This window comes from Canis aureus, chromosome 19 (assembly GCF_053574225.1).
Source record: "Canis aureus isolate CA01 chromosome 19, VMU_Caureus_v.1.0, whole genome shotgun sequence".
NCBI lineage: Eukaryota > Metazoa > Chordata > Mammalia > Carnivora > Canidae > Canis > Canis aureus.
Window position 1 is genome coordinate 43,297,688 of NC_135629.1, and position 141,510 is coordinate 43,439,197.

The 141,510-nt window shown below is 46.4% G+C and overlaps 5 protein-coding genes and 1 pseudogene across 10 annotated transcripts; 3 read left to right on the forward strand and 3 right to left on the reverse strand.

The window, feature by feature from the left end:
* Positions 1-2,942: 2,942 nt before the first annotated feature.
* On the reverse strand, positions 2,943-5,620 carry CRIPTO (cripto, EGF-CFC family member). Its single transcript, XM_077857456.1, has 5 exons — positions 5,581-5,620; positions 5,369-5,494; positions 4,461-4,575; positions 4,269-4,378; positions 2,943-3,103 (listed from the first exon to the last, which is right to left on the reverse strand). The coding sequence occupies exons 1-5, from the start codon at positions 5,618-5,620 to the stop codon at positions 2,988-2,990; spliced, it is 507 nt and encodes a 168-aa protein (XP_077713582.1). The 3' UTR covers positions 2,943-2,987.
* A 15,867-nt stretch (positions 5,621-21,487) lies between these two features.
* LRRC2 (leucine rich repeat containing 2) lies at positions 21,488-59,047 on the forward strand. Of its 3 annotated transcripts, XM_077859158.1 has the most exons (11): positions 21,496-21,656; positions 23,048-23,158; positions 23,345-23,427; positions 34,066-34,209; positions 42,638-42,845; positions 44,797-44,953; positions 46,316-46,452; positions 50,320-50,465; positions 52,029-52,184; positions 54,252-54,388; positions 57,000-59,047. In XM_077859158.1, exons 4-11 carry the CDS (start codon positions 34,085-34,087, stop codon positions 57,047-57,049), a joined length of 1,116 nt encoding a protein of 371 aa, XP_077715284.1. In that variant the 5' UTR covers positions 21,496-21,656; positions 23,048-23,158; positions 23,345-23,427; positions 34,066-34,084; the 3' UTR covers positions 57,050-59,047. The 3 variants fall into 3 exon arrangements, with proteins under 3 accessions (XP_077715283.1, XP_077715284.1, XP_077715285.1); XM_077859159.1 differs by lacking the exon at positions 23,345-23,427; XM_077859157.1 differs by lacking the exons at positions 23,048-23,158; positions 23,345-23,427 and having other exon boundaries at positions 21,488-21,643.
* Positions 59,048-62,209: 3,162 nt separating this feature from the next.
* RTP3 (receptor transporter protein 3) lies at positions 62,210-68,081 on the reverse strand. The gene is made up of 2 exons (XM_077859160.1): positions 67,802-68,081; positions 62,210-63,633 (listed from the first exon to the last, which is right to left on the reverse strand). The coding sequence occupies exons 1-2, from the start codon at positions 67,954-67,956 to the stop codon at positions 62,895-62,897; spliced, it is 894 nt and encodes a 297-aa protein (XP_077715286.1). The 5' UTR covers positions 67,957-68,081; the 3' UTR covers positions 62,210-62,894.
* LOC144290184 (transformer-2 protein homolog beta pseudogene) lies at positions 64,239-65,586 on the forward strand (annotated as a pseudogene).
* A 29,457-nt stretch (positions 68,082-97,538) lies between the features above and the next one.
* LTF (lactotransferrin) lies at positions 97,539-128,670 on the forward strand. Its single transcript, XM_077859161.1, has 17 exons — positions 97,539-97,715; positions 105,076-105,239; positions 107,507-107,615; positions 107,926-108,108; positions 108,415-108,562; positions 109,527-109,582; positions 111,259-111,437; positions 111,910-112,084; positions 112,973-113,127; positions 114,292-114,382; positions 115,364-115,411; positions 116,385-116,540; positions 118,304-118,445; positions 123,751-123,818; positions 125,756-125,940; positions 126,847-127,036; positions 128,455-128,670. The coding sequence occupies exons 1-17, from the start codon at positions 97,673-97,675 to the stop codon at positions 128,487-128,489; spliced, it is 2,127 nt and encodes a 708-aa protein (XP_077715287.1). The 5' UTR covers positions 97,539-97,672; the 3' UTR covers positions 128,490-128,670.
* A 7,213-nt stretch (positions 128,671-135,883) lies between these two features.
* On the reverse strand, positions 135,884-139,311 carry CCRL2 (C-C motif chemokine receptor like 2). 4 transcript variants are annotated; one of them, XM_077857458.1, is made up of 4 exons: positions 139,178-139,311; positions 138,687-138,801; positions 137,561-137,677; positions 135,884-137,038 (listed from the first exon to the last, which is right to left on the reverse strand). In XM_077857458.1, the coding sequence occupies exon 4, from the start codon at positions 136,977-136,979 to the stop codon at positions 135,930-135,932; it is 1,050 nt and encodes a 349-aa protein (XP_077713584.1). In that variant the 5' UTR covers positions 136,980-137,038; positions 137,561-137,677; positions 138,687-138,801; positions 139,178-139,311; the 3' UTR covers positions 135,884-135,929. The 4 variants fall into 4 exon arrangements, with proteins under 4 accessions (XP_077713584.1, XP_077713583.1, XP_077713585.1 ...); XM_077857457.1 differs by lacking the exons at positions 138,687-138,801; positions 139,178-139,311 and having other exon boundaries at positions 137,561-137,962; XM_077857459.1 differs by lacking the exons at positions 137,561-137,677; positions 138,687-138,801; positions 139,178-139,311 and adding an exon at positions 137,431-137,523.
* Positions 139,312-141,510: the final 2,199 nt, after the last annotated feature.

The window sequence follows — 141,510 nt, forward strand, 5'->3', positions numbered from 1 at the left end:
CACAAAGGAACTGAAAGCAGGGACTTGAACAGATTACCTATACGCCAATGTTCACAGCACATTATTCACAATCGCTAAAATGGGGGAAACAACCCAAATGTCTGTCAATGGTTGGACGGGTAACACACGTACATACATACCATGGAATATGGTTCCACCTTAAAATGGAATGAAGTTCTGACACATGCCCCAGCATAGATGAACCTGGGAGACATTGTGCCAAGCAAAATATGCCAGTCACAAAAGGCTATATACTGTATAGGTCCAGTTACAGAAGGTCTCTGGAATTGTCAAATTCACTGACACAAAAAATAGATTTAACACCCAGGGGTGGGGGATGGGGAGTTACTCTTTATTTTATTTTTTATTTTTTTATTTGTTTTATTTTGTATTTAAAAAAATATTTTATTTATTTATTCATGAGAGACACACACACACAGAGAGGCAGAGACACAGGCAGAGGGAGAAGCAGGCTCTATGCAGGGAGCCTGATGTGGGACTCGATCCTGGGTCTTCAGGATCATACCCTGGGCCAAAGGCGGCACTAAACCGCTGAGCCACCCGGGCTGCCTTATTTTATTTTTTAAAGATTTTATTTGTTTGACATAGAGAGAGAATAAGCAGGGGTATAGAGGGAGAGGGAGAAACAGGCTCCCCGTTGAACAGGGAGTCCAATGCAGGACTCAATCTCAGGACCCTGAGATCATGACCAGAGCCAAAGGCAGACGCTTAACTGAGCCATGCAGGTGCCCCAGGGAGTTAACTTTAATGAGTAAACTTTCAATTGGGAAGATGAAAAAGTTCTGGAAGATGGATGGTGGGGATGGTTGCCCAGCAATGTGGACGTACTGAATGCCATGCTATGGAACTTTGTAGTTAAAAATGGTCGAAATGCTAACTTTTATATTATGTGTATTTTACCACAATAAAAAAATGAGTTGATATAAAAAAATTAAGTATAGCTGATGTGACCCGAATCGAGGTGGCATTGGAATGCCCAAGTTTGGAAAACACTGTCCCAGCCTCACCTACAGTGTGGTTACAGGTTATTTGCATGCAAATGAGATGTCTTTTTCAATATTCTGAAGTGTTGTTTTTTTTTTTTTTAATTTTCATTTCTGGGCAAATAACACTGGTTAAAAAGCAAGTAGAAAGAGAAGAATTGTGACATTTGTTGAGAATTTTTGTACCACTGCTCTATTTTAGTTTATGTAGTTCTAAAACACTGGTGTAGGAAACTAACTCCGGTTCCAGTTCAGACTGAGAAACGGGGGCTCCCCTGCCCCACAAGTAAGTGGCTAGACCTGCCTTCCACACCAGGCAGTCCACCCCCATGCCCTGAGCTCTTTGAGGTGCACCTACATCCTGCTGATCTCATTTTACCTTCCAGCCACTGGATAGTGCAGAAAACTTCCACTCCTTTGGAATTTCGCATCTGTAGGGCACTAATTTGGAGAAACAAGAATTGGGGACCAAGTAGTACCTAAATAATGGAAACAAATGTTGTGCTTGACAGCAGAGAACAGACACCAAAGCCAGAAACAACACTGGGTCTGAGGTCTCGGCTCTCTCAGTTATTTCAGATTCTAGCCTCAGGTAGTCATGGCATCCCAGACCCCCTCCCTGTGGAAAACACAGAAATACAGAGGGGAAAAAAACCTACCGCCACAAAGCACTTGTCACAGCACAGCCCAGAAATAACCACAGGTCACATTTCAGTCAATATATTCCCCATTTTTACTGGGCATACTCACATACACAAAGTAGTTTTATTTTATTTTATTTTATTTTTTAATATTTTTTTTCAATTTTTATTTATTTATGATAGTCACAGAGAGAGAGAGAGAGGCAGAGACACAGGCAGAGGGAGAAGCAGGCTCCATGCACCGGGAGCCCGACGTGGGATTCGATCCCGGGTCTCCAGGATCGCGCCCTGGGCCAAAGGCAGGCGCCAAACCGCTGCGCCACCCAGGGATCCCCACAAAGTAGTTTTAAAGTGGGTTTTACAATATATAGTTTTATCACCTGGTTTACAAGTAAATCTATTGTGAACGTTTTCTCTTTTGCAACAGTCAATATACTTGTAAGGTATGGAGAAAACATAACCTATTAAGCTCTCTTGTTGGGGAAATTTAGAGAGATTTTTTTTTTCCCAAGGAAAACTTTGTTCTCTCTACAATGCATTGAGAAAAAAGGAGTGTCCTTGTCTTCTACAGCTTTCTATGAACGATAGGAACTTGCCTTTCAACTTAGCTTTTTAACTTGCTTCTTGGGCTCATCTAATCATCAACCAAGTGGTTCATTTTATTTTTTCCAATCTCTCTCCCATTTGCTTCCTCTTTTCTACCCTGTCTCCCTGGTATACACCTGCACTTCTAATACTTCAACATCTGCTTCCTGCCTTCTTGCCTGCTCTCTTTACAGAGGCTTCCTTTCTTTTTCTATTAAAGATAAGGTCTTAATTGATTTTGATCAACTCTACTCAAAACTTTAAACTCAGGTCCATGTTAGGAGTAACCTTTAATAATTTGAAGATAGAATTCAACTGTTTAAGGAAAATAGTAAGAAACGCGTGGTAGAGATACATGTATTAAGAAACAGATCTTGGTCATAGTGTAGATATGGCTGACTTTTTTAAAAATAGATTTTATTTATTTATTTGAGAGAGAGAGTTGGAGGAGAGGAGATACCCCACTGAGCAGGGAGCCTAATGTGGGTCTCAATCCCAGGACCCTGAGATCATGACCCAGGCCAAAGGTAGACGCTTAACCGACTGAGCCACCCAGCTGCCCCTATGGCTGACGTTTTTTGGAGGGCAGGGCAGAAGAAAGTAGTTGGTACCTTAAGGTAACATTAGGGACCATGATGAAAATCTATTCACTATTTCAAGGCAATGACCAAATGATCATCTCTAGTTAAGACACTGGAGTGACAGCCTTTACAGGTTATGAAATTTGCATAACAAATATTGCATATGCAAGTGTCCACTAACAGTAACTTTGTAGAGCAAGGCAGATGCCAGCTAGCAAAAAAGTGGTGCCCGAAGACAGTGTTAATTCTGGAGTCCTGGAAACCAGGAAGTGCTCATCCATCACGTGGCCATCTGAAAGGTAGGGACACTGGGTCATTAAAGGACATCCCTCCAGCAGTTTATCCTGCCCATGTGGCATATCTATACCAGCCAAAAAATCAGTTGGGACTCAACATTTGATGAGTACAGTATGCTTATGGGGCCAAGTATATGGATTATATGGACTTCAGACTCCCCTGGAGAAAAGCTTTTTCAGCCAAAGTTGCTGTGGACCTACTGTTAACTTGGATTTTCCCTGGACACGTGCTCTCACACCTGGAAATTCACCCCAGCCGGCAACACCTTTGATGGCAGGGGTGCAGCAGGACTTGGTTAGGTATCGATTAGGAGACAGCCCACTTGGGGTCCCAAGATCCAGGAGGAAAATATGGTCTCTGCCCATGCAGTCTTCCCATTCACACTTAACCAAACACCTATCCTGGGCCTGGCATCCAGGAGGCGAGTGGAAAAGCCACCATCCCTGTCCAGGTCAGGGCTCCCCTCTTGTACTCAAGTGAAGCATTTGCTTTCACTTATTTCTGCCCTAACCATGTGCAATTTCTAACATCCACAGGGTGAGAACTCTGAGAGGCCTCTGAACCTGGGTGGGCCCAGAAATCTGGTTCCGGGTTGAGGCAGGGCAAGAACCCTCTCCTCTGGGTCCCTGTTCTTCTTGTTACTGTTTTCCTCAAATCAATAAAAATTCACAAGGTGACAAGGTTGAGACCATTCACAGAGGGGTCCACGCCGGCCTCCTTGAGGATCCATGATGAGGTTCCTGAGGAGTGAGGGAGGTGGGTGGAGCCTCTGGTGGAATTTAAGGGCCCAGAGTTGGGAGTGGTCATTCTGGAGCTGGTCTGGGTCTCCCTGCCCAAAGAAAAGGAAAGCCCAACAGCACCCTCTTGGTGTTTATGAGGCCAAGCTTTGTCTTGTTTCTTTCCCTTAGTAGAAGCTCACACACTATAAAATGTCAGATGGACCTGATATAACTCCACCTGGAAGGTGACATTTCTGAGGCAGTTAATCTGAGGGACGCCAATGTGACCACCCCATCTGAAGCCCTCAATGCTTTTATAAGCAGCACTTGGGCTGCCAGGACCCAGCAAGCCATGACTCAGAGGAGAGACTTCCCTTTGCCAAGTGGCCACAGGCAACTAACTATAACTTGAAAGGACAGAAGATGGGACTGTCTACTTACCACACCCTGGTAGAAATGTCTGCCGAAAGCAGTGCAGCCGGCCGCGCCAGCATTTACACATGGAACATCTCTTAGGCAGCCAGGTGTCATGGGGCACAGACTCACAGTTCCTGGAAAGAACGGATAAAGTGATGCATATGGTTTTTAACTCCTGCCCCTATTTCTCTCTGCCCACCCCCTTTGATGGCTTACTCTTTTCGAGAATCGTGCTCACAGTTGCGACCATAGAAGGAGGGGGGGCAGGCACAGAAGGATCCCAGCATGCAGGTTCCCCCATTCAGACAGCAAGTTTTGTTTAACTCCTTACCTGGAATATAAGTTAAGAAGAGGTGGCTGAGGGAGGGCAGGGTGCGGGTGGGTACTGAAAAGCTAAACCCTGGAAGTGAAGGTTAATACAGTGCTAAGGGCTTGGGCTCCCCAGTGCTTAGAGATGTTTAAATCTTGCTTTTTTTTTTTTTTAAGATTTATTTATTCATGAGAGGGACACAGAAAGAGGCAGAGACATAGGCAGAGGGAGAAACAGGCTCTCTGCGGGGAGCCTGATATGGGACTCGATCCCGGGATCCCAGGATCACAACCTGGTCCGAAGGCAGATGCTCAACTGCAGAGCCACCCAGGTGCCTACACTCTTGCTTTTTAAAGTGGCTTTGCTACCTGAGCCTCTGAGCAGAGAAAGCTTTTTATTTGTTTGTTTATTTGAAAGAGAGGATGAGCAGAGTGTGGGGAAAGGGAGAAGCAGGCTCACCACCAAGTGGGGGGCCCAATTCGGGCCTTGATGCCAGGACCCTGAGATCCTGACCTGAGCTGAAGGCAGATGCTTAACCGTCTGAGCCACCCAGGTGCCCTCAGAAAGCTTTCTCATGCTCAGGCCAGGGGTTCCCAGAGCCCCCAAGTGCAGTGGAATCAGTAGAAAAACTGCGTGCATCCCAGGGAGGTGAAGTACATGCTGCCGATCTGGCCTCCAGAGCCAAGACCAGTCCAACCATCCACCCAGCTCCAGAATCAGGTTGCCACTTGGGGAAAAGAGCGTCAGAAAGATAGGAAACACAAAGGACCAGGACGGTGATAGCATGCTGTGGACCTAAGGCAGGTGGTCTTACTGTCCTGGATCCCTATGGAGGGCACAAAGTGGGAAGCCCGGTGATGAAATGCAGGCTCCTCCCGGGACCAGACACTGCCATCTCTTAAGGGCGGCTCTCTCCTCGAAAGTTCACGGTGGCCCAACCCTTAATGACAAAAATCAACCAGTGGGTTTTAGGATTTCAGGCCCTGTGAAAATTGCTGCTGATTGAAATAACAAAAGGTCTCTCACCAGCAACTAATTCCAGTTCAAACGCTTTGGAAATGGTCATAATCAAAATCACCCTGGGAAGATGAAATCAGACATCCATTAGCAAAACAAGGCAAATAAAACCTTTTGAGTTAACAGTTAACGCCTAGGTCTTCCCATCTCAAGGACAAGACCACAGATCACTAGGGAGAAATTATATAGTCCCACCAGGCTCTTTCCTTCCTTTTCCATGGCTAGTTCATGTAGCAACATCAAGAAAAATGATGAGAATAAACAACACCTAAAAGCCAGTTCTTTTCTATATGTATCAAGACTTCTGAGGCTCTGTCCTCCTCGACACATAATCTTAAGTCGGCGTACATCTTTTAGTTTGGATTTCACAGAACAGGTATTCTTCTGTACTTAGTTCTTCATAGGAGAATGTTAAAATGATTGCATGACAAAAAAATAAAATAAATAAAATGACTGCATGACATCCTGTGTCATTGATTAATGAATCACATTTTATAAACTATTTCATTTAAACCAGTCCTTGAAGAGATTTTTGGGATAAAACAAATCACCCCCTATTACTCCTCATGGTTTGGCAAATACTGAATCTATGCCTTTAAACTTCTCAGCAGCAGATTTTTATTTTTATTTATTTATTTATTAGCAGCAGATTTTTAAATTTGATTGTTAATATTGATCTTTTCTTACCCAAGAGAGGAAAATGCTAGTCATCTCCCAGGCTGCGCCATCAACCCGACCGTAAATGTTAAAAGCCAATGGCAAAGCTGGATGGAACCACAAGCATGAAGTTCCAGGTCTTTCGGGAGAAACAGCATCGCTGTCGGCAGCCCTTTTAAGGTTTGTGCCAAACGACAGGGAGTAGAACACGATTTCCGAAGCTGGCAGGCTCTGGTAATCAGAAGCTCATAGTCAAGGTGGGTTCATACCTGCAAGAGAAGTGCTCCATCTTTCTGAGGTCCAGAGCTTCTAACGAGTCAGGGGGAAAGAATGTCAGCATGGCTTGCATTCATGGTCGTTGCTAAAATACCCAAAGGAAAACATGAATTTCATGAAATGAAAAATGGGGATTTGGCAAGAAGAGTATCTCAGAGAAGGATGCTTTCCCCAGAAGGTCTTAGGAGGAGCAGGAGCAGGGTGTCCCGAGAGACGGGGGGCTCATCACCGAGCTGGGTCCTAAGGAATGCTTTGACCTCAGCCGGGGAGCCAGCCCAGCCAGCGGCCTCTCCTTCCTCAGCAACCACGAGGGAGGCAGGGAGGGCCGGCAGGTGGGCGCGGAGGCGGAGACCCACGCCCATCACCAGGCACGGCCTCTCCAGGGCAGAGGTGAGGGGCGGCCAGGCCCTGGGACAAAGTGAGATGGAAAAGGCGTGGTCTTGTTAAACTGATTAACTAGCCTTAACGTCTCTATCATTAGTTGCTGCTTAAAAAAAAAAAAAATCAGATTTATTCTTAAAAAAAAAAAAAGGCAACTCAATTGTTCTGTCCAATTGGTGATTCCAGATTGGAGGAGTGGGAGAAAGCAATTGCTTTCACCCAGAAGTCCTCAACACCATGGTCAAGGAGTTTGGTATTTTATGGCTAAGTTCTACTTGAAATTTGCTTTCATCATTGTTTTTTTTTCCCCCAAAATAGGCGTGTAGAGCCCGGTGCTTGGCTGGCCCTGGGTGTCTGTCCTCAGGTGACCGAGTAGAGTGTGTCTTCCTTGGTGGGAGGAACAAGACTAGGGAGCCCTGGGGATGGAGGGAAGTTCAGGGTTGCCGGGGGCCCTGGGGGATCCTGACCCCCCACTCCCACCCCCCTGAATGAGTGTAAGTAAATTCCAAGAGGCCCAAATTGCATGTGGAGTCTCCCCCTGGCTCCCCATGACACCGGAATTAACCCCCGATTCTGGGTTCTGTGTTACCCCTACATGTGGTTATTTGGTGGTTCCTGGGAGCCCTGGAGGCTGCGGCTGGAGAGGTGTGATCGTGAGCCAGAGTCCACCCTCCTCCCTAACGTCTGTGTGCTCCAGATGATGTAATTCGTGCCAAGTCATGAGTAGTAAGAAATAACATTTAATTGTAATTTCTCTTTTCTTTTTGAAGATTTTATTTATTTATTCATGAGAGACAGGGAGGGAAAGAGGCAGACACATAGGCAGAGGGAGAAGCAGACTCCCCATGGGGAGCCTGATGCGGGGCTCGATCCCAGCACCCCGGGATCATGATCTGAGCCAAAGGGAGACACTCAACCACTGAGCCACCCGGGTGTCCCTTAATTCTAATTTCTAAAGGAAAAGCCTGGTGTTTACCGAATGTTACCGGGCACCCCGGTATGAGGCTTTTCTGGGCTATTTTCTAATTTTTTTTTTTTTATTTACTTATGATAGTCACAGAGAGAGAGAGAGAGAGGCAGAGACATAGGCAGAGGGAGAAGCAGGCTCCATGCACCGGGAGCCTGACGTGGGATTCGATCCCGGGTCTCCAGGATCGCGCCCTGGGCCAAAGGCAGGCGCTAAACCGCTGCGCCACCCAGGGATCCCAGGGCTATTTTCACCCATCTCTCTCTCTGTCCATCAAGTTCACGCCGTGGCAGAAGGAATGGGCAGCGTCCGTGTCCCTTGCGTGTGCACCACCGGCCACAGGTGCTGGGAGGAGCCCTTATTTGCTTCCACGCCTGCATCTTGGAGGGGAATTAGATTTAAAATAATTTTTACTGGGGAGTAGGGCCTATCAGAGCAATGGTGGGGTGCAGCCCAGGTACTTTAGCAGCAGCCAGCCTTCTGAGCTCCAGCTCCTTGTGTGGCCTTTTGACTTGCTAAATGCTTCAAATGACATGCTGAGTTTCGTGGAGACTGGGGAGCTTAGCTAGAAGCTTTGGAAGCTGGATGTGGGGGAGGGAGATGTATAGGAGAAGGCTAACCACCCAACCCCAGGAACTGCAAAGAAGCTGAGTGTAAAGGAAGCACAGTACAGGCATGCCTCCTGTTATGGTGCTTTTGCTTTTTTCCCCTTGTGCTCCGCAGACACTGCCTTTTTTTTTTTTTAAGTACAAATTGAAGGTTTGTGGCAATCCCACGTTGGCCAGTGGTTCCCCTGTCTTTTCCCTCTCCTCTGGCCCCCCTGTTCCCGAGAGACAATGATATTGAAATTAAGCCAATTAATAACCCTAGGGCGGCCTCTAAGTGTTCAAGAGTCCCATGAAAAGCTGGAAATGATGAAGTTGAGGAGAGCGTGCCCAAAGCTGAGACAGGCTGGAGCAGAAGCCTACCGTGCCACACAGTTAGCCAAGTGGTGAGTGCAAAGACAAAGCTCTTGAGGGAAATGGCAAGTGGGACTCCAGGGGGCACAAAATGATAAGAAAGCCAAACAGCCTTATTGCTGAGCGGGAGAAAGCTTTTCCAGCAAATTCCTAGCACTGGAATTGTGTGGTTGAAGGATGGACACTCCCAAACCATTTTCTCTTTTCTTTTCTTTTCTTTTCTTTTCTTTTCTTTTCTTTTCTTTTCTTTTTTCTTTTCTTTTCTTTTCTTTTTTTTCTTTTCTTTTTTTCTCTTCTTTTCTTTTTTTCTTTCTTTTCTTCTTTCTTTTAGTGGAGTTCAATTTGCCAACATATAGCATAATACCCAATGCTCATCCTACCAAGTGCCCCCCTCAATGCCTGTCACCCAGTCACCCTCACCCTCCACCCACCTCCCTTTCCACCACCCCTTGTTCGTTTCCCAGAGTTAGGTGTCTCTCATGTTCTGTCTCCCTCTCTGATATTTCCCACTCATTTTCTCTTCTTTCCCCTTTATTCCCTTTCACTATTTTTTATATTCCCCAAATGAATGAGACCATATAATGTTTGTCCTTCTCCGATGACTTATTTCACTCAGCATAATACCCTCCAGTTCCATCCACGTCAAAGCAAATGGTGGGTATTCCTCGTTTCTAATGGCTGAGTGATATTCCATTGTATCCAGATCATTTTCCAAGAAGGCTGCACCAGTCTCTAAGCTCCCCCCTACTTTGGTTCCCTACACCACCACATCCCTTTCCTAACAAGCTGGCTGCAAAAAGCATCATATATATATATATATATATATATATATATATATATATATATATATATATTTTTTTTTTTTTTTTTTTTTACTAATTCTGTATATGAGGATAGTATCTCATTATTTGGATTTACATTGTTTTCCTGGCTGTTTTGGATGTGAGCTGGCAGGTAGTTCTTTGAGGGAACTTGAACTGGCTTCTCGGCCATCTGCTCTGGGAAGCCTTCCGGCCACTTCCCCGGCTTCTGGTTAGCCCAGAGCCCCGTCCCACACCCGCTCCAGGAGTTCACCTTATCTTATCAACACTGTATTGTAAACTGCTTGTTTTCCTGTCTTTCACCGACCCTTCCCCCTGCGCCTTCTCCCCCAGACTAGGAGGTCTACAAACCTGGTCTACCAGAATTCCAGCTTCCCCAGCCTCCTGGGCAGTGTCTGTCTGTGCTAATCTTATTCCACCTGCCCCATCCCTGGCTGACGGAAATGTTGTCTTAGCTTCTCTTTCTTAAATGGGGGGTGGGAGGAGAGGTGGGGAGAGGGCAAGGTCTTTGAGAGGCACCACAGGAAACCAGCCTGCTTTCCAGAGCTGAGAAATAGAACAAAGAATGCCCCTTCCCCCCCAACAACCAAGGAAAGAAGAAATCCCAAGTGCTCCAGACCTCACTGATGCTGGGCAACTTATTCTGGAGAGTTCGCCGTATAGAAGAGAAGATAATCTTGAAGCACTCACTGGAAAAGTCTGATTGATTGAGACTTTTGGACATGGTTATGGGTTAGAATTCTTTCCCCCCCAAAACTGTTCTTCTAATCGAAGTCAACAAATATTTACTGACTGGCTACTCTGTGCTGAACACAGTGGGGGAGACAGAGATCTCCAAGATTGGGCTCCTGCTCCCTAACCACCCTCCACCCCCTGCCCCCTGCCGTGAGACAAGCCCAGAAATGTATGCCAGGTGCCATTTTACTTTATCAAAAAACTGCTGATGGGATGGGAGCAGTCGCTTCCTGAGGCCCCACTGACCACGTCATGGCTCCAGCAGAGAGCTGGTTTCACAAGACCTGGAGAATCTCATTTAAAAGTCCTTCTTAAGTGGATTTTGTACGTGATTGCATCCGGGCATTCTTCACAGCTCTTAATGGTTTTGAAATGGATTAAGCTCAACTGGGAGTCCGAGGCTGAAATGCAAATCCCAAGTAATATCAGAAATCAATTAGAGTGAGGCTTCCTGTATGCAAAGGGCCCCGGGGCACTTTGAAGTGCGCCCCACTCTGGAGACAGCCGAGCCTGGCTGCACTTCGGACCCATGGCCACTGTGATAATAGAGGATGTTGTGTTAACCCAGTGAGTGAATGCAAACACTTTTGAACTATTTTTTGAAGTATATCATACACTTATAAAAATGTACAAATAACAAGGGTTGTAGGTTAATAAATTATTCCAAAGTCCCACGTCACCACTATCCAGGTCAAGAATAAGAATATTACTAGAGCCCCCGAAGTCCACCTCCACTCCTCCAAAGCTAACTGCTTTTCTCATTTCTAATCCCGAAGATTGGTTTCTCCATGGTTTGGAACTTTAAATAATGCTAAGTGTGTGTGTATGTCTGCTTCTTTCTGTTCAACGTTATGCTGGTGAGAGCCATCCATGTTGTTTGTAGAAGTTTGCTTTTTATTCATTGCTATGTGCTGTCCCTTGCATTGAATCTACACAAAGACTCAACACCACCTTATTGAAAAGATCATTCTTACATTACTGCTCTACAACGCCATTTCATCAGGAATCATTTGCTCATGTGTTGTGAGGGGTTTTGTTTTTGTTTTTAATGTCTCATGCTGTTGCCTCATTGTGTATGGGCTAGCCTCTGGTCCTTCTTGTAGGACACACACACACACAAACTTATTATTATTTTTATTTTTAAAGATTTTATTTAATTACTCATGAGAGACACAGAGAGAGAAAGAGGCAGAGACAGAGGGAGAAGTAGGCTCCATGCAGGGAGCCCGACGTGGGATTCTATCCTGGGTCTCCAGGATCACGCCCTGGGCTGAAGGCAGCGCTAAACCGCTGAGCCCCCCGGGTGGCCCCACAAATACATTATTTACCAATAGCGTTATTCTACACGTTAGACGATCCAAAAGACTCTAGAGATAAACTCTGGGACTTGAGAGGTGTTCTGAGCTTAATTGGGTTGTCCCAAAATTTATGTGTTGAAGTCCTAACCCCTAGAGCCTCAGAAATGACTGTTGGAGATAAGGCCTTTGATGAGGTAGTTAATGAGCTCATGTGGATGGGCCCTAATTGAAGATAATGGATGTCCTTAAAAGGAGAGGAGATTAGGACAGAGATGTGTGCATGCTACCCAGGGAAGACTGTGTGAGGACCCAGGGAGAAGATACCCACCTGGAAGCCAAGAAAAGAGGCCTCAGAAAATCAAACCTGCTGACCCCTTGATCTTGGATTTCAAGCCTCCAGACAGAGAGAAAAGAAACATCTATTGTTTAAGACACTAGGTCTAGGGCAGCCCGGCATGGAGCCTGCTTCTCCCTCTGCCTGTGTCTCTGCCTCTCTCTCCTTCTGTGTCTCTCATGAATAAATAAATAAAATCTTTAAAAAAATAAAAGACAGTAGGTCTGGGGTATTTGCTGTGGCAGCCCTGGCACACTTACATAAGAAGTCAGTTTCACAAGGGTATTGGATACAAGGTCAACAATGAGAAGTCTGCCACTTGGAAGAGGGCCTTCATTCAACCATGCTGGCAACTTGATCTTGGACTTGCCCTCTTCCAGAGCTGTGGGAAGTAAATTTCTGTTGTTTATAAGCCACCCCATCTACAATACTTTATTATTGCAGCCCAAATGGACGGAGACAGTACCTGAACAGACACATTGATGACAAATCTGACAGTAAAAGACCACAAGGGCAATTAATCAGAAAGACAGCACAGGACACTGAGCAGACTAGCTCATCCAGAACTGGATCCTTTGGACTAGAGCAAGCCTACAGTAAATTCAAGATTTTAATAATGGGGGAAAAATACATCTTTTTCCATCTCGATTTCTGAGTATGTATTTACCTTTCTCCTTATCTACTCATAAAAACCATCAGGTCTGAAATCCATTGTCGTATTTCATCTCCAGATAAACTACTCGGGTTTTCCGGAGTGGATTTTCTTCAGAGCTCTACACAGGCTCTGGTGTAGTTTGATCAAGATTCATCACTGACACGGATGTTGTTTATGAAGTATTATTTATGGGTGCTGTTTGTATTCATGTTCCAGGCCACACTGATGCCAACACCCAAGGACATCCTTCTTGGAGTTTCTCAACAGATATGTTGAAGGCTGGCGGAAGGGAGAAGGTGAGTACATACTCCTGGGCACATTGAACCTGCTTTAAAGGGATTACTAAGCCTCGGCCTCCTCATCCTGCATTATCCTCCTAAAATGGGAATATGAACACCTGTCCCACAGAGATGCTCTATCTACTATGGGCTTCTTATATTTTATAAGATATCTTATATCTTATCTTTATTAGATAAATACCTACTATAGTTCTGGCACATTGAAGCATTTGACAAATGTCAATGTCTTTCTATATATCTCTCTCCCTTCTGAGGCAGGTCAACCAACACTCAGACATTCATTCATTGGTTACTCCTACCATGTGCCAGGTAACAGGCTAGGTGGATTGATTTAAGAAGACATTAGGGCTCGAAGCCAACAGCCAAGAAGGAATTATTGAGATGTCTTTGGTGCAAAAGGTGGTTTTATTAAATCCCAGGGACAGGACCTGTGGGCAGAAAGAGCTGCACTGGGGTCATGAGAAGTGGCCCATTATATACTTTCAAGTTGGGAGGCGGGTAGGGATGGTGTAAGTCTCGAAGGAATTTTGGAAGTAAAGTTCCCAGGACTTTGAGGGGGCTAGCTGTTGTTGGGAAAAGGTAACTTATTACTGTCTAATAACACCCTAGTCATGAGACTCTTCAGATGTATGTATATTGGTGAGCCATATGCTTGGGGGATGATTGCCAACACGTATCTTGGGGCGGGGGGGGGGTTAGAGATAAATGAAATTTCTAAAAAAAATTTTTAAAGGACTTTATTTTTTTAAATTATTTATTTATTTATTTATGATAGTCACACACACACACACAGAGAGAGAGAGAGGCAGAGACATAGGCAGAGGGAGAAGCAGGCTCCATGCACTGGGAGTCCAACGTGGGATTCGATCCCGGGTCTCCAGGATCGCGCCCTGGGCCAAAGGCAGGCGCCAAACCGCTGCGCCACCCAGGGATCCCAAGGACTTTATTTATTAATGACACACACACACACACAGAGAGAGAGAGAAAGAGAGAGAGGCAGAGACTCAGGCAGAGGGAGAAGCAGGCTCCATGCAGGGAGCCCGATGTAGGACTCGATCCCAGGTCTCCAGGATCATGCCCTGAGCCGAAGGTAGACTCTTAACCGCTGAGCCACTCAGGCATCCGATCTAAAGGAATTTTTTTTAAAGATTTTATTTACTTATTCATGAGAGACACAGAGAAAGACAGAGAGGCAGAGGCACAGGCAGAGGGAGAAGCAGGCTCCATGCAGGGAGCCTGATGTGGGACTTGATCCTGGGATTCCAGGATCACACCCTGGGCTAAAGGTGGCGCTAAACCGCTGAGCCACCTAGGCTGCCCTAAAGGAATTTTTATATATTAAAGTAGACATACAGGATCCTGGGGATTGGGTTAAGATTACGGTTTACCCTCAGTAAGGTATCAATATCGAGGTAGTTGAGTCCCTAGACGAAATTCACTCTGCCTGTTTCAAGGACTTGTCAATGGGTTGTAGGTAGTAAGGAAATTTAATAATGTTTCTTCTGCCTTTGTTTTCCTACATCAGGATGACTGCCAAGATTTAAAGGAACAGTCAAGGGTCAGTCCCCGTGGCGCAGTGGTTTAGCACCACCTGCAGCCTGGGGTGTGATCCTGGAGACCCGGGATCGGGATCGAGTCCCACATCAGGCTCCCTGCATGGAGCCTGCTTCTCCCTCTGCCTCTCTCTCTCTGTGTCTATGAATAAATAAATAAAATCTTAAAAAAAAATAAATAAAGGAACAGTCAAGAGGAAATAAACATGTAATTAAATGCATTTCATCAGTGTTAGCAGGTCTGTGCTGCTGATGCCGCGGTGACAAAAGGAGTAAGGGGTCACTTTTTCAGAGACGGAGGAGTCAGAGACAGGGACAGGTACTTGCAGAGTTAAGGCACAAAAGGATGGCTGGGTCCAGCTGAAGGAGGGAACAGGGTGGGGTGTGGTTGAGCTGGAGAGGTGTGATGGGGGAGGCAGTGGTGACGCCAGTGGCCGGTGAGACCTACAGGCCGGCAGGGGGGCAGGTCCTAGAGAAGCACTGTTAAGAATCCAGCAGGAGAATGCCTTGAGCAGGTCTGAGGGTTTGGGCAGATCTCTGGCATCAGAGCGACATAATGCTGGCACAGAAGCTGGGAGCGACTGTTGCCATAGAGCAGCCAGGAAACGCGCAGTCCTCGAGTGATGTTCAGCCGTGGGGCTGGAGAAGTGGGTGGCGATGCGGCGGAGGGTGGGCCGGGGGGACCTGCAGGCCCTAAGGGGGGCAGAGGGTGCAGGAGCGAGTAGTGACCCGCTTTGAGCACACTATGCAGTTTCTAGTTTCCTAAGGGCTTAGAAAAAAAGAGATCCATGTATAAAGTAAGCATAGCCAGGCTTCTGGAGCCAGCACCGTATCTCAGGAAGGTCAAGGGTGAGAACAGAGAATCCTTGGACCTCATAGCCTTGTCAGTGAAACGCATGGAGTAATGCGTCTCTGTTGGTGTTGTGGCCAGCGTGAGATGAGATAACAGAAAATGACGAGTGTCGTTTCTGCTAGTTAAGGACAGTGGTACATTTTATCTCCTGTTTTGTTTCTGGGATTTTCCAAGGTTAGATATGTCATAAATCACCTAGCGCTGTGCCTGGCTTATTGTATGGCCCCCAAAAGTGTGAGCAATGATTCGTGGTGTGTGTATGTGTGTGTGTGTCGGTTTTTTGCTTTGTTTTGTTGTGCTTTGACTTTGTGTGTGTTTCATTTTAATCTTAAGGATAGTACTGAAATTAAAAAAAAAAAAAAGAAAGAAAGAAAAGGGCAGCCCTGAAGGCTCCCCGGTTTAGCACCGCCTTCAGTCCAGGGCGTGATCCTGGAGACCTGGGATCGAGTCCCATGTCGGGCTCCCAGCATGGAGCCTGCTTCTCCCTCTGCCTGTGTCTCTGCCTCTCTCTCTCTCTCTGTGTGTGTGTCTGTCATAAATAAATAAATAAAATCTTTAAAAAAATTAAAGAAAAATAGCCCCATCTCCAATTGTACCAGCACATACGAAGAGCTGCAAATGGGAATTTTAAGATTGGTATTCTTGATAATTACAGTTTGGCTGAGTGGGAATGACCAAAGCATCCCTGGCTTTCCTAATAGAGCCGAGTCATCCACAAAGTTGTCCTCCAGGGGGCGCTGGCCAGCATCCTGTCCGCACTGCCACAGGGGACCACAGGGATGTGTTGTCCGCCTCCAGGGTACAGATGACTCTGCTCACAGTGGCAGACCTGGCACAGATCTGCGTTCTGGTCTCTTTCAGTTGAATGACTATATTTGGGAAGAGGTTTGGCCTCCCCCCAGAGAAAAACTAACTACACGAAAGTCTTTGAGAAGGTGCCACGTTCTGATCCAGGGGTCTTAGCCCTCTCTGTGGGCATCCTGGTGGTAAGGGGAGCAGCCCTCAGGATTGTCCACTGGGGTCACCCCAGTCTAGGCTTCGTTCCTCGGGGAGCACAGCCCAATGGAAAAGCCATGCCAGTCACATGTGTGAGTTTCAATTTTCTGGCTAGCGGCATTAGCAAGGTACAGAGAATTGGGTAAAATTAACTGTCATAATATATTTTAATTTAACCCAATGTATTCCAAACAGTATCATTTGATCATGTAGTTAGTGTAAGTTACTGCAATACGGAGGCGGAGCAGCCCTCCTCAGCCCAGGCTGTGCTGGGGCCTTTTAGTGACACCCATGAAGTGGTAAGGCAGGGGCCTTCACCACATACTCAGTTTTCAGTGGGAGGCATTTGGTCACAGTCACTGCAGTAGGATGAATCGGTTTATAACATTTTGGGTTTTTCACTCTTCTATCATTATGTCACGAAATGGGGACAACGGGCGTGTGACACCAGGGATTTACTTGGAAGAAGGCTTTGCAGTGCATGTGACTCAGTGTTCCCACAGGCATCCTAGGCTCAGAATGGCTGTGAGGAGAGCACTTGGTCTCCCTGTGGACGGCTGCACATGCTTGTGTGGGGGACCCCCCCTTGGATAATGAGGCAGACATGTGGGCCTCCCCGTGGAGACACTGAAGCTGCGGTCTACAATTGGTGAGAGGCTCTAAGGTCATTGGAAGCTAAAGTGCATAAAAAAGCGTCCAGCTTTGGGCAAGCAGCTGGGGTCGGTAATATATATATATATATTTTTAAAGATTTTACTTATTTGAAAGATAGAACACGAGTAGGAGGGAGGGGCAGAAGGAGAGGGAGAAACAGGCTCCCCCCTGAGCAGGAAGGTCCACCCTGGGCTTGATGTGGGGCTCAATCCCAGGACCCCAGGATCAAGACCTAAGCCCACAACAGGTGCTTAATGGACTGACCCACCCAGGCGCCCCATGGGGTTGGTGATATTAAGACTTTGTAAGGGTTGAGACTTTAAGGGGGCCCTGGATGGTGAGGTGAAGACCACAGGGCACAGTCCTACCTGCTGCCCCTTGGGCGCTCGGGCACTAAGTTCTTTATTTCCTTCTTTCTTCTTAAGATTTTATTTTTAAGTAATCTCTACACCCAAGGCAGGGCTCAAACTTACAACCGGGAAATCAAGAGTCACACGTTGTACTGACCCAGCCAGCCAGCCAGACGCCCCTGGAATTTCTTCCCTGATACAGCCAAGAGATGGAGCATCTGCACACAGTGAGTTTAACACAATAAAAACAGTTCCTTGTATTAATAAAAGTACATTATGTATTTTAAAGTACTTCCTGATTCATTTCCCTGCCTGTGAATCAGAAGCGACTGTACTGAACATGCCGAATTATGGATCACTGGACCTCACCGCAGACTTGAGTCAGGACCTCCTGGGGGGGAGGGGTCCACGCAGGCCACGCCCCCACAAGCAGGCCACGCCCCCACACAAACAGGCCACGCCCACACAGACGCAGGCCTCTCCCACAAGGGGCCAGTCCTGGGTACCCCTGCCCCCAGACTGTGCTAATTCCAGGGCCTCAGGGCTCCTTGTGCTCTGGCGCCCCCCGGACCAGCAGCTTCCCTGTCACCTAGAGCTTATTAGGGAGACCGACTATGGGTCCCTCTGTGGCCTCCTGCGTCAGACTTTGCAGTTTCGTAAGATCCTAGGTGGTTACGGTGGAGGGTTGCCAGATAAAATACAGGACACCCAGGAATATTTAAACTTCAGATAAACCACAAATAATTTTTAAGTATGACTCATGCAATATTGGAAACATACTTTTATTAAAAAATTACTTGTGGTTTATCTGAAATTCAAATGTAACTGAAAGAATTTTTATTTGCTAAATTTCTCAGTCCTGTTTGGGTGCACATTGTAGGCTCAGGAGCCTGGGCTGAACAATGGCCTGCTTCTCTAACCCTGGCATCGTAAAGGAAGCCCATGGTATTTGAATGTATTTGTGGGGGAAAATATTTTTCAACTTTAATACGATTGAGCTTTTGAATAGCTAGCCCTCTTATAAATTGAAAAAGTATTTAAGCAGCATTTGACCTGAAACTACCTTTTCAATTTATATTCTTTGGTTCAGAACACCATAAACAAAACAAAACAAAAACCAAATGCGACAATTACTGACTAGGAAACTTACATTATTTATCAAAAGAGAAAAATACTATTCAAATTCTAAGTAATAAAAAGCACATCTAACACTTTAAAGGTCTGATTTAATATTGTTCCAGAGATTTATTTTAGTTCCATCAATCTGGTATGTAATTTAAAATGATAATTTATTGTGGCGCCTGAGTGGCTCAGTCCATTAAGCGTCTGCCTTCAGCTCAGGTCATGATCCCGGGGTCCTTGATGGAGCCCCGCATGGAGCCCCACATCTGCCCCCTGCGCTGTGAGGGGCCTACTTCTCCCTCTCCATCTGCCTGCCACTCTCCTTGCTTGTGCTCTCTCTCTGTCATATAAATAAATAAACCTTTTTAAAAAAAGTAAAACAGTAATTAAAATTTTTTTTACCTATTAAAATAAACAACTTTATTAACAAAATTTTAACTCTAATACAGGTAACATGCGATGTTATATTAGTTTCAGGTGTACGATACAGTGATTCAGCACTTCTGCACATTACCTGGTGCTCATCCCGGGCAAGTGTGCTCCTTAATCCCCATCAATTATTTCACCCCTTCCCCATTTTCCCTTGATAACCAGTAGTTTATTCTCTGTAGCTAAGAGTCTTGGTTTGTCTCTCTCTTTTTTCCTTTGCTTGTTTGTCTTATTTCTTAAATTCCACATATGAGTGAAATCATATAGTATTTGGCTGACTTATTTTACTTAGCTCCAACCATGTCATTGCAAATGACAAGATTTCACCCTTTTTTTATGGCTGGATAAAATGGACCCTTCGCCCGCTTCCACATCTTGGCTATTGTAAATAATGCTGCTATGAACGTAGGGATGCACATTACCCTTCAAATTGGTGGTTTTGTCTTTTTTGGTAAATACCCAGTAGTGTGATTACTGGACTGTAGGGTAGTCCTATTTTTAACTTTCTGAGGAAACTCCATACTGTTTTCCAGAGTGGCTGCACCATTTTGCACTCCCACCAACAGTGCACAAGGGTTCCTTTTTCTTCTCATTCTCGCCAATGCTTGTTATTTCTTTGTGTTTTTGATTTTAGCCATTCTTTTTTTTTTTAAAGATTTTATTTATTTATTCATGAGAGACAGAGAGAGAGAGAGAGAGAGAGAGAGAGAGGCAGAGGGAGAAGCAGACTCCACGCAGGGAGCTTGACGTGGGACTCGATCCAGGGTCTCCAGGATCACGCCCTGGGCCGAAGGCAGGCGCTAAATCACCGTGCCACCCAGGGATCCCGATTTTAACCATTCTGACAGGTGTGAGGTGATGTCTAATTGTACTTTGATTTACATTTTCCCGATGATAAGTGGCGTTAGGCATCTTTTCATATGTCTGTTGGCCAATCTGGATGTCTTCTTTGGAAAAATGTCTGTTCATATCTTCTGCCTGTTTTTAATTGGGTTGTTTTTTGGATGTTAAATTGTGTCAGTTCTTTATATATCTTGGATACTAACCCTTTATCAGATATGTCATTTGTAAATATCTTCTCCAATTCTATGGGTTGCCTTTTAGTCTTTTGATCATTTCCTTCACTGTGTAGAAGCTTTTTATTTTGATGTGACCTCAGTAGTTTGTTTTTGCTTTTGTTTCCCTTGCCTCAGGAGACATCTAGAAAAACATTGCTATGGCTGATGCCAGAGATATTACTGCCTGTGTTCTCTTCTGGGATCTTTATGGTTTGAGGTCTCACATTTAGGTCTTTAATCCATTTTGAGTTTATTTTTGTGTATGGTGTGAGAAAGCGGTCCAGTTTCATTCTTTTGCATGTAGCTGTCCAGTTTTCCCAACACCATTTGTTGAAGAGACTGTCTTTTTTCCATTGCATATTCTTTCCTGCTTTGTTGAAGGTTTACTATACAATTATGGGTTTATTTCTGGGTTCTCTATTCTGTTCTATTGATCTATGTGCCTGGTTTTGTGCCAGTACCATAATATTTTGATGATTACAGTTTTGTAATGCAGCTTGAAGTCTGGAATTATGATACCTCCAACTTTGTTTTTCTTTTTCAAAATTGTTTTGGCCGTTTGTGGTCTTTTGGTTCCCTGTAAATTTTAGGATTGTTTGTTCTAGCTGTGTGAAAAATGCTGTTGGTATTTTAACAGGGATTGCATTAATAAAATGATAACTTAATTATAAATGTCAACAAATAGAAAATTTTGAAGTTATTATGCCTATAGTAGACAAAGGGGGTCTTCTGTTTAGGATGAAGGGGTATGAGGAGTCTGTTGCCCAGAAGTGGGGGTGGTTGTAAGGACCTCTTGGAACAGGCAGGGGTGAGGGAAGTGGGGCTGGGAGATGCAGTGAGGTAGGAGCCATTCCTGATTAATTATCAAATTGTCACAGTGTTGGATTTCAACAAAGCATCTTTGCCCAATTAATAAAATCATTAAAGAGAACCTAAATTCATATGTTTTAGGAAATTTAAAAGAAAAGCAAGGTGAAACCCAGACCTGTGATAACCATTGCTTTGAACACTGAAAACACTTTTACATTCACTGGGTCGTATGGCCTTCTTTTTTTTTTTTTTTTTTTAATTTTTTTTTTTTTTTTTTTTTAATTTATGATAGTCCCAGAGAGAGAGAGAGAGAGAGAGGCAGAGACATAAGCAGGCTCCATGCACCGGGAGCCTGATGTGGGATTCGATCCCGGGTCTCCAGGATCGCGCCCTGGGCCAAAGGCAGGCGCCAAACCGCTGCGCCACCCAGGGATCCCCTCGTATGGCCTTCTGATCCTGCTTTTTGTTTGGTTCTTAGCTCACAGTGCGAAGAGCACAAGCCCTTTCCCCTTTCTGGCCTGTTTCACTCAACACACTTCAGGACGGCCCGTGGAAAAAGGCTGTGCCATCTGTAATCCCGGGCTATAGGGCTCACATTGGCCAGCCTGTCATTTGCCCTGTGCCAAGCCCTCCCCTTTGAAATGCGTTTTGTCTCATGCCGGGCTGAGTCACATTGAATAGATAGACCGTTTATCAGCACATGTCCTACAGATCATATTATCCACTGACAAATATAGCCCGTTAGTGCACAGGCCAGGAGGCTCCAGTGTGTGGCGGCTGCGGCGTCAACAGGCTCTGCAGCCCGGATTCCTCTAGGCAGGCAGCGGGCAGGGGCTGGGGCGGCAGCGCGGTCACGCAGTCACGGGTAGGTGGCCGTCGTGGGGGTGGGGACGCGGCAGGGGCAAGTGAGCACCTGCTCCGGAGACCGGGGGGATTGTGAAAGGAATGGGAGCAAGGGGGCTTGTGGCACCTGCTGGGGAGGGTGAGGGGGGCAGTACCTCCTTGTTTACATCTGTCCCACCGTGCCTGGCAGGACAGGGGTAAACATTCCCAGTGGAACACAGATTATGCATTTATCTACATTTTAGGGCAAGAACTGGAATTGAGTCGAGAAGGAGAAAATGTGGCAGGGGCAGGTGGTTCCCCGAGAGGCTGCTGCTGTGGCAGGGGGTGTCCAAGGTTCCTGCTCCTGCTTAGTGGATTTTTCCCAGTAAACTGCCCTGGTGCCCAAGGCTGAGCTCAGAGCTTTCTGGTCCAAAGTGTTGTCTAGGGGAGATAAATCAACTTTGTTTGTGTCTTGGGTGCCCTGAAAGGGATGATTGATATCTGGGGTGGGGGGGGGGAGTCTTTCCTCCTGAGACTGTCTTATCCCCTTGGGGAGAGGGTGAGGGTGGGAAACTGATCGGAAACCCAGGGGAGAATCATCTGGATTTGTAAGTAGCTTAGCTGTGCTGGTGACTACCAAATTCTCTCCAGTAACTCAGGGACTGGGGCGATCTCTCAGAGAACTTCTCCTAACCATTCCAGGGGCAGAAGAATCCTCGGGTGTTCATGAACCTCTTGTTCTTATCTTGCATTTCATTGGTGACCATATCTGTCTTCATTTCTTCTTTCTTTTTAATAACTGACATTTTTGGAGTTTTACCAGGTGCCAGGTACTGTCTTAAGCACTTGACACAAATGATCACACCTGATCCTGTCCCCAGTCTTATGAGCAGGGTACTGCTGTCACACCCTTGTTCAGATAAGTACACTGGGGTGCAGAGAGGTTAGGTGACCATCTCAGGGACGTGCAGCTCTAAGTGGAGGAGGCAGGACTCTAGCCTCCAGCAGGTTGGTTCTGACAGGGTCCTTCCTTTTAATCCTGTCCAGAGACTCCGCCTCCCTGCCTGGATTTTCTGGTTTAACAGATTTACTGTAAAAATAATGGATATTCCCAGGGAAACTCTGACCTTGTGACAGAAAATGTAATTTAATTCAGAATTGAGCTGAAATATCGTGACTCTACTGACCTCCCTTGAGAATTTAGCCTTCAGCAACCCTGCTGTTTCTATCAGAACACTCACTCTGGGTTCCAACTCTGGGGTCCAAGCAGTGGCCTTATGTGAGGATTGAATGGGATTTGTGTGTCACAAAAGCCCCTTGTTGGCTATGGTCTTGTCCTCTCCGTGCATTGGTGTCTCCAGGAATCCCTATAGTCACAGTCACCCCCTTAGTTCCACAAGGCTGACAATAGATGTCTTATTCATGTGGCGGATACGTGGGGAAGAATGCTGTGGAGGTTCTGGAGCTGGTCTGCCCAGAGGAAAGAGTGGCCCTGGGGGCTCTGAAGAGCTGTTGGGGGCAACAGGCCTAGGCCTCTCTCCCCATGGATGTTCAGGTGACCCCCCACCCCCGACCTCAGCTCTGTCCCTCATACTGTGCATACACTGTGTCCCCTGCCTAGACACAGCTCCCGCCTTGCCTCTGTCCCTCTGCCACCCTGGTGGAGGGAGTGCCCAGAATGGCTGGGCACCTGTATTGTGGGCTTTGTTGGGTCTCCTCCCTCAGATCCTCTGTACCTTAGACTTTCAGAGATGTGAGGCCTGTTCCCAACCTCTCGACCTCTCTCTGCCCAGTCTGCTGTTTGACCAGAAGGGAGAGGACTAGGTGACTAGAATGTCCCCCTCCCTCTTGGAACCCTGGCATAGGTCTTCTGAGTGGGAACGAGTGTTCTGGTGCCAGGGGACATGTTTTTCCAGTCATGCCCTCTGGCTCAGACAGTGGATGGCTCTGTAAAGTGATTCTAATGTACCTGGGTTGTGGAGGGCGGGTGAACAATTATTCAAGCAAATCTGCACCGAGACTCCCTCTCCCCTTCCTCAGGATCCCTGTGGGTCGGCCCCGAGTCCCACCCCCCACACATACTTGAGGGAGTTCCTCTTCTGACACTACAATGTTTGTTCAGCCCCCATTATCAAATCTGCACGCAGCACTGAAATATATCTCTGTGAGCTTCTGTTCTCCTCTCCAGATGGAGAGCTCAGGGGCAGGGACATTCATCCTTCTACATTTGACGAGTGTCCATAATGTCAGTTATTTGGGGTTCCCAGGAATCAAAGAACAGAGATACACACCACATAAACTGGCTCAATATGCAGGGTTTCTGTGTTGAGGTCCAGAAGCAGGAGCCTGGCCCCACATCCCCTCCAGGGCTATCGTCTGTCACCGTCTGTCACCTGGTGACTGCTCAGGGTCAGTGGCTGACTCTGAGCCCACGTCTGGGGCTTCTCGGGTGGCTGCTTCTGTCGATAAACCATGGCCCTTCTCAGTGCAACCCACTGTCAAAGTATAATTAAACCAAGGAGCAAATAGTTCAACTTGTATTGTGTGCTGTAAAGCGAACGAGCAACAGTTTGAGAGAGAAAATAACCGGAGGATCTACCCTGGATAAAGAGGCCATGAAGGCCATGCTGAAGAGAGAACACTGAAGCTGAGTTCAGGGGGCATGGGGTGTGAGGAAGCCAGGCAGATGGGGGAAGAGGGTCTAGGCAGATGGCGCAGTGTGTTCAGGACCTGAAGTAGGAAGAAATGTGGGATGAGTGACACACTGAGGAGGAAAGGGTTTGAAGGTGGATCATGCCAAAATCTCACTGGGCCCTGTGAGAAGCTGGAATCTTCCCCTCATCCCAAAGGGAAGTCTCTGGAGCACTTCAGCCAGGCAGCAGCATGATCTCATTCTTGTCGGGAAATGATGCTCACTGTTGTGTAATAAATGGATTGGATGCGGGCGAGTGGGAAGTTGGGACATCAGCTGTGAGGCTTCTGCATGACGAGGCCAGCTGTGACACTAACTGGTAGTGAGAAATGCATGCCTTCTAAGACCTGGGTGATACACTGGATGTGTGAATGAATGTGTGTGCTCGTGTACGTGTTTGTGACCATATGGCGGGTAGGGCCGAGGAAGCAGAAGGCATAAAAGAGTGACCTCCAGGTAATGATGGAGTCAAGATGAGGAATTAAGGCAGCCAGGAATGGTTAGATTTTAAGTGAGGGACTTTGGAAGGAATTGTGTTTCTTTGAGCTATGCATGGGACATCCAAGTGGATATATCAAGGAGGCAGCAGGATATAGATACCAGATTTCTCTAGAAATTGAGACTGATTCTTTTAAGTGGCTCTTATTTTACTGTCCACTGTATTAATGATTTATTGTCGCATAACAAACCACTCCAACACTTACTTACAGCTTAACACAACAAACATATTATGTCCGAGGTTTGAGAATGCCTTAGCTGAGTGGTCCAGGCTCAGGGCCTGTTGTGAAGTTGCATCTGAGATGTCTTCTGGGGCTGCTACCATCTGAAGGCTCAACTGGGGCTGGAGGATTTGCCTTTAGACAGCTTTCACTTACATGGCTACTGACAGGAGACCTCTGTTCCTCTCCATATGAAGCTTCTCTATAGGGCCACTTCAGCATCCTCATGACACAGTGGCTGACTTCCCCTGGAGTGCATGACCCAAGAAATAGATAGAGGAGTGCCTGGTGGGACTTCGTCTCAGAAGTTGCACGCCATCACTCTTACCACATTTTATTCATTAGAAGTGAGTCACTGAATCCAATCCATGCTCAAGGGGGGAGGAATTAAGCTCTACCCTTTTACAGGAGAGAATGTCAAGGAATTTGTGGGTACAAGTTAAAGCCATCATATCCACAAAACAAAATCTATTTTATTGTTCACTGAAGCTGAGATGCACAAACAAGACTGGCACATGTTTTTGTATGGCACATGGGCACCACTGGAGGGGGCTTGCACTCTGAGCCATGGAGCCCAAGCTGGAGTACCCCCTCTCCCTTTATTCCCTCCAAGTGCCTATCTACTTGACCAGCTGTATCTTGCTGCTGCCCAAGGCCCATGCTAGTTGCTCTCTACATGTTGGAGACTCTGCTGTTGACAATGCCCAGGCACCAAGCAGTGGAATCTCTGCTCAGGAGTTGGTGATTTAGCAAGTCCACATAGCCACTAGCCAGCTACCCACCTTGAGCTGACAGGAGGACAGAAGGAACCACCAGCATCTGGGTGTTACTGGGATAGAGAGTGAAACTGACTACAGCAGGTCCCCATTCCCAGTCCCTCTGTGTGCTGGCCTGCCAGGCCTTTCCCTCTTGAGCCAGTCGCTCTTGTCCTGAGAATGTCTCTAGCAAGTGGCAACTGAGCACGAAGTATGGGAGCATGCTCATGGCTCTGGCAGGCCCAGGGCAAGTCAGCAGGGAGGAGCAGGCCAAGAGCTTTCTCTTTTGTTATGTAAGTACCTACGTAATATCTTCCATTTTGTCAGTTGGCCTGTGAAGCCTACAATATTTACTATCTTGCTCTTTTACTGAAAATGTTTGCTGACCCCTGCAGTAAAGCAGAAGGTTTTTCCGGGAGAAATTTTCCTTTCCACTATGAATCCAACTTTTGAGAGTCTCTGATTGTGATGCGTTCACTCAGGACCCAGAACACCAAGCGCGGGAGAAAAATGAGCCAATGGCACTCTGCCCCAGTGTCCTCTCTATCGCCATAAGTGATGTCATTGTCATCCTGTCCTCTCCTCTAGTCCCTTGTGTCTTCTTCTCTGGAAGATGCTCTGTGGCTGAGACCATGCAGCCCAAATGTAGGGATCTGTGTTCTTGTGATTCTGCTGTAACCATAAAGCCAGATCTCCAGCAGGCAATTGGAATCTGATGTCCCCTTGGATCCATGAACCTTTGCTGTAAAATCCATTGAGGGCTCAGGCTGACGCTCTGCATTTTTTATGGTGCCTCAGGAGAGTGTACTTGTATACTTGGATGTTGTGTTTTCTCTTGGAGGTTATTGCTTCATTTGAATTGATGTTCTCTCACACTGCATCCTGTAGAGGTGATTTTTTTTTCTCTTTACTGCTTTGGTATAGTATATCATGGTGCTATTTCTATAGTTCTGGAGAAACCTAATGCTTAGGAAATTACATTTTACGTATTTGCCTGAAAGGTTGTGTTGGCTGGAGCTCATGCTACAAAGAAGAGATTAGCTTTGTAAATTTGTCAGGGGACCATCTCTCTTTCCCCAACCTGCTGAGTGACTGGCACTTGCATGTGTCCCTGACATTTCCTTTCTCCTTGCTTCCCTCCTCTCTGCATCCCAGACGTCTCCCTCCTCTCTGCTTCTGGATGGAGAGTCTCCTGCTGTTCTAGAATGACTCATTGGCTCCTATTATAAAACCACTTCTGTGATCTGACACCCACCCATAGAGCTACTGTCTCCAGGGTTGATCCTGAACCTGCCCAGTTGTCTCGGGAGGCCTAGATTCAGCACTGTCCTGTACAGGACACCAGGGGCTGAGCTGGCCCTGGCATTCATGGACTGGTTATTTATTTATTTATTTATTTATTTATTTATTATTTTTTAAAAAAGGATTTTATTTATTTATTCATGATGGGGGAGAGAGAGAGAGAGAGAGAGAGAGAGAGGCAGAGACACAGGCAGAGGGAGAAGCAGGTCCATGCAGGGAGCCTGATGTGGGACTCGATCCCCGGTCTTCAGGATCACACCCTGGGCCAAAGGCAGGCGCTGAACCGCTGAGCCACCCAGGGATCCCCTATTTATTTATTTTTTAAAGATTTTATTTATTTATTCATGAAAGACACACACAGAGGGAGGCAGAGACATAGGCAGAGAGAGAAGCAGGCTCCATGCAGGGAGCCTGATGTGGGACTCGATCTGGGGACTCCAGGACCATGCCCTGGGCCAAAGGCAAGCACTAAACTACTGAGCCATCCAGGGATCCCAGGATTGGTTATTTCTTAGCTTCCCAGGATTTCTGGACAGTATATGCAGATCTCTAGCAAACGTGGTCATCTCTCACTGTTCTTTTTTTTTTTTTTTTTTAATTTTTTTTTTATTTATTATAGTCACACAGAGAGAGAGAGAGAGGCAGAGACACAGGCAGAGGGAGAAGCAGGCTCCATGCACCGGGAGCCTGACGTGGGATTCGATCCCGGGTCTCCAGGATCACGCCCTGGGCCAAAGGCAGGCACCAAACCGCTGCGCCACCCAGGGATCCCATCTCTCACTGTTCTTAAAGCCTCTAAGTTTTGTTATACACATTTGCAAACCGAACATCTCATGGGCAAGATCTTGATTTAAATTCCAGCCCATTCAAAACCCCCTCTCTCTTTTTTTTTAAACCCTTTTAATTGAAGAAAAGAACTTCCTTCTCTGCTTTGCAAGATACAGGGGAAATGGGGAACATGGTTAGATGGCAGATAGGATATGCTATTTCCCACCAAAACACTGACACTAATATTGATTTGCAGGTATTTAAAAATAAAACCCAAAGCATCCAGAAGACACCATTCCTCTAAGATGCAAACTTGAATTACATTTCCAAATGAATGCATAGAAACTAATGAGCAATGGTCTGTGTGTGTTTGTGTGTGTGTGTTTGTTTAATGCACAGACAGTTAATGGACAGATCTGGCTACTCCACAAGAATTTGTTGCTCTAAGAAAATGACAGTCACTCAACAAAGGCTGAACCATGCTGGTTGATCTAGAGCACACACACCCTGAACATAGAGCAATCCTTCCAGTTTTAAGTACCCTTGGCTGGCTGGGCTGTCCACGCTGCTGGGAAAGCTCACTTTACTTTGGCTTTTTGCTTTGCTTCTATGTGTAGACTTGGATTATGTGTAGAGATCGCCTCAAAGAGTTTAAGTCTGCCTGATTCTCTCTTTCTCATTTTTCTCCATTACAGGCTGGGGACTGTACTCTCTTGTTTTCAGGCTGTGCTTGGCATGCTTTGATGCAATTTTATTTTATTTTATCTTATTTAATTTAATTTTTTTTTTGTCAAAAGCCAAAACCTTAAGACCTTTGCAGCTTAGGTGCTCCTGAGCTCAAAATGACAGAGTAAGGAAAGTGGTAAAAGACAAATTAAATGCAGTGGTTTCTGGTTCTGGGTGAGACAGCGTTAGGCATCCTCCACCATGTTTCTCCTATTAAATGCAGTTCTCAAACTCAAAAGGAATACACAGAGCAGGAATATCAAGACTCTGAAAAGTAACTGGTTGCAAGAGAGGAGGGGAAAGATATCAGAATTCCGAGTACAGAGAGCCTGTGGTATGTTTCCCATTTTCCCCTCCAGTGTTATGCACCCTGGACTCAAGGCAGCCTGGAAGTCAGAATTGGGCACAAGGGTACCTAATGTTGCTGCAGGAGTGGAAAAGGGGACCCCCCTAATGCTCAGAGAATGGATTCAAATCCTTGTTTTTCTTTTCTTCATTCTGTCATGCCTCAGCGCACAAAGGATTCTGTGATCGCAGGAAGGGGCCGGGGCGTGGGGTGAGGTTGATAGTGGAGGGCCTCAGTCCCCAATATTTTGAGAAAGAGGTCTTTCCTTTTGGATCACAGGAATTGCAGGCCCCAGAAGGTGGAGAAAACTCTCATTGCTTTTTCCCTCTCCAGGAGCACCTGCTACTTGGCGCCCCAAAGCAGGTGCACAGCAAAGCAGATGGACTGAAACCATAGGTCTCTGGCCAGAGGACTGTAAAAGGGAGCCCCAGGAATCTAGAAGAATCGAGGCAAGCAAGAAGAGGAAAGAGCTCAGAGAACAACCATAAGGTTGTTTAGAGCTCCTGGGCTCCTTCCTGAGCTGCAGCTGTGCAGCCGGCCCTAACCAGCATGCCTTCTGCTGTTAGAACTGAAGGCCAGGGTGGACCATGGCCTCCATCCAAGATGGCCACTGGGGGGGTGGCGCACTTGGGCAGCTGAACTGCACGGAACCCTCAGAGGAGGAAGGAAATTCCAGCCCCAGAAGGTGGGAGGGAGGGAATGTGAGTCTGAACTGATCCACATTCATCACCTACTGTGTCAGTCATCAATTTATTGCCTCTCAGCTTGCTTCTGGAAGTAGACTTCGGCGTATGTACTGTGTGACACACAGCATTGTTCCTTTAAGTATTTGTCCTTTAAAGTGAACACCATGTTAGAGTTTCTCAGGGGAAGGCCCTGGAGGGATGGTGTGGTAGGAGGAGGTTTCCTGCCTTTTCCAGTGTGGGCAGGAGGGGGTCAGCTGGGGGCACATCTCCTGGAGCCTGCCGCAGCCCCAGGCCCAGAACGTGGTGCCTTGCACCCTGACTGCCCTGGCTAGCAAGAACCTTTCTGCAGTTCTCTCCGTCTAGAAAGCAGACATCTTGGAGCCCCTGTGCTCTGGATCCCCTACTGCATGTCCACACCACTGGTGGCTGGTTAGGTTGTCTTCCACCCCAGCCAGACCAGCTTGCCCAAACCAGAGGACTTCCCTGCTATCTGCTGGGCAGAAGCACAACTTCTAAAACAAGGTCTGAAGTCCTTCCAAGTTTTTCCTTTCTGGGGTACTTTCCCTCTACTGTTGGGCATGAATGGAAAGATGGAAAATATCAGCAAAGAAATAGAAAGTATAAAGAACCAAATGGAAATTTTAGAAGTAAAATAGACAATTATTGAAATAAAACACTCCCTGGATAGACTCATAAACATAATAGAGTTAATATAGGGGAGAGATGGGACTTTAAAAAAAATATATTTTAAAAAATTTATTCATGAGACACAGAGAGAGAGGCAGAGATATAGGCAGAGGGAGAAGTAGGTTCCCTGCAGGGAGCCCAATGCAGGACTTGATCCCAAGACCCTGGAATCATGACCTGAGCCAAAGGCAGATGCTCAACACCTGAGTCATCCAGGTGGGACATCTGAAGATGGTTTGCTGGATATTATCAATCTGAAAACAGAGAGGAAAAGAGACTTCTAAAAAAACTGGACAGCCTCAAGAATCTATGAAACGTTATTGAAAGGGCTAATATTTGTCTTGTCTGATTCCCAGAAGGAGGGGAGGAAGAGGGCAGTGCAGAAGAAATAGCTAGAGAAAGAATGGCTGAAAATCCCCAAATTTGGCAAAAGATAAAACCTTCTGACCAGAGGAGCCAGGCAAATCCCACAGAGGATAAATCCCAAGAAATCCATGCCCAGATTCATCATAATTAAACTGAGGAAAACCAAAGATGAGGAAAAAGTCTCGAAAAGTCATGAGTGAACCATGATGTGTCACCTCGACAAGACTTATGGTTGCAACAACTGCACACTTCTTATGGGAAACCATGCCGGCCAGAAGAAACCAGGCATGGTGTTGAGTGAAAAGTGCTGAGTGAAAAGAATTATCTCGGGATTCTCTATCCAGCGAAAGTACTCTTCCGGAGTGAAGGTGAAAAGAAGATATTCAGATGAAGGAGAACAGAGCATCTGGCAGTAGATGTTGTCTGTCCCAGGGGACGGTTAAGGGAAGTTGTTTAGGCAGAAGAGAGGTAGCCACCAGGAATGAGGGAGGAGCCACAGATGTGGTACATATCAGTGCAGACGTGACAGGCTAGTGCCCTCCTCGTGAGTTCTTTAAAATAAATTTCATGATTGGAAGCCAAAAATAGAACAGTGACAGATTCAGTGCACGGGAGAGTATGGCAGCACCAAGATGAGAGCCCAGTGGGAGACCTCAGTGGTAGTAAGATTTCCATGCCTCTCTTCAAGTGGTAAATAGTGTCTCTGATGGACTGTGAGAAGTGAAGCTGGGAGCTTATCCTCCCTAGGGCCACCATGAAGAAGAAAAGATTACACAGAGAAACACAAAGAAATGTTCAGATAAACACAAAGGAAGGCTGGAAAGTGTAAAGAGGGGGAAAAAAAAAGGAAGGGTCAAGCAGAAAATGGATAATAAATGAATTCAGACCTAAAGGCAAAGAATCAATAATTATACAAATGTAAGTTACTCAAACACAACAATTAAAAGACACTGTTGGAATGTGGGAAATAGATAATTCAACAAGATTCTGTCTTCAGGGGGGCCTGGCTCGATCAGTCAGTGGAGCATGTGACTATTGATCTCAGGGTTGTAAGTTCAAGCCCTGTACTGGGTGTGGAGTCTACTAAAAAAAGGGGGGGGGGTCTGTCTACAAAATCTCACATCAAATATAGCCATATACTTAGAATAAAGGTAAAAGGGTGAAATCGAGAAAATTTTTCAAATCCTGTATCTGATGAAAGACCTGTGTTTAGAATATATAAAGACTGTTACAAGTCAACAATAAAAAGACAAATGGCCCAGTTTAAAATTTGGCAAAGGATCTGAATAGATATTTCTACCAAGAAGGCATTAAAATGGTCAATAAGCACATAAAAATATGTTCAATCAACATCATTAGCTGTCAGGGAAATGCAAATGAAAACCACTAGAGACCACTGCTCAACTAGCCGGATGGCCACGATGGAAGAACGAGTGTGGAGAGGATGTAGACACACGGAGACCCTCATGCATGGCTGCTGGGGCAGTAAAATGATGCAGCTGCTTTGGGGGAACAGTCCAGCAGTTCCTGAAAAGGTTAGACACAGAGTTATCATAGGATCCTCCAGTGTATTTACTCTAGGGAATGGAAAACACAGTCCACAGAAAAGGTGCACCACTTGCACCTTTGTTAGAAATATCCTTTAGGTAAAAGAGTTTTAAGAGAGACAAAAGACAGTCTCACATGTCAGAAGTTAAAGGAAAGACAGAAGTAAATTGGGGCCAGCATTTTCAGCTCTTTAGATGAAAATTATGGCTCTCCAGCATTCCCCTGCACAAACATAAGCTGGCTCTTCCACTCTTCCACTCAGACTGGCAAGCCATTCATGGAGAGTGCACAGCTGAGTCAGAAGATTAAATATTTGGTTTTGTATCCCCACTGACTGCCATTTAGAAACGTCTGGAACCAGAGAAGAGAATATTCAACAACCCTACTATTTGCCAACTGACATGTTGTGTGTGTATGTGTGTGCGTGCGTGTGCACATGAATCAGGAAATGGATGGAGCCAGATTTCAATGCTGTTAAGTAGGGGAAATTTAAAATGATAACTAGGAAGTTATTTTTAGATAAGAGAGATCAGTGTAGGTTAGTGGAATGGACATTAAAATGTACTTTTAAGTCCTGATAATTTTTTTTTTTTTTTGCAGTGAGCAAATGAATCACTTAGAGCAAATAGTAAAAACAAAATGGGAACATAAAAACGAGAGAGAGAGAGAGAGAGCTCATTGAGCAGTCTGAGAGTGGAATAATCAGGATGCAAACCTTTTACTCAGTTTTCATATATTCTTTCCACAAATATTTATGGAGGACCCACTGTGTGCCAGGCACTGTGCTGAGTCTCACTCCCGTGAAGGGCCAAGATTACCTGACTTTGACTTTCCTTGCACTTGGAAGTCCACATAAGCAGAGATCAGCAGCTTGTGAGGTTTCATGTTGGAGGGGAACCTCACAGGACCCATCCCCATGCTGTGTTGTATGGTCAGTCCCCAGTGAGAAATGCTCACGGCGAGGTGCAAGGATTGGTTATGTCACGTAATGGTGGCTGGTGTGTAGCCTGAGGTCACCAGGAGAATGTGTATGTGTGTATGTGTGTGTGTGTGTACGTTCTGGTTGACTCACAATCTTACCCTTGAGTATGTTACAGCCTATTGGGAAGATTAGATGCCTGAGAATTCAGTAGAATGTGGAACCATGAGGCTTGGGGAGGGCCCAGGGGGCTTTGGGAACCCACAATTTGGCAGAGAGGCAGCGACACAAGTGTGACTTTCTAGAGGAGATGCCACAGGGTGGGTGTTGGACTTGACTTACCCAGAGTACTATCAGGCTTTAAGAATGTTAGCAAACTGGCATCCTGGAAGTAACAGGGTATTCTATCATTACTTAAGACAATAGGTTCATTCATGTTTTCTTTCTTTTTTTTTTTTAAGATTTTATTTATTTATTCATGAGAGACACAGAGTGAGGCAGAGACAGGGACAGAGGAAGAAGGAGGCTCCCTGAAGGGAGCCTGATGTGGGACTTGATCCCAGGACCCCAGGATCACAACCTGAACCCAAGGCAGATGCTCAACCACTGAGTCACCCAGGTGCCCCCATTCATGTGTCATCTTAAAGTTTATGCTAAAACCGGGGTGCCTGGGTGGCTCAGTTGATAGGATGTCTGACTCTTGCTTTTAGCTCAGGTGATGATCCCAGGTCGTGATCTCAGAGTTGTGGGATCTAGTCCCGTGTGGGGCTCCACGATCAGTGGGAAGCTTGTCCCTCTCCCTCTCCCTATGCTCTCCACCCCACCACTGCTGGCTCACTCTTCTTCTCTAAAATAAATAAATAAAACCTTAAAAATAATAAAGTTCATGCTGAAAATGATTTTCTTCTGTTTGTGTGTAAAGCTGACATATGTACGTTTCTTGAATAGGTAATTTCATGCTCCCAAAATGGGACACAAAGTGGTCGTGTTTGACATTTCTGTCGTCAGAGCCTTGTGGGAAACGCGTGTCAAGAAGCACAAAGCTTGGCAGAAGAAGGAGAAAGAAAGGCTCGAGAAAAGCGCATTGGAAAAGTATGTGTTTTCTGTACTTGCCTGTGGCTTCTTTAGCGAATCAGGACCAGGCAGGCCGCAGTCATGTTGTGAGGGGGATGCCTTTCTTCTGGGATTTCTTGGTGACACTTGCTCACTGGACTGCAGAGCCATCACACTGTTGCCCAGAGCAAATGTTTGATTCCTATAACACTAACCCCCGGGTTGTATGGGCCCACATACATTCCAGGCACGGTACTAGGCACAGGAGAGACAGCGATGGCACAGTAAACCCTACAGTACACTTTGTGGGGGACTGCTCAGCTGGCCTCCCTAGGCTGTCTGATGGTCTCCACACCTGGGCAGGTCATGTGACGACTGCCCCGGGGCAGCTGAAGGCCACTTTGTGTCATGCATTTCCACTCTCACCTACTGGGCTGAATGCTGGCTAAGACTCACTGTACTGATACCATTTTGACTTGGATTGAGATGATGTATGTTGACTACTCTTGTGTAAACTCATGAAATATGTGTAAAAGAGAGCTATATGTATATGACATGAAGTTGAGTGCTTGGGAAAAACTACCTTTAGGATAACCATGAGCCACCCAATTGACTCAGCACCGCACAAGTCCGAAAAAGTATGACAAGCTGGAGAGGTTGCGCTTTCCGGAAGCTTTGTGTGTCTGTACTTTTTATTCTCTATGAAGGAACCAAAGCTCTTGGGTGATGTGCAAAGAATGTAGTTTATAAAAGAAAGGCAGAATGGGATTATGATTGGCAGACCCATTCTTGGAGGAGGTCTATGACCCTATCCCAAGTTGGCAAATGTTGATATTTTTCTATGCTTTAAGTTAAAAACAAAATGTGTAAGGTATGAGTGTCTCTCTATTCTTGGTTCTCTATTTTAATGAACTATTTGGATCCAACCAATACCTATTCTGATCATGCTTGATAATTAGGCTGTTACTGTAAAAGCGTCACAGCTGTTCCAGGTGGTTATCATTATCCCCAAATTGAACACAAGGAAGTTGGGATCTAAGTGACTTGCCCGAGTTGACACAGCTGGTAAGTGGAGAATTTGGCCAAGCTCTTTCCCCCTGCACAATGCTGTAATCACAGATGGTTGGGACGTTCTTTTCACTTGCACTAATCTGAGGTCATCCAACATGATGTGAATCTTGAATTTAAGAATTGGAACCGGGCAGCCCTGGTGGTGCAGCGGTTTAGTGCCGCCTGCAGCCCAGGGCGTGATCCTGGAGACCCTGCATCAAGTCCCACGTCAGGCTCTCTCCATGGAGCCTGCTTCTCCCTCTGCCTGTGTCTCTGCCTCTCTCTCTCTCTGTGTTTCTATGAATAAATAAATAAAATCTTAAAAAAAAAAAAGAATTGGAACCTTGGACTGGCAACATCTGCGGTGATGGGTCTGAATGATCTATGGTAGCACAAATTACACAAGGTCCCTGGGCTCTGTGAGCTCAAAGTGGCTCTCAGCTCTGCTCCAACTTTCTCCCCACTCCTAGCATCTGGGGTTACTCTAGGGTGAGACAACTTGCTGAATGGGGACCTGAGCCCTGAGGGTTTTTAGGAAAGTGTCTGTAGCTGATGTGACCCCCAGAGGGTTCCTGGAGGAGGTGGCATCTGCAGAGACCCAGAGTCCACAAACTGTTCTCTCAGCTGCTGTGGAGTGGTTTTTGTGGCTTGGGCTGTATATCTTTCATCGTGGTGCTAAATGGCTTCGTGGACAGCTTCACACGTCTCCTGTATACCGGGTCAGACCTGAATTGGGCTTCATGCCATTGGGCTTGCGCCATGTCGTATCTTGCCCTAAGACAGACAACTTCTTAGGGATTTGTTAGGCTTTTCTAGCTCAAGATAAGAAAAACAGCCATCAAATTGGCAGGGCAGGTGAGGAGAAAGTCAAGATGGTGGAGGCAAGAATGTGGGTATTCAAGGAGCAAGCTGATTAGCTTCCCAGGACCTGCAAAAAATGAATGTAGTAAATTTACCTTTTTTGCAGGTGTTTCTGAGTTTCCATACTATGATTTACCCTGTGATTACTAATACTATTTGAAGTTTAACCTTAAGTTTCTCAAGATCTGTTTCCTGTGGGGAAATTGGTATATTGAAAAACTAATGAATGCCTTATCAGAAAAAGCAATTATCTAGTTAATTCAATTTTACAAAAATAGGCAGAACCCTCTATCTTGCTCTGTGACCTCACTTCATGGTACTTCATTTTGTAAGACTGCAGTTGTTCCATGAAGCATGCATCAAAACTGAAACGTTGTAAGCAGATGGGCACGTGGGTGGCTCAGTCAGTTGAGTTAGCCTTTGGCTCAAGTCATGATCCCCGGGTCCTGGGATCCAGCCCGCATCAGAGTCCCTGCTCAGTAGGGGGAGTCTGCTTCTCCCTCTGCCTTTGCACATCCCCCCTTTGTCCTGCTCATGTTCTATCTCTGTCTCTCAAATAAATATATAAAATCTTTTAAAAAAAGTTGTAAGCAGAGATGCAATACGGAATAGCACTCTGTCTGAATGAAACTCAGTCACTGAGTGGGAGAAATAGAATGGCCGCTGTAATGCTCTGAGTGAGGAATTTCTCATCCAGTGAGGTTCTTTGCCATGCAGGCCAGGACTGTGGGTTCCTTTCTTAAGGAAAGAGTATTTTATTTGCACATTTACTGATTTAATTAGAGGAATGCTAATGGCATCGTTTTGCATGTGTGTCTTGTATTTAAAGTTCTACTAAAATTGATTCAAGGGGAAGATTATTCAGTTACATGGGTGATAAAGTATAAAGACAAAGACAGTTTATCTGACTTGATATTTTTTTCCCTTTCTTTTTTGAAGTACAGCTGACATACTATGTTATATTAGTTCCAGGTGTACAACATAGGGATTTGACAACTCTATACATTAAGCTAGACAGTTTACTTATTTTAATTACTCTCAGGACGAGAATGGAATTTAAAAAAGAGTGTATAGTCTCATCTTGGCTTTCACCAAAAAACCATTTATATTCTCATGAGGTTTTGGAGGGAATGGGACATAAAACATTTAAAAAGAAATCCAAAATCGCTTCTTGGCCTTTTGGCTAAGATCAAGTGTAAAAGAAATCCTGAAACGATTTGGTATATTATAATTTTTAATGAGATATATTTAATATCCTTTTTTTTCCTCCATTTTGTATTGGCTGTACCAAAATATCTGAGCCATTTCTATTAGCTTGTAATTTGTGATGTAGGAAGGATATATTCTGTGGGGCTTAATGAGCATCGTTTCATTACATTGGCATGATATCCCTTCAGATTCGGTCTAAGAAATGAGGGTAGCAGAGATGCTAACCTGAAAAGTAGTTGGTGAACACAAGACCTGGCAGTGACTATGCTGTTGGTTGTTGACATTTTGGGGGGAATTTCTTCTGCTCATTCAATCTGCATGTCTTATACCCAGGCTCTACCCCACATCCCTGCTATAATCAGATCTAGATCTGTAGGCAATAATGTACATTTCTATATTTATTTATTTTAAAAGATTTATTTATTTATTTATTTATTTATTTAAGAGAGCAGAGGGAGGGGCAGAGGGAGAGGAAAGAGAGGGAGATTCTTAAGCAGGTTCCACGCCAAGTGCAGAGCCCAGTGCAGGGCTTGACCTCAGGACCCTGAGATCATGACCTGAACTGAAATCAAGAGTTGGATGTTTACCTGAGCCACCCAGGTGCCCCTAATTATTTACATTTATTTTTATCACATGGTATTCAACTATTTAAATTATACAGAAGAGCTAATAATGAAAAGTAACAATCCCAAGCCAATCCTGCCATTTTCTCCCAGTATTAAATTCATCTCTCTCCATGTGCTGGTATTTTTAAATTTCTCACTTTTATTACATTACATGTAGACTCCATATGCAGATCCGGAAGCCCTACCTACTTGCTTAGTGCTTACACCAGCTCAGCTCACTGTGAGCAGGACCTGGATAGGGTGGTAGCTGGACTAGCCAGGGCCACCAGCAAAATACTTTTCTAAATGCTCCTCTTTCTCCTAGCTTAATAGCAAGCTTGAAACTCCAATGATACCCAAAGTTTTGGAAGAACAAAAAATGTGCATACAGACCTGGGGAGCCAGCCCTGCAGAAATTCAGGAATGAATGTTCCAGGCAAGAGTAATGCAAACACTGAGGCAGGGGTTGGCCTGGGTGTTCAAGGGAGAGCAAGGAGGCCAGTCAGTGGATCAGAAAGAAGCAAGTGACAGTGCACTAGTGGATGTGGCCAGCCAGGCAGGAGAAAGCACAGACCTGTAGGGCCTTATAGCCACAGTGGGACATTGCTTTACTGTATGAAATGAGGAGCCAAGGACAGGGTGTGACTGCCATTGTGACTGGCCTACTCTAACTATTGGGTGAGTTTAGACCATCGGGAGGCAAGAGTGGCGCAAGCAGAGGATGGTGAGTTGGACAAGAATGGAAGCAGGGAAGATAATGAAGAGTGGCCGGATTCTCACAGAACTAACCATATCTCCTGATGGATTTGATATGAGATAGGAAAAAAGCTTAGAGCCAACAATGAGCCTGAGTTTTTAGCCAGAACATCTGGAAGCCTTTTACGGAGATAGGGAAGAAGCAAGTTTTGGGGTGAAGATCAGGAGTTTGGGCTGCAGTAAGTTAATTTTTTAAAAAAGATTTTATTTATTTATTCATGAGAGACACAGAGGGAGGCAGAGACATAGGCAGAGGGAGAAAAGCAGGCTCCCTGCAGGGAGCCCAATGTGGGACTCGATTCCAGGACCCTAGGATCACAACCTGAGCCAAAGGCAGACACTCAACCACTGACTGACCGAGGTGCCCTTGGAACATGTTAATTTAGGAACACCTTTTAGACATTCAGGTGGAGATAGGGGGGAGGTGAGGAAGCTGGATTCAGTGAGGCAGCCCTGGCTAGAGAACTATAATTGGGCATCACCAGCACAGAGATGTATTTAAAGCCACGGCACTGGGAGATATCAGAAGAGTGAGTGTAGATAGAGACGGGCAGAGACCCAAGGGCTGGGGGTTGGGCCCTTGGAGATTGGAGGTTGGGAAGTTGAGTGGGAGACAGCCCAGCAACTAGAGTGGTAGGAATGGAATGGGCAGAGAGAGGGAGGCAAATAGCAATCAGGCTTCACGGGGGAGGAAGGGCTTTGTCAAATGCTGCAGATGGGTCAGAGAAGGTGAGGACTGGATTTGACCACTGGATCTGGCAAAGCAGAGGTCATGATGGCCTTGAGACCAGTTTCCAAAGAAGGGGAATGCTGAGTGAAGGGGGGGGGGGTCAACAGAGAACAAGGGGGTGGGAACAGAGAATTGTAGATGTGAGCCAGCACAACTCTTTCAGGGGTTGGCTTAAAGTGAAGCAGAGAAGTGGGTTTGATGGAAGACATGAGGTTGCAGGGGGTGGGGGTGGCGTAGGAGGGGGTTGAGGTGGAGGTGGTGGGTGGGTGGCAGAGTTGCTCTTTAAGTTGGGAAAAATAATCCTGCACATGTGCTGATGGGAGCGATCCACCGGAGGACATCCTCCAGGGAGAAGGAGAGAACCGGGCAGGAAATCCTTGAGTGGGTGAGAGGCTGGGTTTAACGTTGGAGGGGGTGAGGGCTGGCCACTGGGAGGATCTGGGACAGTTCTTCCAGACCAGCCAAAATGTAGGCAGAGTCAACAGGAACACATGTGAGCAGGTGGCGTGGATGGGGCGCTATGAGTTCCAGGGGTTCTGTTCTCTTTCATTTCTTCCCTCCGTGAGCTAGGAGCTCTGAGACGGAGGCAGATGGGGTAGCCAGTGATGGAGGTATGACTGAAAGGGAGAAAATGTGCAAGAGTCACCTAGGGCCTGGGGCAAAGGGATGAGCTTGGGAGTGTGGTAGTGCTGCTGGGCAGCAGTGAGGGGCCCCTGAGGTCAGGGGTCACCACTCAAAGCCAGGTCAGTTTGCAAGGTGGTGAGTTTTCCTCCACGCTCAGGTCCTGGGTGGGTGCAGGTGCAGCAGAGCTGGGGAGAAGTGGATGCCAGCTAAGTTGAGGTCTGTCCAGGTGCACATGAAAGAGCAAGAGAGGGGGGCCAGGGGGCTGAGAAGGAATGCAGGATGTGATTAAGATGAGGATTATGAGGGTAGCCCCGGTGGCTCAGCTGTTTGGCGCCTGCCTTTGGCCCAGGGTCTGATCCTGGAGACCCGGGATCGAGTCCTGCATCGGGCTCCCTGCATGGAGCCTGCTTCTCCCTCTGCCTGTGTCTCTGCCTCTCTCTCTCTCTCTCAAAAAAAAAAATGAGGATTATGAAATGCATCTTATAAAAGCTTTACTGAGGAACGTAACTGATACCCAAGAAAATACACATATTTAAAGTATACAATTTGAAAAGTCTGATATACGTATACATCCATAAAATCATCTCCACAATCAAGATAGGATTATATTTGTCCCCTTACAAGCCTCTTCCTCACTCTTGGTGGTTCTCTTCTCTCATCTCCTGTCCCTGGTGCCCAGGCAGTCACTCCTTCCTGTCGCTGTAGATTATTTTGCTTTTATTAGAGATTTTTTAGAGTTCGTAAATCATTTTATATGAATGGAATCTTTTCTTTTTGTTATTCTGGATTCTTTCATTCAGCCTAATGGCACTGAGATCCATTCATATGTGTATCAAGAGTTCATTTCGTTGTAGTATTCCATGGTGTGGATAAGCCACAGTGTGTCCATCCATTCACATGCCAAGATGCTTTTGGGTTGTTTTCAGTTTGGGGCTATAAAGCTTATATGAACATATGCCCACTTTTTGGGATATATGCTTTCCTCTCTCTTATAGAAATACCTAGGAGTAGAATGTCTGGATCATACGGTACACATGTGATCTTTCTGAAATCCATTGGGATCTAGAGGATTGGGACTGGCAGGGTCAGGCTGTGTCCCCAGCCACCCACCCCCACATTCCTGAGCAATTACTGACATTGACCACACACTAGTCCTGCCACCAAGCTTTGCTAACACTCCTAACTTTTGACTGGTGGGAAGACCGTCTATAAGCACCTACTAGAATGTTCCAACACGTGTGATTCCTTTAACAGAGTGGTCCTGTCTCTGAATCAGGGGTGTCTTGCTGATCTCAGGTCTTCTGCACACCGTCTGGGCAGCTTTGCCTTTCTGGTTTTCCTGCTTACTCATTCTTTAGGATTTGCACATCAGATTTACTGAGGAGCAGGCAATTTTGATCTTATCAAGTGGAGAACTAATGCGGAGTGCCCAGGGGTGACACGAAAACCAGGCAGGACTGGAAGCAGTTGAAGCTATACAAAGGAGAAGGTGATCACGATTCTCTGAGCCCTGATGGTCCCAATCCAACACGGGATGAGGGGAAGAGGTCTGGGCTTTATCTCCCCACCTCACTGCACCCCTGCCCGACTTCTCCCAGGGCGCCCAACTTGTGTTAAAGGTCAGCTTTCAAAAAAGGTGCAGTTATGACTCCGCTGCAGATATAAAAGAAATGTGCATTAAAAATCCCGGTTTTCTCATTATGATCAAGAGGACAAGCAGTGAGGTGTTACGGCCAGCTCAAAGGAGAATCACAAGGACAGATACATCTGGATACCAGGAAAATTGATGAACTTGCAAACGGAACACACTGTCTTCAGAGGTGGGGGAGGGTTGTCCCTCCACTGGACAGGACAGAATTTGTGTGTCTGCGGTCAGGAATGATTTGTGTTGCTACAAGATTTCTATGAGTTCACCTTTTTTTTTTTTAAAAAAAAGATTTTATTTATTTACTCATGACAGAGAGAGAGAGGGAGGGAGAGAGAGAGATAGAGAGAGAGAGAGAGATTGAGACAGGCAGAGGGAGAAGCAGACTCCATGCAGGGAGCCTGACGTGGGACTGGATCCCGGGGCTCCGGGATCACGCCCTGGGCTGAAGGCAGGCGCTAAACCACTGAGCCACCGGGGTGCCCCCCCCAGGAGTTCACTCTCATCTGTGCGGAGATGTAAAGATCTGTCAGGTGTTTTATAAACTAGGGCTGCCTATATATTTCATACCAGATGCCCTTGAAGGAGTAGCATATTCCTGTGGCCCTGCATTAAAAAAACAAAACAAAAAAACAACCTGGGCTAGCAAGCACATAATATCAAAGGGAATTGTAATTAATTAAATGCATAGGTAACTCTGGTAGAAATTTTAGGCAGGGATTCCATCCCACTCACCTTCTCTACTTTTTTAGTCAACGTTGCTGATAACCCACAACTCTGAGGGTTTAAGATTCCCCCTACGTTCCCAGAGCAGAGGGGAGGGCTGAGGTTTGGGGTTGGGGGAGGGGGTGGTGCTTGAGATCAGCCACCTGGGGAAGGATCACACCTGCCTGCGCCCAGGTGGCCTGCCCAGGTGGCCTGCCGGCTTCTCTCCGCAGGTGAGGGCGGTTCCCCAGGAGAGTGACTTCGCCTCTGCTGCCCCTTTAGGATAAAGGAGGAGTGGAACTTCGTGGCCGAGTGCAGGAGGAAAGGCATCCCCCAGGCTGCCTACTGCAAGAATGGCTTCGTAGACACCAGCGTGAGGCTTCTGGAAAAGATCGAAAGGAACTCCCTCACCAGGCAGAGCTCGCTTTCCAAGGAGAGAGACAAACAGAGCAGTCCGTTTGTGTTTGAACTTTCGGGGGAGCAGTGGACGGTGAGTGTGGCAAGGGGATGCCCGATGCGCGCTGCTGAGCTGAGCTCAAGGCATTGTTAGGCCTTGGCTTTGCCCCAAAGAGTGCTGCTGCCTCTAGAGAGCTTTCCCTTGGATGGGGAGGAGCCAATTGCCTGCTCTGAACCGGGTTCTTGTCCCCCTTGTTCCCGGCAGAGCAGGGCTGGGCTCTGTGTCCTGGGAAGGGCAGTGGGATCCCCTTGGATCCCTCCGAGGCTGGCAGGCAGGGGCTGGGGCAGCCCAGGATGGCACAGCCTTTAAAATGGGTATTTCTGCAGTCTCTCCCCCAGATGTTTAAAATCATCCTTTACCTTTTTTTTTTTTTTTTAAAGATTTTATTTATTTATTCATGAGAGACAGAGAGAGAGAGGCAGAGACACAGGCAGAGGGAGAAGCAGGCTCCATGCAGGGAGCCCGATGACGTGGGACTTGATCCTGGCTCTCCAGGATCAGGTGGCGAAGATGGCGCTAAACTGCCAGGCCACCCAGGTTGCTCCCCCCACCCTTTTTCAAATGAACCGAGCCTTTCACCTAACATCCCCAGTGGGTGGTGACAAACCCTTTAGCTACTTTTCCTCCTGAGATTCTGAGGCCAGGACAAAGATGTCCCAGTTTCTAGCCTCAGGTGTTTACAGGTGGCTCCTGCTGCCACTGCCCCTGGCCTGCTGCTTTGCTTGGAGAGGTATCTGACATTTTCTGGTGGAAGCAGCACCTGAGCATGTCAGGAGCAAGCAAATGGGGACTCTGATCCCTTTCTGGGGGACAGGGTTCTCTGCAACCTGCCCTCCATCTCTTTATCCCTTCAACTTACGGCTGAAGTGACTCTGGGCTGGGAGTCTGAATTTTTGAGGGGTGATCATGGGGCAGACCTTTATTGACCATGTGATCTGGGGGTAGTTTACTCCACTTTCATATATTTTATCTCCTCCCCAGCAAAATGGTGCTAATGCCTGCCTTGGCTCCCTCTGTGGGCTGTTGTGGGTTCTGAATGAGCCGATATTCTATGACCCTGACTTGTTAGCCACACGGCCCTCTGAAACTGGGAGAGATGATTACTGTACAACCTCTAGTCTTATTTCTCCTGCATCCCTATCATTGAGATCAGTGGGTACTCTTCTGGATTTCTAATTAAGTACCGCTGGTAAGTCATTCTCATCTGCCATCGTCAAACATGGTCCTGCTCTAAGCACTTACCCCATAGGGGTTACCCAGCCCACCTGGAGAACCTACATTGAGAAGCACTTCTCAGCACCTTTACAATTGTATCCCAGAGCTCTCGAGCTGGGAGAGGTCTTGGTTCTGCCCAGTTCCTCTGTCACTTCACAAATGAAGGTGCAGGGTGGTGATGTACCTGGAAAAAGGCAGAGCCTGGCCCAGAATTCCGGTCTCTTCGCTGTCTTTCTGGTGCTTTCATATGCTTGTCTCATAAAAACATTGAGAAATTTGGCACGGCAAATATTAGATCTCTATTAAGCAGCTACCTGGGAAGGGACATGTAACACAGATTTTAAAATCTAGTGCATGGACAGATTTTGTTTTCAGAAAGTGTTAAAGTAGTGCGTTGTAAAAAAATAAAAATAAAATAAAAAAATAAAGTAGTGCGTTGTAAATAATATATGTCGTGGCTGTGGGTGTGAGCCTGGTTGTCTGTGTGCACTGGGGCATTTGATCTTAATATCGTGAATTCACAGCTGTTTTGAAATTGGGCTAATCTGCCATTGTGAAATCAAGGGCAATCGCAGAATCTGAAAGTGGCTTCGTGGAGTGACTGTAGAGCTGGCTAAGGAAAGGCCTAATGCTCTTACCTGTGCCCTCTCGCCTTCTGTCTTTTATGTTAATGCCCGGTTGTACTTGGCTTTGTGCACACCGGCCACTCAGCTAGGGCTCCGACACCTTGGGGAACCAACTGTGGCTGATGTAATTCATTCTATTGTAGGAGCTCCCCGATTCCTTGAAGGAGCAGACACACCTGAAAGAATGGCACATCAGTAATACCCTGATTCAAAACATTCCTACCTATATTGAGCTGTTTCAAGCGATGAGAATTCTGGATCTGCCAAAAAACCAAATCTCCCGACTTCCAGCTGAAATTGGTATGTTCCCCGGCGGGAGCCTCCCGTGTTCTCGTCTGGCAAGCTGGCAGGTGGTGGACAGGTGGTGGCCTGGCGCTTCCTTCCCCTCCTGGCCCAGGTCGCTGCTGGGCCCGGCTGTTTCCTGTGTTCCCAGGGCTGGATCTTGCTCAGGGCGGTGATGTCACCATCCCACCTGCAGAACTCAGCACGGACATTTGCCAATGGCTCAGAAGCTAGAAGTCCCATGAGCGAGCAATGCCATGTTCCAGAACTTTTTCTTTTCTGTTTTAAAAAATTTAACTTCAATTTGCCAACATATAGTGTAACACCCAGTTCTCATTCCATCACGTGCCTTCCTTAGCGCCAGTCACCCAGTTACCCCATCCCTCCACCCACCTCCCCTTCTGCAACCCTTTGTTTGTATCCCAGAATTAGGAGTCTCTCATGATTTGTCTTCCTCTCTAATTTTTCCCCACTCAGTTTCCCCTCCCTTCCCTTACAGCCCCTTTCACTATTTCTTATATTCCTCACATGAGTGAAACCATATGATGATTGTCTTTCTCCGATTAACTTATTTCACTCAGCATAATACCCTCCAGTTCCATCCACAAATGTAAATGGTAGGTATTCACCCTTTCTGATGGCTGAGTAATATCCCATTGTATATATATGCCACATCTCCTTTATCCACTCATCTGCCGAAGGACATTGTGGCCCCTTCCACGGTTTGGCTACTGTGGACGTTGCTGCTATGAACATGGGGGTGCAGGTGTCCATCATTTCACTACCTCTGTGCCGTGGAGTAAATACCCAATAGTGCAATTGCTGGGTTGTAGGGTAGCTCTATTTTTAAATTCTTGAGAAACCTCCACACTGTTTTCCAGAGTGGCAGCACCAGCTTGCACCCATATTTTCTTTTAGTTTTAGAAAGTTAAGCATGCAGTGACATGTTCACTGTTAACATAAAATACAACCACTTATTCCTGTATAAGTTTTGCCTATTATGTCCTTTTGATCAACATTTTATAATTTTCCATCATTTTTCTGTTCAGCTGCAGTACCTTAAAATGAAGACTATAATAACCATTGCTGCTTCTCTTTCTCTTGGAGTGTTAGGGGCGAAGGTCTGGGGGTTGCCAGTAGTTCCATGAAGGATTTTGCTTACCAGAGAGTAAGCAAAAAATTCTCTGATCAAAGACTGACATGCTCAGGCTAAAAGACAAGTTGACATTTAATAAGGTGCTTAAAAAACAAATACAAAATTATGTTTCATGCCTCCCCCATCATCATTTATAAAAATGTTTTTATATCTTTGTTTCATGTTTGTTGTTAAAAGACCTTAAGGGATCTTCCCCCACGGATGTTCATTTGTTCTGATGACAGGTTGTTTGAAGAACCTGAAAGAGCTCAATGTGAGTTTCAACCATCTGAAGAGCATTCCTCCAGAACTGGGGGACTGTGAAAATCTAGAGAGATTGGACTGTTCTGGAAACCTAGAATTAACCGAGCTCCCCTTTGAAGTAAGAGAGCAATTATATTTGCACTATGATTTACTTCTATTTGGTTTATGACATGGGATGATCCATAATGCAGGGGAGATATTTTACAAGGTGAAATCCATCTTTATTATGTTATATTTTCTTGACACTTTAATCGCCCTATAACAGCAATTAGAAGATCTTTTATAATGTTCTTACACTAGGCCAGGAGCTGAGTGTAAGTTCAGTTCAGAAAAGCTATCAAAAACAAACAAAACTAGGCAAAACATCCTGTTTTCATACAAGATATTTTTATTTAATACCTATTCAGTGTATGATGCCTCTTGTCTGCAATGCAGATCCAGACTTATTTATCCATAGTGGCACAATAAATTGGAAACAATTGGAAATAAAAGGGTAAAGTTTTTTTTTTTTTTATTAAGTTGATATATTCATAAAAACTGGCAGGTAAACAAAGTAATGTTACAGATAAGGTTTTGAAAGCCCATTAATTTAAACAATATTCATTGGTGACTTTTGATCTGTATTCATTGGAGAAATGATTCAAATCACATTCTGATAAAATGGAGCAGCTGAGAGGGAAGACTGTTGGCAAGTAAAACTCAACAGGCTTCTTATGCTGAAGGAAGATAGCCATCTCATAATCCTGCTGGTCACGAACAGACTGGAGACAGTATTGCTAGTGTGGTGCTGACAAGGCCCTGGCTGCTGATTATAGTCCTAGATTGGGTGTTACTCTCCTTGCCTGGAAATTCCTGGGTGGGAGGAAGTGGCTGCTTCTACTGTTGCCCCAGGAAATGCCCAACAGTGGTCCAGGTGAGGGTGTCCCCCAGGGCCGTGACTCCCTGCATGAGACTGCTCATTCTCCAGGCCTCCCCAGTTTAGAAACTGGCTCAGTCTTTTCTCGGTCATCCAGGCTGGAAGCAAGCCAAGTCATCATGACCTCTCTTGTTCCCATGCCCTGTATCCACTCTGTAAGTAAGTCCTGTTGAAAATGCCCTTGAGGATAGGTTCTGTATCTGACTACCACCCAGCATCTTGCCACTAACACCCTAGTCCAAGCCTGTGCTGTCCATCATCTGGCCTGGAACAACAGCCTCCTAGGCTTTCCTCTCTGTCCCTTCTCTCCTCCTACCTTTATTGAGATATAACTTGTATACTCCCAAATCAACCATTATAAGTGTACAATTCACCATAATTCAATTTTAGGATAATTCTATCATTTGCTCAAAATTCAGTCTTGCCTGTTTGCAGTTAGTCCACATGAGATGGCATATAAGGCAGCACGCGGCAGCCACAATTTGTTTTCTTTTTTCCTGGCAAACGGCCATGTGCTGCTGATTCACTTAACCTATATTGACATCTGTGGGAACAAGTGTACTGTGGATATAGATTTTTAGGCTCTTTGCTCTGAATGGGATTCTGTAAATGCTCTGTACTTGTTATGCTTCCCCAGTTGGCTCTGTTCTAATAGCTCACTGACTCTTTACTATCTTCACCAATTCAAGCCTGAATGGTTCTCAGTGGCCACAAATTCAGCCACCTGTGAAAATTATGGCTTATTCAAGATACATACAAACTATGTAGCTGAAGACAGGCTGCTGGGTCACGTCTCAGCCTGAAGACGGGCTTCATGGTCATGCCTCGGGCTGCATGGTCATATCTTAACCTTGTATTTATCCAAAGGAAGCACATAGCACTGCAGGTTCTGGTCTCTACAGACTCAGGAAAGCACTGTTTTCCTGGATGCCATATCCAAATGCTGGCGTTAAAAAACATTTTTAAAAAAGATTTTATTTATTTGTTTGAGAGAGAGAAAGAGACAGAACATGAGTGGTGGGGAGGAGGGAGAGGGAGAAGCAGACCTTCTGCTGAGCAAGGAGCCCAATGTGGGGCCCAATCCCAGGACCCCGAGATCATGACCTGAACCAAACCAGACACTTAACCACTGAGCCACCTGACTGAGCCAACCAGCTGCCCCTAAATTTTTTTTTTTTTATGGTTAGAAACATAATATTACATTTACCATTGTGACTATTTTTAAGTGTATGGTTCAGTAGGGTTCAATGTACCCACATCGTTGCTCCTGTCTTCATGAGGATGTTTCTCACACAAATAATTAATGCAATTCAGAAATCAAATTCAAACAGACTGCAAGTAGAATGAATGACTCATGGAGGGAACTACCAGGAATTTTGAGACAAAGGTAAAGATAAGCAAACTTCTGTGTAAATGAGGATTGTATTTACTCTGACAGAATGTCAGATTTTTATCTGGACAGCACTGGAATTTCAAGCAAATATAACTACATTTCAAAAGAGTTTATTTCATTTTGCCCTTGATGAAAGTAGCTAGTGAGGAGTGACTATATCTAGGCACTTGCTCTCCTTGCTAGTTTAATGCCACTATGATTTTCCTTATTCTAATTTTCACAAAAGTCTTAACATATTGAGGATATTTAAAGGAAAGAAGTTGGGGTGCTTGGGTGGCTCAGTCAGTTAAGAGTCTGCCTTTAGCTCAGGTCATGATCCCTGGACATGATCAAGCCCCCATGTCAGGCTCCCTGCTTTTCCCTCTGCCCGCCGCTCCCTCTGCTTGTGATCTCTTTCTCTCTCTCTCTCTCTCTCTCTCTTCCTCTAATAAATCTTTTTTAAAAAAGTAAAGAACTTTTTCTTTTACAGTCTGAAAAATGTACCTTCTACATTTATTGTAAAAAGAAGAAAGATAAGAGACACTAGGTAATTCAGTCTTGATTTTTCAGCTGATCTGAGAACCCCAGCAACACAGTCAGAGACTTTGGACTGAGTTATGGGCACCCCAAACATCTTTTTTGATGACTTATTTGCTGTCACATTACTGTCTTCACATTTATTTTTATAAATTCAAAACAAGAGTAAAATTAGAATGTGCCCATTCAAGGGGGCGAGTTTGACCCGTATGCCACTAAAGCAAATGCAGCAGTATGGAACGAGGTATTATATTAAGGTAAAAAGAGACATAAGCTTATTGCTTCTTTCTTTTCTATATTTCAGTCATTCCTTCTGTTGGTCCAACTGGCTCCATATTGCATATTACATAACAGTCTTGAAAATATATTCTGAGAGGCAGGCCAAATTCTATTTGTGGACTCTGAAAATAAGTCAGTAAAAGGTAGCTCCTTCTGTATGTCATAACCACGACCTGACTTACAAAAACAAATCCAAACATGGGACACTTTTCCTACTTTATTCAGTTGTCATAGATTTGAGCTCAAAATAAAAAAACATATATTTCCCTTCACATCCAGTTACCATGGAGACATAAAGAGTAGAGATTTCTGATTACTTGCCATGTCCTTTTATGAGTTCAAATGTGAGTCTTTTTAAGATTTGCCAGAACTCCTTGTGGCTGTCTTTAAGTCATTCTATTTTTTTAAGGCTTGTGCTTTTTTGTCTTCTGTGACTTTGCACATGCTGTTCCCCATCTGGAATTCCCTTCCCTATCTTTCTACCTGTCCAGGAACTGCAGGACCCAGTGCAAAAACCCCACTCTCTGTGAAATCTTTTCTGACCCCTGGCCCTTATCCTACCATGACATTGGCATATTAGCCCCTTAGGTCTGTGTTACCAAGCACTGCTGGTTGAAAACTTCTTCACATTAGTTCTTGCTACATAGAATTGTTGTTTATTTTCAAAAGTGTGAACTCCTGGAGGGCATCTGTTGTGTGCTGTTGACTGTAGCATCCCCAGCATGGAGCACATCGTCAGCGCTCCAAAAATACATACTCTACTGATCTGTGTTGCATATATTCTTAGAAGTGCCTCTGGGATGAAATATTCCCTGAAAATTATTAGTTGAAAATTCCCGGTCTTACAAAAGTAATTAGAATATGTTGTTATTCCTTTCTAGTTAAGTAACTTGAAGCAAGTTACGTTCGTAGATATCTCAGCAAACAAGTTTGCCAGTGTCCCAATCTGTGTCCTGAGGATGTGTAATTTGCAGTGGTTGGATATGAGCAATAATAGCCTGAATGACCTGCCCCAAGATATAGACAGGTAGTTACTCGCATCCTGAAGGTGAGGTGTATGCATCAGTTACTAACGCCTTAAACACTGTTAACATTTTTAACATGCATAACATGCGAATGGTCTTTGAAATCAATGAATTTTCCAAGAGCTTATTGTTTCTGGGAAATGCGTTTTGTTCTTTATATAATAAGATAGTTTCCAGTCTTCGTCCTACATGTTATATGTGTGTGTATGTGCGTTTGAACACATCTCCATTATCTTGGTGACTGTTAATTTACTTGAGTCCTCAACAGAATGACATCATTAACTTTCCTTTACCCCACAGAAATAACAAAGTATAGTATTATATTTGGAAGAGAAACCTACTACTCCATGTTTTTACCTATATGTTAAAGATGGAAGAGGAATGTTTTGCTCCATGTTTAGAAGATCAGTGAGAATAATTTTTATTGGTTTCATTTATTGATTTATCACACATCACCTTTCAAACAAAACTGATATGAGTAGTCAGGTTTTTCCAATTGTATCCTTGTATTTTGTGTTTAAAAAATAATTATACTGAGCCGCCTGGTTGGCTCAATTGGTAGAGCATGCAACTCCTGATCGTGGGGTAGTGAGTTGAAGCCCATGTTGAGCATAGAGCTTACTTAAAAAAAAAAAAAAAATTACACTGAATCATGTTAAGATCTATTCATTCACTCATTCATTCATTCATTCATTCATTCATTCCACCAATGATATCAGGCTCCTGTTTTAAATTCCTGTAAGCCAGGAATTTAAAATGGTGAATGAAACAAAATATCTGGCCTCCTGGAATCTACAAACTTCTTTATAAAGATACAGCATGATAAGTAAGCTGTCGTGACACATAAGCCAAAACTGGCTTAGTTCTGCTGGTCCTTCATATGACCTTTTTCTACTCCTGGTACCTATGATGTGTGTGTTTTCCAGCTTTGTGAGACTAAGTGGGAATTGTTTTAGTTTGAAACACAAGGGGGACTTTGTGAAATATTTGTGGGATCGGTCAAGATTTTGCAAATGAATGCAAGAAAAAACTAGGGGAGGCTCATCGAGTTAGAATAAAATGGAAAATAAATAAAACATATCTGGAGCTCATTTTGCTCATTTCCTTTTCATTCTGCAGGTTTCTTTCCATTTTAAAGTTAGAATATCAGACGGGAGAAGAATACTGTGCTTTCAAGATATACACCAGGAAATCTGTTGCTCAAATCTGTTCATTCTAGGCCCAACTCCAGTAGAGTTCCCTTCCCATGCTCTGCTGCTCCCCAAGGAATGTGACAGATGCTTGGAGAGGTGTACTGGTTGTCCGGCCGCTCCCAGACTAGTGTCTCTTGTGCAATCTGCTTATCCTGCTGCTGTATTTGTCCTCCATTGGTGATTAAGTCCATGAAAACTTAAAAAAACCCAAATCAGGTCACCTGGCATGGTTTTATTTAAACTTTAAAGTCAGTTTATTCTCATAAGGGTCGCATATATAAACTATGTAGGGATTTCATACCTGAATTTATTTGCCATTCGCTTTTTAATGAAGTTAATCCTTATGGTCTGATCCCTTTGACTTCTTTTTAGGCTAGAAGAACTGCAGACCTTTCTCTTGTATAAGAACAAGCTGACCTATCTTCCTTATGCCTTGCTTAACTTAAAGAAGCTCACCTTATTAGTCGTCAGTGGGGACCATTTAGTGGAGCTCCCAACGGCGCTGTGTGACTCTTCCACACCTTTAAAGTGAGTAGATCCCAGTAGAGACATTCAGACGCAAGGTAAAGAGCACCTGCAGCCTGGGCACCTGCCGTCTCAGGAACTGGATTATGTAGTTTTGGTACTTGGAGGATCTGATCCCTGTTCATGGAAGTTCTGATGCCTTCTTACAGGATATTGAAATTTTTGACATGGGGAGGTAGCACTTGAAGGGTTTCTGGACAAATGCTACTGCTATTTGAAGTGCAACAAAATGCATGCCCATGTCTCCCTCGTTGTCTTATCCTTCTTTGGTTTCCATTAAGGAACCTGTTAAACACCCCAAACTAGAAAAACCATCCATGCAAATACAATACAGATTCTTTTCTTTTTTAAAAGATTTTATTTATTTATTCATGGGAGACACAGAGAGAGGCAGAGGCATAGGCAGAGGGAGAAGCAGGCTCCTTGAACGGAGCCTGATGCGGGACTCGATCCCAGGACTCTGGGATCATGACCTGAGCCAAAGGCAGATGCTCAACTGCTGAGCCACCCAGGTGCCCCTGTGATACAGATTCTAATCTGGCATGAGACATCCAACAGTCTTTCTTATCTTGGAAGTGGACTTGAAAAGCCCCAGCTTCACACTCCCCTGAAGCTGACTCCAGGGCATGTCCCCTTGGCTCCCTCCTAGCATGTCCTGCCAGAATTTGAGGCTTTGGGATCCTCCCATTACCTCTACCCTGAGACCACTTTGACCCACAGCCAGAAGCATGAAGCCTCCCCAGAAACCCTTACACAAAGCTGTTCTTGTGAGAGCCACTTCATCCCTGTGTCCAGAGACCCATCTACCTTGAATACCGGGTGTTTGCTAAAACCACCACCCAAGGGGTGATTTCCTTGGGATATTCAGTTCTTTCAGTGGTAAATGCTCACTATTGACATACATCTTCCTTGTCTTCTGTTCCTGGCAATAAGATGTATAGCAGACAGATATAGAGAAGATAACTATTACAAAAGGAGAGATTAAATTCATTCCTGTGTAAGCACAAGATGAGCAGGGATATGACATCTTCTTCCCACTAACCCACCATACTCCTTCCATTGGAATGGGTTTTCCCCCTATGGCTGTCTCAGGAATGTCTTACAGATAAGAAAAGGCCCCCTGGTGGGAGGGATAGCAGGATACCGCCCCCCAACCCCTTCCACATTCAGCAGCAGGAGTGGCAGGTTCACAACCAAGGACAGGAAGGGAACTTCTGGTTAGGGGAGAACTGACCTGTGCGCAGGTAACTAGTCATCTCAAATGATACAACTGTAGGACTTGCAAATCTAAAAGAATCAGATGGAAGCTCCTTCAATTAATAAAAGTTTAATGAAAACACTAGATATACATTTACGCTAAGATCTCTATGTCTTAACAGTTTCTTTGAAATAATCTATAGAAGAATAATGGAAGGAATAATGCCAGTAATTGTATTAACCAAAAATATAAAAACCTAAAAAAGAAATCTAGAAAAATGCTACTAAAATACCTCTCTTATGTGAAGATAATGAAAACGTGTTCCCAAAGGCTATCAAAGAGGTCTTGAATATTAAGAAAGATGTATTGTAAATTTCCTTGCATTTAGACATTAATTAAAACTACAAAGAAAATGAACTGGGAAACATATGTACTAAAATAAGACAGGTAGGCTTTATCTTCCTTGTGTCTAGAGAGCTTCCACAAACCAATGAGATACCACTCAAGCCAGCAGGACCCACACTTGCAGCCAGAGATTCAAGGGATTTCCAATTTTGAACTGAAATAATTACACTGCCTTTCCTGTCAACATGTCTTTCAAAACTGTGAAACTGCCCGCTGTCCTCCATCTATGGCTAAGAAGCTCTCATTCCCTCAGCAGGGCAGTGAGCAGGACTGATGCCATAAGCCTCTTGGATTATTCCACAGGGCAGTTCTGCTCATGTTAGTAATGTTATGTGGTCTGCTGTGACCTGCAAGGAAAAGTAAGAACTTGGGATTCAGTACCACGGAGGTTGACTTCTTATGAGAGGAATTCTGTGGTTAAAAATACACAGGCGAAAATGTGATATTGTTTGTATTTTCTTGAATAGATTCGTAAGCCTCATGGACAATCCTCTTGATAACACCCAGTGTCAAGATGATGTCGAAGTGATGGAAAGCGAAAGAGATCGTCAATGCTTTGATAAAGAAGTTTTGAAAGCCTATCTTGAAGATCTTAAAGAAAGAGGTACGTTAATCATATTTAAAGTTATTTTGGGGGTGCCTGGGTGGCTCAGTTGGTTACCGTCCAACTCTTGATTTTGGCTCAGGTCATGATCTCAGGGTCCAAAATTAAGCCCTGTGTTTGGGCTCTGTGCTCAGCACAGGGTCTGCTTATCCCTCTCTGCTTGTCCCTCTTCCTGTTCTCTCTTTCTCTCAAATAAATAAATTTTAAAAATCTTTTAAAAAAAATTTAAAAAAATTCTTTTAAATAGATATAAGGAATTCCATGTACTCATGCAACACTTTTATTGACATAAGTCACAATGACAAAAGGTTAATTGGTTATTTTTCCATGTACCATATATATATAGTTAATATAGTTTCTTTAAAATATCAAATTATATATGTATACATATATATGTATATCTATATATACACACACACATATATAGTTTCTTTAAAATATCCAACTTTTCTAGTGTACTTGAATCTTGATACATTATCAACTATTTGACAGAGAGACCAGGAAACACACTTAAGACGTTGCCTTACTAATTGTACGTGAATTTTTAACAAAATGACCTTGACAAGAGTATCCCAGTTAATGGGAAAATAAAATTCCATTTCAAAATCCGTTTAAGGCATCCCTGAGTGGCTCAGTGGTTTAGCGCCTGCCTTTGGCCCAGGGCGTGATCCTGGAGTCCCGGAATCAGGTTCCTCATTGGGCTCCCTGCATGGAGCCTGCTTCCCCCTCTGCCTATGTCTCTGCCTCTCTCTTTCTGTGTGTCTCTCTCTGAATAAATAAATAAAATCTTAAAAAAAAACAAAAACAAAAACAAAATCCATTTAAATCCAACTTTAGAAAAATTTGTTTCTTACATAAATCAAGGGCCACTTATATAAAAGCCACAAAAGGGAAAACACTAGGTGGCAGTCTAGTACCTAGATCCCTTTAGCTTTGGTTTCCCACAGGGTAGTGATAATTCAGAGGAACGCGGAGAGGTCACAGGATCCTGGAAAGGGTGGGAAGCAATTTCCCCAGGGGCTCTTTCCAAAGTGTTCCAGAAGATTAGTAGCCCTTCCTTCTGCTACAAGCACACAAACACTGGAGGAAGGCCTAAGTCACCTTTTGTTCTAATTACCACCTCCTTCCTGGGTATGGATGCCTGAGAGTTTTTTCTTCCCCAGTTCTTTTGTTTGTTTCTTTCTTTCTTTTTCTTTTTGTTTTTGTAAGTGAGGTATGGACCTGTAGAAAGATGTCATGCAGGAAGATTTAGGGAAGAGGTAGCCCTGGCCCCCAGGACTTTGCAAATGAGTACCTCAGTCACCCTCAGAAAATATGCATGTAAGGTTGATCCTTCCCCACTCACAGACTAAGAATGATTGGTCACATTCAGATATTTGGGGATTTCATGACATGAATGAAAAATACTATTTATTGGGCAAATTAAAACATTTTTTTTCAATTAAGTTAAGCAAATCTTTATACAGTTACCCCCAATCCATTCGGCCATCCCCAATCTTGAATGCTGAAATAGTATGAAATAAATGAGAAATTTATGTGAAACATGAAACGATTGGCAGAACTGTTTATTTTGTCAAAATTTATCTTTGGGTTTTATAGTTTTCCTCTTGTGAAACCTTTATTGTTGTATTTTATAGATTTGCTCATAATTACAAGTTTAGAGCTATTGTTTAAAAATGCAAGAAATAATTAGAGAAAATAGATATTTAGCTTTGGATCTGTTGGTCAGTGATAGAATAATTTGCTTTGTAAGGTTAACTTTAGTGATGATAGCTTTTGAATTCGTTCACTTATTTCTAAATAATTATAATAATTCTATCCTTCATATATTTGTATTGTTCATATGATATCGCCAATATTCAGCTGGTTTTGACCAAAGTCCATAGCTGTAGGAAAAAAAAAGTAGCGTTAGTGAGTCATGTGGACTTCCAGCCTCATGTGATTCAAGAACAAAGAGCAAATGAAACCCTTTGCTGGTCCTCAAGTGTTAGTGACCTTGAGAATTATCTGCAGGCCCTGCCCTCAGAGATTTTGCCTCACCAGCTCTGGGGTAGGGCCTAGAATGTGCAGTTCTAACAAGTTCCCAGGTGCCTCACCTTGAGAAAGAGTCATTAGTATAGAGACCATCCTTTGACAAAATTTGTCTGTGAAGGGAGAATGGGCAGTAAGTAACCAGTGGGAAGAGAAAGACTGAGTAAAGGGGTACTTCCTAAGATCATGCTGGGTTTAAGAATAGTCCAAACTTTGCTTATAAACCATCTTCCCTTCTTGGTATCTGACCTGGTGTCTCAGGTCTTTGGCCATCTATTTCTGTTTTGTCCATTTTTTTTTAATTTTAGGATCATACTGTTTCCCAGATTCTGATGTACCCATGTCAGTTAGAAAGAGTGCAAAAGAATGACAGTTAATAATTCTACCTTAGATCTAAATATTTCTATAGCATGACTAAACATTTGTGAAAGCTGACTTAATGGGGATAGGTAAATCCATTTATTTCCATACTTAACATAGGAAGTGGTAGTAATTTGTGTGTTAACGTGAACCATGACATGTAGCTACACTTTGCAATAAAATGGGGAATGGTTGAGTATATTTGTTTCTTTTGTTACAGAATCTGTTCCCAGTTATACCACCAAAGTATCTTTTAGCCTTCAGCTTTGATACCATCCACCAGAAGACTACATAATCTCCCTGTGCTGTGGAGCTGTAAATCTTGGTATTGTGAAATAATGGTTTGTGCTTAAGGACAAAGTCTAGAAACCACAGTCATAGTTAGGAAAAATGACTTTCAAATTTCACATTTGTGAATTCTTCCCTCTGTTGACTGGAGAATTGATAAGCTAGTTTATATATAAAGGCTCATTTGCAAATACTTGTATCTAAATAATGCACATTTAATATTTTAGAAAATGTGTTTTTCTAAAAAAATTATGACTCAAAGACCAAAATCTGAAGCTGATTGCACTGTTTTTAGGAATCCAGGGATAAAGGGGTTATAAAAAGAGCATTTATATTGGACTAGTCAAATGATACTTTATTTTGAAAGAGTTTTAATGAGGTTATTTCTTTTACTGAGAAAAGCTGTCCTTGGGTTAATTCAAACTGCTATTTTCATATGTTTTAATTATATTTTGTAAGTGTAGGGTCTTGGGAGAGACTTCAGGTATAATTTGGGTATTGAAGGTAGAAAGAAATGCTGATTGTCTGCCCATGCATTGGGCACAGGACACGCAGATGGTGCACTGGTAGCCCTTGCAGAGGTAGCATGGGCCTGACTGGTTCTGGGAAGCCTTATGTGGCCTGCATGGGTGGTCCTCCTGTCCTGAGTGGGCATCTTGGGGGTCCTGGGACCCACCTTAGAGTAGGGAGCAGAGGCAGTACCCTCAGGGACTCCTCCTCCAAGGTGGCCATACAGGGTAGCAGGGATGACTAGTCTATACTAATGAGGAACCCCTAGCAAAGCTTCCTGGCAGGTACCACAGAACTCTGCCAATGGCCATAATGCTATGGTCCACAAAGAACTCATGAGACTGTTTTATACTGGCAAAGTTGGGATTCATGATAGGGCTTTTAACTCTTACACTACATCATATGATTTGGGGAAATTGTACAAATATCTATTTTTATACCACTATTTTGGGCTAAAAAAAAAACCAGGATTGTGAGTTGAAGATAAGCTTTAACAAGTAGCTTTTGTGACTAAGAAGGAAAAAGTGCATATATTCACAAATATTCATATATGCATTGGCTCCTACATGGTCTAGTTCAGTACCCTCCGATAGAATTTTCTGTAGTGATGGAAATTTTCTGTATCTGTGCCGTTCAAATGTAGTGACCACCAGACACATGTGCTTTTTGACTACTGAACAATGGTGTTACTGAAGAACTTTTAATTAATTAAGGATTTTTAATTAAATTTAAATTTAGTGGGGATCCCTGGGTGGCTCAGCAGTTTAGCGTCTGCCTTCAGCCCAGGGCGTGGTCCTGGAGTCCCAGGATTGAGTCCCACATCAGGCTCCCTGCATGGAGCCTGCTTCTCCCTCTGCCTGTGTCTCTGCCTCTCTCTCTCCCTTTGTGTCTCTCATGAATAAATAAATAAAATCTTAAAAAAAATAAATTTAGATTGCCACAGGTGGCTGCCATATTGGACACACAATTCTAGCCAGTTGGGTTTTTGGAAAGAAATGAAGGGTGATTTTTATCTTATCTGAGGAATAGTCTGTCCCCAGAACTGCCACTATTGACACCCTCTATATTTTGTCTTGATAGATTTAATCATAATTTCAAGTGTTTTATCCTCAACAGATGCAAAACAGGCAGAGCATTCTAAAACCATATGGTAATACTTCAGCGGAGGATTGCCTCAAGTTAAAAACAAACTGAGAAGTAGGTTAAGAGATGAAAAGAGTAGGAAAACGAGAAATCACTTCATTAGAACCTCAAACAATTGTATTCTTCTTTTTAACTCTTCAAAAATAGAACTGAAATTTATTGGTTGTACTACTTGAATGATTTTGACATTTTATTTCATGCTAGGTCTACATTATATACAGCCAAATTGGAAATAAATCTTAAAAGGGGGCAAGTAGGGGCTTTCACACAAATTGTCCATAACTTATGTAAAACTTGTTTCAATAAAACCAGTCTTTTATGCAAAAACCTTGTGTTGGTGTTACATATAAACAAAGGAAAAGTATTGCACCATAATTATCTCATGTTACATAATAGTCCGTACCAATTATAGTGTTTGAATGTGATGTTTGTAGAGATACTATTTAGTTCATTCAAATAAATGTAAAAATGGAGCAAGATTATAATGTAGAATGTGCATCTGAGTGGAAATATGGAGATTTGAAAATTTTATGTGCTGCATATGAACTGATTCATAATTTGGAAAAGGAATTTTCATAATGAGATATATGTTTGGTTATATGGTCTCATTCATTTGGGGAATATAAAAAATAGTGAAAGGTAAAGGAGAAAGTAGTGAATATAAAAAATAGTGAAGGGGAAAGTGAAAGGGAAAGGAGAGAAAATGAATGAAAATATCACTGAGGGTGACAAAACATGAGAGACACCTAACTCTGGGAAATGAACAAGGGGTAGTGGAAGGGGAGGTGGGCGGGGGGTTGGGGTGACTGGGTGATAGGCACTGAGGGGGGCACTTGGAGGATGAGCACTGGGTGTTATGCTATATGTTGGCAAATTGAACTCCAATAAAATTTTTTTTAAAAGATATATGATTGGGCATTAAAGCAATATGAATAAAAAAATAAAATTAATTCCTAGAATAAAAATGTTCTGGTTCCAAAAACTTATTATTATACCCATTTTTCAGACATTGGACATTAAGGGGCAAAGACACTTAGGTAAAATCATCGAGTAGTGCATTTTAATTACCACCAAGGACCACACACATTTCTTGACTCAAGTTTTCTAGAATGACCATTAGGCATGCTTGCCAAATACCAGGTTAGGGTCACTTAATGATGATAGCAAATGATAAACTCCAGAAATAATTATTGTCTTTCCTTCTCTGTGTCCCTTTCTTCCCTCCTCAACATGTCTCTTGAATCTCTCACTACTCCTGAGTGGGAAAGAAGTGTACTTTGAGGTGTTGTGTTGTGGTGGGTGTAAGTTCATGTAATTCTCATTTCCTTTGTCCTAGAGCTGGTCTGTTCCTGATTCATAGCGACAACACTTTGCCTAGCTTCTCCCATCCTACTTGTCTGTAGCAGTATGTGCTATCAGAGAAACTTTAATCATGTAATAACATTTCTTGGCATCTTAAAGGACTTTCCAATTCTTTCTTGAAATTAAATTTCTTGGGCAGCTCGGGTGGCTCAGCGGTTTAGCACCGCCTTTGGCCCAGGGTGTGATCCTGGAGACCTGGGATCGAGTCCCACATCGGGCTCCCTGCATGGAGCCTGCTTCTCCCTCTGCCTGTGTCTCTGTCTTCTCCCTCTGCCTGTGTCTCTGTCTCTCTCTCTCATGAATAAATAAATATATTTAAAAAATTAATTTTTTAAATGTATTTATTCATGAGAGACTCAGAGAGAGAGAGGCAGAGACATAGGTAGAGGGAGAAGTAGGCACCCTGTGGAGAGCCCGGTGCAGGACTGGATCCCAGGACTCAGGGATCACGACCTGAGCTGAAGGCATATGCTCAACCACTGAGCTACCCAGGCTCCTGAAATTAATGTTCTTGAGGCTAGTCTTCAGTGAGCTCACAAATCATTCAACTTTCACTTGCCTTAATGTCCCAATGATCTAAATTCCATTTTCTAGTTTTTCTTATTGACATACACCAAATCATTCCACCCATCCCTGCCTCTCTTTGAATACCGTAGAGTCTGTCTGGAGATAACGGCAAATGTTTCACATCTCCCCGTAATCTGTCTTTATTGTGGAAAAGTGCACACATGCACATACGCACGTAAACACATTCCCATCTCTTCTGGAAGCTGATCAGCCCTGGGACTCAGGGATCCAGGATTGCAAGGCTAGCTCTTTAACTAACATACTGCATAATTTTGGGAAAATCATTTCAGCTTTTACCCACCTATAAAAAATAGTTGGAGAAGATGATTTCTAAGGTTGATTCCATCTTTAACATTATATGACTTGCCTTCCACTAAGAACCCCTTTTTAGGGGCAGCCTGGGTGGCTCAGTGGTTTAGCGCCACCTTCAGCCTGAGGTGTGATCCTGGAGACCCGGATCGAGTCCCGCGTCGAGCTCCCTGCATGGAGCCTGTTTCTCCCTCTGCCTGTGTCTCTCTGCCTCTCTCTCTCTCTCTGTGAGTGTGTGTGTCTCCCATGAATAAATAAATAGAATCTTAAAAAAAAGATCCCCCTTTTTTTAAGCATGTCCTCCCTACTTCACTGGTCACTCAGCTTCCAGCTACGTCGAGGCTGCTGGGCACACTTGTTTCTCTTACATGCTTTTTCCTTAGGCATGTATTTGTAACTATCTTGTTCACTATTACATTTGAAGTTTCTGGCATTTGCCGAATAGATACGCAGACTATGCCCAAATATTTGAAAACAAATAGCAAGTCTGTGAAGAATTTACCCATTCATTTCTGTTGTGTTCCCAATACTTCTATCTGTGCTGAGATCTACAAATACTATTTCTGCTATTGCCTTAAAAGAGTAAACATACATCATAAGAATTGCATTTTCTAGAAATCCAAATCAAAGATGCAGTGTGATATCACCTTACACCCTTTGGCACAGCTATTATAAAAGAATTAAACAAAACAAAATCATTATTGGTGAGGAAATGGAGAAATTGGAACCCTTGTCCCTGTTGGTGGAAATGTAAGATGATGCAATTGCTATGGAAAATAGGATGGCCGATCTTCCAAAACTTAGAAGTAGAATTACTATATGATCCAGCAGTTCCACTTCTGAGTATGTTGAAAGCAGGGTCTCAAAGAGCTATTGGTATACCCATATTCCTAGCAGCACTACTCACAATAGCCAAGAGGTGGAAGCCATCCAGATGTCTGAAGATGGATAAACAAAATGTGGTATATATATATACCATGGAATGTTATTCAGCCTTAAAAAGGAAGGAAATCCAATCACATGCCACTATATGAATGAAACTTGAAGACTTTATGCTAAGTGAAATAAACTAGTGACAGGAGGACAAATACTGTATGACTCCACTTATATGAGGTCCTCAGGGTAGTCCTGAGGAATGGTGGTTAGTAGGGACAAAGGAGGGAGAAAACACAAGTCGTTGTTTAATGGGTATAGAGTTTCAGTTCTGAAAATGAAAAAGTCAGTGAAAAGTCAATGAGAAACTGAGGTGCATTCCAGAGGGGTGTATATTTCTTTAATTACGCATCGTATCACACCACCATTCTATTAGTACACTAACCTACTTTATACACCATGCAGCGAGAAATAGTAAAGTACAAAGAAACATGAAGTAGAATTTGAAGCTTATCTCCCCAACCTGGGCGGATGGTCCTGCCGCAGCCCTGAGCTGTGTGGACCCTGTGGTGGAGAACACTGCTTCGAGACCCAGATTTTCAGCCTAATGAAAACCACGCCAAGTGCCTCCATGGGCTGATGTCATAGAGTCTGTGCAAGCTTCTCAGGGGACAGAACATCCACAGGTCTCATGAGATTTCCAAGTGGTTCTGTGAGCATAAAGGCTTTGGTCTCAGTTCTCCAGAGAATGAGCAGAATTTCAGTGTCTTTAATTGAGGTGAAATTAACACCAACCGTTAAAAAATCACACGAAACCGAACACATTAAAATGAACAATTCAATGGCGTTTACTGCATGCCCAGTGTTGTATGACCCCTCCCTCCGTCTTGTGCCAGACATCATCATCACCACCCACCCTTGGCCCCCCAAAAGGCCCGTACAGATTAATTCCCTTCGCTGAAGAAGCCCCTGGCCACCACCAAGTCTACTTCCTGTCTCTGGATGTACCTGTTCTGGATATTTCTTATCTGTGGGATCATATCGCATGACTTTGAACTTGGCATCATGTTGAGGTCCACTGAATGGTTTCTACGATAATCACCACTACAATGATCAGAAGGAGAAAACAGTAGCAAGCATTCAAATTCCTGTACCTCGGATTCTGGGGTATGTGAGAATAAAGCACCTCACTTGAGGTGCTGACCTGGGCTCTCCTCTCCATGCCATAGTGGGTGTTTGCTCTCGGGCTCCAGTGGGTGGGGAGGATCGCATTCTGTGTGGGCCCAGGACACCAGGGTTGGGGTAAAGCCTTGCTCTTGTCGGCCCCAGCGTTCCCCTTCACGGCGTCCATGGTGGTGCCACTCCTTATGGGAGAGGGCATGGGAATGTCTATCTCAAGAGCAGGTGAGCTTATGGCGGGAGGTATCAGCGACACTGGTGACTGCATGGCCTCATGTAACCCACCCTGAGCACAATAGCCCTGCAGACACGCCTCGCAGTTGTTCTTGTCGTGTGGCCCTTCAAGAGTGATTTCCTTGATCACGGGAATCTCTTCCATTGACTTAAATGCTTCTCTGTAGCATTTCTTCAGGATTCGGAACACCAGGTTGTTCAGGATCCTTGAGATGTTCTCTTTTGTGAACTCGGGAAACTCAAATGGAGACTGATCGCAGTTCCGACATCTCTGGGCAAAGATTCTCATCTTCACTTTGCCCTCGGGCTTCCCCTCAGTCTTGTGCATGTGGAAAAGGATATGCACTTGAGCAGAGGCCCAACTTCGAGAGCACAAGGAGCATTGGAACCTGCAAGGACAAATGACAAGAACCTCAGCTTGCCCCGGAGTGGCCAGGTTGTGGGCTGGGCCATAGGGAGGAAGGGGAACCCAAGGAAACAGAGATGTGACTTGACTGGGATCAAGGTTAGTTGGGGGAGAAATTAGCGAGCCCCTTTCTCTTGTCTCTACTGTGCCACCAACATGTCCTGTCACCCACAAGTGTCTGTCACAAAGATAGCGGATCATGGGGCCCTTGGGTGGCTCAGTGGTTGAGCATATATGTCTCTGGCTCAGGTCATGATCCTGGGATCCTGGGATCTAGTCTCGCATTGGGGTCCCTGAGAGAAGCCTGCTTCTCCCTCCGCCTATGTCTCTGCCTCTCTCTCTGTGTCTCTCATGAATAAATAAATAAAATTTTTTGAAAAAAAAAAAGATAGCAGATCACAAGCTGTTGGGGCTGGAAGAGACTTTCTAAGTCTGACACGACAGTGCTACAGATGACACACACTCTGGAGCCTATCATATGCAGAAACTCTGTGGGTGTCAGGAGTAGGACTGGAGACTTAGAGCCCGTCCGGGCGGTGCGGAGCGCTTGGTACTCGGCGGCTCGGGAGCCTGTGCGTTCTGTGAGGCTGCGGCGGAGCCTCTATACAGAAGGCGCCAGAGGTTGGCAGCTTCGATTGAAGCCCGTCGAGCAGCGACAGCATCTAGGAGTCATGAGCGACAGCGGCGAGCAGAACTACGGCAGCGGGAATCCTGCTCTGCTTCCAGAAGTGGAAGTGCTCATGGATCTGGGAAATCTGCAAGGCATACCCCTGCAAGGTCTCGCTCCAAGGAAGATTCCAGGCGTTCCAGATCAAAGTCCAGGTCCAGACCTGAATCTAGGTCTAGACCCAGAAGAAGTTCTCGAAGGCATTATACAAGATCAAGATCCCGCTCCCGCTCCCATAGACTATCCCATAGCAGGTCTTACAGTCGAGATTATGGAAGACGGCATAGCCACAGTCACTCTCCCATGTCTACTCGCAGGCGTCATGTTGGGAATCGGGCAAATCCCGACCCCAACTGCTGTTGTGGAGTATTTGGATTGAGCTTGTACACTACAGAAAGAGATCTAAGAGAAGTGTTCTCTAAATATGGCCCCATTGCTGACGTGTCTATTGTATATGACCAGCAATCTAGGCGTTCCAGAGGATTTGCCTTTGTATATTTTGAAAATGTAGACGATGCCAAGGAAGCAAAAGAGTGTGCCAATGGAATGGAGTTTGATGGACGTAGGATCAGAGTTGATTTCTCTATAACAAAAAGACCACATAACCCAACACCAGAAATTTACATGGGGAGACCTACCTATGGCAGCTCACACCGTCGGGATTACTGTGACAGAGGATATGATCGAGGCTATGATGATCGTGACTACTATAGCAGATCATACAGAGGAGGTGGTGGAGGAGGAAGAGGATGGAGAACTGCTCAAGATAGGGATCATATTTACAGAAAGCGGTCACCTTCTCCTTACTATAGTCGTGGAGGATACAGATCGTGTTCTAGATCTCGATCATACTCACCTCATCACTGTTAAAGCATGAATATGAAGACTTTCTGAAACCTACCCTAAAGTTGGGATATTGTTTGTGGACAACATTTTTTATTGTCTCCTGTTTAAAAAGTGAACAGTGCCTAGTGGAGTTAGGTGACTTTTACACCTTTTATGATGACTACTTTTGGTGGAGTTGAAATGCTGTTTTCATTCTGCATTTGTGTAGTTCGGTGCTTTGTTCAAAGTTAAGTGTTTTCAGAAAAGTATGTTTTGCATGTATTTTTTTACAGTCTAAATTTTGACTGCTGAGAAGTTTCTATTGTACAAAACTTCATTTAAAAGGTTTTTCTACTGAATCCAGGGTATTCTGAAGATCGAAGCCTGTGTGTAAAAATGTTACCAAATGGTAAAAAGCAACAATAAAGTTTGGTTTTTACTTTTCTTTTTAACCAAAAAAAAAAAAAAAAGGAGTAGGACTGGATCTCCAGTCTCCTGACTCCAAACCAGGAGTTCTTCAAATGTAGACTGAAGTGGGTCAGAGGCTATAGGTGCAACAGCAGCCATTAAGTCAGCCCGAGAGCCCCGAACTGAAATCCACGATGGTACAAGGGATGTTGTGAAGGGCTACTGTCTGAATGTTTGTGTCTCCCTCAAATTCACATGTTGGAATCCTAGCCCCGAGAGGTGATGATGCTAGAAGGACATTGGGATGTGATTAGGTCATGAAGGTGGGGCCTATGTGAATGCGATTAGTGCTTTTTATCAAAGAGATCCCATAGAGCTCCTAGCTCCTTCCACCATGTGAGGATACACGAGAAGTTCACCACCCAGAAGAGGGCTCTCACCAGACCAGCTGGCACCCTAATCTTGGGCTTCCAGCCTCTAGAACTGTAAGCAATACATTTCTGCTGTGTATAAGCTGCCCAGTCTGGTGTTCTTTTATTTTATTTTTAATCTTATCTTATCTCATCTTATCTTATTTTATAGTCGCCCAAAAAGACTGAGAGAGTAAGTTGTAGACCCACAGATCAGGGAGGGTCTAGTGTCCTAGAAAAATCATTGCTCTGCCTTGTTGCCCAGGGGACCCCCATCTGCCAGTATTATGGGGAGATCACAGTGCCCCGCTCTCTCTCCTTTTGCCCCTCCTCCAGCCCAATTCATATTCATATTCTGGAAAGCTTCATATTCTGTGTGTACCTGGCCTCAGGGTACAAGAGAATGACACTTCATCTCTGCAGGGAAGAGGACCGTTTTCCTGATCCCATATATTTGGACAAATACATGTCAGGATAGATGAAGAGAGGGGAAGGCAGGCAAGCATATGGTTGCACTCAGGACAGGAATTATGGGAGAGGAAGAAGCTATAGTACAGCAAGGACATTTCATGCTCATCAAATTATCCATGCACTCCCGTCTGCTTCCCAGCCCCCTCACAGTGAGGTTGGGCAATATGACTGGTTGCCCAATGGGATGTGGGCAGTGACATGTGCTATTTCCAAGTCTGACACAGAAGCTCTTGGAAAACCCTCCAGCTCCTCTTCCTCTGCTTCGGTGTTAGGTCAAATCACTGATATTCTGAGGTGTATCTGTTAGAGCAGGCAAGCCTAGCTTAAACTGGGAGGGTGAATTGGAAGGGGCTGGGAAGAATGAGCCAGTCAAGGTTTCCTTCTTGTCTCTTGATTCCGGCTACACTGGACAGGGTGAGTATGGCCATGACATGAAGGGAAGAGGCCGAGGCTGTGACCCCATAAGTGAGATGACCTTTCTGGGGTCATTCAGAGTCAGTGGTGCACAGGGGCCTGGGCTCTGCCCTCCCGGGCTGCCATCCCCAGCCTTCCCTCTGGGTCATGCTGCTCTGTTCATGTGCCATCTCAGAGTTCAAGGTTCTCTCTCTCTCTCTCTCTCTCTCTCTCTCTCTCACACACACACACACACACACACACACAAATGAGCTGAGATTTTATTTGGAAGCTCCTGGTGCCACCACAAGGAGAGGAAAACTGCTTCCTCTGCCCAAATCCTCCTCCAGAGAAGAGGGCAGTGGGCAGGCACCAAGCCCCTACCCCAGTCCCAGGAGGGTCTCAGGTCCCCACCCTCTGTGCGGGGCGTGATGGGGGGGCGGCCCCACCTCCTAACCTTTGGAGCTTTGCTTTCCCACCTGGAAAAAAAGGTAAAGCTTTGGATGACTTCCAAGGGTCTTAGTTTAAAAGGGTCCATCAGCCCAGAGTGGAGGGGGCAAGATTGCTGCATGTTGCTCAACTACCCTATCCTCTGCCCTATCCTGGAGGGAACTCCTCAGCCTACAGGACCTCTCCCTCTTGGGCACCACAGTGAGCTTCAGGTCCTCTGAGGCCAGGAGCGTAGGCAGGGAACTTTGCTAACCCAGCTCTCCTGCAGCTCCTCCCCTCCCTCTTCCTCACTGCTCTCCCTCAGCCCCATGCAGCCCACACCCAGTGCCAAGTCCTGCTGTTTGGGGTTCCCTGTCATAAGGAAAAAAAAACCTTTACTGAAGCTAAAGCTTCTTGGATGATGAGCATCTCACTTCCTGTAGTCTTCAATTTGCAAAAATGGAATAGAACAAGAAAAGAAGCAGGTATACACAGTAACAAATAAACAAGAAATTTCTGGAATACATACCATCCCATTCCCCACTCACCTGGCAAAGCCCCACTGCTGGTATTGTGACCACCCCAGCTTCAGGCTGTTGGGAAGAAGGTCTTTGTCTACTCTCAGGGTCCATTTGTGCCATGGCTTCACTTCCTGAATTAATTCCTGGAATATTTGCTTCCATACCTCCATGTCCTGATCCATTGCATGCTATGTGGTGAGCTGGGTGCATCCAGATCTCTAGGACTCTGACAGGTCTGCAGCAGGAGAAGAGATTTCCCACTTTAAAGAACAAGGGCAAGGGCCTGCTCTCTGTTTATGTACCTGACCTGGGCCCGTGGACCAGGTCTTTGCCTCAAGGACAAAGGTCAGTTGAAGTTGGCTCCCAGTTCAGAGAACAGCACTAGTTTCCACAGAGAATTTTCAAAGACACAGAATGCATGGTTTCATCCAACAAAACATTCCCAAAGGAAGGCTCTGGACTCTGTATTGAGAGGAGTGGATCTCAGTTTGACCCTGCTGATTACCTGCCTTTAACCTGGAGATACATCCTTTACTTCTGAAGTCTCTGGAAATGGAGGAGAGAGGTGGCAGAAAGAGGTGCTCTTTCTGTTCTAACACTTGGAAGTCCTTATCCATTGGGCTGCTGGGCTTGTGACCGGGGAGGAGAGATGCAAAGAAGAAGGACATGGCCATCATGGGCTCTCCCCATTCCCTGTATCTCTGCTCTGGGCTCTCTGCTTCCTGTTTCCACTGGTCTCTGCATGACTGGATCTCACAACCCCCAAGCTGCCCAAGGAGACTCTCGAGTCTCATCTTCTACTCATCAGAAACCAAAGCTGAGGGGGAACTGGGTGGCTTAGTCAGTTGAACATCTGCCTTCAGAGCAGCTCATGATCCCAGAGTCCTGGAATTGAGCCCTGTATCAGGCTCCCTGCTTGGTGGAGAGTCTGCTTCTTCCTCTCCTTCTGCTCCTCCCCCTGCGTGTGCTCTCTCTCTCTCTTAAATAAATATGTAAAGAAATAAAATCTTAAAAAAAAAAAAAAAAAAGAGAGGGAAACCAAAGCTGATGTAGCCCGTGTGCTCAGATGAGGCTGCAAGGTCCTCACAAAGGGCCACTGGCTGCACCCGACCCCACTTCCTTGAGGAGAGGCTGATAAAAGGAGAGAGGAGTAGGGGGCAGGAAACAGCCCAGGGAGGGCTGGCTATATTCTGCGTGTCTGCATGCCACCACCCCCTCCGCAGATAGCCTAACTCTGGTCTACGTCACTGACTCCCTCCCCAGAGGAAAGCCCCACTCTCAGTGGTGGGCCTAAGTTAACACACTTAACCAGTTGGTTAAGTGACCAACTCTTGATTCTGGCTCAGGTCATGATCTCAGGCTCAAGAAATCAAGCCCCACATTGGGATCTGCCCTGGGTGTGGAGCGTGCTTAAGATTCTCTCTCTCTCTCTCTCCCTGCTCCTCCCTACCTCTAAAAATTAATTAATTTATTAACATAGGCTAAATGTCTTCCTTCTATCATGAGTAACATCATTTACCTGATCTGATCTACCAGAGAATTCCGGATTTCTCGAGTGGGGGCAGGGATGCCAACCAAGGCCTGGGGAAAAAAAAGCACACGAGCTCAATAGGGCTGAAGATAGCTGGAGATCTGTATTCCTCAGAACGACCATGAAGTTCTCATTGAATTGATCTGGGCATCAGGTCTCTAAAATTTCCTCAAGCGATTCCAAGACCTGGTTATAGTGGATACCACGCCGGGAGGCTGAGGGCAGGACAATGTGTGTAGGTTCTGGTCAGCAATCACAGACCAAGAGCCAGAGGGGCCCCTCCCCTGCAGCACTGTGGTAAAATCAGCAAGGCTTACAGATGCTGTTTTGGGGGGAAGAGGTCCTAGGGCAGCCTGGTTGCATCTGCCGGCTGGGTCAGAACCTGGTGGTCTGAGTAGTGGGCTTCCAGAAGAGGGGAGGAGGCAGATGGTGTGGGAGAGAGGAAGTGGAGGGAGGAAAAGGAAGGGTTGGGGGGGTAGGGAGGGGTTTGCTAGAGCCTTTCTTATCAACCTCCTTCCTGGCCTTCCTGCGGTTGCAGAGAAGATTTATAAAGGGAGTGAGGGGTCAGGGTACAGAATCGAGCTGAAAGTCTGAGGGTCTTCAGTCTGGGGCTCTGATAGTTGTGTGACAAAGGACAAGTCACTTCAAGATTTTTGAGGATGAAATGCTGTGTTCAATGCAGAAGGCTACTAGGCATGCCTGGCACCAGAAGAAAGCCACTTGTCCCTGAAGCTTGAAAAAAGCAATTCCCAGGGCGTCACTTGGAACAGTGACTGTCATTGAAACCCCTCCACTCTGGAACTGGGTAGACAAACAAGCTCTCCTCACTGCCTCTTCCTGGCCAGGGTTCTGTTACTCCCTTCCTCCTGGGCAATGGCTAGGGTATGGCCCTCCTCACACCCAGCCTCTAACCCAAAGGCCATTCTCCTCGCAGCAGGATCAGACTCTTGATGTGACTCTTTCTGAACATGGGCTGGGCCCTGGCTCTGCTGCTGGGAGGGGGCCATGGCTGAAAGCTTGGGACAGGCCCAGCTGAGCTTGAGCAAGACAACACTCTGCCTTCTTGTCTCAGCTCTTGCGCTGACAACAAGTGTCCTTTTCACAGTCTATCTGTGCCACGTTAGTTAGATTGTTGTTTTTTGTTGGTGATTTCATGGTTTCAAGTGGCCTCGAAGTCTAGTGCTTGGTCTAGCACCCCCAGCGGCGAGAAGGCCTCTGGGAGATAATGTGTGCTAGATAAGCTTCATTCAGGCACCAGTTCTAGTGCTGCCGCATGCAAGCTCAATGTTAATAAATTAACAATATTTACCACATAAGGTGTCTTTAAACAGAAACAACATAAGGTTATGTATCGATCAGTTAACTGAGATGTTACTAGAGGCTGGCAGGAACTAAGTCTGTATTTCCCCAGGGAGTGATGGTTCGGTATTTGCTATTTCAGTGTTCTTGGCAACTGTATGGGAATATAACCCCCACAAATAAAGAGAAGGGGCTACGTTTACCTTTGCGTACCTAGTGGTTTGTTTTCCCTCCCATCCTTCCATGGGGAGAACTGGCTTGGTGAAATTAAGTCACTTCTGAGCCTGGCCCTCATCCATTACCCAGTTTTTGTCCAGAAAGTTGCTAATGACTAGTGCAGTTAGCTCTACTATTAGACCCCGCCAGATCTCCAGGCCCTCTGACATCCCCAGCCTTGTCTGCAGCCCAGAGATCCAGGTATCACTCTTTTCCCAGTGAGGCTTCTGAACTGGTGGCTAGCTGAAAGTGCACCCTTTGGCTATAACTGATCGAACGCACCAGGAACTGTAAATCTGACCATTTCAGACAGCAGTTGCTTTTTACTGCAATGTACCAAATTGCCTGGAACCTGGGGAGTGGTGTATATATTCCAGGAAAGCAAGTCCACTCCATCCTCAGCTCAGTGCTTTTCAAGTCCTGTGCCAAAGACAGTCTGGCCACTTCTGGGAGTCTCTTATCATCGCTTTCCCCTGAGGTACTCCTGGGTCTTTCCCCAAACAGCAGAGCATCTGCAGCCTCTGTGTCAATCCCGTAGGAAATCATCTGTGTGACACCACAACGTGCCGACAGGCACCACTGGGAGCCTCAATCATTCATTCACTAGGTGGTTGGTGAAAGGACACCAGCAGACATCATTAGGATGTTCCTCCATTTATTCAAAAATATTAGAGTCAGTTTCTGTGTTCTAGATGCCAGGGATACAGTGGCAAATAAAGCAAAGACTGCTCTCACAGAGCTTATGTTTTACTCAGATGGGGAGATAGACAATGACCCAATAAACAAGCATATATGCCATGTCATATCAGGCAGCCACGAGTGCTATGGAGGAAAACAGCAGGGCAAGGGGCTGGAGAGAGAAACAGCGTGGGTGGGGCGACGGTAAGGAGAGCTGCTCTAAGTGGGAGGTTATAGAGGGCTGCCGCTTGAGATGACATTTGAACCATGATCTGTCTGAAGTGAAGGAATGGGCCAAGTATGTATGTCAGGGAGGCACATCCAGATCAGAGGGGACAGCCTTGAGATAGAAGTGGGCCTGGTACGTCTGTGGAGGAGGAGGGAAACCAGGGTGGCCAGAACCAAGTGAGTAGAAAAGGAATACATGAGGTTGGAGATGCAGCTGAGGGCTACAGGGCCTTGTAGGATTTTATGCCTAGAAGAGTGATAAGGTCTGATTTCACATGGTGATCTCTATTGTCTGACCTGTCCACTCAGGCTCTCTGCTGTCTCTGCATTGAGCTAAAGGTGCAATGGGTTTGCCTAGTAGGTCAAAGACAAAGCAGACACACCCATCAAGAGGCTGCTGCAGGAGGTCAGGTGAACTATTGCAGAGGTGTAGGCCAGAGAGGTCATGGAGAAGATGACCAGAAGTTGTGTTTTCTGGATGTAATACCTATAGGAATGCTGATGATTTGGTTTGGGCATGTAAGAGAATGATGAGTCTAGAATGACTTTAAGATTTTTGGATTGAAAAAAAAAAAGATTTTTGGCTTGAGCCAGAACTTCAAAATTAAGTGGAAATATCATTTGTTGAGAGGTAGACATTGAAGGATTGGAACACATGGACGGGGGAAATCAGATGTTTGGTTTGGTGCATGCTAAGCTTGGGGTTCATATTAAAACACCCAGGTGGCAATATCAAGCCAGAGGTTGGATATATGAATCCCAATATGGGAAGACTGAAGACACAAATGTGGGAGTCACTGGGGGTATAGATAATCTTCAAGCCATGGGAGTGGATGAGGTTATCTCTGCAGTGAGTACTGATACAGAGAATGAAGAGGCCCCAGGGCTCAGTCCTGTGATGCTCTATTGTGTAGAGATTAGGAAAGGGAGGACGATCCAAGAAATGAGATGTCAAGTTTCTCAAGGAGGGTATAGCGGGTTGATTTGTGGACCCCCAAAAGATGTTCACCTATGAATATTTGGAAAAAGGGTCTTTGCAGCTATAATTATCTTGAGATGAGATCTGTTTTATAAGATTTAAAGGGTGTTTTAAAGTACAGTGGCACAACACAATGACCCTTAGATAGATGAAAGGCAGAATTTTTTGTTATTTATGGTTCAGAATGAGAGAGGCCTGTGGGAAGGTTGCATCTCAGGACAAGGTAACAGTCAGTTAGAGCTATAAGGGGAAGTTTGTATATGGCAAGCAGGGTAGGGTTAGCTAGGTTTCATGGGCTCCCTGTGGATTGGCTAACTTGAATAAATTTCTAAGTTCCTAGACATACAGCCTATCCCTGGTTATCTAGTATCTGGCACCTGGGCTGGTTACGGTAGGTGCAAAATGATTTCAAGGGTGAGAGCCTTCTTTCAGAGTCCTAGTTTTGTTTTTGTTTGTTTTAGTTTTTTTTATTTATTTAAGAGAGAGTGCAAAAGTGGGGGGGAGGGGCAGAGGGAGAAGCAGACTCCCCATTGAGCAGGGAGCCCCATACAGAGCTCAGTCCCAGGACCCCAAGATCATGACCTGAGCTGAAGTCAGATGCTTAACCTACTGAGCCACCCAGGCACCCATAGAGTCCTAGCTTTGAGAGCATTTAGGTCAAGGCAAGCCTCTTTTCCTTCAAATTTGACCATACACCAGGCTCTGAGATCTTATTCCCCAAAGAAATTGCTAAGTCAAGTTTAATCAAAATGACTTCCACTATTTTTCTTTGATTTTGCACTGTCCCTGTGCTGGCTGCAAGAGCAAAAATCAAACCAAACCCAAATAAAACTTTATAAACCAATTCAGTTCCTCCAGAGACTGATAAAACCCTCATCAGTCTCCTCATCACCAATTCCTAAGAACACAATATGCCACCCCTGGGACTTGTGCAAGTTCCATTTGAACCACAGGGTTTATTATTCAACAGAGAAATCTTTAGTTCAGCCCAACAGATGACTCGTCCTCTATATGATAAAAGTTTCCATCTGTCCACTGATGGAACATCACCATCCTGGAGTTCAGGTTCACAGCCTGGGCCAGGGCTCATGTAATGAACAGTCCAGAACCAGCCTGAGACCATGTGACTTCAGAAGTCTGGGCCGGGCCACAGGAATCTCTCCCTTGGTGCAGCAGGTGGGGCAGCTTGGGCAGAGGCCCCTGGAACCACAGGTGTACAGGCCAGTGCGGTACCCAGAGATGCTTGAGCCATGAGGCCCCTGACCTGCCCTGGCCACAAGGATGGAGACCCCCAGGGTGGGCAGTGACTCTTTTGCTGCAGAGACTCTGTCCTCTCGTGCAAGTTTTTATTTTTAAAATGAAAAACAAATTTCTGTTGCTAATGGTAAACAAAGTCACTTGGATCTGAACTTCCATTAAATTCCAATTTCATTAACAATGAATAATATTCTTAGCCAATTTTACACTATAATTAGTATCATTTTTAAAAAAATTATTTTATTTATTCATAAGAGACACAGAGAGGGAGGCAGAGACCCAGGCAGAGGAGGGAGCAGGCTCCATGCAGGGAGCCCATTTCCGGGGCTCCATCCCAGGACCCTGGGACCATGACCTGAGCTACCCAGGTGCCCCTACAATTAAGATCTTATACTAAGAGTTGATTCCTGCTCATCTGGAATTCGAATTTAAATCGAGGGTCCTGGTGCTGGCCTTGGGCTGCTAAAGGTGACTGCTCTCAGTGGGCTGCTTCGCGCCCTTCAAGGTCACTCCAGGAGAGACCCCCCGCCCGCGACCTGGATGCTACAGATGCCGCGGAGAACTCCAGCCTGCTGGGGGTGGGGAAGGGCGGCCAGAAGTGTTCTGGGGGCGGGGTAAGGCAAGGCGGGGCAAGGGGAGGCAAGGCGGGGGCTCGGTGGCTGCTCGAGCTGCTGATGCTGTTAGAATCCAGAAGCTACGTAAAGGAACAAACTCCCTTACACGTAGTATTTCAAATTATTCAAGTTTTAGGGTTTGTGTCCTCTCACCCCATAAAACACACTGACTCCAAGCCTCACGGTGAAGGGGAAAAGAGAAGGCAGCGAGGAGGGGCCCTGCCGTGGAGGGGGTCCTGGGCCCCTGCAGTCCCACTGGGTCCCCCAGGTTACACGCTGAATTGACAGATGCCCAGGATCGAAATGCCTCCTTGATACTCATCCCACCCTCGCCCCAACCGGAGCATCTCCAGCCCCAGGAAGTCGTCTTGAAGTAGAACCAAGGTTCAGAAGAGATGAGTGAGTATTGCACAAAACAAGTTTTTCACAATGTTTTCCATGAAAATGAGAACGATTAGGGTTAAATAAAGGGGACTTAACCACGTTCTTGACTGCTTGGGGAAAGAATAAAAAACACTGCAGAGGGGCACGTGGGTGGCTCAGTGGTTGAGCATCTGCCTTTGGCTCAGGTCGTGATTCTGGGTTCCCAGGATGGAGTCCCACATCAGGATCCTCTTGGGGAGCTTGCTTCTCCTTCTGCCTATGTCTCTGCCTCTATCTCTCATGAATAAATAAATAAAATCTTAAAACACACACACACACACACACACACACACACACACACACCTAGTAAGTCAAAGCAATGTGTACAAATTACCTAATTAAACAGATTAACAGTCCAGAAGTGGCCCCACCCACACCTGGAGATATGATATAGGAGAGAGACAGCCCTGAAGATTATTAGGGAAAGGTGGAGCCAACAGTCCATTTTTTCAGGACAATGTGCTATCCAATAAATTCAATTAGATCCCTACCTTAATCTCCTGTAGATTAAGAACCTAAATATGAAAAGCAAAATTTCAAAAGTTTTTCAAGGGCATATTTAAATAAGACACACAAAAAAAGAGCTATACATTTAACAAAACTTTTTTCCTCAGAAAGACACTCTTAAAAATGGGAAAAAGGCACAAAGTGAGAGAAGGCATTTTCAACACATTTGAACAAAAAAGGAGTTAATTGATACATGAAGAACTTTCACAAATCAATGAGAAAAATTTAAACAACTCAATAGAAAAATGGGCAAAAGGTATGAACAGGCAATTTACAGAAGAGAAAGTATGAAAGGTCAGTGAACATTTGAAAAAATATTCAACCTCAACCTCACCTGTAATCCAGAAATGAAAATTAAAGTCAAAACATCACACACCATTCAGATTTGCAAAACCTGAAACAATGATATACCAAGTGTTATAAGTATGTGGCCCATCATATACACACTAACGATCTCTGTAGAAATTAGTACACCCATCTTGGAAAGTAGTTCAGTATTAAAGATCCACATGCCGTATTCAACTATTGGCAATTCTGCTTCTATATATACTACCCAGAAAAACACTTATACATGTAGTGCACATATATGAACTATTTTTTAAAAATATTTTATTTATTTATTTATGAGAGAGAGAGAGAGAGGCAGAGACACAGGTAGGGGGAGAAGCAGGCTCCATGCAGGGAGCCCAACATGGGACTCGAACCCGGGACCCCAGGATCACACCCTGGGCTGCAGACGGCACTAAACCACTGGGCCACCAGGGCTGCCCAAACTATTATTTTAATATCAAAACAACTGGAACTCCTCCATCCCCTGTGAATAAATAAATGAAATTTTTAGAGTCATTCAATGGAATTTTATGTATTTATTTTAAAAAAAGATTTTATTTATCTATTTGAGAGAGAAAGAAAGAGAGTGAGAGCGTGATGCAGGGCAGAGGGAGAGGGAGAAGCAGACTTCTAGCTGAGCAGGTGGGCCTGACTCAACTGGACTCGGCTCTGGCTCTATCCAAGGACTCTGACCTGAGCCGAAGGCAGACACTTAACCGACTGAGCCACTCACACACCCCTATCCAATAGAATTTTATGCAGCAGAACAAACAAATGAACCAGAGTAGGGGTAGGCAAACTATCACCAAATCTGGCCCATCACCTGTTTTTGTACAATTGGACAACCAAGAATGGTTTATAAAGATGAACAATTGCAAGAGATAGGGAATCTTAACTTTGATGTTAACCAAAAAGAATTTTGAGGATCCCTGAGTGGCTCAGTGGTTTAGCACCTGCCTTCAGCCCAGGGCATGATCCTGGAGTCCTGGGATCAAGTCCCACATTGGGCTCCCTCATGGAGCCTGTTTCTGTCTCTGCCTCTCTCTCTCTCTCTGTCCATGAATAAATAAATAAAATCTTTAAAAAAATTTTTGGTCTTCTTGCTATTAGACCTATATTACAATTTTTATTCAATCATTATTATATTTTCAATTTCATCAATAAAAGTTTAGTGGAAATTTGACTTCCTTCTTGTTCTAGAAATACATAATACCCTCAATTTTGCCTCTTGCTTCATAAAGCCTGAATTCATATTATCTGGCTCTTTCCAGGAAGAGGCTTACTGACCTTTGAACTAGAGCTACCTATATCAACATGGACGTATCGCCCAATCACAGTGTTGGGCAAAGAATTCAAGTTGCTGAAGAATATATACAGTATGATACCACTCATGAAGGACAGAACCATAGCAAGGTGCTTTATGTCACGTAGGAAATCACTCACTTGCACTAGGACATAAGGAAATTCATAAACATAAGGGAGAGTTGGTGCAATCAAGGAGGGGGCATGTGGGGCAGCCCTGGTGGTGCAGCAGTTTAGCCCTGCCTGCAGCCCGGGGTGTGATCCTGGGGACCCAGGATTGAGTCCCACATCGGGTTCCCTGCATGGGGCCTGCTTCTCCCTCTGCCTGTGTCTCTGCCTCTCTCTCTCTCTCTCTATGTCTCTATGAATAAATAAATAAAATCTTTAAAAAAAAAAAGGAGGGGGCATGTGGGGGCATTGTCTCTGTTGATGATATTCCATTTCCTAAGCTGCAAGTAGCCTGATTGTTCAATCTTACAATCTGATTGTTCAATTAATTCATATATGCTTAAAGTATTTTATAATAGATTAAAAGCACAAAGACATCAGATGAGGGAAGGAGTACAGAGTCTCTTTAAGGACTCCAAACTGTGCTTTTTTGGCAGGTCCCTGGTCCCTGTGCCCTGACTCAGGTCTTTTTTGGGGGGTCTTAGGTGAGCCCATGGCTGTGTGTGGGGTCATGAGTTTCCCCTACTAGGCCCTAGACAGTGTTTCCATCTCAGGCTTTGGAGGGAGCATGCTACCTCCCCTTTTAAATGCTGCAAGAACTGTGGTCCAGAGAACACACTGGACTCAAATAAGAGAAAGCTTATTTGTGACCCTGGGTTTTCTCTGAGCCTGGTTTCCTTTTAGGTCCCACCTCCTTATGGTGGAGGCTGTGCTTAGTCTGGCCCTGGGACCAGCCTGCCACAGAGAGAAGCTCACCTGGTCCAGAAACATCAGACACACTCTCACTGGCACACATAAAGCCAGGGAGAGGCACCAGGAGGGATCCTGGTCAATGCCCCCACGGCTGAGCTCCAAGTGAACGCTTAAGGCTGGGGTTTGGGAATGGGAGGCCAACCAGCCCTGCTGCTCTTGCCTCCAGACTCGGGGCACAGACCACCAGCCTGAGTCTGTATTTCTCATCCCACTGGCTTTGGTCCCAAGGTGCCATCATTTGGCTGCTTTATTAAATTAGAACGCATTCCTTTGAGTCTGAAGCCAACTAATCTCTCCCAGCAGGAGTGTTCTTGGGGTAGCAGGGAAGCTGATACAGAAATATAAACTACACTACAAGACTAGAGGTGTAAGGTCACTCTATATAGTACTGCAGAGCCAAAGGAGAGTTGAAGGAAGTATACGGTGTGGTGAGCCCAGCATCTGCTGGGCACCAGCAGGGAGAGGAGGCCTTCTGAGTGCCTGGGCCACCTGGAGGCTCGCACAGGAGCTGCAGATGAGCGCATGATCCTTGGGGCCACAGGCCACTTTGTGCTGCCACAGAGCCTCGGAGAGGGAGCACGGGGCTCCAGGCTGTGTCAGAGGGCTGCTGAAAGGATGATCATCAGACCCAGGCTGTCAGTTTGCAGCCCGGTTGCCCGTCCTCACAGACACCCTGCTCTTCCCCAGCCGGACACTGCAAACCACAGGAGGACGGCTTCCTCCTGCCATGTCCCTCCAGCGCCCTCTACCGAGAAAGCTTCCCCTAAAGTAGTCTTGTTCATTCTAAAGGATGCTGGAGGATACACCCAGAGACGGGAGGCTCTACTTTACGATTGACACAGAACTGTACAAATGCGTGACATAACCACACCAAAGCAACTGGGGACAAGGCGCCCATCCAACTAGCTTTGGAAAACAATGTTTGGCCTGGACACAGTTGGGCTGAAGATGCAAGGATCTGCAAGTATCATACCCGAATTGGTGAACTCATTTCCCAGAGGGGGGCTGTTCTGACATTACTTCATGGGCGTGTCGGGGTTGAACAAATAAGTTCGTTACCCATACACACATCCACCCAGACTCGTCTGCTGAGAGGTGCCCGTAGCAACAAGCACACCCAGTGCTCACAACTTGGTTTCTACATATCATTCTCTGGTAAAGGAGTGAAGGCGCCTTGGTGATATGGCAGGAAGAGATACAAGATGAGCCTTTCTGTAGTGCCAGAAAAGTAAGGAAGTGCTCAAAAATCAGAAAGATGGGGGCACGTCAAAGGGACTCCGGGACCAAGGTGACCGAGCTCCCGATGGCCAAAGCTGGAGCAGATCTGAGCCACAAAGTAACATAGTATTGGATTAAAACCCAAAGTGTAACATAAACATAAATGAATTCATATTGATAGAAATAAATGAGCAAATTTAAAGTAAGACAGAAAGACAAATCTTCTTTATAGAAGAATTCCAAGTAGCCTATGTAGAGACCGCCCCTTCCAGGAGGGACTTGGTTTGGTTGCACCACCCTTCTTCTCCTGGGTAGGCTAGATTTACTCCCAGGGAACAGAGCCTTAGCCCTTCTGGTGGCAGAGCATAACGTTGTGAGTGAGGAGACCGGGGTTCCACCCTGCTGTCACCCTGCCTGCTGTGAGCCCCAGGATCCATCGCACCCCTTGGGGTGGAAGGAGATGAGCATGCTGGGACCCACTGTGGGGACCCTGGTGGCGGCGTGGTTAGAAACAAGGCGGCTGCTAGTCTCAGGTGGCCCCAAGGTAAGCATCCAAAACCTAAGCCTGTAAATGTCTCAAGGTTTCAAAATCCAAATGATAAGGACCACCCATCACAGTGAACGGGCCTTTAAACTACAGGCACTCAATAATTTCCTGTCCTGGCTTCCTGTCCCTGTCGCCGAGCACTCCTGAGCACTTCTGGCTTGGCGCTGCCCGATTCCTGTGGATTTGTGCTCAGATAAAACTCTAAATAATTTTTAGATGTCTTGAGTTTATTTCTTAAGAGTTCCAGTCATGTTTCTGCCCTGGGAAGTTAATGTTATCTGGCTCTCCCAACCTCGTTGTCCCCACAGTGTCAGTAGGAAGAAAGGGACTTTGGTTGTGTTCACTGGTATGTCGCCGGCCCAGCCCAGTGCTCCAGAAATGCCTCTTGAGTGAATGGATGGCAGGAGTCCCTCGGCTGCATCTGAGCCCCAGGGAAGAACGGGTGGCCAGTTGCCACGCTCCTCCTCTCTACCTTCAGGGAACTAGTTGAGCCGGAGAGGCCTTTCAGATTTTTAGTTTTGGGAGTTAAAAGCCTTCCTGAACTCTGGCTGCCCCAGTCTCCAACCCTTCTAGGGGTTGGGACAGGAGCCCCGCTTGTCCTTCTAGAGACAAGTTGTAGCTGCCCTCCCAGGGGGAGCGTGGCTTCCAGGGCCTGCAGCTCTCTGCTCTTTTGGAAAGGGTGTCTGAGCTATTTGAGAGAGAGTGGGGGGAGGAGGGAGAGGAGGAGGTGAAGGAAGAGTGGGAGAGAGAGAGAAAGAGACACGGCACGCAGTTACAGAACACTTCTACAAAGCAGCCCACACCCCTCCTGGACCTCGTCACACAACTCTCGTCCCGAGGTCATGACAGAGGGGAAGCATGCATCCCTGCAGGCTTCGAGAACTTTGAGGCTCACGGATGATGCAGCCTGGTTCTCACTGGGAACCTCCTCCACCCTCTGGAAAGTTCAGCAAAAGTTTTCAGGCCTTTGAAAGGCCCTCAGGGTGCAGTGGTGTGGAGGGAAGGTCTGGGTATGGAAGAGCCTGGCCTTGGAGTCCTGGCTCAGCCTAGAGCCTCCTAGGGAGGCTCTGAGGAATTTGGGAGTAGAATCTGTATTGGTTGGCCTTCCTACTATCTACTCTCTCCCCTTCCCTTCCTGCCTCCCTCCCTGTCTCCTTTCTCTCATTCGTTCGTTCGTTCATTCATTCATTCATTCATTCACATATACAGTTTGTAACACACCAGCAGTGCCTAGCTTTGGTAGATGGCCAACAGGACAGGAAGACTGGAACCAATGTTTCCTTACTAGGCCAGACACCATGTTAAGCTTCTTAAAATAGAAATGATCGAATCCCCATTACAACCCTGGAGATTATTGTTCCCATTTTACAGATGAGAATACTGAGGCTCAAATTGGTGAATTGGAAATGCCACTCATAGCCCTGGCACACCGTTGGAAGCTGAACATGGCCATTCATCTCTTGGCTGGTATGTGTCACTCTCAAGCTCTGGGTGACTGTCCTGTCTGAGGTCATCCCTCCGCACACTTGGCATCATTTCTCCCTTGGGCCTTCCTCCCACTCAGGCCACCAGGGCACAGTTGTGGGTCAGGAGGCCAACAACCCCAGAGCTTCCTTGTTCTTGTTCCTGCCTGGGGGTGGGATCTGCAGTGTGGCCTGCAGGAGAGTGGGGATTCTGGGCACAGACCCACTCTTGCCCCTTTCACAGTGCCCACATGCCTGTGCTCTCTCCTGTCACTTCAGGAGGACAGGCCACTGCCCTCTCCCCCCGTCCCCATCCTCCTGTCCTTCCTCTCTCAGGGCTGCATCAGCCCTCCAAGTTTCTGAGAATAGTTCTTTTTTTTTTTTTAATATTTTATCTATTTATTCATGACAGACAGAAAGAGAGGCAGAGACACAGGCAGAGGGAGGATCAGGCTTCCTGCTGATCAGGGAGCCCCATGTGGGACTCGATCCCAGGACCCCAGAATCAGGGCCTGAGCCGAAGGCAGATGCTTAACTGACTGAGCCACCCAGGTGTCCCTGAGGACAGTGCTCCAGGATACCTTGTCTCCTGAGCACCTTCCTCAGCCTTTGCAGACATGGTCCTGCATGTGCTCCATACCCAAGGCCTCCCATACCCATACCTCAGCCTTTGCAGACATGGTCCTGGTGTGCTCCATACCCAAGGCCTCCCATACCCATACCTCAGCCTTTGCAGACATGGTCCTGGTGTGCTCCATACCCAAGGCCTCCCAGCTTCTATTCGGCCCATTGTCTCAGCTCCTTCCTCTGAGAAGTGAGCCCGCAGTGTAGACCTGAGCCCACCTCACATGTATTCACAAGGGGAAGAGCCTCACCCAGTGGCCACAGCACACACTGTGACCCTGGCACCAGCAAGGGTGTGGACAGCTGACCTGACTGGGCCTTTGTTTCTACTCCCAGCCAATAGTAGCCACAATGAATGTGCCACAAATTACTAGCATTACTGACCTTTTGAGGAGGAAGATGTATGAATAACCACTTTGCTGGTGTGACTGCCAACACCTGCGGGGAGCAAGGGAGCTAGCCAGCATGAGTGGGTTCTGTAGAATCAGAGGGAGGGGCTAGGCACAGGGTGGCCAGAGGGCCATCTAGGTGGTGGGCACCCCTCTGACCTCTTTTCCCTGAGAAGGCTCCATAACTCTGGGAGCTGTACTGAGTTCTGGGAACCCCCCACCCCCACCAGCCTCATCTGTGACTTCAGCATCTCTGTGACTGATGCTAAGCAAGCAACGGTCCTCTGTGGCCACCAGAAGGTCCACGGGAACAATGGGTGGACATCCTGCATTGCTGAACTCTCTCTTTCCCACCAGGCCTCCTTTTTTGCCCCAGAATTCCTGCTCCCCAGCAAGGAGCTCACCCAGAACCTGGAAAAACAAAGCCTGTAGCTCAGCCAGCAGAACCTGTTACCAACTTCTGGGCCACTTGCCTCTGGCTCAACCAGCCTATGCCCTTGAGCTTTCTGCTACTACCATCTTCTCTGCTCCCTGAAACTCCAGCTGGGTCCTGGATTGAGGTCAGACTGGACTCAGAATTGAATCAACAGAGAGTGGAAGAAAGTATGCTCCTCCTGGCCCTGGCAGGGCTTGGAAGAGCAGAAGGCTGGCCAGGGAGGAGGGGCCAGGCCCATAGGTCATGGTGACTCTTTCCAGACTGGAGCCCACTTAGCAGCCCCCAAGTGTGTGGAAGACTTGTCTTCTGTGCCCCAAGGCACGGGCTCTTGCTCTGCCCCACAGGTGGGCTGGGGTGAGGGTGTGAGATGAGACTACACCTTCAGTTATCAGTCCTGGCTGGGAACAGGTGTCAACACCAAATGGGGACACTGGACTCGATTTTTCACTTGTTTCCTTATTCCTCCTGTGGGCCCCTTTGAAGTCCCCGATCCGTCAACCATAGTTAATCTAATTAGTAACAATATGTCGGGGGCCCCAGATCATAAAGGCTCAGTGCCAGCGTGGGAGGAGGGTGGACATTGGCAGAACATCCTGGAGCAGAACATTTCGAGCCCTTCTTGGCACTGTCTTCCCAGTAGGGACATGCAGTTTTCTAGGGGGGTAGAAGTAGAGTATGGGGCCTGCAGTTGCCTGGAGGGCATTTTGACTTCACCTCACCCCTGAGCCTCAAACTCCTCATCTGTGAGATGGGCAGAATGATGACAGGATCTACCGCACAGGGGTGGCCAAGGACCCACTGAGTAGTGCACACATGGCGTCTAGAACAGTGCCTGGCGTTGCTCAGGAGCTCGCCAGGGTCTGCCAAACACTTTGTTCCTTCTCTGTCTCCTTCCCTCCCTTCCTCCTTCCCTCCCTCCCTCCCTTTTCCAGAGCCCATGCCCCAGTTCAAACACCTATCCCACCGTGTTGTGGGTAACCATAACTTTTGTCCATTTGCCAATATATCCCCACCCTCTCCCACCCCTCCTTTTCATCTTCAATCAACAAGGGTTGACATTTGAAGGAAAGGATCATTTTTCAGGAAAAGCTTTGCTCTACAGTTTCCAGAGGGTCCCTGGGGGAGAGTATTTCTGACATATCCCAAGCAAAGGCAGCACCTCTGGGGAGTGCCAAGAAGGCCACTCCCAGGGCCACAGCCATTCATAGGCCTTCATGCTGGTGGCTTTTAAAAATAAGCTTTTTATGCACATAAAACAAATATCTAGAAAAGCGCATTGTTAATATTTGTACAGCTAGGGTCGTGATCCCGGGGTCCTGGGATCGAGCCCCGCATAGGGCTCCCTGCTCAACAGGGAGTCCTCTCCCTCTCCTTGTTCATGCTCTCTCTCATTCTTTTTCTCTCTCTCTCTCAAATAAATAAATAAAATTAATAATTCTTAAAAAATATTTGTACAGCTAGACGAGTTATCACAAAATGCACCCCTTCATGGGGTCACCACAAGTAGCCCACATTATCAGCACTCCAAAGCCCCATTCCTGTCCTCCTACTCCCTAAAGTCACCACTCTTCTTCCTATCTTGTGACATCAGAGGCTAATCTGCTCTGTTCTTGAGCTTTCTATACATGCAGTAAGGCAGCAGTGCTCCTCTGTGTCTCCCCTCTTTTGCTCAGCTTTAAGTAAGTTTGTGAGAGTCAGCTGTGCCGATAGCGGGTCACAGCAACAGGCTCATTCTTCTGGCTTTGTTTATGGTGTTATTACTTATTGTGTTTATTTCTTCACCATTTATTCATTTATCATTTGTGTCTTGTTAGTCTACCACTCAGACGGTTTGGGAGGCTTAGGGGAACCCCCTTTAAGAACATCCCTGTTTATGTTTTTGGTGCACTCATGTGCCCATTTCTGTTTGGTATAGTTCTGGGAGCAGAACGCCTGGTCGTAGGCAGTGCTGTGTTGGAGCAGGCCCCTCCTGGCTCATGAGAGTTGGCTGTTAGATTGTCAAGAAATGCAAAATTTTGCCCCACTCTGACCTTCTTTCCCAGGGCCCCTGAGATTGTTTATGCCTATTGTATCTGCGTGGTGGGAATACCATATGACATGATGTTGCTTATCTCTTTCCAGCTCCCAATTCAGTGATAGCCATCCATGGTGTAGCATGAAATCAGCCACGGGTCAGCCTTTACACCATGAAAATTGGCAAATGTTACAGATCAAGGCTTAATAGAGCTACTGTTTGGTTGATGGTTCAGTGTTAGACTGAAGGAAGGGATGGAGAAAATGTTGGTAATGCAGGATGGGCTCAGAAGGGTGCCATCCCTGCAGCTGTGGTGTTGTAAATAGCGCAGAGAAACTTAGGATATGTTTCTCCACTTTCAGAAAACTATGAAGCGATTCAGGAAAGAGGTCAGTCGCTCCCATCACTGGCGAAAGAGTGACGTTCAGCGTTGTTTCTCTTCCATGCTACTTTTTAACGTAAACAAAAGTATTGGGGAGGAGGGCGGGGTGGTGGTGGTGAATGGGTGATGGGCACTGGGGGGGGCACTTGACGGGATGAGCACTGGGTGTTATTCTGTATGTTGGTAAATTGAACACCCATAAAAATAAATGTATTAAAAAAAACAAAAAACAAACAAAAAAAAAACGAAAGTATTAACCAAAAATTATTTTTATTGGATCTGCACTGCCCGAGCCAGTTATGAAGCACTGTTCAGCCAGGCACTGGCAGAGGGTGTATTCTGGTTTGGCCCCGCCAAACCAGTCTCCAAAGGGGTTATGCCAATTTTTATGTCTGCTGGTAGGTGTTTAAGCAGAATTCAGTTGTTCTGTGTACTGCTTTCCCAGAACCAGCAATCTCCTAGAAACTAAGGTTATGGCTGAGCAAACAAGCTGACGTAGGCTTGTTGATAATTATCAGCAAAAGATTTCATGATCAAATACTACTTCCTTAGGGCCTCTGTCTGAAGTGTGAGCCTGGCGGGGCAGTGAGATGCAGGTGCAGCTACTTGGCTTTCTGGTGGGGACTGTACTCTGATGGTCTGATGAGTTCGAGCTCACGTGGGCAGGAGAGGCACCAGGCACTGGGCAGGGGCAGCCTGTGAGTGCTAAGGAGTAAGGCGTAAGGCTGGGGCATACTCGCAGAAGCAGTGGCCGGGAGCAGCGAGCCAGGGATACTTCCACTGGCAGGTGTGTCCCTACTGTGTGGGTTTGCTGTCCTCCATGCGCCAGCACCACTGCCTGGAAGGGAGCCTGAGCCAGGCTGTCCCTGGGGAAGAAGACTTGCTCGAGGAAGCTCTGCTCCCCTCTCAAGGGAACCCTTCTCTTGAGGGTTCAGTTCTCATGTCTTCTATGTCACTGCTCAAATCCAATCTCAGTAAATTCTTTTGTGCACTGACACCTGTGGGCAACACCGAGTGGCCCATAAAATAATGAATAAACATTGTCCAAAAATGCACATAAGCCCTTCTGAGGCTTGTGAATGGGCTGGTTGTTCTTGTGGTTGGGGTAGACATTTCCTGCTCTTTCTCTCACACAGAGGCCATGATGTGGTCAACAATCAATCACAAATGACTTTTATTTTATTTTATTTTTTTCACAAATGACTTTTAGCTGTGAAACTCAAAGTGACAGGTTTTGCATTCAATGTGGACTGTAGAAAGAAAAGCTTCAGCCTCCTGAGTTCACGTGCAGAGAAAGAACCAGTGTCCATGAAACAGCAAGATGGGCCAAAGGCTTAAATGGGAGATTGTTGGCACTCTACTGCCACAAACCAGGTGGGGCAGGAGTCACAAAGGTCGGGGTGGGGCTTGAGGGAGAGGTTAGGAAAGCTGTGGAGTCCCAGACTCCCAGCATGTGAGAATGACACGCGGACATGATAGAGAGTATTTCATGAGTCCCTGGCGTTGGGCGCAGTCTTTTGCCTAACTAGGCGTCGGCATTATCCTGGAGAGAACATGGACCCATGGTCCAAAATAAATTTTAAATAAAGTGGCAGTCTGCTACCTTTGACTCCTAGTACCAATGCCACACCGGGTGACAGCAAATCAGAGAACTGCCTCCATCATCATCCACATGCAGAATGGAAATTCTGGTCTACCCCTCCTGGTTGGCTTCATCCAGTCTTCTGCATCTCAGCAATGCAAATCCCTTCTTCTAGCTTCTCGGGCCAAGCACCGTAGTGGCACCACTTTCTCCTGATGCTCACACCTCACATTCCCGGGTGATGTAAGCAAACTTTATGGTGTCCACCTCTAAAACGCACCTAGAGTCCAACCCACATTGCCACTTCCTGGCTACTAGACCCCAGACCAAACTGTCATATCTCTCTCACAGATTATTGCTGAGCCCTCACAATTGTCTGTCTGCTCCCCTCCTGCCCCTCCCTCTTAGTCTATTCTTAGGCCCCTCCAAAGGCTCTTCCCTCCCCCAGAATGAAAGCAAAGGTCCTTCCAGTTCTATGCCAGGCCCCACGATTCTTGGTCCCTATAACCTCTCCCTCAGTCACTTGGTTCTATCCAGGCCCACCTTGTAGAGGTTGCTGGAAGATGCCAGGGCTTTCCCAACCTCTTCCAGAGCAGTCCCAGGCATTGGCCCCTCATCCATTTACAGGGCACTGGGCATAGGCATGGCCTTTTGAGCCTTTTCCCTTACATTCTCATCTTCCTTGTGGTAGTAACTGCTTGCTTTCTTATTTCCTGTCTTTGGGGGCAGGGACCAAGAGTCATGCATGTTGGTGACCCACAGCATTTGACAAGGGCCAGCCCCAGAGCAAATGCTCTGTGAGATGTCTTCAACTGAAGGGAACCCTGCCTCCCCATATGCTAGCCCCTCCACCTAGTGCAAGTCAGGAAGCCAGAGTCCACCTAGCCCTACTGGGGCAGGTCTGGACAGGCCACATGCCCACTCTATGCTTAGAGACCCTACTTTTAAAATGGTGTCCAGGGAAACATTTAGCTCTCAAAGTGTCTGATTTTTTTACTAGCTTATTTCATGGGGGCAATCTCAAAGCAAAACATTTCCAAATATCCTGGAGATTGCTCATTTCCCTGATTCTTTCCTCCATTTCCAAATGGCCATCAGGTTCTGCTTCATCTACCAGGTCCCCACCACTTCCTCATTCTATAAGCCGTCTTCTGCCTTTGTGTCCTGGCAGTGGACCTTTGGTATTTGTGTTGCCTCCTGTGGTCACTTCCTCATCAAAGTGCAACTTCCTTGGTGACCAGAGAGTAGTGGGATTGGTGGTTAAGAAGTGAGCTAGGCCTGGACTCACCTGGACTCACCTGGACTCAGTCCCTGGAGCTCTCCATGGCCCCTGCCGTTGCCTACTGATGGGCAAAGCATATCACCTGTCCTTAGTCACCAACATCGTGACCTTCAGCTCCTGAGGAAGAGACCAAGTAGCCACATGGGTTATAGGCTTCTCCTATAGCCCAGGGAAGCTTGGAAGTGAGATAGAGAAGATATTATAGAGCGGACATTTCCTCTTTTTGTTATTGAATTTTAGTTTGATTAAATTTTGATCAGAGAATACATTTTGTGTGATTTCAATTTCTTTGTTGAAATTTGTTTTATGTTCTAGGACATGGTCAGTCATAGTAAATGTCCTGTGGGAACTGGAGAAGAATTATATTCTGCTATTGTTGGGCAGAATGCTCCATAAATGTTGCTTATGTCTTGCTGGTTGCTGTTGTTGGGTTCTTCTGCATCCTCGCTGATTTGCTGTCTCCTTGTTCTCTCAGTTGTTGAGAGAGGGGTTTGACCTCTCCAATTGTAATTGTGGATTTGTCTATTTCTTCTTTCAATTCTATCAGGTTTTTAAAAAGATTTTATTTATTTATTTGAGAGAGAGAAAGAGAGAGAGCATGAGCTGGGTGGAGGAGCAGAGGGAGAGGGAGAAGTAGGGTCCCCACCAAGCAGGGAGCCCGATGTGGGGGCTAGATCCCAGGGCCCTAAGATCATGACCTGAGCTGAAGGCAGATGCTTAACCAACTGAGCCACCCAGTGCCCCTGGGTTATGTTTTCTTTAAAACTTTGCCAATACCAGTCTTGTAATTGGAGTATTCTGTATCTGATATAATTATTGATATACTAGGGTTACGTCTGACATTTAAAAAATTTTTCCTTTGTTTTTGCATTTTTCAGCATTTTCTTTTTCTGACTGTTCTGTGGGCTACTGAAACATATTTCTACAATTCTATTTTGATTTATCTATAGTATTTTTGAGTGTATACAGTTTACTTAGTGGTTACTCCAGCGGCCACTTCACATACATGATTCATCACAATCTACTGCCCTGTTAGGCTGAGTAATGGACCCCAAAGATGTTCACATCTTAATTCCTGGAACCTGTAAATATGTTGTCTTATGTGGCAAAAGGGACTTTGCAGATATGATTAAATTGAAGATCTTGTAATGGGGAGAGTATCCTGGATTATCCAAGTGGGCCCAATGTAATCATAAGGGTTTTTATAAGAAGGAGGTAGGGGAGTCAGAGTGAGAGACAGAGGTGTGAAAGTGGAAACAGAAGTGGGAGTGATGTGGGGCCAAAACCCAAGGAACTCAGCTTCTAGAAGCTGGAAAAGGCACGGAAGTGGAGTCCCCCAAGAGTCTCCAGAAGGAACGCAGCTATATGTTCTTTAGCTGAGTTGATCATCCACTGAGATGATCTGAACCTTGACATTTAGAACTTTAGGATGATAAATCTGTGGTGTTTTAAGCCAGGATAGCTATCATCCCCAGAGTTTTAAACTGTACGTGGGAGGAATAGGGAGGGATGTGTCTGCTCCATCTTGATCCAGAACTGGAAGTCAGACATGCGGTTGTTGAGGTGCTGTTGGGACTTCAGGTTGAGCCAGACAGCTAATGGTTGAGTACACCTCCATCAGACTAGACATGATATGTGGGTAGCCAATATAGTTCCAGGAGTTTTCAGCACAGAGGATGATTTAATCTAGAGGAGGAAGGAGGATAAAATTCTTCAGGGACTGAGTATAGGGAGAAGAGAGGAGGGGCAAGGAAAGAAGCTGTGGAACTGCTGTCGACTCTGTGGTTTTGAGAGTCCCTTGGGGATGGACTGCAGTGGGGCAGTGAGAGGTAGGAGGGTGGTGCAGAGTTGAGACAGGAGCCCAGGACCATCTCATGATCACAGAATGGGAAGGGACACATGGGCACGAGAGACAGGATGAAGGAAGGTTGAGTGCATTTGGGCACCAGATGGCACTGAGGGAGTGAAGGAGAAGAGTGCATCTGAAAACACATGCAAGTATCGACCTAGAGAGCCTGGGAGCTGAGCCCAGCCCTGTCAGACTGGAATGAAGAGAAAACCATTAGGGGGCTCAAGTTCTAGAGAGGAAGGAAGGCATGAAGAAGAAGGAGGAAGGATGAGCAGAGAGAAGCTCTTTGATTGCTGAGCTTCCTTTGCAAATGGGGCAACATTGGGCAACAACACTATTGGCCAGAGCCTTGCTCTTCTGTATCCCTGGCCCCCACCCCAAGCTTCCCTCAATCCTTCCCCATTCCATCCCACCACACACACACCAGGGAGTTCTTATCTCATTTCAAGAGGGCCAGGCAGGTGACTGAACTTTAATCTTTTCTCAAATGGATTTCTCTTGAAGTTAATACTCTCTGGAGGAAGATTTTGCTCAGGGTCAAGACCTACTCAGTGGATCAAGAAAAGGGGGCATCTTGGGGTGCCTGGGTGGCTCAGTAGATTAAGTGTCCTACTCTTGGTTCTGGCTCAGGTCATGATGTCAGGCTCATGAGATGGAGCCCTGCATCAGGCGCCATACTCCGTGTGGAGTCTGCTTGAGATTCTCTCTCTCTTTCTGCTCCTCCCCACCCTCTTAAAAAAATAAAATGTCAAATTCTACTTGTTTAAAAAAATAAATTAAGAAAAAAGAAAAGAAAAGAAAAGGGGGTATTTTGCTCCTCCTCTCACTCCATGAGAACACAGGAAGTTAACGATGAGCAGATAGAGTGCCCAGGAGAGAACCCCAGGCTAATGCTCTCTGTAGCTTCGGGAGAGCACACGTTCAGTGCTAATATACACCTGTGGAGTTAGTTAAAGGCCACGGCTCACATGCAAGCACCTTCCACAGGGACTTGGCTTTGTGCTAGCTTTACCTCTGGTTTCAACTGAATAAGAGTTGGGGGAGGGGAGAGGAAGGCTGAATCTAGAGCTGGGAGGGAGAGGGAAGGAGGGGGGATGGGAAGGGTGGGTTACTCTGGAGAAGACAGCACCTAGGAGGAACTAGAGAGAGAAGTCTCAGGCTGCCAAGGCCCCTTTGGACATTCCAGTAAGCCTTTGGCTGGAAACCAATTTACTAAGATGACAGCATCTCTGGCCTGGAAGGGGGCATGCATTAGGGTTTGGGGTGCTCTGGCCCCCTGCCTCCACCGTCCTTCCTGGTCATCACTTATATTTCCCTGCTGCTCTCCTGGTGTCTCCTCTCCTTGTCTTTGGAAGCTGATGTGGGCTATAGGGAAGGGAAGAGGCCTTTCATAGAAGGGGGTCCTAGCTTCCCTGTAGAGGAGTGCTGGGTGCTGAGGGTGATGGAGGAATCTCTTCTCCAGCCTTTCTCATCAACCCCCTAGCTGCTGTCCTCATATGGATGCTCCTCAGGACGCCAGGCCAGTAGATGCTGCACAGGGCAGGACAGGGGCAGGATGGGAATGTCCCACCTGCTGGGAGGTCTCTGCAGGGCACAGATGGCAAGGGAGAGGAAAGATGGAGCAAGTGCTACCCCCCACCCACCCCACTGCATTGGAGCTCAGTGCTGGGTCACTCTCATGGGCCAGCTACCTCTCACCTCCACTAGGGTGAGAAGGATGCCAATTAGACTTACAACCAAAGGATTTGGGGGGGTGGATTTCGACCTCTCTACCTGCCTCTCTTCACACTCACCCAGTGAAAAATCCCTCAGTGAGTCTCTCTCCTAGGCCAGGCCATGAGCTGAACTTGAGGATCCAGGGATGGGTCAGAGGCAGCCCCTTCCTCCCAGATCTCAGTGTCAGGGGAGGAGTGTGGGGAGATGGGTCAGTCTTACAGTCACTGTGATGCAAGGATGCTCAGCCAGGGTCAGCAGGCTTCCAGTGGAGGGGCACCCCAAAATAAATGTGGATGTGTGAGTTTAGGAGGGAGGAGGGAGATAGGGCTAGAGCTGGAGATGGAGAAGGGAGCCAAGGAGGGAGAGGCCAAATGAGAGGCTGTTTACTCCTCAGGGCTGTTCCCCTTCCTGCCAGAGCTCCCAGCAGTGCCTGTCATGGACCTGCATTTGGGATGGAGACTCTCAGCACTCACAGTGCCTCCTGATGGACCAGGCACCCCCAGAAGCAGCTGCCTGCTCCCCTGTACCCCTGTGCCCAGCTGAGGCCCACACAGCAGGGGCTCATGAGTGTCTGCAGATATGACCAATAGCTCACCTGTACTGAGCACTGTGTGAGCATCTCAAACATCAGGTTTTAACTCTCCTCACTTCATGAGATGGGTATTATTTGTATCCCTTTTTTACACAGGGGGAAACTGAGGCTTACATCGGTTAAGAGACTTGCCCAGGGCAAGGTGGCTATTTAGAGTGGAGCAGGTTCCAGTGCAGATATCCAACCAAATCTCCTATGCTTCTAATAATACCTCCCCTGTGTGCTCCAGCCCACCAGGCTGTCCAGTGCAAAGGTGAATGAGGGATGTGGAAGAGAGGTCCACCTGGAGCAGGTCAGAGGGCTGGCCACTCCTGGCCTGGGGGAGCTGGGGAGGAGCAGCTCTGGCCTCGCCCAGGGGGGATGGAGGGAAACAGCAGCTCCTTGCTCCTCTGGGTGCCCACTCAAACTCCTGAGAGATGGCCCACCATCTGTCCCCCATACGCATGCAGGCAGCAGACATGGAGGCCGCCAACTGGCTGAGCTGCCAGGATGCAGCCCCATGGGAGGGGCAGCAGCAGGTGTCCCCCTGCTCCCAGCCTCAGCTCAGGTGCTTCCTGCCTGGAGGTTTCTCTGGCAGGGACCTCATTCCTTCTGGGAAGAAATTTGCATGGCTGGCCCTGGGCCAGCAATTGCCACCCTTCAGGTTGCCCTTGGCTGGCACCTTCCAGGAAGACTCTCCCTGGGCCTGGCCTGCTGCATGTTCTCATCTGGATGTGACAATGAGGTGCTCATGGAGTTTGGATTTCTGCCAGGGAAATGGGGTGATATCCTGGCAGGAGAATTGAAATCTTGCAACTGGAATACCTAGGATGTTTCCACTGGCTCTTGGACCATTGGGCAGAATGGTGCAGCGTCATTCGGCAGGTCTGCGGGGTGCTCACCCTGAGAAGGGAGGGTCCAAAAGGCAGAGAGTCCTGATTGTGAGGAGAGGTAGGTGAGACGGAGGAGACGGAGGAGGAGGAGGCCTGTCCAAGGAGATAGAAGCTCTCTTGTCTCTGTGGGTTCTATGTGAATTGGGCAACATTAGGCAACAGGACATATTAGTTAATAAAGCTACCATTTCCTGCCCGCCACCCTTCAGCTGAACTCTTTCCTGATGGAAGCCCCCATCACCCACAGACGTGCCTGAAGACTCACCAGGACCTTTGGCTCAATGCGAGGGGCCAGGGAGGGGCCGAATGTTAGGGCCTTGCTCTGGAAATCGTAACCATCACACTGGCCAAGAAGCAGGGAGCTCTGCGTCCACCTCATCCTTAGTTTTGCTCACTTTCTGCTCTCTCTTCAGGGTGGTCAGCAAAGGAACGATCAATAGCAATGAAGGATCATTGGATAGGGAGCAGGGGGCAGTGGCGGATTTCTAGAGCTGACCAGCAGTGTGGCCATGGATGAGTTGCTTTGCCTGATTCCCCCCATTTGGAAAGCAGGCCTGATGAGGCACATCATGGTGCTTCCACGAGAATCAAAAAACACGACTGACTGATGTGTGGGAGGGGCTGGACAGTGCCCTTGCTACAAGGGGCTCAATCTCTGCGGGTTTTCCTTCTTGCCCATGGGAGGAGCTAGGGATGCCCCTGGATCTCGGCCTCTGCATCCTGAGCTCTTGGGGAGTTCTGGGCCCTTGTGGAGGACAGACGGACAGACGAGCTGTGGGCCTCAGGGGAGACTCAGGGCTGGCAGTACCATCTCTGTTTCTTACTCACTGTGTGACTTTGGGCAGCTCTCAGTTTGCCTGTTTCTAGAGCAGCAGCAGTGACTTCCAGAGCTGTCAGAACCACGAGAGGCAACGTCATTGGCAGCTCTGTCTGGAGTTAGAAGTGCCATCCAAGTGCTTCAGGTTGTTACCTTGTCTCTGTCCTAGGATGGCACACCAGCCCCATGTAGCCACACTCATGTGGGCACTGCATGCCACACAGTGACAACCCCAGGCAGCGATGTGCTGTAAACTGACTCTCCAGGAGGGAAAAACACCCTGATTTATAATGTTTGCTAATTTTTTAGTATTTTAAAATATTCCCACAGTGAATGATTTCAAGCTACCAATGGTTTAACAAGCCACTACAAAATTCCTAAATATTTAACAAGTGGCTCTCTACCAGTAACCTCCCACCATTGGCAGGAGCAGGTACCTGGCCCGTGGTCTCCTGTCAGCCAGGGTAGAGCCCCTGTGTGAGCAGATGTCTCAAGAACTCCTTTTCTCCTTTATTCCATCTACAGCTGGCTCTGCCCAGATCCATACATTCTTCAGAAAACTCCTCTTGGGCTTTGAAGCTGGAGGACTCCATAGAGGGCAGGGTGTGGGGCTTGTTATGCACCTGTGGGGAGGGTTATGCTTGGGCCAGTCCTTGAGCTGGCAAAGGGTCCCTGTTTGAATTTCAGGGGCAGAGAGGGAGTAAGGTTGTGGGAGAGGTTAGTTAGCCTCCCTTCTGCCTGCCACACGCCATCACATGGTGGTTTGTAGCATCGCATCCTTCTTTACACTCATATTCACGCCATGTTATGATCCCAGTATTGCAAGACCTGCATCTACTTCCCTGCAGGCTCTGCAAGATCTGGCCCAGCTCCTGGCCCATCAGAGAGCCATGCAGATCAATGCTGAGCTAATGGACAAATTAACGACTCCGGGTACACAGGCTCTGGGGAGGCCCGGCGTAGCCAGCCCTGGGCCTCCTTGTCTTTCAGACCTGACACATTGTGAGCAGGATCCTTCACTCCCTGTCCCTCCTCCTCCCTCCCTCATTCATGCAGCCAATACTGATCATCAGGTGTCCATCACACGTACAGAGCTAGCTTGGCCAGACGATCTGACGACCACTCTGAGGCTCTTTGTTTGGAGAGTTTGGTGGAAGGTGGTAGGAAATCCGAGAGAAGGGGCAGGACTGGAGGGGGGTAGATGAGCTCCATTTCAGATGCACTAAATTCTGGTACCTAGGGGACCTGCAAGAGGAACTGTCCAGAGGTAGATAGACACCTGGTGTGGAGCTCAGGACAGAGGAGGTGACTTTGTTAATCCTTCTTCCAAGAAGAAAGAAGTCCAGGGCAGAAAGCCCAGAGTGACATTTGGGGGTTCCTTGTGCTCAGGTAATTGGTCACTGAGTGCTCATGTTCGTAAGCCCTTACTTGGCTGTTTCCTCCACCTGAATATTCTTCCTGGAGAAACACGGTCCTTCCCCTAGCTACCCAGGTCAAACATTCTTCCTCGAACTTTTCCAAAACCCTGGTGCCCGGAACTGGTCGGTCATTCCCCCTCCCACCCTGACTTTGTTTATGCTGCCATGCCTGTGGGATAGAGGTATGTGCCTGTGGCTGCCCCTCACCCCTTGACTGTGTTAGGAGCTTCTGAGGGCAAGGACAGACCCCTCTTCTCTGGGTCCCTCCTGGAACTTACCAGTTCTGGCCCAAATAAATGAAGAACAAATGTTGATGATGATGGATTGGTTGAACTTCATTGTCTTCTGGGTAGAACCCACCCTCATATCCACTTCCTCTGCAGAGGGCCTTGGAGTGGCCATGCTCTGCACGTGTCCAGCTGAGCACATCCCAGTCCCAGGGAGTGGGACGGGCCCATTCCCTCCAAATGCAGCATAAAAGCAGTCTGCCCCGTGGCCTGACCATCCTGGGGTCCTGCCTCCAGTGCATATCCCTTCAGCTCAGCCTCCAGTGGCCCCAGGTTACCCGTGTTCCTGCCAATGCTCTAACAGACATAAGAGGGTCTGGAGGCCCCTGACTTCTACATACCACCCTTCTTAAAATTCACATTCAGAGACAGACACATGGGTCGTGACATTCCTTAATTCTTTTATTATCATGGAAGGACAAAGCCGAGTTGCTAATTTAAGTACAAAGATGCATCAGCACTCCTGAGAATTAGTCAATTTTGCATTTCTTCACTGTTTTTGAAATAGCTTATTTGCAATTATAGATGAAAGCGACTTTTAGTGTTGTGACACCATGTTTCCAAACAAGAGGAGACCTTGGATCTGTCACCCCAAAACCCAGTTGGCGGTTCTAACGCTGAACCCCAGACCCCACTCTTGTGTCTGGCAAGCAGGACTTATTAGACCCTGCTCTGTGCCCTGGCAGGCTCCACACCTGGGGCAGAGGGGTCCCACAGCCTCCTTGAGGGTCTCAAGGACTTGGGCTGGGTCTGCTTCTTCATGGCAGAGAGCCTGCCCCATGCCTACCCTCCACAGTGCTGCTTCCTGAGCCACTGCCCACCTGTTCCAGGAAATCCTTTCCGTACCCCACAGTCTAACAAGCAGTTCAAATCAACTTCTCTGGGTCAGCAGATTTCAGAAGGACATATTGGCAGGACTGACCTGGCAAGAACACTTCGCCTCACTATTCGTACCTTACCTCTTCACCTAGTATCTCTTGGCACAGAGTCCACATCAGTACATAGAGGCAGGGGATACCTACTGGGGCCTGAACTTTCTGAGGCTGCAAGTGTGTCCCAATGCATGCACAGAGGCACCCTCTGTGACACTCCCCCAGACATGGATGTTTAATTTGCTTCCAGTTGGTTAATGACACACAGCATTCCCCTGGAGACTCCTGTATGGAGCTGTTGTGCTCTATGGGAGTGTATTTATGAGATGGATTCTTAACAGCAGAATCCTAGAATTTAAAAACACCTCCCTGAAATAAGGTCAGCTTCTGTTGACAAGATATGCCATTTATCAAAATGAGGTTCCCATCTCCCACCTCATACTGCCACAAAAGAAAACAAAAGAAAAAGAAAACAAGAATTAGGACAGCCTTCTCACTGGCAAATGAGGGGACAAGGGAGACAGCCACTGGGCACTGTGCGGTGGTCACTTCTTCGGAGACCTCTGGCTCTGTCTTCTGGGAGCTGTGTTGTGGTCCCAGTGGGGCCAGGAGAGACCCCATGGGCAGCCTAGGGCAGACTCTGGGCAGCTGTCACCTCTGCTAGCTGTCCCAGGTTGCTGACCCCGGGTGGCAGGGGCAGCAGGGTCCTCTGTAGAACTCTGGGCTGGCTGCTGGCCAAGGTGGAGGTGGCTCTACTGCCCTACTCCTCCCAGGCTTTAGATCCATCTGCTGAAAGGAAGGTGAGTCTCCCAGTTCAGATGATCATAAATGTTCACCCTAAGATCCTTGCTCTGGGTTCAACCCTCTGGAAAGCACCAAGACCAGAGGAAGGACAAGACGCAGGGGCCTGCTAGGGACTTGCAGGCTTGTGAAGAGAAAGACCATCCGGGTCACCCTGCAGCAGCAGCGCAGACTCAGGAGGTGGCCTGTGGGCAGGGTTTCCTCTCTCTGGGTGCTAAGGCTGCTCAGGCACTGGCCCTTCTCCCCTCCCACCTCTGTTCCCCCTCCCGTTGCCCCTCCCCCCTCTCTTGGCCTCAAGGAGCTAGTGGAGGGGGAGCGAGGACACTGGGCAGGGGAGCTTATTGGGCCACAGGGTGGGGCAGACCCCGTGAGGTCACCAAGCCCAGGATAAAGAGGCGCAGAGCTGGTGCAAGGTGGCAGAGACTTCTCTGGAGTCGCCTCAGGAGCCCAGAATGAAGCTAGTTTTTCCTGCCCTGCTCTTCCTCGGGGCCCTTGGTGAGTGCAGGTACCTGGGGGCGGCCGCCAGGTGGGCTCCCTGGTCCCGGGAGCCCGCTGGGGGGGCGTCTGTCTCCCGTGCCTCGCCGGGTGGGCATCCCCCTGTCCCTGCGCCCCGGCGGGGTGGGCGCCTGCATCCCGGGGCACCCTCCCCCCGTGCCCCGCCTTGGCACCCTCCCTGTCCCCGCGCCCCTCAGGGTGAGCGCCTGCGTCTCGGTGCACCCTCCCCCCGTGCCCCGCCTTGGCACCCCCTGTCCCCGCGCCCCTCGGGGTGGGCGCCTGCGTCCCGGTGCACCCTGCCCCCCGCTCCGCCCGCCTTGGCACCCCCTGTCCCCGCGCCCCTCGGGGTGGGCGCCTGCATCCCGGGGCACACTACCCCCTTGCCCCGCCTTGGCAACCCCCTGTCCTCGCCCTCCTCAGGGTGGGCGCCTGCGTCCCGGTGCACCCTCCCCCCCTTGCCCCGCCTTGGCACCCCCGTATCCCCGCGCCCCTCGGGGTGGGCGCCTGCGTCCCGGTGCACCCTCCCCCCGTGCCCCGCCCTGGCACTACCCCTGTCCCTGCGCCCCTCGGGGTGGGCGCCTGCGTCCCGGTGCACCCTCCCCCCCGCCCCGCTCGCCTTGGCACCCCCTGTCCCCGCGCCCCTCGGGGTGGGCGCCTGCATCCCGGTGCACCCTCCCCCCGTGCCCCGCCCTGGCACTACCCCTGTCCCCGCGCCCCTCGGGGTGGGCGCCTGCGTCCCGGTGCACTTCCCCCCCCACCCCCCCGCCCGCCCGCCTTGGCACCCCCTGTCCCCGCGCCCCTCGGGGTGGGCGCCTGCGTCCCGGTGCACCCTCCCCCCGTGCCCCGCCCTGGCACTACCCCTGTCCCCGCGCCCCACGGGGTGGGCTCCCAGCGCCTGCAGCCCACCGCCCAGCCCGGAGGCGGCCCACCTGCCTGTGGAGGAGCCAGAGCCCAGCTCCTCTGAGCCGGTGGGGAGTCCCTAGAGCTGTGCAAAGCGACCACTGTGTCCCATCCGGACCTTTGGGACACAAAGTACTGTTATAGCTTTTCACATGGGAAGAAAATGAGACCCAGGGCGTGAATGACCTGCCCAAGACACACAGGCACCTGGAGTTCAGAAGCCAGCTCCTGCTAAGACTGTGTGACTGGGGCTTGACAGAGCCCTAGTTTCTTCAGTTAAAAAAAAAAAAAAAAAAAAAAAAAGTCCATCTTCCCACAGAGTTGTGAGGAGGAGGCTGGCTGCCACCTGCTCAATGGCAGGCAAAGTCATGCACACGCTTCCCCTGCAGAAGGGAAGGGGTGGTGGCACAGGCCCTCCTGAAGCCACCCTCTGTCAGAGCGTGTAAGAGGGAAATGATTGATTTCTGGTTTTAAATGTGCCTGGACTGGGATTATGTGAAATAATTTCTGGGGTGTGCAGAGGGCACTCGCTAGTCATGCACATCAGCGGTGTAGATGTGTGAGGGCAGGGTTCCCGGGTGGCGGGGGCTGTGATGCGCATCAGTGCCTAGGCAGCATGTGGGGTGTCAGAGGTAAAGGACAGGTGTCCCCTCCCTCCCCAGGCCCCTGCCAGCCCCGGTCAGCCTCCTCCTGGTTTAGGGCATGTACACCCAGCTGAGAGCTTCCTGGGTGGCAAAGGGCCATAGAGAGCATAGGGAGCTCATGCCCCCAAACCTAGGGAACATGAAGCCATCGCTGTCTCCACCTTCTGGTCCCCTTCTCCAAATACCTTCCTCTGGGTACTGTCATACCTGTCTTCTCTGAGGCAGGGTTAGGTCTGCCAGGACCAACTGCTCAGGGCCAGCTTTCCTTCTGCTCCTTTACCTGTGGCATCAGGCTGCAGCACAGCACAGGGTTGGGGCCACCTGGGAGAGATGGGAAGCAGGAAACTGCTTTCTTGAAGGTGATCATGGGTCATGGGCACAGAATCCTGGCTTAGAGTTACACATCTGGGTCTCATTTTCATTCAAATCTTTGGTTGCCTTGGGCCACCCCCTCTCCACTCCCGGAGTCTGCAGTTTAAATCCTACAGTCAATAGGATGATGGCTAGCATCCTAAAGTGTCATCGAAACCCTTTCCTACCCTGAGGAAGGAGTGACAGCAGCCCTAGATTCCTGCCCTGCTCCCGTGGGCGTCCTGGTAGAGGACACTGGGTGGGGTGAAAGAGTATCTTCCATCCCAGCCCCTGCCTTTGAAGTCAGGGCACTGCTTGCCTGCACCGAAGCAATCAGGGGATGCATTCTTTCAAGAAGTTTCCATCCAGGCTCAGGGGAGTAGCACTAGTAGTAGTGGCTGACACAGTTCGGCTGTGGGGTTGGGGATACGGGAGGGCCAGCCCCAGACCTGCTTTGGGGAGCACATAGTCTTGAGGGGGACCTGTGGCTTTGGAGGTGACTGGTGAGAGCTGTGGTAGGGGGGATGAGTAGGTGGTGCATTCTGACCCAGCCCCTGGTGTTTGAGGGGCTGGGACTATGAATCTTGGAGAACTCCTTGATGGTCCTTTCCTCTCCTGGTCCAGGCCTTCCCAGAAGCTAGCTCTGCCCCCAAGTTCCCCATTCCTGCCGCCATGCATATCTTTTCTCACCTCAAAGCACGGTCTTCTCTTTTGCTCCCCCTCTTCACCCCTGGTCCAATCCATCACCAAGCCGATTTCTGACACCCCCTCCCTATTCCTGCCCCTTGTCCATTCCCAGTGCTTCTCTGCTTGGTGCTTTAAGGTCCACCCTTCCCCCCATTCTAGGTAGAGCTCTTTGCTCTCTTTCACAAGAGTGCTCTACTCCCTCTGGAATGAGACCTCCTTGGACCAGCACTGAGGGCTTTCCATGATCTGACCCCAAACCCTTTACTCACCCCATCTCCACTGCAGCCCGTCTCTAAGCTAGCTGACCTAAATAGGCAGGTGAGAGCAAGGGGCTATGTGCCTGACTCTGTAGGTTCAAATCCTAGACCCAATGCTTATTAGCCGGGGGGACCTTGGGCAAACCACATAACTAGCTAAAGCCACTATTTTCTCACCTGGAAAGGAGGATCTTAACGGAACTCACAATACAGAGAGTAGGGAGGATCAATGGGCAGAGAGGATGTGAGGTGCTGAGCAAAGCACCTGGCATAAACCGTGCTTGCAATATTAACACTGGGGTCCATTGTTCTCACCCTCCTGGGCTGCCACTCCCTTATTTACTGGCTGAGGTCATGAGGATCTCCCTTTTGGTTTGGTGTTTGTTTCTTCTAGAGCATTCATCCTCCTTAGCTTGCTCATTTTTGACTTTCTCTCTCTCCAGATGGGAGGTAAGTTCTAGTCCTGTCTGCTTACATGTTCCTCTGTATGACACACAGTACTGTGTATGCAGAGAGCATCCAGGAAATGCTACTGGGTCAGAAGTGGCTAAATATGACTGGGTTAATTTTTATGGCAGGACCATTCCATGAGAGCCTCGGGCTAGATGACCTCCCATGGGATTTCCTGGGAGGATGGCTGGTGGAGAAGGATTGTGGCAGCATGTCCTTGAGCCCATGCTGACTTGGCCTAGGGGCCACTGGTCTCCTCCTCACACTCTCCCTGGGAGCCTCAATACCGTGGGTCTGACTATGCAGGGGATGGTTCATGAATAGCAAGTGGCAGAGAGCTGAGGGTTCCACCCTAAAGCACATCCAAATGGAAAGGGGGCTTTAGGAAACAAGTGGTTTTTTGTTTTGTTTTGTAATAGCTTTATTGAGGCATATTTTGCCTATGCCGAAATTCACTTATTTTAAGTGTTCAATTCAGTGATTTTTAGTAATTTTACCAAGTGGCACAACCATCACTGTAAATCAATTTTAGTACATTTCCATCCCCCTAATAAGATTCTTCATATCCATTTATAGTTACTTCTCATTCCTACCCCTGCATCAGGCAATCTACTTTCTGTTTTATGAATTTGCCTTTTAGGACATTTCATGCAAGTGGAATTATATACTTATGGAGTGTCTTGTGTCTGGTTTCTTTCATTTAGCATAAATGAGGTTTTCTCATATCATGGTGCATATCACCAGTTCTTTCCTTTTTACTTCCAAATAATATTCTATTGTGTGGATGTACCACATTTTCTCTGGCCATTCACCAGGGGCTGGACTTTTAAGGTTGTTTCCAGATTTTGGCTTTTCTGAATAATGCTGCTATGAATTTTCATGTAGGAGTCTTTACGTGGATATATCTTTTTGTTTCTTTTGGGTATATATCTAGAAGTGGAATTGCTGAGTCGTGTGGTCCCTCTATGTTTAACATTTTGAAATGCCAACCTATTTCCCAAAATGGCTCCACCATTTTATAATGTATAAGGGATCCCATTTCTTCACATCCTCACCTATATGTTATCCTCTGTTTTAGTTATTATAACTAATTCCAGTAGGTGTGAAATGAATACTCATTGTGCTTTTAATTTGCACTTCCCTAATGATTAATGATGTTGAACATCTTTTCATGTGCTTATTAGCTATTCATGTATCTTCTTTGGTGAAATGTCTGTTCATATCTTCTGCCTGTTTTCTGATTGGGTTGTTTGTCTTTGAGTTGTCAAGGTTTTTTTTTTTAAGATTTTATTTATTTATTCATGAAAGACACAGACAGAGGCAGAGACATAGGCAGAGGGAGAAGCAAGCTCCCTGCGCAGAGCCTGATGCAGAACTCGATCCCAGTACCCCAGGATCACGACCTGAGCTAAAGGCTCAATCACTGAGGCACCACGGAGCCACTGAAGCCACTGAGCCATTTATTTTCTCCCAGTCTGTTGTTTGTGTTTGTATTTTCTTAACTGTCTATTAAAATATAAAGGTTTTGAATTTTGATAGGCCCAATTTATCAATGGTTTTTTATTTCATTTATGGACTGTGCTTTGGTGTCATAGCTAATTAAACTCTGCCTAACCCAAGGTTGCGTAGCTTTCCTTTGTATTTCTTTCATAAATGTAATTGTTTTATCTCTTACACTAAATTCTATGATCTACTTCAAGGTGATTTCTGTGCGTGGTGTGAGGTAGGACTCTAAGTTAATCTTTTTGTATGTGGATATCTGTGGTGCTAGCACCATTTGTTAATAGACTATCCTTTTGCCAATGAATTACCTTAATGTCATTATTAACAATCAGTTGAATGTAAATAGAAAGATTTACTTCTGGACTCAATTTTGTTTCGCTGATTTATATATCTATCCTTATGCATCACCTTGTTTTGATAACTGTAGCTTTATAGCATATTTTGAAATTAGGAAGTAAAATTGTTCCAGATTTGTTCTTTTTAAAAATGGTTTTGAGGGCAGCCTGGGTGGCTCAGTGGTTTAGCGCCACCTTCAGCCCAGAGTGTGATCCTAGAGACCCAGGATCGAGTCCCACGTCAGGTTCCCTGCATGGAGTCTGCTTCTTCCTCTGCCTCTCTCTCTCTGTGTCTTGAATAAATAAATAAAATCTTTTTAAAAAATGGTTTTGACTATTGAATATAAATAATATAAAAATAGATTATAAGTATAAATTATATAAAATTATTTTGGCTATTTTATATCATGTATTTATTTTTCCTATATAAATTTTAAAATCTACTTGTCAATTCCTACCAAAACCAAAACAAAACCTTGGCCTCCTGGAATTTTGATAGAGTTTGTGTTGATTCTCTATGTTAATTTAGGGAGAATGACCATCTTAACAATACTGAGTTTTATAAAGCATGAACATAAATGTTTCTCCATTTATTTAGATCTTCAATTTCCCTCAGCAAAGCTTTATAATTTTTAGTGTACAAATCTTGCATTTGTTTTGTTAAATATTTCCCTAAGTATTTAATTATTTTTGATGTTACTGTGAATAGAATTATATTCTTAATTTCATTTTTGGATCATCCAATGCTTATATGCAAAAATATAATTGCTCTTTGCATATTGATCTTGCATCCTGTGCTCTTGTTATACTTGTTTATACTTGTTCTAATACCATTTTGTGCATTTCTTAGGTTTTTCTACATAGAGGATCATGTAATCTGTAAATAAAGACAGTTTCCCTCCTTCCTTTCCAATATGGGCACCTTCTCTTGCTTTTTCTTGCCTTATTACTGTGGCTAGGATTGCCAATATCATGTTGAATAGAAAAACTCAGAGTGGATACCTGATTTTAGGGGGAAAGTGTTCAGTCTTTCACCATTTTAATATACTGTTCACTATCAGTTTTTCATAGATGCCATTTATCAGGCAACCACATTTTGTTTTTTTTAAGATTTTATTTATTTATTTATTTATTTATTTATTTATTTATTTATTTATTTATGACAGAGAAGCAGAGATATAGGCAGAGGGAGAAGCAGGCTCCCTCCAGGGATCCTGATGCAGGGCTTGATCCCAAGACCCTGGGATCATGACCCGAGCCAAAGGCAGACACCCAACCATTGAGCCACCCAGATGCCCCAACCATGTGTTTTTTTTTTTAAACATAAGCACTTGCATTATTTTTTAAAAAGATTTTATTTATTTATTAATGAGAGATACAGAGAGAGAGAGAGAGAGTGGCAGAGACACAGGCAGAGGGAGAAGCAGGTTCCACACAGGGAGCCCAAAGTGGGACTGGATCCTGGGTCTCCAGGATCAGGCCCTGGGCTGAAGGTGGCGCTAAACCACTGAGCCACCTGGGCCGCCCAACCACGTGGTTTTTTAAAGAGCTATGAGCAAATCTGGTTCAGCTTCCTGCCTAAATGTATAGATTCTATCAACAAATCAGTCTCGGTAGGAGAACTAGTTTTTTTGATACAGAGGTGAATGGTGCTAACTCTGGCACACTGACCCATTTGGTACCACCACTTACTGTAGCTATTGGCAAGGAGTCAGGTGTGTTTTAGTTGCCTTGGCATCATCCAGGGAGATTCTTGTAGTTTCAACAGACTAGAGAGATCCAGATTCTAGGCTGGATTTTGCCACTGCTGAGAAGCCAATCACTCAGCCTTCTCAAGAGCCAGTTTCCACATTAATAAAACAGGAACAATAATCCCTTTCCTGCCTACATCTCGGCTTCATGTGGGTCAAAGCAGGTGGAAGAACTTCATGAACTGATGCGAAAGGTCATCATCATTTTTTAGAGGTAGGAAGTGTGTCAGTTACAGGAAAGAAAATAGTTCCAAGGCTCTGACCATTTCCTTTAATGAGAATTATAGCCTCCTGGCCAGCAAAGAATGCTCATTAGACCATCAAGACAAGTCCACTTGAAGAGGGTGGCTTGAGTGAGGCACTGAATGGAGAGCAAAAGGGAGGATCAGAGAGATGGAGGAGTCTGGAAAACCCTGTCAGAGGGTGAGACGGTATCTTCCATGGGCAGTTCTTGAGCCCTTACTCTGGTTTCTTTCTCCCAGGACTGTGTCTGGCCGCCCCTAGGAAAAATGTTCGATGGTGCACCACATCAAAAGCAGAGGCAAAAAAATGCTCCAAATTCCAAGTGAATATGAAAAAAGTAGGTGGCCCCATTGTCTCCTGTACAAGGAAAGCCTCCCGCCAAGAATGTATCCAGGCTATCAAGGTAAGTCAGTGCCATGTGTTGAGTGGGTCCCAACTGAATGGAGGGAATGAAATGGAGTAAAATAGAAAATGTGTTTTCCCCTACTTCCTCTGCTTTTCTTCCTGGGTACCTGTAAGTTGGGAGAGCTCCTTCCTCACAGGACACAAGGCTATTTTGAAAGCAGATATTAATGTTCTAAAGCAGAGTGACCATGTGTGGGGAATCTGGGGTTGCAACACACACTGTTAATAACAGCTGTTGCAAACTCAAAATTAGTCATATTGGATGAACCTGTAACACTGGCAAATGTCAGGGTTCCTCTGAAAGGTAAAACCTCTGGAAGATCATTATCCCCAAACCCTGAGCAAAGTAAGCTCAGCTGGTCCATAGTTACAATATCACATTGCTGGAGAAGGGCCAGCCAGGGCACTGGGCATTGGAAAGATGTTTGTACAAGACATTTCCAGATGGAGAGAAAAGGGAATCATGACTTTTGGATGATTTCAGATTCCTTTTGCTTTTTGAGATATTAGATATACTGAAATAATTTTTACTCATTTGCTCAACATATATGTTCTGTGTGCCTGCCATGTGCTATGGTTGTGCATACTTGACTCTAGCACAGAGTCGGTAATTTGTGTAAAAGTTTCTAATAATATCTAGAGTTATCGAAACAATACTTAGGCAAAAAATCTAGTCTGAACGATGTTTTAGGCTATTATTTTACAATGGCCTGCTGAAAACAGCACCATCATACCCTGCTGGTTTAAAATGCAGATTCTAAGACCCTATTCTAACCCATTCAGCCCAGTATCTGTGATGAGGTTGCAAAATCTGCCTCTTTAATAAAAACCCCCATTCAGTTCTACAGACCACACATCAAAACAAAGTTGAGACAGATGACATGGTTGAAAATAAAACATGTATTCTTGAAGAACCAAGGGACAGGTTAATTTGTAGAACTTTGGAGGAACAAAAGCTCTTGTAGCTTTTAAGCAATGAACTAAATCATGAAGCAAATGGATTAAAAAATCTGAATAATTTGATAGCCATTAAAAACACTTAATCAAAAAATTTAGAAAGCACTAGAATTAATATGCACCAGCTCTGACAAATGATTACTATTTACGGTATACTCTGTAAAGAACTAATTCAACTTGCCAAGAAATATAGGGTCATATATGAAAAATGATATGAACAGAGTAATAGAGGGAAATCATAATCACTAAAAATACGAAATGTTTCCCTTAGCGGCCAGAGGAATACAAACCAAAGCAATTTGTTAGCATTTGTATTTTCTAGAGTAATAGCAACAGAATGAAAGCCTGTCCTGCTGGTGATTTCATTGTGAAACTGATCTTCGTGGTCCATGGCATTCCAAATTGGCATTACGGATCTTCATATGGATCCATGGATCATATGGATCTAACAACAACAGCCAGGGCCATGAAGATAAACATGCTCACTGGATGATTCCACCCTCAGATGCCTATCCCAAGGCAAGAGGTCACCAGAAGGAAAAAAAATCTATGAGGACCAAGCGATCCATGAAAGCACAGGTTTCATAGCAAAAAGAAAGTGCTGGACATTTGAGGGATTATTTGATAAACTATGGAAAAACCACATCAGCATAAAATATTATGAAGTCAATCAAATCAATAAAGACTCTGCAGAAGTAAGAAAATGTTATGTGGTTTGAGATGAGTAAAGCGGTCCACAAGGTACTATCTGTACCAGATTGCAAATATAAGAAATATGTAAGTATATGAGAGGTAATGCGCCAAAGAGGATGAACGTGGTTTATTATGATAATTTTAAGATAGCGTAATAGTTCTATTTTCTATTCTTTAAAAAAGAATTTAAAGGAAATACTGCCTGTGTCTCTGCCTCTCTCTCTCTCTGAATAAATAAATAAATCTTAAAAAAATAAAAAATAAAAGAAATAAAACAAATAAATACAGAGCAAAAATGGAAGGAAGTATTTAGAATAAACAGCTTTGTATATAAATGGCTGAAGGGCAGGATCAGTGAAGTGATACAGGCAGCGGGGCTCATGCAAAAGAGCCAACATGCCAACCCCAGGAGTTAAAGCAGTTGGGCTGATGCCAGTGCCCCCAAAAGAGGGACCCTTGGCTGCTTCCACCTGCCACAGGACATGAGTGAATGCGACCAAAAGGCAACCCTTTTGAAGATCCTTCCAGCCATGGAGACTTGTGACATCCTGAAATCCAATTGCCTGGGTTCGGGCAGGCTCTCTCCTGAAGTGGGTCCTGTGTCTTTGCTTTCAGGCAAACAAGGCAGATGCTGTGACCCTGGATGGTGGTTTGGTGTTTGAGGCAGGCCTGGAGCCCAACAAACTGCGACCTATAGCGGCTGAGGTGTATGGTACCCAAACAAGTGAGTTTTTCCTGGAGACCCAGCCGCTGTGGTGGCCCTGGCCTTGGCCCTGGGCTCTGTGCAGTCAGAGGGGTTGTAGAGGTGGGGTCTCAGATAGCATCCCACTTGCAAGGAACGGAGTCTCAGGTCTCTCTGGGCCAGATGCTGACCTGTTGCAGGGAGGACTTGCGTGGGTTCCCTGGGGAAACAGAGCAGGCCACGGGAAAAGGCAGCATATGGCTCCCCTTTGCACTAGGGCAAGGTCACAGTGGGCTGTTTCTCTCCCTCTGGTTCTGGCTAAGAGCTTTCAATTCTCTCTGTCCCTTTGCAGAGCAACAAATCCACTATTATGCTGTGGCCATAGCAAAGAAAGGCACCAACTTCCAGCTAAACCAACTACAGGGCGTGAGGTCCTGCCACACAGGCCTTGGCAGGTCTGCGGGATGGAACATCCCTATAGGTACCCTTCGTCCATTCTTAAACTGGACAGGGCCACCTGAGCCCCTTGAGGAAGGTAAGATGGCCGGGGGACAGTGGGCAATCTCTGGCAGGGGTCTCCAGGCCAACTGCACACACAGGCCACTTTGTAAAGCATGTGTGACGACCCACACACAATGGGCCCACTGCTCCAGTGGCCCTTGGGAGGTGGCAGCTGAGCCTGTTGTCAGCCAAGTGCATCTCTGAGCTCCTAGCCTCACGAAGAGGCTATCCAGCAGGGGTGGAGGAAGTGGCTCTCTGCCCACAGGAGTGACACGGGAGGTGTGACGAGCTATGGCTGGGCTAGCTCACACTATGTGGTCTATTTCTCTGTGTTCAATAGCTGTAGCCAAATTCTTCTCTGCCAGCTGTGTGCCCTGTGCAGATGGAAAACAGTACCCTAACCTGTGTCGCCTGTGTGCGGGGACAGAGCAAAATAAATGTGCCTGCTCCTCCCAGGAACCATACTTCGGCTACTCTGGTGCCTTCAAGTGAGTGAGAGCGCCCTCTTCTCCCCAGTGGCTGAGTGCCACGTGTCCTCAGCCCAGGAGGCCTTTCCTCTGGCCCCAAATCCTGCCTAGCCGGCAGGGCAGGTCCAGTCCTTCTACTGCGTGTAGACAAAAGTTCTGAGTCCAAAGAGGACATTGACTTTGGCCGGTGCACCTGGCCCTCCAGGCGTCCCCACCTCCGCTGCACCAGATGCCCCCTAGGTGCCCCTCACCTCTATACCGGCCTGGTGAGCCACCACCCCGGCACTGGCCATTCCTTCTCAGAACCCTGAGTCTGCTTTGCCCTGTGATGTCCTGGGTGCCCCTGCCGCTTTGCCCTCCCCCTAGCCACAGAGGAACTGAAGGGGTCTTGTCATGAGATGAGCAGTCCCGCGTTCCCGGCAGGACCGCTGGAGTGTCCAGGCTGTGTGGTCGGCCCTGCGTGGGCCTCGCCCTAGCCGGGAGACAGTGAGCTCGGCCCTACTGCCCCCAGCACCCTCTGTCCCCATCCTGAGGCTGATTCTGCTTCTCGTCCCCCATCTGCCTCCTGAGCTCAGGCAATTTTGCAGAGGGAAGGCCCCCCACCTTGTCTGCTAGCCACCACTCAGTCCTGGGAGAAAGAAGCACATGACCAAGGAAGCTACTAAGACTTTACTCTCTGGTGTAGAGGCTTCAAACCCTTTTACAGAGAAAGACCCATTTTACCCTTTCAGCCCCTAACACAGGAGGTGGGGTGGGGGGGAGGGTCTCTGGCCAGCACCCGAGCCATTCTTCCCTCACAATCTACCAGGAGGTGGCACCTGCTGCCTTCTCAGATGGCGTGCTCCAAAGCCTCAGCACCCTGACCCCTGTGGGTCAGACGCCCACAGGAGAGGAGCCCTAGGGCCCCATTCCCCTGGGAGGCGTGGGGAAGAAGCTGAGAAGGGCCGCTCGGTGCTGACCATTCTGCCGCTTTCTCATTCCACAGGTGTCTGCAAGATGGGGCTGGAGATGTGGCTTTTGTCAGGGACAGCACAGTGTTTGGTAAGGGTCAGGAGGAGAGCCACGGGTACTGCCTTCTTTTATTTTATTCTCCCATAACTCTGAGTATTGAACTAATCAGATTCCTCATTTCTTGGGCACACTGTTGTCAAGGTTCCCTACAGGGCATGCCTCTTTTGTTATTTCCTATTTTAAACAATCATTTTTTCCTTAAATCCCCCATACTCACTGCCTTTCTTTTCCTCATAGACCGCCCTGCCACGTACTTGACACAAGTCTTTCGAGATATATATGGTCTTGTAAAATGCAGAGTGCCATTTGTGCTTTGGGGGTTCCCAAACCACAGAAGTTTCAGTATTAGAAACCATGCTGCTACCCAGATTTTCCACCCAGCATTTCGTTTTAGAGATTTATCTATGTTGTGTGTATGTCTTGCTCAGTGGTTCTAAGAGTTGAGGAATGCACCATGGAAAGTGGCCACCAGATCTGAAGTGCATGCTTACATTTTCTCCTGTTGGTATGATTTTGCTGTGGCCTCTTTAAAAAATGGCATTTGTCAAGGTCAAGAACTTTACCAAGTTCTCTCTATTACTAGTTTTCTGAAACTAAAAAATAAAACCTCAAAAACCAAAAAACCACCAACAAACACAAATAGATGCTGAACATACACATGCTTTTTCTGCACCGATTAAGATTAAGATGATCTCACGGTTCTCCTCCTTTACTCCATTAATGGTGGGAATCGCTTTAGCTTTTTTTTTGTTTGTTTTAGCTTTTTTGAGGCCTGACCATTCTTTTGTTATTGGAATAAACTGATAAACCTTAATCCTGATCTATTAGTTTTTAAAATACTCTGTTAGACTGAGTTTAGCTAATGTATATTTGAGATTGATGCATTCATTTTCCTAAGTACAAAAGTCCTGTAATTCTCTCCTGTACCTCTCTCTCCTGATTTTTTTTAAATTTTTATTTATTTATGATAGTCACAGAGAGAGAGAGAGGCAGAGACACAGGCAGAGGGAGAAGCAGGCTCCATGCACCGGGAGCCCGACGTGGGATTCAATCCCGGGTCTCCAGGATCGCGCCCTGGGCCAAAGGCAGGCGCTAATCCGCTGCGCCACCCAGGGATCCCTCTCTCCTGATTTTGAGATCAAGTTTGTACTAATCTCATAAAATGAGTTGGGCAGGTTCCTGTCACTTTATATATTTTGAAGCAACTTACATATGAGATACATTAGCAGTTCCAAATCGGGCTGAACCGGCTCCTAGAAACAGTTTTTCCCCTTCTTTTGATAACACCCAATGTCGGGAAGTGATTCAACTGTATTTCCTGCCTTAAAAATGCTTCTCATTTTTATTATTTCTAGAGGGATGGGCAAGGGCATTTCCATGTGACCTTTTTCTAGGTGGAGTTGTCCTGGAAACAGATGGAGTCTGGTTCTGCCTCCTTGGCTGGCCTGGCAGCGGTCGTAATGATCCCAGAGCAGCCTGTCGGACCCACAGGACCACTAGGCTGGCCCTCAAGGCTTTCTGAGCACTACTTTTCTTTTTTCAATGTTCTGGAGCAATCCACTGTCTTTCTGACCCCCCAGTTTTGTAGAGTGCATATGATATCTCCTCTAGTTCACAATGTGGGGGGAGGGAAATTGCAGTTCATGGTTAATGCCTACATGTAGTGACCTCATCTGCACTCCCCTCCACTTCTACCCTTCCTCCAGAGAACCTGCCAGACAAGGCTGACCAGGACAAGTATGAGCTGCTCTGCTTAAATAACACTCGGAAGCCAGTGGACGCATTCAAGGATTGCCACCTGGCCCGGGTCCCTTCTCATGCTGTTGTGGCCCGAAGTGTGGGTGGCAAGGAGGACTTGATCTGGAGGCTTCTTCAGAAGGCACAGGTATCCACCCCACCCCCCACTCTCACCACCTGCTTGGATTTGCGACGGGGAGATTCCTTCCTTCCTTAATAGCCTGCTGCCCTAGAAGTCCTTCTGCAGCCTGTCTGCACAACACTTTACAAATTCCGTGAACTGCTTACCTTGGCTGTGCTCCAGACAGCAGAAACAATAGAAATCTCTCCCGCATTACTGATGAACAGTGTCTCACGGGCTGGAGCAGAAGCAGGGGGAGGATGATGCAGTATTCTCAGGACCCCAGAGTGCTCGGGCCCTGGCAACTTTTGAAGGAATAAGCCACAGCTGAGCTTGTGTCACAGGGATGGCACCAGTCCCTGCACAGGAGGAAGTGAACCAAGCTTCCTGCTCTCAGGATCATCCCCGAGCTTCAGATACTGTTTTTCAACATTGTGTTTCTTCCTTTCCTCTCTATTTACCACTGACACTGTAATTCTATTTTTTTTTCCTCAATTAGGAAAATTTTGGAAAAGACAAGTCATCTGCATTCCAGCTCTTTGGCTCTCCTAGTGGGGAAAAGGATTTGCTGTTCAAAGACTCTGCCATTGGGTTTTTGAGGATTCCCTCAAATATAGATTCTGAGCTGTACCTTGGCTTCAACTACATCAACGCCATCCAGAGCCTGAAGGAAAGTGAGTGAGGCCCTGGGCATGCTGTGGGGGCAGGCTGGTGCTGGTGGTAAGCCAAGGGGGAGGCCTTCCAGGAAGTACTCTGTGCTCCCTTCTCAGGCAGCACGGCTCTGCTCCGGAGTGGTCACTTCTCCATTTGAGGCAGATGCCAGTGTTCTATCAACCAAGCCAGGGCGTTTTAACATGCAGGAGTGTCTCCAAACTAACATGTCAGGCGCCCAGCTAATGCCGTCACATGTCCCTGTGTATGTATGTCAGGCTTTCCAGCCCTGATAGAAAAATCAACCTGTCTCCTGTGAAATAAGATACATGCACATGAACCAAGAGAGCCAGGTCCCTCCAGGGATGAATTCTGGAAGCTGGGTGAACACCAAGTCTGGGCTGGGGCCCTGCACTTGACGGGATACCACATGAGTGGGCCAGCTCAACCAGGCTCCTCCCCTCCTTATGGGAGGCGTGGGATGGAGTGGAGTGGGGAGATGGGGGGAACCAGGACACGGCACTGCAGTTGAAGGTGGTCACTGCCCTAGGAGAGTTCAGGGCAAGGGTCAGTGTCCCCTGGGCCATCTCTTGGGACTGCCACTGTCTTTGTGTCCTGGAGCTTTTATCCCATGGAACCGAGATATTAGGCAAATCATCCCAATAAGGCTTGAAGGGTGGTGGATTAGAAGCCAGGAAGTGTCCAAAAGAATGGAAATGAGAAGCCAGTGAGGAGAAGGGGCTGGGCCGCTGAGAGTGCAGGGGGAGGGCAGGGCGGCAGGTGCAGGGGCGCTTCCCCGAAGGAGCAGCGCGCGCGGGCTGGAGGGCGGCGGGGGCGCCTGGGTGCTCCTGCCAGGCTCAGGGCCCCACGACGACGGCCGTGTCCCCGTGTCCCCGTGTCCCTATGCGCAGAGGATTCGGACTCGGCGGAGCGGCGCGCGCGGGTGGCGTGGTGCGCGGTGGGCGAGGCGGAGCGGCGCAAGTGCGAGCGGTGGGTGCGCGCCAGCGGCGGGAGCGTGAGCTGCACATCGGCGCCCAGCGGGGAGGACTGCATCGCGCTGGTCCTGGTAGGGGCGGCCGCTCCGCCGGCAGGGGCGGGCGGGGGGGGCGGGGACGGGGTGGGGACCCGCGAGGCTCCGCGCTCGCCCCCACCGCTTCTGGTGCTTCGAGGGGCGCGCGATCATTGCAGGGGACTGGGGGAGCACAGACAGGTGGCACGTATAGAACACAAAGAGCAGAGACGCACCACGGTTCACGTTTTGCAGCACACGCGTGTGTGCGCCCGCAAGCATCCTGGATCGTACCAGTTCCCTGGGGTTCGAGCCCTGGGCCCTTCTCGGTGCGTTGCGGCCATTGGCCCACGCGCATGTATATTCTTTGAAAACACCTAAAAATGATCTTAGGGCATCTTTCCTATGGACATGGCTCGGTTTAGCTGGGATCCTATTCTGCTTTGTCCCCTTACCTCGTTATGACCAATAACCCCATGGTGCTGCGTCCCTGAATGGAAGTGTTCCACTACGTCTCCAGGTATTTTTAGTAGAGTTGTAAAAAATAATTACTGAGCCTGCAAAGAGGGAGTTTGCAGTCTTTTCTTGTTTGTTTGTTTAAGATTTCATTTATTTATTCATGAGAGACACACAGAGAGAGGCAGAGACACCGGCAGAGGGAGAAGCAGGCCCCCTGCATGACCCCGATTGGGGACTCTGCCCTAGGACCCCGGGATCCCGACCTGAGCCAAAGGCAGACTCTCAACCGTTGAGCTACTCAGGTGCTCCGGGAGTTTGCAGTCTAGATGAATCCGTGTTCTGATGTTGGGATGCGGGCTCATCCTTTCCCATCATGAGAGAGATCAGTCATTTCTGCTCCCGTGGTGAACAACTTCTGTGTAGCACAGAATGTAGTGCCAGTGGACTAAGACTAGACCAGGCCTGTGGTTTTCATGCATCTCCTCAGTGAGTGAGGCTGGTCCAGGAGGGCGTCCCAAGAGTGCTTGGAGGACAGAGGGTGAGTGTGACCTGTGCCTGGTTTCTCCAACAGAAGTGACAGCATGAAAGGCGTGTGGGACTGGTAGAGAATCAATAGTGTTTCCTTGGGTGCTCAGTTCAACCCCAGTCTCTGCTACGCTTGATGTTCTCTGATATAAGGCTGTGCCCTTAGAGAGCTTAAGGACAGGAGGGACAGGTGAGAGCCTCACTATGTAGTGCTGACGATTTGCTTTGGTTTTACAGAAAGGAAAAGCTGATGCCCTGAGCCTGGATGGAGGACTTATCTATGTTGCGGGCAAGTGTGGTTTGGTGCCTGTCCTGGCAGAGAACCAAAGTAAGTCTGGGGGAGTGTCCTCTCTAGTTTATTCCATTTGGCCCGTGAGAGGAGGAAGCCCACTTGGTAGGTCCAGGTGGAGATGTTGAGATGGACGGATGCATTCAAACAGGAGAATCAGAGCTGGCGGTGGAGGAGAATAAAGGGAAGGGGCTTTTACCCACACAGCCTGCTGTGTTGAGAAGTGACAGCACAGATTAGCTTTCTCCTCTTCATTTACAAAAAGATTTTAGGGGCACCTGGGTGGTTCATTTGGTTAGGCGTCTGACTTAAGATCAGGTCATGATCTTAGGGTTTTGGGATCAAGCCCTATGCCAGGCTCCCTGCTCAATGGGGAACCTGCTTCTTCCTCTCCCTCTGCCCTGCTCCCCCCACGCTGTCTCTCAAATAAATAAAATCTTTTTAAAAAAGGTTTTAGTAAAGTATAATATACATATAGGAAAGTTTCCATAAGTGTGGAACTCAGTGATATTTCACAAACTGGTACGTTCCCATGCACTAGTGCCCAGGTCAAGACACAACAAGTTCCACGTGGCCCTGGGTGCCTTCCTGCCACCAGCCCCCTTATTCCAGCCTGAGTAATGACCCCTGACCTCAAAAGGCACAGAGCAATTCCACCTGTTTTAAACCTTACATGCAAGGCACGTGCTTCGTACATCTCTTGCTCAGTGTTACATTTGTGCTAGTCATCCAAAGAATATTGAATCGTGTGGGTGTGTGGTATCCTGTGGTGTGACTCTGCCACAGTCATTGTCCCTTCTACAGTGGTGGAAAGGCCTTTGGGTAGTTTCCAGTTGGTGGCCATTGTGCATGAGCTACTGTGAGCATCCGTGTCTTTTGGTGAACACATGGATGCCCTTCTGCTGAATGGGATGGCTGGACAGTCTCTTTGGATCCGATCCTGCATCACTGAGATTTGAAAGCTTGTGACTTCTCAAAGCTGAGCGTTTAATGCCATTTTGCTTGTTTTTGTTCTTTCAGAATCACAGAACCCTAGTGACGTAGATTGTGTGGATAGACTGGCGGAAGGTGAGTTGGAATCTGCTAATTTCAGGGTCAAGGGTGAGTTCTCCTTGCCAGAGGAGGAGGTGGCAGGAACTTTAAGAAAAACTCACAGAAAGAGATGCAGCCATAGAAGCCATAAGTTCTTTTGAAGCTGCAAATAATTCATAGATGAGTAATTGTAATTAATGTTCTGCTGACCGTCACACTTGGCAGAGGACTTCCAGAGTTCCTCATTGTGTTCTGGTCATGAGAAAGGAGGGTGTTACATCCCTGTCTCATATGGTTGAGGAAACAGGGACCCAGACAGTCCCAGGCATGGAGGTGCCCTGGATCTCACTCACAGGCATAGATGATCCTGTGGTGGCTCCTGGCCTTGAACCAGGTCTCCAGTGCTAAATCCCATGCTCTGAGCATGACCCCCACCCTCCCGCCAGCGCCTGTGCTTGCCCAGCTTCAAAAGAGCTCTGCACTCACCACAGCTGGAATCTGTCCGGCGTAGACTATCAGGAGAGGGACTGCCACCAGGTTGACGCTCTCACAACGCAGGGCTGGTTCGCAGTCAGCACAGGGAGGTCCTTGGAGACGCACCCCCTGCATCTACACAGCACTTAGTCTGGTGGCCATCATTGCTCGGGCCCGATGCCCATTGCAGTTGGTAATTTATGCACTATTGAGGTCTCACTTGTTCATTGTTGCTTTAGTAGCTCACGTGTAATGGAATTGCCGGTTTATGACTCAGGGACGCATTGTGGCTGGTCAAGGGTGGTCCCTAGCAATCACTTAAAGAATCAGCTTTTCTTACTCTTTCATTTCATAGCCTAGATCACCCTCACCTTCGCATAGAGCCGCCACTTAAGCTTCTGACAATGGCCAGATATCTGTGGGCATCACTGCCTAATCATGCTCCTTGACCTATTTTGGCTCGGGTTGCAGAGGCTGCACTAGAGTCCAATGCCAGCCCCCCTGGATGTTCAGACCTGCTCTTCTGTTGTTCAAGGTTACCTTGCTGTGGCCGTTGTCAGGAAATCAGATGCCGATCTCACCTGGAACACTCTGAGAGGCAGGAAGTCCTGCCACACCGCTGTGGGCAGGACTGCAGGCTGGAACATCCCCATGGGCCTGCTCTTCAACCAGTTAGGCTCCTGCAAATTTGGTAAGGCGTCCTCAAGGAGGCATGGGTGGACCATCTGGGCGGGTAGACACATGGAGCTGTGAGACCTCAGGGAAGGGCAGGGATGGGGAGCTACAGGTTGACCGCAGCCCGAAGGCCCATTTTGGGGTGACCATGTTGTCCATGTGGCTGCCTCCTGCAGTCAGAGCAGTGCTGAGTGTGTCTCTACCCGACACTTCCCCTGCCCTAGCCACCTCACTCCAGGATAAAAAACCTGGGGGATCAGTCTGTTTCTGCACCCTAACAATTGATACAGGTTCCAAGAAGTTCAGCTGTTACTTTCCTGTCTCTTGGAGCACCAGATCCAAATTTCTCATAGGTGCTGGCTTCCTAATGTGGGGAAAGGCACCTGTCTCCCTCAGGAAACTGACTTCTTGTTCCATACTGCAAGGGAACCAAATATGAGCTCTAGGGTTCCGACTCAACTGCTTGTGGGGCCTTCTCTCTCTGCCATACCCCACGCTCACACCCCAGGTATAAGTCAGCCCCCCCCCCCACCTGCTATGGGGCCTGCTGATGTGGAAGTGTGTGGCATGTTCTCGCCAGGGCTCACCCCTCGTGTAAGCAGCTCCTCAAGTGGGGGCGCTGCTGCATTTTGAGTGGATTTGGGATCCTGGCTCAAGCAGACTTCTATGTGGCTCTGCTCCTTGCCACTAGCACTCACCGATTTCACCCTTTCTGACCCCAGTGGCTGTCTCATTAGTGGGGAAGCTGCCCAGACCTTAGCAGGTGTGCTCCCTGGCCCTCTCCATAGGTTGGCATGTGCTGTGGCTCTTCCAGTGGCAGGGGCTGCACAAATCTGATAGCAGGTACTAGCTGCTCATCAAGGCAGGACTTTCTTGTTGCCACTGTGTCCTTTCTCCTTACCCATATTAATCCATGTTAACTCCTTAACTTGGGTTAAATCACATGGTTCATTAGTTCAGATTAAGTTTGGTGCAAGGAGAGAAAACTCCAAGTGGCAGAGGCTTCAACAAAGCAGAGGTTTCTTTCTCTCTCACGTCAGTGAGATCCAGAGGTTAGATTGTCCAGAGCTACTGTGACAATGACACGATGTCAGAAACCCGGGTTTCAAACATCTGGCTACTTTGATATATGTGGCTGCCAAGCTCAAGGTCATTTCATGGCCCATGTCACAACTGGAGGTCTGGTGCCCGTTTGTGCATGCCGTGTGCAGAAGGAAGGGGAAGGAGAGGAAGGAGGGAAAGGCCTGGGCCAACTGTCTTTGAAGGGTGTAAGACACTGGCATGCAACACCCCTCTTGTCTCTCGCTGGCGAGTTCCTAGCCGCATGGCTATACTAACCACAGGGCATCTGGTAAGACCAGGCTTTATTCTAAGGGGCCAGGAGCCCAGGTCAAAAGCATGGTTTCTATTTCTGAGGAAAGGAGAAATCAGATCCTGGAGGGCAGCCAGCAGGTTCTGCTGCAGGTTGCAGCCAAGTTCATTAGTTGAGTGTCCAGCCCGAGGCTGTCATGATGGGACCCTCTGTCAGGTAGCATGAAGACCTTCTTCTCCACCCCCCAGGCAGCTATTCACACCTGTCGGTGCCTCCCGTGTGAAGCTATTCTGATTTCTACCGGGCCCTCGGTTGGTGGTAGCACAGGGCAGTCTGCGATAGTGAGTGTATGCATGTCTGTCCAGGGCAATGGAATGAACCCAACCCAAGCTGCATCGCCTGCTGGGTAAAGGCCTCTTATCTTGAATCAGGTGGGGATGGCTGACTCCCATGTTCCTTCTCTGCAGATGAATTCTTTAGCCAGAGCTGTGCCCCTGGGGCCGACCCGAAGTCCAGTCTCTGCGCACTGTGCATTGGTGACGAGAAGGGTGAGAACAAGTGTGCGCCCAACAATAGTGAGAGATACTTTGGCTACACCGGGGCTTTCAGGTGAGTGCTGTGGCTGAGGCTTGCCCAGGATAGGGCCTTGTCCTTCATCCCTCATCTCCCAGCATCTTACAGTGCATTTCTAAGGAGCCAGATGTGGCCTGTCACAGCAGAGCCAGGAAACAGCCTGGGGTCCACTAAAAGGCTGCACCTGTGAGGGCTCCCCGCTCCTCCCCTCGGGGCTGCCATGGGGCTGCATGACTTCAGCTCTGCTGGGCCCTCCCCTGTGGCCTGGGGCCAAAATCAAAGGGTAGTATTTGTGGTCTCTTAAGTCCTTTCTACCACCCATTTTTATGTGCAAGAGTTCTCTTTCCTGGAGCCACCACCTTCTTCTCTCCCACCCTCTCCCTCTCCCCTACCCCATCACCTTTGTCTAGGTTATCATTACATCCCACACGTCACTTCTCTCTTTGATTTCAGCCTTAGAAATGGCAAAGACAAAGCAAGACTGCAGTGTTATTCTCCACTAGTAAAGTGAAAGATAAACCAAAAAATAAGTTTTTGGAATTTACCAGTTCTAACCACTTAGTGATCCACAGTAACTATCCACAATTCACAGTTACCACCCTGCTCCTACAAATGCTGGGATCATTTCTCAGGGGTCCTTTCTAATTCCTTTTTCTCTATTCACCAAGAATATATTGCACTTGGGGCACCTGGGTGGTTCAGTCTGTTAAGCATCTGACTCTTGATCTCAGCTCAGATCTTGATCTCAGAATGGTGAATTTAACCTCTGCATTGGGCTCCATGTTGGACATGGAGTCTACTAAAAAAAAAAAAAAAGAAAGAAAAAAAGAAAGAAAGAAAGAAAAGAAAAGAAAAGGAAAGGCAAAAAAATATTGGACCACAAGATGGCATCATGGATCTGACAATGACAGTGGACAACCGGGGTCTTTGAACTTAATATATAAATACAGTAGCCTTCTCTCCAATGATGGGATGATATAGACATAACTTTTACTATAGTGTGAGTGACTCCTAAAAATATTTTGTGACTTTATAAGAATATCTTTAAAAGACTAAAGATTTCCTGGGGTGCCTGGGCAGCTCAGTGGGTTAAGTGTCTGCCTTTGGCTCAGGTCATGATCTCAAGGTCCTGGGATCAAGCCCTGCATCAGGCTCCCTGCTCAGCAGGAAGTCTGCTTCTCCCTCTGCCCTTACCCTACTTGTGCTCTTTCATGCTCTCTTTCTCTCAAATAAATAAATAAATAAATAAAATATTTTAAAAAAAGACTAAAGATTTGCAAATGGAAAAGTTGTGATGTGATTCTGCTCAGAAATATTGAGTAGACACATATGTGATAAAAACCCAGAGGAGTCATGTGCTTTTCCTTTTAAACTTTTGGGAAAGTATTATTTCATTGGAAACACCACACTTTAGTATTCCTGTTATATGAGAAGGAAATGCTTTGTCTTTTGTCTAAACTGAAAGCTGGAACCAGAACTCCCATCACTGCTGTATTTCTAACTAACAATCTTATATTACTGGTTCTTAATTTTCAGTTTTCAGCTATTTTCCACTGACTTTCCATTATGGAAGAAGAGATTCCAGCCTCTCCTGCTGCTCCTATGTCTATTCTACTCACAACTATGAATTTCACCCGCTTTTAAACTCAGCAAATTTATGTCGTATATGTGCTTACGTTATTATGAATATGTAAATATTCCTGTATTAAATATGTGTATAATAAGATTGCACTTCCCTTATGGTACAAAGTTTTTGTTTACTCTAGAGTTAGTAGGTGTCTTATTTTTTTATTTTCTTAATTTTCTGTGCTTAAAAAAGAAATCAGTAATTCATCTCAAAACTGCTAGCCAGTAATGAAAACCTGCTAACGATACATACTCAGAGTGAATGCTGACATGGGTTCATCAGATGCTTCTCTAGATCCCTTGCACATCTGTGGTCTGGGATTCCCCTTGACAGTCATTCTGGGATTTCCCTTCTGCATACTTCATGTTAAATTGCCTGTTTCCTGCATATCATATCTTTCACTTTCTTGGTTTTGTTGGCACAAAACACATCTTTTTGAGAAAGGCTGAATTGGCCTTGGTGGTTTTTGAGTATTACCTGCCTGAAGATGTCTTTATACTACCTTTGAAATGATTTACAGTTGGGCTGGATAACTAAGCGTAGGTCGAAAAACATTCTCCCTAGAGATTAAAAAATTTTTTTTTAAGATTTTATTTACTTATTCATGAGAGACACTGAGACAGAGAGAGGCAGAGGGAGAAGCAGGCTCCATGCAGGGAGCCCGATGCGGGACTCGATCCCGGGTCTCCAGGATCACACCCTGGGCTAAAGATGGAGCTAAACAGCTGAGCCACCCAGGGTGCCCCTCCCTAGAGATTTTTTTTTCCATCCCTAGAGATTTTGATTTTGGGTTTTCCATATCTGGGAAATGACAGTGTTAGCTATTTTGACCAATTCTCTCACTAAAAACAAGCAAAAATGCTGAATTAGTCCACAGGTGCACACACATACACACGTTCTTAGGACTACCGAATAAATGACAAAGGAGTAAGATTATTGAGGGCGAATAGGAATTCAGAGAGCTAAGTGTTCACTTTGTCCTGAGGACACACTTGAATACACAAGTTACATACACCTTCAGAGAGTAATGAATCAGAAGTAATTTCCCCACCTACTCCTGGGGGCATCAAGTTGGTGGATACTGAGGAAAATAGGGAGAAGAATATACACCATCCCTGAGAAACTGAATCCATGAGCTACCTCCTGCATGGATTTGCAGCTCAAACTCATATCCCCTAAAATGGTCCAGAAATTCTCAAATCATAAATATTTTTATTATTTTAAAAAAAGATTTTATTTATGTATTTGAGAGAGCGAGAGAAGAGAGAGCATGAGTGGGGGAAGAACAGAGGGAGAGGGAGAAGGAGACCCCCCCCAATGAGCAGGGAATCCGCCACCTCGGGGCTCGGTCCTGGGACTCCGGGATCATGACCTGAGCTGAAGGCAGACATTTAACCAACTGGGTCACCCAGGTGCCCCTCATAAATATTTTTAAAAGTGGTCCCAAACTAGCAGCCCCTCTAGAAACTTGCCTGGAAGACAGCACCTTCAGGATAGGCCTCAAAGATTGCTCAAAAATCCGGTCTCAATAACAATGAGCAGTACATAGTCAAAAGGAACTAATATTAACCAAATACACAGGGGAAAAGTTATCAGAAGCAACATCCAGCAGAAACAATATGGTAGTATTTTTATAAAAGAATAAGAATTTCTGGAAAGGAAAAAAATATAGCAATTGAAACCAACTATGCAGTTGACCGGTTAAACAGCTTAGGCATAGCTAAAAAAAGAATTGAGGAAGATATGTGAAAAAATTATCCAGAATGTAACAGAAAGACAGAAGTTACACTAAATTCAAAAATTAAAAAAAAAAAAAACATTAGTTCATTGTCTTCTAGATCTGGAATTTCTGTTGAGAAATCTGATACCACTTTGAATTCCTGATTCTTTGTATCTGACTGTTCCTTTTTTGAAAAAAGATTATTTTTGAGTTTTCAACAATTTATTTGTAACTTCCTCATTCTGAGAGAATAAGGTTCAGGAGGCTTAGAAAGTGTCTTAGATATACAGGTTGACACAAAGAATATTTTGTAAGGATTAAAGAAATCAAACACCTATACTTCCTTCTTAAATATATATTTCTCTCAATTTACAGAGATTTAATAATGAATGAAAAATACTCTTTAGGAAAAATTCATTTGGGGTTTTATCAAAAGTAAAATGCTTTGAAAATGAGTTTCTTAAGAGGTTTCTGAGTTTTTAAAAAACGATTTTTAAAAATCTCTAGTGTTCTGAAACTTCATACTTCTATTTCTTCATGTGGGTCTCCTTTTAATCCTTTGGATTGGGCACTTGGTGGGCCTGTTTCATTTGGAAGCTCAAATTGTTCTGGGAAATTTTACATCATTATGTCTTTGATAATTTCTACCCTGTTTTCTCTGATTTCTCTGTAAACTTTAGTTCTTAAATTATAGACTCTTGGATTATCATTTCATTTTCTTATTTATCTTTTATTATTTACTTTTTGTTATCTTCCAGTTTCTGGGGTATTTGCTTAGCTTAATCATATATCATTTTTTAGAATTTTTATGATGATGATTTTTTACATTCTAAGAACACTTTGTCTTCTGACTGGTCCTTTGTTTAGAGCTGCTTATTCTTGTTTTATGAGTTCTGCACTTTCTTTCATCTCCTTAATGATATTAATCATAGTCTAAAAAGTTTTATTTTGTCTCCTGTATTGTCTCTGTATATTATGAATATAATTAGCTATTTTTTTCAGTCTACATTTTTTCTAGCATTTCTTCAAGGATTCAGTGGTTTCTGGCCATTTGTCCATATTTAAGAATGAAATACTAGCGCTGACTGTTCTGTGTCAGGTACCACATCTTGACTTATGAGCCTCACCTGTGGGGCAATTGGTGTGTGTCATTTCACTATGGGGCATCCAAATATGAGAATCTATAGGAATTTTTCTTGGATTGATCAGGTTTTCCAAAGAAAGAATCATCTTGTATGCTTCTTGGGAGGCTGCGTGGGGGAAAGAGGTTATGATTTAACCTTCTGGAATATAGATTTTCAGTCTACTCTGATATTGTTGGGCCTCTGCTCTCCACTGTGCTTGGTTCTGTGTCTCTAATGTTGTTCAGGTTCAATCTCTTGTGAACAAACCTTCAGTCTTCTGCTGGGGTGTGGGGGGAGTCATTTTACATCCGCATGGAAGAGGAGGGCACCTAAGCCATGTCTGTACACACTCTATCCAGTCCTCCTGTCTCAGCCACTTTCAGTGGTGCCTAGTACTTCTAACTAATAAGCCTTTCTGGAGTTCTGCAGCGCACATCAGTTTCCTTCTGGGCTCGCCCCACTTCCAGCTTACGTTACAGCTGTCTCTGCTCTGCTGGATCAATTCCTGTTCATTGATTTGCTCTCCACCTTGCAAACATTGTCCACAGTATCTTTACTCTATTCCTCCTGCCCTCCTTTTGCTCATGGTTTATGGCTTAAAAAATATCTCACTAATGTAAAAAAAAAAAAATCCCCAAACCCCAACAATCTCAGTAATGTCATTTTATTGGGATTCTAGAAGCAGAGAAGGCTCACAAGCATATGTGTTCAAGCTACCATTTTAAATCATAAGTTCCTGGAAATATTTGCCTTTATCTGTTCCGTGTTTACTTCCATGTTTTAGTTTTTGGCATGCATCTTACAAATATTTATGAAAACCCTAATAGTTTTTCTTCTCTGGCAATGTGTTTATATTCTGGAACATTTTAGGTGCCTGGCAGAGAAGGCTGGAGATGTCGCATTTGTGAGAGATTCCACTATCTTGCAGAACACAAACGGTAAGTGAAGTGTTTCCCTCTCATGTCCCAGTATTCAGATTTGCAATTGGGAAGCTGTTATAACCTTTTCTAGGCTTTGGATCAGGTTACTTCCAAAATTCTTTACCTCCTTATGCCATATGGTATGTCTATGAGTGTGACATTGATTTTGAAGCCAAATTTCTTCTCTCTTCCCTCTCTCTCTCTCTCTCTCTCTCTCTCTCTCACACACACACACACACACACACACACCAGCCATACTCAGTAGCAAATATCTCCCTGGCTTTGTCTAGTTAACCACAGAAGCACAACATCTCCCTGTGCCATAGTTTTATTTTTTATTTATTCATTTATTTATTTATTTATTATTTATTTATTATTTTATTTATTTATTTATTTATTTATTTATTTATTTATTTATTTATTTTCCTGTGCCATAGTTTTAAGAAAGGAAGTAAGGACCTTCATTTGGACCCATGTGAGCTCGCAGTCTGGAAACTCCTTGAGAGTCTTTGCCCCCAAAGGCAAAGACATATAATGGAAGGTGAATAATAATTGCTAACTTCAGCACCCCTAGCCATCTGATTGCCTTCCAAACTGCAGCCTTCTCCTGAGCCCCCACTCGGTCCTCACTTGGCCCCCACGGTCCCCAGCAGATGACTTGCCACTTCACCCCCTGAGAAAGAACTGCCTCCTCCAAGTCATGGCCACTCCTCCGTCCTTCTGATTCTCCCCACGTCTCTTGGGAAAGGGACTGAGGACAGACCTATAAATTTGGAATGATCTCAATATCAAATAGACAAAAGCTGAGAGAACAGATAAAGTGTTTTTGCTTTTGTTTTGAGGGGGGAGGGTAGAAGGAGAGAAGCAGGGACCTAAACAATGAACCTGTGTTTGCTTAGACACAGACATACATACAATTGTGTTTCAGATTTATGAACCATTAATCTAGGTGATCTCCAGGGATCAGTTTGATGTCATATTTTTAAATTGAAGTATAATTAACACACAGTGTGATATTAGTTTCAGGTGTACAGTGTACTGATTCAATTCAATAGTTCTGTACATTACTTGGGACTCATCATGACTCATCTTGATCCCCTAGAGTGATGTCATAGAGTGACTTAAATAGAGAAACCTATTTAAGTATAGGTTTCTTTGGGATTTCACAACTGTATTTTTTTAAATTGATGGATCATATTTGATAAACTTGTAGAAGTTCCCGTTCTTTTTCTAGTTAGACACTAAGAGCATTTGAATATGAAGGGAAGGAGAAAACAATTTCTTCTTGAACATAAACCAGATATTCTTCTTCTGGAACTCATTGGAAAATACGGTACAGGTGGAAGGCTTTCTCTTTTAAAAAACTAACAACTCAAAAAAACAAAAACTAAAACTAACAACTCTATTGAGATATAATTCATGCTATAAAAATTCACCCATTCAAAGTGTGCAGTTCCGTGGTCTCTAGCACATTCACGGAGCTCCACACCCACCAGTCCAATTCTAGAACACTCACACACCCCCATACAGTACCCCTGCGCCTTTCCCCACTCCTCCAGAGCTGCCAACCACCAGTCTATTTTCTGTATCTGTAGATTTGCCCATTCTGGACATTTCACATAAATGGAACCACATAAACTTTTGTGACTGGCTTCTTTCACTGAGCATCACATTTTCAAAGTTCATCCACATTGTAAAATGTTAGAATGTGTCAGGGCTTCGCTCCTTTATATTCTCGAATCTTGTCCCCTTGTATGGAAGCAGCACTGACACTTGCTGTATTTGGAGTTTGCATAGCTCGTGCGGACAAAGCTTCCTGCACTCTACCTCACATCACTGCGACCCACACGTGACCGTTTCAGGAGGCCAGGGGACTCGTCGGACCCACCCAGAAAAGACCTTTGACCAAGCGGGGCAGCCCTGTGGCTAATGCTGCCTCTTTTTTCTCTCTCCAGGAGGGAACCCTGAGCCATGGGCCAGGGATTTGAAGCTGGAGGACTTTGAACTGCTGTGTCTTGATGGCACCCGGCAGCCTGTGACAGAGGCTCGGAGATGTCACCTGGCCATGGCTCCAAACCATGCTGTGGTATCTCGGGAAGAAAAGGCCGAACACCTGAAGCAGGTGCTGCTCCTCCAGCAGGTGCGGATCACGAGGGCCTCCTGCCCTCTCTTAACCACACGGGTCCCAGAGCTGGGTGAAGCAGTCTGTCCAGAGCCCTTCTTTGCAGTCCCTCTGCTTGAAGCTGGTGGTGACAGCGTTTGCTTCATGCTGAGGAGCTGCCCAGAGTCTCAGTGAGAACATGTGTAATCTCTAAAACAACAAACCCAGAACTTCTGTGGATTGAAGGCTATCTGTGGGAAGCGGTTTGAAAGAAACCATGCAATTTCCTTAAAGTCTGTGATTCTGTTTTGGAACTTCTACTTTGGTAGTAGAACATCAGGTGTCCAGGTGTGCTTTAAAGACAGTGGTCCTGGAATGGTAATCATAGGTACAGTAACCTCGCTATGGCACACTCACTCATGCTGCTAGGAGGTGGTTCATCGCTGAGGTGTGTTGCTCTTGCCCCGGAGCACGGAGAAGGAACTTTGGCCAAGAGAGGCTAAGTGACCCTCCCGAGGCAATGTCCTAACCAATGGCAGAGATTTCCAATGCAGACTGCCTGTGTGGGAGAGCTGGCCCTGTCAGAATGCTGTAGGTGACCACCTTTTGGGGGAGACCTCAGAAATTCTCAGCTATCACCTAGTCATGCAGAGGTTCTACAGGAAGAGGCCACAGATGAACAAGGAGGGAAGATGGAAGATGGGATCGGAAGTAGTGAGGGGCCCCGGCACTGCCTGGTGGGTCTGTCACCCCGGGGCCACGGGAGGACATGCGGCAGGGGAGGGCTCAGCCAAGAGGTAGAAGGGCTCCAGAACTCAGCTCCTTTCCTTCTGTAGGCTTCCCAGGCCTGAGCCTGGATGGAAGAGAGGTCCTTGGCCTCTCCTAATCCTAAACGTTCTCCTGTTTCCCTTGGCCACTTGCTTACTGTCTGCCCTTTTATCACAGATGCAGTTTGGAAGAAATGGAACCAAATGCCCAAGCGAGTTTTGCTTGTTCCAGTCTGAAACCAAAAATCTTCTGTTCAATGACAACACTGAGTGTCTGGCCAAACTCCAAGGCAAAAACACATATGAAGAATATTTGGGATCAGCCTATGTCACGGCCGTTGCTAATCTGAGACAGTGTTCAGCCTCCCGTAAGTGCAACAGCCTGGAGGAGCCACCATGAGTGGAGGGTGGCGAGGCTGGAGGGCCAGACAGCATTTTAGGAATGGAGATGGGAATAAAAATGTTAAGGCAGTGTGTATCCCTGCACCTCAGGAAGCAACAGCATCAGTGATGAGGTGTAAAATTTAGAGAAAAATAAGGCAGTGGTGATAGGCTAAATTTTTATAATGCTGAGAGTGCCTGTCATGGTTCTTAGAAACGGATCATTCATTTTGTTCAGTAGAATGAAGTGTGTGTGTATCTGCATGTAGGTATACTTGTGTAGGTATACGTACATATACACACGTATATATATATGTGTGTCTGTGTGTATATATGCACGTATGTGTTCGGAAATGACAAATTCTGGTCTCTAGACTGTTACCGTAAATACCAACCATTGAGAGTACAAATTCCAAGAAAGTATCTTAGCCAGGAAAGTATACTGACAAATAATTTGCTCCTTTAAAAACATTTATAAGATATTGCAGAGCGTTGTAAGGCTCCAGGTGGTTAATCTAAAATTTTAGTGTGTATTGCCTCCCTTGTGCATGGGGGTCACCCAGAGTCCCATTCCTGGCACCTCATCAGACAGCTGGAGGTGTCGGCCTGGTGGTGGTCCAGGGATGGGGTGGCACCAAAAATCTCTGTACTGGTCGTTCTCAGCTAGGTGGAGTGACCCCCCTCCCGTCCCCCACTGTCCCAGGGGACATTCGGCAATGCTTGGAGGTATTTTTGATTCTTATAAGTTGCTGGGGTGGGGTGGGGGTGTGAAAGGGTGAGTGGTGCAGCTGGTGTCTATGGGCAGAAGCCAGAGATGCTGCTAAATAAAGCATGGAAGAGCCCTGCCAACAAAGAATTCCCAGGTCTCAAATGTCAACAGTGTCACTGCTCTTTACCAACCAGCATCTGGGGAATTGTGATGGGGTGGCCCTAGGACTCGGCTTTGAGAAAGAGGCTGTGGGGCTATTCTTGGGAGCAGCCAGCTCAGGACTGCACAGAGTACATGCTGGCTGAAGGCAGGGTCCCTCTGTCCCTGCTCAATCCCTGGCACTTAGCACAGTACCTCACACAAAGCAGGCCCCAGAGTACTAGTGAATGACTGAGTGAACACCATTGCAGACAGATTTGCATAAAGACGAGGGTGATGAATGGCTCACGTCAGAGGACCACTCATGTCTTGTGAACTTGAGTATGACTGTCGATTCAGTTAGAGACAAATGGGATGGATCTTGTGTCACTAAGGCCAGGGCAGGAAGTGGCTCAGGGTGTGGGGGACAGAGCTGGCTGGCCAAGGGTTGGTGGGAGAAGGCAGGGGGAAAGTCTGTGTTTTAGTACCCTCCTTGGTCGACTCGGGTAAAAAAAGAGAAATCTGTTTCTGAATCTCCTGCTTTGGTGTGTCCCACAGCGCTTCTGGAAGCCTGCGCCTTCCTGAGGAGATAAAACACATGAGAAGACTGCCTGGCCTTTTCCCCAGAGGTGCCTCGGCCCCTCCCCCTCACTGCTCCTACAGCCTCCCCCTTGGGGGTACTGGGCCTTCTCCCCTCCTGGCCAATCAACTGCTTTCCCAGCTCCTTGCTGTCATCCTTGCAATAAATAAAATGAGAAAGGCTTTCGATTTTCATTCCTTATAAAGCATCATTCATCTTTTCTAGAATTTTATATAGAAATCATGTGTCTGATCAGATACTGGCACAGCTGGATCTCTCCTTCCACACTTTCCAGGTCGGGCTCCTTTTCTTCCCTTTGGGTTCAGTGCCTGCTTGTCTAGAAGCAAAGACCAGGCCCAGCATCTGGTTACCCCAAGGGCATCTGGATGGCTGTTCACATGGTTGTTGCTGTGTGTGCTGGGGTGGGTGTGTAAGCGTGTGTGCACGTGTACGCGTGTGTGCCTGTGTTTGTATATGTGCTTTGTGTGCATGTGTTTCTAGGGCAGGGAGAGGGATAGGGAGCAGGAATTGAGGCATTGGTGAAAGAAACTGGGTATCACAAAGATTTTTGAGAATTTGGTATCTTAAATAGATTGCATCAGGTACAGTGAATGTACAAATACAGGCATCATAGGGAGAGGTGACAACCTTCTGTCCCTTGGCCTTCTGACTGGCTTTATTGTCCCTCCCCCTCTGGTTAACCTCCACTCACTCATTTACACTCCCCCCCACTTCCCTCAGCCCAGCTCTAGAGAGCAGGGGCCAGGTGGGCTGCCCTCTATTCCTTCAGCAAGCAGTCGGGCCACTCTCCTATTCTCTGTGCACCTCACTGTGATTGGGTTCTAACCTGTTCTCTCTCCTGAGTGGCTCTGGAAAAGGACACCCATGCCCTCCCAAACTGCCAGCTTCTCAGGGTTTCCAGGTCTCTTCCCCTGAGCCCGTAGCCACTCCTGACCCCATGGTCCTCTCACTCCTTCTCGAACCCCGTTCCCTCAGCATTCATACCACTCATCCTCCTCTCTGGCCTGCCTTCCTCTGCCTTGTGGAGGGTCCATGCTTTGTTCTTTCAGTGTGCTCCCTGTGGCTTTCTTCTCCAGGCTTTTGCTTCTGACCTATGAAAGAACCAAATGATGTGGTCTCAGCTACTAATGTGGACCTTCTTCCAGAAAGTGGGGCTCAGGGGTGGCTAGGTACCAGCTCTCTCAGATTGCTAACTTTTCCCTGGGAAGGGGTCATTTTCTGGCTTTCAGTTTTTCCTTTGGCTCATTGGACCCAACAAGTAAACCCATGCCAACCAGAGGAAGACTGTACCTTCAAAGGCTGATGTCAGACAAGGGTGGCAGTGTTGACCACCATCAGTGGGTAGGTAGCTTTGCTGCTGCCTGCACCGGGCTCTGAAAGGACATGAATTAGGGTCCCCTAAGCTTAGGATGAAAACTCACTTTTTTTTTTGCTACTATAATTATGGCCCAGTTATGCCGTGTATCCTCAGTAGCCTGAGAAGGTTATTCAGTGAGCAACATTTGATGCTGTTGCCATATTAGTTATAATAACAGCCCCACAAAGCATGACATTTGAACAGTATGAACTTTCTTGTATAAATAAGATATGAAGGTGAAATTAAAGCCCACCAGTGAAATCCCCTTTCTAGCTGAAATTAAATGAGAAAATCTAACATCACTGCATCCATCAGCTCATGCTAAGTTCTATAGAAATCTTAGCAGCTTACACAACAAGTGCTTATTTTTGTCTCACACCCATGTCTTTGCACCAGTGGCTCTTTTGCTCAGCTCATACCTTTGTTCTGAGATCTGGGCTGAACAAGTGGCTCCACCTGGGGTCTGCTGGCCTGAAGACAGAAAGGAGAATTGGAGATGCCTCACAATAACTTCTAAAGCTTCTGTAGGGGCAATGGCTTTGCCATTCCCATCATTTCATTGCTCAGAGTAAGTTGAGTGGCCACGACATCAACAAGGCAGGCATATGATGTCTTGCAGGGAGAGGCCCAGTGGGAGGAAGCAGTGAATATTTTGGCAATAGGACACTATTTCTCTTCTGGATCTGAGGCATTACCTTCATTATTTCAACCCTAAGCCTATGTCTCTCTTTTCTGAAATTTAGTGTTGTCAACAGAACACACATAAATATCTATACATCAGGCTCATAGTCATGAAAATAGAGAAGGTAAGCAAATCACCACCACCCATGCCATGGTTGTGGGATGAGCACCAACCTGCTCCTCCCAACTGAAGCAACAGTCCTGCTGGGCTGGAAACACCATGGCCCAAAGTAGGTCATTTCCAGTGTTAGAGCAAGAATGAAATAAATGGCTGGAGTCTGAATTTCAGGATGGAAGCAGAGGATATGTTAGGAAATCGTGTCACATGGCCATTGGGGTTGAGAAAGGTGAGCCCTCTACCCTAAGAGTGAGATTTTGAAACCAAATCAATAGAGCTGACCCACTCTTCTGGGTGAATGGGGAACTTAGAGTCAACCACAGGTGAGGAAATGTGGAGAAGGTGAAAGATCTGCTCGGAGAGGATGCATGGGCCCCAGGAACACAGCCAGTCAGGTTCTAAAGAAGAATATAGTCATAGAGACAATTCCTGTCTCTGCTGGCCAGGATCCTTAATCACTGATGCCTGATACGAATGGAGGACTGATCCATCTTGGCCATCACCCACCAGGACAGTGTCTGCATATGGGGAGAGATCACAGCTTCTGGAAATGACAGGTGGTGAAGATCAGTAATGAGGCAGCAGAAGGATATGAGTGACAGGTGGTGAGCAGGTGAGGCCCTGGGAGGCCGTGGGAATGCTGAGTAGGACTCGGAGCCCTCTGCAGAGCAGGAAACTGGTACCACAGCCTGCTATTTGAGTTTTAAAGAACAGCATCACCCCTAGAGAGATAGAGGGTATGGAGAATCTGGGGTAAGGCAGGGACAAGATGGAGGAAAAGAAGAAATAGCACATCTCCTCTGCTTCAGCTTGGCTGGGATGATGGTCAAGGGTTCCAGGCATGAGAAGGAACCAGTTTGTGGATTTTGTCTTAGCTACTAGAGAAATATGCCTCTTTCTGTGTGTCTCATATCTTTGGGGACAAACCAACCCCGAAACTATATCTGTGGTAAACCATCTCAGACCTTTGTACTCATGAATTCTTGCAGAAATGGGAAATGTGTTGCCCAGTCCTGTAACTGCCCGTATGCTTCTTTCTCCTCCCACAGGCAGTGCATTCTGTGTAGCGCAAGCCCTGGGCTGCCACACGACCTTTGGCTCCCACATTCTTTTCACACTGAATGGAGTGAGGGCGCAGTTTGGCGTCCTTGCTTTCACTTCCTCCAAGCCCTAGCTTCTCACAGGCTTCCAGGGAAAGCTCTCGACCTTGCATTCTGCATGGTCTTCACTTGTGTCTGCTTCTCTGCTTCTCCACCCTCTGGCAAGACCTTCCAGTCCTGCACTGACTTGGGGCTGTCCCTGGCTTACTTCCTTGAATTCCCTCTGCCCCTGAGCTTGGTCTCAGAGGGAGACAACCCCCTTTCCTGTTTGTCCTGGTGGCAGAATGATTCCCATGAACGTCTGCCCACACACAGGAAGGGGGACAGTGTGATGGCAGGGAAAGTGCATTAGAACAGTGATAGTAGAGCATTTCATGGTGCCTGAGCAGAGAGCTGTCCATACATGGCCTCTGTACGAAGCCCAGGAAAGGTACCCCTTTCCCACAGTGTGCCCAGCCCCCGCTGGGGAGCTCGGCCCACTCAGCCATGTACATAGGCTGGATTTCAGGCTCAGTATGTCCCTCCTTGATGTGTCATAATCAGGACTCCGCCTGCCCTCCACCTGCATAGACCCCATAGAAAGAGAAGATGGAGCAGGTGCAGGATTCCTGTGGGGGAATCACTCACATCTGAGCTCAGACACCCTCCAGGAAGACCGCTGATAAATCTCATAACATCAATCACTCTCCCGGGGCCAGTGACAGCTTCATCTCTCCCACTCCAGGCTACATCTTTAGGGCTGGTTTGAGTGTCTGCCTTTGGCTTGGGTCATCGTCTCGGGGTCCTGGGATTGAGCCCCATGTCAGATTCTCTGCTCGGCAGGGAGTCTGCTTCTCTCTCTCTCTCTCTTTGCCACCTCCCCTACTTGTGCTCCTCCCTATCCTTCTTATATCTGTCTTTCCGTTTATAAGCACTATGAGAGTAGCAACCCTGGAGACTGTTGTGTATATGTGTGATTGAGAAAATGAGTAAATGTGTTGATGTTTTTGGGATCTAGAGTTTACCATGAAGGAAAGGAGGAGGAAAGAAATACGGAATGGAGGAAGTAAGGTGGAAGCTGTGGGTTGTGGTGGCATGGTATGTGTATCAACTCATAATTTCAGTACAGTTTCTTTTGTGTGATACAGGTCTACTAATGAGAAGAGTGGAAGTCAGGGGGGTAACTTTTGTTTAATTGAGGTTCAAAACTGATATTCCCTATTATTAAAGTGGATTGCAAAAGTTCATCCCATAAAGCTGATCCACAGAGAAATTTTACATGATTTGTCTTTGAAAATGTCTTTTCACACAGGTGCTGCCAAACTCTGATACCAGTCTGCCAGCATATACATAGTGCATATTTATCACTGAGAAGACATTTCTAGAATCCTATTAGATTCTTCACCTGATGTTTACCTTCTAGCATGGCATGCCATTAGATTTCAGACCACCTCCAACTGGAGATAAGATGGAAGCTCTCCAGTTGCACAAATTGATTTAAAAATATGGAAATCTCTTTTGTCCTTGTGTCAAGTTCTGAAAATCACCAAGTTCAGAAAATATGTTTTTGTTTTTTAAGACTTATTTACTTATGAGAGAGAGAGAGAGAGAACACAAGCAGGAGGGGCAGAGGGAGAGGAGAGAGAGAATCCCAAGGAGACTCCATCTCATGCCCCTGATATCATGACCTGAGCCAAAACCAGGTCATGTGCTTAACTGACAATGCCACCCAGGCACCCCAGAAAACATGTTTGATATAAGTTTGTATAAGAGCAGAGATCTCATTTCTGCAACTTAACATTTTTTTAAAAAAATATTTTATTCATTTGAGAGAGCAGAGAGCACAAGTAGGGGGAGTGGCAAAGAAAGAGAGAGAGAGAGAGAGAGAGAGAGAGAGAAGCAGACTCCCTGCTGAGCAGAGAATCTGACATGGGGCTCAATCCCAGGACCCCGAGACGATGACCCAAGCCAAAGGCAGAAACTCAACCAACTGAGCCACCCAGGCACTCCTGCTACTTAACTTAAAAAAAGAAAATCCAGCTGGGGTGCCTTGGCGGTGCAGTAGGTTAAGCATCTGACTCTCTAACTCAGCTCAGGTCTTGATCTTAGGGTTATGAGTTCAGGCCCCACACTAGGCTCTGCGCTGGGCATGGAGCCTACTTAAAAAAAAAAAAAAGTGAAAATATTATCCAGCCGTAGAGTTATTTATCCCAATGTGGAGCCCAAACCCATAGTCCTAAGATCAAAACCTGAGATGAGACCAAGAGTCAGACATTCAACCAACTGAGCCACCCAGAGGCCATGGGAGCAGCACAGTTTTAATGTAGGGTATACATTTTTTTGGACCTTTACTTCTTAATTTTTATTTATTAAAATGTTTTTATCTGCGTATAGTTGACACAAAATGTTACATCAGTTTTAGGTGTAGAACATAGTGATTCAACTTCTCTACACCTTATGCTGTGCCCACAACAAGTGGAGCTACCATCTGTCACCAAACACTATTGCAATATCATCGACTATGTTCCCTATGCTGTGCCTTCTATTCCCCTGACTTATTCATTCCGTAACTAGAAGCCTCTATCTCTCACTTCCCTTCACCCAGTTTACCCATTCCCCTCCCCCTTCCCCTCTGCAGCCATCAGTTTGTTTTCTGAGTTTATAGTTCCGATTCTTATTTTGGTTTGTTTATTCCTTCGCTTGGTTTTAGATTTTACATGTGAGTGAGATCCTATGACATTTGTCTCAGTCTGACTTATTTCACTTAGCAGAACACCCTCTAGGTCCAATCCTACTTTTGACATAGCACATGGGAAGTGTATAAAGAGGCTTGACATTTCTTGTGATCCAAACAAGAGTTGTCAAGTGACTCGACTACACAATATGTTTCATATGTAAGTGCTATTTTGCCCTGTAATGTTAGGTTGAGTTTATTAAGAAACATATGAATTTAATTTTGAAATCTGTTCAGTGTTCTATATAATAGATATTGACAGTCCTTCTTGTTCAGGACAATTTCCATGGAGTCCCTGCCACTGCTACACCATTAAATTGCTGTGTCATAAAGTGAATCAGGTTATTCAACTTTTCTTTTTTTTTAAGATTTTATTGATTTTTTAATGACTTATTAGAGAGAGAGAAAGAAAGAGAGAGAGAAAGGAAGGAAGGGCAAAGGGAGAAGGAGAAGCAGATGCCTCACTGAGCATGGAGCCAGATGTGGGACTTGATCCCAAGACCCCCGAGATCATGATCTGAACCGAAGACAGACGCTCAACCAGCTGAGCCACCCAGGTGCCCCTCAATTTTAATTTCTGAAAGAAATCCATAGAACTAATGATGGTTAAGTCTGTGGCAGCACATAAAACTCATTGTTGACGCTACCAGTTTAATGCACATCGTAAATTCCAAAATTTTCCACGCAGTATCAATAATGAATAACCACTGACTTATCCATTTTCACAAATTTTGTAAATTTTCCCAACTAAGCCTTTTCCTGCTCAACACATATTTTAACCCCCATCAGTTACAACTCATTTTAGCAGATTCCACTTCAGATTATACTGAATTAGTGTTTTTTTTCAATTCCTTTGAAAATATTCTTGCCTGGAGTTATTTTATGCAGACTATTCATGTAGCAAGTAGCCAAGGAGACTTAGCAAATTCCACAGAGCATGTCATTTTTACCTCTTTACCCATAGCTTCCAGCCTGCCAGTTCTTTCAATTACCTGCAAGAAAATGTGCCTGAACAATTACTTCTATATGAATAGGTTGCTTCTAGTTTGGAATGTGGTCTTATTGGTTTTAAGAGTACATATTAATTTTTGTGTTTCCTTGCCCAGTTTTTGGAAGTTTGGTGTGTTAGCTCTGGAGTGAATGGCACTCACGTTTGGGCCCCAGTCCTGCCACTTTCTAGCTGTGTGAGCCTAGACAAATGTCTGAGCCTTAGTATCCCCCTTAGCAGAATGAGACAAATTCCACCCAAACCCACGGTCAAGTATTGAGGCGCAAAGGGGCTCAGGTTTGCAAAGAGCCTCGCACAACACTTGAGACAGACTCAGAGCTTGGAAAATGCTTGTTCACCACCTCGCTTTTCTTCCCATAACCTATTTTTATATACAAAAGTGTGTAAAAAGATTACACAAAACAATGCAATGATACAAAAATCAATATTTATTCTGCCTTTGACAGAAGCTAGTTTACACTTTGGTAGAATGGTCACGTTCTTCCCTTGGTGCAGCTCGTGCAGATTCCTCAGTGGACTGGAGCAGACTGCTGTCATGCACAGAGCAAAGGCGGCGAAGGTGTCTTCTGAACGTGGTGTCGAGGAACACGTGGAGGAGGGGGTTGACGCAGCAGTGGGTGGTCGCGAAAATTCTAAGGATCTGAACGCTTTTGTCCAGGTTGTAGTTGCTCTTACAGTCGTGCAGAGAGAAATATTCCTTGAAAGTGGACAGGAAAAGTGCAATATTGTAGGGTCCCCACATCAGAAGGAAGACAGCCATTATGGCGAAAACCAGCTGGTGAAGGCCATTCCCCCTCTCTCCAGACCTTAGTATTCTTCTCATTCGCGCGTAGCAAAATACAAAAATGCACAGTGGGAAAAGAAATCCCAAAATGTTCATCTTTAAGGTGAGAAAATACTTCCAGAATGTCTCTTCAGCCGGCAGGAAGTGAGGTCTGCTAATGGAACACTTGTATTTCTGGCTTTCCATCTGAGGTTTGTAAAACATGGATTCAGGCAAAATGACCAGAGTGGCTAAGACCCATGCCAGAACACTCGAGATGATGCCCCAGTGCATTGCCCTCGTGGTCGAGGGAAAGTTCACGTTGATAAACACTAGGTACCTTTGCACAGTCAGGAGGATATTGAAGAAAGCCTCACTGTACAGGCCTATGGAGTAAAGTATGACTAGAATTTTACACATGGAGTTGCCGAGAACCTCCCCATGCATCGCAGCATAGGCCCAGAATGGCAGGGCAAGCAAGAAACACAAATTTGAAACTGCCAAGTTTAGGAAATAGATATTTCCCATGTGCTTGAGTCCTTTATGTTTTACCAGGATGAGCACAACCAAGAGACTGCCCAGGAGACCAGCCAGGAACACGGTGGCGTAGAGCTGCGGCAACACCCGGGTTGACAGGATCTTGGTTTCGTACAGGTGGCACAGTTTTATTTCATCGTTATTCAGATCATCCTCTATGAGGACGTCATAGTCATCCTCTGGGGCTGTCACGTAATTATCCATCTTCAGGCTGCCCTGTGGAGAAGCCAAGGATTATTTCCTCTTCATACGGCTGGGTGGTCCTGGAGGGGGAAAAAAAATTGGGTTAGTGTCCATGCAGCCATCCTCTCCCTTTACTGGTACTTCATTTTACCCAGAATAGGTCTACATCTTGGAAGATTGAAAGTAAACATTTCTCTGAGGCATCTGCACCTGCTGAGAGCGGCTACTATAATTGACCTGTTTGTTATGCCCTCACGTCATACTTGAGCAGTGTGCTAACACCACAGGGCAGATAAAAAAAAAAAAAAAAAGTAAGCATTCTACTTCTTTACAGAACTTTAGTTCTCCTGGTGGAAACAAGCCGTGACTATCCGAACATAATATTTAAGGAAACACACCATCGAAGAGAGCCAAGTACTGTGTCATGAAATCAGTATCGGTCCTAATTTCTGCATTTGAAAAGTCTGCTCACCCTGAGAAATAGCTTCCTGTGACAGGCTGGCTGTGTTCTTCTCTCGAAGGACAGAAACAAAGATTTGCAAAAGTGAAACCATCCCGAGCATCAACATGGACTCCACTGGTTAAATACACAGATGACTTACCACTTGACAGAGTTCCAGGGGGACAGGGCACTGCCTCCTGAGCCACCATCCAAGCAGCTGTGGGAATAGTCTGGGGCTGCTGAGAGACCGCCTTTCTTCTGAGAAGCCGATCTTGACCTTTAGGGGCAAGAGAAGCCACTGTTTCTCTCGTGGGACCTTTATACCACAAGTCACTGGTCTCAGTGTCGTCAAGGAATAACCCAAAGAAAGCAACTTGAAAGCTCCTCTGGACCCCTACAGTGTTTCTCAAGTGATTGAGGAAAGCAGGAAGTCCCTTGCTCCCCCTGGTTTCCCCAGGACCCGGCCTTTGATCGTCCCCCTCCCTCTACCCTCAGCCCTGGCCTGGTGACAGGCGTCTTCCTGGCTGCTCCAGATAAGGGAACTGAGTTGCTACTGCTCTCCAGTGATATGAGTTAGGATGACAGCAGGGCATGTCTGAGTAGGTGGCAGCCAGCAGCCGAGGAGGAAGCATCCTGTGCGGTAGCCCTGTGTCCAGACCCCAGAGCCGGGAGCTCCCTACAGTGGCTCCTCCCTCCCTACATCCAGTAGGGCATCTAGAAAGCTCAGGGAGAACCACAGTGAGTGGCATGAGCTCCTCTTCTCCCCATCACTGTTAAGGGACACTGTGCTGTGGCTGGGGGGAGGGGTGTGGGTGGGTTTCCCAAGAGAGGATCTGGGGACCAAGGAAGCCACAGAGTGGTGTCACTTGGGGAAGGGGCTGGAGCAGAGATGCTCAGTACCAGTGAGGAGCAGGGGGGCGGTGGCTGCATGGGATTTGGAGAAAACAGTGAGGAAAGCCAGGAGTTAGGCAAGCTGTGAGGCACTGACCCTGCTCTGAGAAGATTCCAGGAAATTCCATGGGGTTGGTGGGGGGCATCAAGTCTGGGTGACAGAGCCTGTGGGGGAACCCGCCAGCCCATGACTCTGTTAGGAGAGGGAGCACGAGAGAAAGGAAGTGGAGAAATCCAGATTTCAGGGTTCCAGGAGAGGATGCAGTGGGTGGTGGTGAGGGGGAGGCTGGGGTGGGGGGCAGCTTGGAAGAAGGATAAATGAAGAAGAGGAACACAAAACGGCTGGAAAGTCCATGTGAACTTCTCCCGATGCACTCCCTGGCCCTGTGACTGACCTCATTTGGGGTACCCCCTACACAGCGGTTTCGCACTCATTTAGTTGGTTAAAGGACATCCTGTTAATGAATTCCGGAGATGTGTCTGAGGTAGCCTTCAACTCAGAGTGTGGACCTGTGAAGATGAAAATAGAAACAAACTATTAAAAGAAAGGCAAGACAAACATAAAACGGCCCAGATGAATATGCGGTTGAGCATTAAATTTAACTCAAAGATGAGTTCCTCCTCTGTACCCGTCGAGGGCTTGGCATTGGTGGGAACCTGGGCTCTGCACACTTCCCAGCAAGGACTACCCCCACCCCCCACCCGCATTCCCGCCGCCACCCCCACCCCCTGCACCAACTTCTGTGAGTGAGTGGGGGTCACTGCCACTGATGGCAGCACAGTCCTGGGACCAGGCCGTGGACCGCCCTCTTGGGGCTCTACCTCCAGCTGGGCTATTTGGAGCCACACCAGCACCCTCCCCACCTCCCCTGTCCCTCCCCAGGACCTTGAGTGAGTAAGCCATCAAGGCTCCATAATGCTCATGTCTTATTGTCAGCTGCTCACTGGTCTGTGCCGGGCAAGGAGGGGGAGTCAACTCAACTCAGAAACATGAAAAACCTCATGGATATACGCCCACACACTACATGGTTAAATAGAGCAAAACACCAGTAAGCAGGACGTCAAGGATGTCACAGAATTATGTGAAATTTGAAGTTCCCCAGGAAAAACACTGGAAGTTTGGGACCACCCTAACTTCCTGATATTAGCAGTCTTCACTTTCAGTATTATTTTATTTTGGCTGGATTCCCAACATTCTGCTTATCCAGCCTCAGGCCATGGGGTTCTTCTCCCCCCTCCTTTTTAATTGAGATATAATTAACATACACCATTGTGTAAGTTTGAGGTGTACAGGGTATTGATTTGATATGTTTATATTGCAAAATGATCGCCATCCCCAGGTTGGCTCACACCTCTGTCCCACCATGTAACTATTGTTTCTTCTAGTAGTGGGAACAATTAAGACCTAATCCTGCCAGCAAGTTTGATGTTTATAATCCAGTTTTGTTGCCAATAATCACTATATTATGTATTAGTTCTCCAAGGCCATGGGATTCTAGAAACTTCTAAAACAATAGGAAGGAATGGTTTGGAGGTCTGAAGTGGAGGCAAGAGGAAAGTTTGATTATTATTCTATGATCTGGAGCCATTATAGCATCTTCACTGTTTGTGAAACCTTACTGTCTTCTGTGGCTTCAGCATGTGGCTCACAATCTTCCCTTTGAGGGTCTGAGTTCTTCTTCTTTTTTTTAAGATTTTATTTTTTTTTATTCATGAGAGACACAGAGAGAGAGAGAGAGGCAGAAAGAGACACAAGCAGAAGCAGGCTCCATGCAGGGAGCCCGATGTGGGACTCTATCCTGGGTCTCCAGGATCAGGCCCTGGGCTGAAGGCGGCGCTAAGCCGCTGAGCCACCCGGGACTGCCCTGAGTTCGTCTTTATCACTATAACTCAACCCCAGTTTCCATCCAAGAAACTAAGAAGCTTTAAGTCTCATTCTCCTATACATACATGTTACTCATTTATTCAATTCATCTATTCATCTGTATTTCCAGAGCGCCTAGCTTGTGTCCAGCACCGTTCTGGGTGAACAACGTGGGCAAACATCCTGAACTCCACGGAGCTTACTTTCTATAGACAAAACCAGAATAAGCACGTAAGTTGTAGAGTAGTAGGAGAGATGTTCTATGGAGAAAAGCAAAGTGGAAGGAGGGTAAGAAGGGCCAGGATGGCTCAGGGTTTCACACTTTATGTATGAGAGTCAGAGAAAGCTTGGTGACAGGAGTGTGCAGAGATAGCACATGATTAGGTCTGATAATTAATGCTCATGATCTCATTTTGTTGTTGTTGTGGCTTTTTAAAAGATTTTATTTATTTATTCATGAGAGACACACAGAGAGAGTCAGAGACACAAGCAGAAGGAGAAGCAGGCTCCTTGCGGGGAGCCCAACGCGAGACTCGATTCCAGGACCTTGAGATTATGACCTGAGCTGAAGGCAGATGCTCAACCACTGAGTCACCCAGGGGCTCCTTTGTTGTTGTTACTAAGTTTTTATACCAGGGAGGCTGGAAAGCACACAATCCAGTAGGCTGTAGTCACACTGTCTCTAACAAGGTTTGAATCTCAGCCTTCGGAGGGAAGGCACCTTCCAAGTGCGTTGCTTCTGGATGCTCTGCTTTAGCCTAGAGACTGCTCCCTACCTGTCCTGGTCTTGTGTCCAACTGCCTTGGGTAGTCAGTCCCCTGTTACTAATTAGTAATTCTTCATAGTAAATGTTCTTTGTTCAGATTACTGGTGTGTCTCTTTACTGGATGCCAATTGATGGATATACAACATTGAATTTAGTTCATTGAAGGGTTGCGAGCATTCCCAGATGATGAATTGCTAGCGTGGTGAATTTCTCAGGGATCTATTCTTTTTTTTTTTTTTAAAGAATTTTATTTATTTATTCATGAGAGACAGAGAGAGAGAGAGAGAGAGAGAGAGGGAGGGAGGTAGAGACACAGGCAGAGGGAGAAGCAGGCTCCAAGCAGGGAGCTCGATGTGGGACTCGATCCCAGGACCCTGGGATCACGCCCTGGGCTGAAGGCAGCGCTAAACCGCTGAGCCACCCGGGCTGCCCTTCTTTTCTATTTTTTTTTTAAGAATTTTATTTATTTATTCGAGAGAGAGAGAGAGAAAGGAATTTCTCAAGGAGCTAACTTGATACAGAGAAATGGGGATTCAAAATTTTAGAATGACGATCATTTAACCTATCCCTTAAAATGGCTTCTTCAAGT

What these genes read in the sequence shown, in the direction of transcription:
- CRIPTO (XM_077857456.1), bottom strand. Translation starts at nt 5,620, where the DNA reads ATGACCATTTCCAAAGCGTTTGAACTGGAATTAGTTGCTG. An exon ending in CTCCATAGGGATCCAGGACA is followed by an intron (nt 4,576 to 5,368) that starts GTAAGACCACCT and finishes CTTATATTCCAG; the next exon opens with GTAAGGAGTTAAACAAAACT. An exon ending in GAGCACGATTCTCGAAAAGA is followed by an intron (nt 4,379 to 4,460) that starts GTAAGCCATCAA and finishes CGTTCTTTCCAG; the next exon opens with GAACTGTGAGTCTGTGCCCC.
- LRRC2 (XM_077859157.1), top strand. Translation starts at nt 34,085, where the DNA reads ATGGGACACAAAGTGGTCGTGTTTGACATTTCTGTCGTCAGAGCCTTG. An exon ending in TTTCGGGGGAGCAGTGGACG is followed by an intron (nt 42,846 to 44,796) that starts GTGAGTGTGGCA and finishes ATTCTATTGTAG; the next exon opens with GAGCTCCCCGATTCCTTGAA. An exon ending in TGAAGATCTTAAAGAAAGAG is followed by an intron (nt 54,389 to 56,999) that starts GTACGTTAATCA and finishes CTTTTGTTACAG; the next exon opens with AATCTGTTCCCAGTTATACC.
- RTP3 (XM_077859160.1), bottom strand. Translation starts at nt 67,956, where the DNA reads ATGGATCAGGACATGGAGGTATGGAAGCAAATATTCCAGGAATTAATT. An exon ending in CAGCAGTGGGGCTTTGCCAG is followed by an intron (nt 63,634 to 67,801) that starts GTGAGTGGGGAA and finishes TTGTCCTTGCAG; the next exon opens with GTTCCAATGCTCCTTGTGCT.
- LTF (XM_077859161.1), top strand. Translation starts at nt 97,673, where the DNA reads ATGAAGCTAGTTTTTCCTGCCCTGCTCTTCCTCGGGGCCCTTG. An exon ending in AATGTATCCAGGCTATCAAG is followed by an intron (nt 105,240 to 107,506) that starts GTAAGTCAGTGC and finishes CTTTGCTTTCAG; the next exon opens with GCAAACAAGGCAGATGCTGT. An exon ending in GTTAGGCTCCTGCAAATTTG is followed by an intron (nt 116,541 to 118,303) that starts GTAAGGCGTCCT and finishes CCTTCTCTGCAG; the next exon opens with ATGAATTCTTTAGCCAGAGC.
- CCRL2 (XM_077857458.1), bottom strand. Translation starts at nt 136,979, where the DNA reads ATGGATAATTACGTGACAGCCCCAGAGGATGACTATGACGTCCTCATA.